At 47.1% G+C, this 144,179-nt stretch overlaps 2 protein-coding genes across 7 annotated transcripts in view; both read left to right on the top strand.

The window, feature by feature from the left end:
• Positions 1-66,118: 66,118 nt before the first annotated feature.
• ENAH (ENAH actin regulator) lies at positions 66,119-130,158 on the top strand. Of its 4 annotated transcripts, none has more exons than XM_077282196.1 (14): positions 66,189-66,433; positions 86,268-86,433; positions 96,352-96,541; positions 103,706-103,790; positions 115,783-116,144; positions 118,631-118,741; positions 120,660-120,991; positions 121,358-121,503; positions 121,632-121,689; positions 122,288-122,336; positions 122,457-122,523; positions 124,104-124,182; positions 127,762-127,819; positions 128,848-129,105. In XM_077282196.1, the coding sequence occupies exons 1-14, from the start codon at positions 66,429-66,431 to the stop codon at positions 128,883-128,885; spliced, it is 1,746 nt and encodes a 581-aa protein (XP_077138311.1). In that variant the 5' UTR covers positions 66,189-66,428; the 3' UTR covers positions 128,886-129,105. The 4 variants fall into 4 exon arrangements, with proteins under 4 accessions (XP_077138312.1, XP_077138311.1, XP_077138309.1 ...); XM_077282194.1 differs by having other exon boundaries at positions 66,206-66,433; positions 117,959-118,741; positions 128,848-129,587; XM_077282197.1 differs by lacking the exon at positions 118,631-118,741 and having other exon boundaries at positions 66,119-66,433; positions 128,848-130,158.
• Positions 130,159-140,201: 10,043 nt separating this feature from the next.
• The window catches only part of LBR (lamin B receptor), a 36,517-nt gene continuing 32,539 nt past the window's right edge, over positions 140,202-144,179 (top strand). Inside the window, exon 1 of one of the 3 annotated variants that reach the window (XM_077282191.1) lies at positions 140,202-140,746. The gene's annotated coding sequence lies outside the window, so the exon portion shown is untranslated. The remainder of the gene's footprint in view (positions 140,747-144,179) is intronic. The other 2 variants (XM_077282192.1, XM_077282190.1) reach the window with 2 other exon arrangements.

The following is a 144,179-nucleotide window of genomic DNA, read 5'->3' as shown; positions in this document are numbered from 1 at the left end:
CAGAGCAAGAGACACTCCAGAGCAAGAGATGTTCCAGAGCAAGAGACACTCCAGAGCAAAAGACACTCCAGAGCAAGAGATGCTCCAGAGCAAGAGACACTCCAGAGCAAGAGACGTTCCAGAGCAAGAGATACTCCAGAGCAAGAGACACTCCAGAGCAAGAGTTGTTCCAGAGCAAGAGACACTCCAGAACAAGAGATGCTCCAGAGCAAGAGATACTCCAGAGCAAGAGACGTTCCAGAGCAAAAGACACTCCAGAGCAAGAGATGCTCCAGAGCAAGAGACGCTCCAGAGCCAGAGACGCTCCACAGCAAGAGACACTCCACAGCGAGAGACGCACCAGAGCCAGAGACACTCCAGAGCAAGAGATGCTCCAGAGCAAGAGATACTCCAGAGCAAGAGACACTCCAGAGCCAGAGACACTCCAGAGCAAGAGATGCTCCAGAGCAAGAGATGCTCCAGAGCAAGAGATGCTCCAGAGCAAGAGATACTCCAGAGCAAGAGACGCTCCAGAGCAAGAGACGCTCCAGAGCCAGAGACACAGAGTCTTCAGAGTGGAAAAGGCCTGAAAAAGAGGTCATGTGAGCACACTCTTAACCATATTTGTTAACAGCAGCTTGTTGACAGTTTCCAGGTAGATTCACACTGAGTGAAAAAAAAAAAAAAAAAACTAATAAAAATGCATAAAATCAATAATAAACACAGATAGGAAGATGCATTAGGATAGAGCTTCTCTTATGTAACGGCTTCTTACAGATCATAGATGTAAAGGTTCCTAATGTGAACCAGATGTCTGAAAGTAACAGAAAATGTATTCAGCATGTTACCAGGATACATGACACATATCTCATTCAGCCAGGGACAGTCTCCAAGCTGCAGTTTGGTCTTAAAATAAACAGGTATGTATAACTTTGGTGATTGATTCCTTCAATTTGGGATATTCAATAATGTCACTGGAAAACCTCCTTGAAGGATTTCATACAGGGATTAAAATAAACCTTTGGAATAATCACTTTTGTGCATTCTAGGGGAATCACTCATAGAACTTTTCTTTATTCCCTATATCCGATCACTCAGTCTCTCATGTCATCTGAACCTTAAAAACATCTCCAGAATCTGACCTTTTGCCCCCATTGAAAATGCAAAAACTCTTACTGTTGCTCTTATTTATTGTCGTCTGGACTATTGCAACTCTCTACTGATCAGTCTCCCTCTAACTAAAATTTCTCCTCTCTAATCCGTCCTGAGTGCAGCAGCCAGGGTTGTATTTCTGTTCAGCCGCTTCACCAACACCTCCACCCTGTGCCAGTCATTACACTGGTTACCCATCCGCTACAAAATACAATACAAACTTATTACTCTAACCTGCAAAGCTCTCTAAAGTTCTGCACCGCCCTATATCTCTTCCCTCATCTGTTTATCACCCTATCTGTGCTCTCGATTCTGCAACTGATCTACGACTAACATCCTCCACAATCCGAACCTCCCAATTCCGTTTCCTAGACTTCTCTTGTGCTGCGCCAGTTTTCTGGAATGCACTACCCTGGGCAATCCGACTAATCCTTGGCCCCCCACATTTTTAAGCATGCTTTAAAAACATATCTCTTTATCCCGGTCTATCACCTCACTTCAATAATCTAACTTTTCTGGACTTATGTTCAGTTCACTTGGCTATAACCCTGATTCATCAAAGTGTTTTACTCAAAAATTGAAAAATTGTTGAAAAAAAATTGCAACTTTTGGAGTTTTCACACCACTTTGTGTGCTCCGACAAACTGGGTGAAGCTGAGGCGTGACAAATTCATCAATAGTGGAATATTAAAAATTATGCCACTGACAAGGTACACCAAATAAAATTCTGGACATCTAATTCCTGCACACACCTCATTAAGACTGGCATACCAATTGCCAGTTTTAATGAATCAGGGACCATGATTTAATTGTCCGTTTATTTCCAATAATGCATTGTGTGTGTGACTGTGAGTAATGTGGGCTCATGCTAATGCTGAAGCAGCTTAGGAGCGAATGTCTGTTTTCCAAGAGACTGAGAGAGCCTGAACAGGCAGTGTGTGAGGAACAGACAGAGTTTGTTTAGGGGCCAACTTCCCATCATTCAGTGTCAGTAGCAGAGGACTTGTGTCAGTTGCAGAGGGCCTGTGTCAGTTTCAGAGTGCTTGTGTCAGTTGCAGAGGGCCTGCGTCAGTTACAGAGGACTTGTGTCAGTTGCAGAGGGCTTGTGTCAATTGCAGAGGGCCTGTGTCAGTTACAGAGGACTTGTGTCAGTTGCAGAGGGCTTGTGTCAGTTTCAGAGTGCTTGTGTCAGTTGCAGAGGGCTTATGTCAGTTGAAAAGGACTTGTATCAGTTGCAGAGGGCCTGTGTCAGTTACAGAGGACTTTTGTCAGTTCCAGAGTACTTGCATCAGTTACAGAGGGCTTGTGTCAGTTGCAGAGGGCCTGTGTCAGTTACAGAGGGCTTGTGTCAGTTCCAGAGTGCTTGTGTCAGTTACAGAGGACTTGTGTCAGTTTCAGAGGGCTTGTGTCAGTTGCAGAGGGCTTATGTCAGTTCCAGAGTGCTTGTGGCAGTTGCAGAGGGCTTATGTCAGTTCCAGAGTGCTTGTGTCAGTTGCAGAGGGCTTGTGTCAGATGCAGAGGGCCTGTGTCAGTTACAGATGACTTGTGTCAGTTCCAGAATATTTGCATCAGTTACAGAGGGCTTGTGTCAGTTGCAGAGGGCTTTTGGTAGTTGCAGATGGCTTGTGTCGGTTCCAGAGTGCTTGTGGCAGTTGCAGAGGGCTTATGTTGGTTCCAGAGTGCTTGTGTCAGTTGCAGAGGGCTTGTATTAGTTGCAGAGTGCTTGTGTCAGTTGCAGAGGGCCTGTGTCAGGTCCAGAGTGCTTGTGTCAGTTGCAGAGCAGAGGGCTTGTGTCAGTTGCCGAGGGCTTGTGTCAGTTCCAGAGTGCTTCTGGCAGTTACAGAGGGCTTGTGTCAGTTCCAGAGTGTTTGTGTCAGTTGCAGAGGGTTGTGTCAGTTGCAGAGGGCTTGTGTCAGTTGCAGAGGGCCTGTGTCAGTTACAGAGGACTTGTGTCAGTTCCAGAGTACTTGCATCAGTTACAGAGGGCTTGTCTCATTTGCAGAGGGTTTGTGTCAGTTGCAGAGGGCCTGTGTCAGTTACAGAGGACTTGTGTCAGTTCCAGAGAACTTGCATCAGTTCCAGAGGGCCAGTAGCAGAGGGTCCATGTCAATTCCAAAGTGCTTGTATCAATAACAGAGGGCTTGTGTCAGCTACAGAGGGTTTGTGTCAGTTGCAGAGTACTTGCATCAGTTGCAGAGGGCTTGTGCCAGTAGCAGAGGGTCCATGTCAGTTCCAGAGCACTTGTATCAATAACAGAAGGCTTGTGTTAGTTGCAGAGGATTTTGTTGCGGTGGACTTGTGCCACTATCAGTGGGCCTGTACAGTCACTAGGAGCCATGTTATTGAGCAGATGATTAGTGGAAGTGCAGCGCCCCAGAGTCCTGGTCGTTGCAGTACTGTTGCTCCGCCACTAAGGGGGGCTATGGTACGTCTGATGGCACTGAAGGAGTTCATCTGACCAGATATCACAGACACCAATACATTTCACAGTCTGGCCTCCAGGGGGAGCTAAGGGCACTATGCATTAGGCCACTCCTCACAGTCTGGTAAAACTGGGGGTTGGATAGGAAGTGAGATCAGAAAGCTGACTGGGTTGGAACCAGGCAACACCTTGTGGCAGAGGGTGTTGTAGGGGAAGATTCAGAGGGGTCCCTGTCAGGGGTGGGATCCTGACAGAGGCCTAGCAACCAGAGAGAACGCTACGGGACCGCGCCTGCACGATATAGCGGCGGTACCCCAAGAAAGGACAAGAAGCGAGGTATATTGTGCTGAGTGAGAAACGAGATCAACGCAACAAGGAGAATACCAGTAGGAGTCGTGCTGTAAGACGAGGCAACATCCTACTGAGGCGCGTAACCGGTGGCCGTAACGCCGAGGAAGTATAGAGCTCCAGGCCAAACTTCAAACCTACGGCAGGACAGTCAGTTATAGGCGGGCTGTCTCACCCAATTGACCTAGGAAGACACAGGGGGGTAACAACAGGAGTGGGGCGACGCTAGAGTCCCGGAAGAGCTCCGAGTCTCCCCGTCATACGGGTGCATCCTAACCATAAGATCTGGGGGACGTGGAAGAACATCAGAATCGAGTTGTGAGGGAACACGAGAAACAGACACAACAGTTGTGGGGACTATCCCGTGAGCACAGCAGGGGAAGACCACAACACACAAGCGCTAGAAGGTAGGCACAGATTTCCACCTGCAAAGGGAACTCTGGAGGTGCCATCGGACCGGCCGGACTTGCGAAGCCTGGTTAACCGTATTCCGGACTGAGGATCCTGAAGCCTTCAGTAAAGAGGTAAAGAGACTGCAACCTGGTGTCCTCGTTATTTACCGTGACCGGCACTTCACCGCACCATAACGACATCCCATACCTCCACCTTCATTGCACGCCCCTCAGCAGGGTCACGGACCGGGTCTAGCCACCGTGACAACTCCATAACAGAGACTCAGAGACCAGGTACCGGGTACCCCTCGGCCCTGCGGCAGTGGGGGCGCTGCAAATTTGGCGTCACGAACAGGATCTACTTAAGCCTGAAGAATCAGGTCATGTGTGCCTTGGAACTGTGATTTATTATACTTGGACTGTGACTTATCGCAAAGACTGTGTATTGCCACTTGCCGCCAAAAGTTCCCGCCAAAACCCGCCGCCATTGCAGCACCACAGGGAGCGCAGAGGAAGAAGGAGGGCGTGCCATGGGAGGAGACCACCAAAGCGGCGCCAAAAGTAGCGACCGCCCCCTCCGACTTCTGCTGCGAGATGACGACCTGCCCAGCAGCAGAGGAGAACCGCCCCCTGATTTGCAACGGCGGGAATGAAGTGAAGAGGGAGCTCGACCTCGGAGAAATGGCGGAGCCAGGTGCATGCGTTGCCGCCGAATGCTGGACAGCGATGACGATCAGCAAGTGCCTGAGCAGCGGCGAAGTGATCCCGGCTTGCCCTCACCCACTAGAGGCGGACTCGCGTCCACCGCCGCTGAAGGAACTGAACTCCTTGGAGTCACAGACGGAGGAGCCGAGCCTACCTATCCTGACCACGGGGCCAGCGGGTGCGGAGCCATGGAGAGCGGAGCCACATCGAGATGCCACCTTGGAAGAGCCGCGGTCCGGGCTGCAGCCGATTCCAGTGTCCTTGTCAGCGGAACGGATCGACATCGGTGGAATCACATCAGGCGCAGGTATGGAAAGCGCCCCTACTCCCCCGGCCGATTCTGCTTCCCCGACCGATCCTGCTCTCCTGACCGATCCCGCTCCCGTGACCGCTCCTCACCCCAGCAATAACTGTCTCCTCTCAGTGGAGCGGGTGATCCTCACCCCCGACGCAATGGGGAAGCTGGTACCTCCACTACCGACCAAGATGGGAGAACCCATAGACGTGGGCCCAGACGGGGTGATCCTCCGGTGGAACACCCCCTGGATCGAGCCGGATGGAGCTCGGGGGGACGGCCTCACCCTTGCTGTGCTCACTTGGGAACAGTATAAAAAATGTTTAATCCTGCATTGGAGACACCGAAACGGGACGGAACAGCCTGACACGCCAAAAATGCAACGCAGAAAGTCTGCGCACGGCAGGAAAGACGTGGTAAAGCGGGGAACGGTGCTGGCCTTCCACCCGAAGAGGGGTTGGGGCTCCATACAGGAACCGGGACTACCGACTGATGTCTTCGTTACTAGTTACAACGTGAAAACTCCCTGCTGCAACCAATATGGCGACCCATTGCAAAGGGGGGATCAGGTGATCTACACCCGCCACCGGAGTGTGCAAGGATGGTGCGCTCGGAACGTCCAACGCTGTGAGCCTGAAGGGGCGTCACCTGTTGCCCCGACCATGACTGATCCGGGCTTGACAGATCTTGTTACTATCACCACCGTCCGCCTTGTAGCGGCTACCGAACTTGCAAACAGGGTTAGCCTTCAAATCCAGACACCGGGTGATCTGACGGCACCTGAGAGATCAACCACCGGTACTGACATTGCAGCGGCCAGGGACCAAGGATCGAAGCTGCCAGATACTGAGTAAGGCAGAATGCTTCATCATTTGTATATAGTTAACTGTTTGTCCTTCTGATGTTTTTGCTGCTACAACCCGATCAGGGTTAACTCTTAAAGGGATCCCTTTGTTTACCCGGGATCCCTTCTTCTGCTTTTTGTTTTGTTTCCTGTTTATTCATCATTGAAAGAACTGCTGAATCATGAACAATGCATGATTACAAACTTTTTGTACATAGTTTGCACCTTCTTAAAGGTGCTCTCTACTGGTTTTACACAAGGAAAGGACTCTTTGCGAAGACACTGGTCTTGGAACCAGCACCGGAGTCCTTACTGTGAACAGACTTGCAGCTTGAGAAGTTGCACTACCTCATAGAGACTTGGTCCCCTCTTAAAGGGGATGTTCACATATTGCACTTATGAACAGTGTTGCCTTAAGATGGTTAAATGGCAATAATGTCTTGAAAGAAGAAGTTAAATGTAGCTAACTAGTTGATTGTGAGAAATGTTTAATGATGTTGATAGAAGAATGAGGACAGAAAGTGAACCCGTACGGGGTTAGTCAGTGAGTCCTCCTAGGAGCCATACAGAGATGGCTCAGTAATCCTGAACTGAAAGATGGATGATAAGTTCTATACCGTGTATAGTAGTAGAAAGGCAGTAGGCCCAGGCAGAAAGGGGTGGTCCTGTAACAGAAAGGAGAGGCAGTAGGCCTGGAGCAGATAGGACAGGCGGTCCTGCAGATGGGAAGAAGGAGAATGCAGAAAAGTTGATTAGCCTTATAATGTTTTATAAGAAGGTCTTTAGTGCATTCAGCGAGTACGTCCTTAAAGGCAAAGTTAAATTATTGTTCAAAAAAGTTGCACTTAGTAGAATACCCGGTTGGGTAAAAGAAGTTATTTATAGTATGTTACTTAAATATTTAACCATGTTTGTAACGTTCAAGTGTCCTCACCTCCCATAAAGGGAAGCTTTGTTAAAGTTTACTTGTTATTGCATTTCAAAAATTGTATGTCTTTTTGCTGACATGTATTGTTGTTTTCTTCCCAGTCCAGGAGTACTGGATTTAACCGGGGGGGAGTGCAGCGCCCCAGAGTCCTGGTCATTGCAGTACTGTTGCTCCGCCACTAAGGGGGGCTATGGTACGTCTGATGGCACTGAAGGAGTTCATCTGACCAGGTATCACAGACACCAATACATTTCACAGTCTGGCCTCCAGGGGGAGCTAAGGGCACTATGCATTAGGCCACTCCTCACAGTCTGGTAAAACTGGGGGTTGGATAGGAAGTGAGATCAGAAAGCTGACTGGGTTGGAACCAGGCAACACCTTGTGGCAGAGGGTGTTGTAGGGGAAGATTCAGAGGGGTCCCTGTCAGGGGTGGGATCCTGACAGAGGCCTAGCAACCAGAGAGAATGCTACGGGACCGCGCCTGCACGATATAGCGGCGGTACCCCAAGAAAGGACAAGAAGCGAGGTTTATTGTGCTGAGTGAGAAACGAGATCAACGCAACAAGGAGAAACACCAGTAGGAGTCGTGCTGTAAGACGAGGCAACATCCTACTGAGGCGCGTAGCCGGTGTCCGGAACGCCGAGGAAGTATAGAGCTCCAGGCCAAACTTCAAACCTACGGCAGGACAGTCAGTTATAGGGAGCCTGTCTCACCCAATTGACCTAGGAAGACACAGGGGGGGTAACAACAGGAGTGGGGCGACGCTAGAGTCCCGGAAGAGCTCCAAGCCTCCCCGTCATACGGGTGCATCCTAACCATAAGATCTGGGGGACGTGGAAGAACATCAGAATCGAGTTGTGAGGGAACACGAGAAACAGACACAACAGTTGTGGGGACTATCCCGTGAGCACAGCAGGGGAGGACCGCAACACACAAGCGCTAGAAGGTAGGCACAGATTTCCACCTGCAAAGGGAACTCTGGAGGTGCCATCGGACCGGCCGGACTTGCGAAGCCTGGTTAACCGTATTCCGGACTGAGGATCCTGAAGCCTTCAGTAAAGAGGTAAAGAGACTGCAACCTGGTGTCCTCGTTATTTACCGTGACCGGCACTTCACCGCACCATAACGACATCCCATACCTCCACCTTCATTGCACGCCCCTCAGCAGGGTCACGGACCGGGTCTAGCCACCGTGACAACTCCATAACAGAGACTCAGAGACCCAGTACCGGGTACCCCTCGGCCCTGCGGCAGTGGGGGCGCTGCAGAAACATCTTGAACTGGGTTACTGAGGGAAGATCACCTCTGTGACTGTTCCAGGTATAGCAACCTGGCTGCCCACAAAAAAAGAGCAAGAAGAGACCACTGTGCACATCACAATCCAGAGGAAGACCGCCCGATTGTGCAAATGGTCAAGTAGGCACCATGAGGGCGAGTTTTGTTTTGTTGAGTGTCCTTATATTATCATAATAAAATATTTGGTTTTATAAACTGTGTGTTATTAGTGATATTTTCAGGTGTTTTTTTTTAGGTTATATGCTTGTGGTCCTACTTGGAATAATAAGAATATTGGGTTAGAATTTTCTCCTTTGTTTTTTGGTAAACCATGAGGGCGAGTGCCTGAAGTGTGGAGATAGAGGGCGCGAGTAAAGTAAAGAACGGTCACAAATCCTGATGAGAGAGTGTGGATCTCACTGGAACCAGAGATCAGAGTTTGCCCGTAACAGAGCGGATGTCATGCCCAAGTGCCTCCATATTGGATGTAAATAAAGCCTCATTGAACTGTTCCAGACACCCGGCCAGTCTGCCCACCCTCCGCACACAGATTTAGCTCAATAGACACTGTGTAATACTTCTTTTCGCCTGTTGTGGCGTTACAGGGGAATTAAACATTTGCTGATGGTTTCCTGTGAATGGCTTTTGATTCAATGGTCCCAGTTTTCAGTATCCAGATGGGTCATGTGACGTTACGTCCCGCAAAAGCAGAAAGCAAATTCTGAAATAGCAAAGCCCCGAATCCCCCCAAATCCCCATGTGCAGTAGAGCAGTCTAATCATCTTGTTCGGGACCCTCTATCGTCTCGTGACGATGCCGCGGTGTAATGCGATGAACATGTTTCGGATATACATGAGGTCACCTCTTTGGACGCTCTGCATAGTTTTAGGATTACTGATGTTCTCTGGAGCTGCCAGTATTGTAGCGCCACGAGCCGCAGGCCAACACGTCCTGTCTTAAAAAAAGAAGTCTCACGCCAGACCCCCTCCTGTATCCCCACCATAAACTCATAAGCACAGCCATAGGTTTCTTTACTCCAGGGCTGGGGAGCAGCCTCTTCTTAGGTGCTGGATGGAGTCGGGGAGTCGGGGGTCCGGGGAGGGGGGGGGGGGCAAAATATGCTAATACCTGTGAGAATTGTTCTCCGTTGACCCCTTTCCAACCTGTCTTTTTTTTATTCTCTTTTGGTCCCCCCTCTCCCTTCTTCCGAGAGACACAACTTTTTCTTTATTTTTCCTTCTAGAGCTTTTGTTTTTACGAAACGAGCCGTAGTTTTCCCAAGTTTATAAAGTGTTTATTTTATTTATATTTTAGTGGTCAAAAGAAATTTCAGAAATTAATTAAAAAAATTATTTTGGGGGTTTGCGTCGCTCTTTCCTTGAACCTGCAACGTTTTTATTTTTCTGTCGATGGATCTTTGCTGTATCTATTCTTCTTTCTGCTTTTCGACCTGAAGTTTTAATTGATGTCTTTGTATTGAATATTCGGGAGAAGAAGTGGTGGCCAGAAAACCCCAGGAGCTGATACTTTTACCTATTCATGATTTTTATCAGATGGGTTAATTGATTTTATATTATGATAGATTGGACTTTTATGAATACGTTAATACCAAATATGTTTGTATTTTATTTTTAAACATTTAGATGTTTGTTTTTTTTTTTGTTTTTTTTTACAAACACTTTATTTTTACATCCTCAGAAAGGACTTGAACCTGCAATATTTTCATTGATTGTTTTATATGCTAAGGTAGCACAGAATGTCAGCATGTAGTGAAAATCACGGTTTCCTATGAAACCCAACGTGTGGGCGCAGGCCGTACAAATCCCACCAAGATCGGGACGCAGTGCTCGGACTGGATGGCGGCTCTCCCGTCCCGAGCGTGACAGCTGCATAGAAATTCATGAAGCTGTCATTCTCAGGCAGGGAGCGCTGCTGTCCAGTCTTTGCATTGCGTTCCGGTCTCGGTCCGCCTGACTGTGCCCTGAGCTGCACCGGAGCACCAAGATGGCAGAATAAATGCCCCCCGGCTGATATGGCAAATTATCGGCACCATTTGATGGTGAGCTGGAGTGATTGCAAGTCACAATCACTCCACGTAAGTGCCGTTGTCTGAGAGTAACAGCATTAAACAAACAGAACATGGTGTCGGCTGTGTAATACAGCCGGCATATAATGTGCAGTGGGCTCAGCTTTATTCCTTATATCCCTTATATATATGGCGTCCGCATATGCCGCTGAGCTGTACACACCGTATTCTTCTGTCCGCCATCATTTGTTGTCGTGGGAGGGTGGAACGGGCCCAGAAACATCAGATGATCGGCTGGTCGTGGCGAAACTGGCAAGTGGACTTTCCTGAAGGGTTCGGTTATCAATAGGAAAAATCCAAAGTCCTTGCCCCACACTCTTCTCTTGGAGATAAGCGCTGCCGGAGATGTCTGGCAGGGAACATGCATGATTGGCAGATCTAAGTGTGAGTGTTGGCCCCAGAGTTACAGACTGTATCATGCAATGGCTGCATCTGCTAAGCAGAGCTCAGAGTGCGGGTCAGCAGGATGTGGGGTGGGTGGCATGCTATGTATGCTAATCATCATGTGCGATGTGTGATGACAGCTTGATCCTAGCGTTCCTCGGCTGACAGTGCCCAGTGCTGATGTTCCCGAGGGCAACAATACATAAATACCCCCCTATAAATAAAAATTATTATTATTATTATTACTATATTATTATAAATCAGCTTCCCTAATCCCAGCCCCCTGAGAACCCAAGGAGAACATGCACACGACATCTTTTTCAGGAGAATTCCTTAAAAGCGACATTCCAGTTCACATCTTATCTCACTTCTTTTAACCCGCTGGCAGAGGAAAGACATCCTGTCCAGTACAGGATCAGCAATGTAATGTATGTACACAGTGACTGCACCAGCAGAATAGTGAGTGCAGCTCTGGGGTATAATACAGGAGGTAACTCCGGATCAGTAATGTAATGTATGTACACAGTGACTGCACCAGCAAAATAGTGAGTGCAGCTCTGGGGTATAATACAGGATGTAACTCAGGATCAGTAATGTAATGTATGTACACAGTGACTGCACCAGCAGAATAGGGAGTGCAGCTCTGGGGTATAATACAGGATGTAACTCAGGATTAGTAATGTATGTACACCGTAACTGCACCAGCAGAATAGTGAGTGCAGCTCTGGGGTATAATACAGGATGTAACTCAGGATTAGTAATGTATGTACACAGTAACTGCACCAGCAGAATAGGGAGTGCAGCTCTGGAGTATAATACAGGAGGTAACTTGGGATCAGTAATGTAATGTATGTACACAGTAACTGCACCAGCAGAATAGTGAGCGCAGCTCTGGAGTATAATACAGAAGGTAACTTGGGATCAGTAATGTAATGTATGTCCAGTGACTACTAATTATGTAAATTACAGTGAATGCATTATAAACTTATTACTGTGCTCATCAGTGGACACATGCGCTATAAATCCTCTTACCGATTGTGACATGAACTTTCCAGGTTCCCAGCTAACATTATAAGCCATATGGAATGTGATACACTAGTCGTTGCGCACACATATGAGGCTCGGCCGGTGACCGTCTATTTTTAAGCTTACAACAAGGGATTACCATTTACTGTCTCCATAGCTTATAGCAATTTAGTGGCTTTACCTAATGACTTTGTCTCAGGACAGTGGGAGCTCACAGATGAAGAACCTGACGTGGTCTCCGACTCAACACGCTCCGTATGATGAAACACTTAATGACAAGTCTCCTCCACACATTGTATAGGAAAAACAAGGTGAGACATTGAGCAATTACCGGCAGCCATGACCAGACATGCAAAACAGGACAAGCGCCTGTCTGGGAATGCTGCACCGAGAGAAGAATCATACTGCCGCAATCACCGCGAGCCAAAACACCACACCGTGCGGAGACTCAGGGGTACAGCCGCTGCTGGCAGAAACTGGGAAGACTGGGAGACAATCCTGTAGTAGCTGTAATAACCACCATATATGCTATGTACTGTGACACCACTGTGTGCATTATCCCTGCACTGTGACATCACTGTGTGTATTATCCCTGTACTGTGACATCACTGTGTGCATTATCCCTGTACTGTGACATCACTGTGTTTATTATCTCTGTACTGTGACATCACTGTGTGTATTATCCCTGTACTGTGACATCACTGTGTGCATTATCCCTGTACTGTGACATCACTGTGCATTATCCCTGTATTGTGACATCACTGTGTGTATTATCCCTGTACTGTGACATCACTGTGTGCATTATCCCTGTACTGTGACATCACTGTGTGCATTATCCCTGTACTGTGACATCACTGTGTGCATTATCCCTGTACTGAGACACCACTGTGTGCATTATCCCTGTACTGTGACACCACTGAGTGCATTATCCCTGTACTGTGACACCACTGTGTGCATTATCCCTGTACTGTGACACCACTGTGTGCATTATCCCTGTACTGTGACATCACTGTGTGCATTATCCCTGTACTGTGACATCACTGTGCATTATCCCTGTATTGTGACATCACTGTGTGTATTATCCCTGTACTGTGACATCACTGTGTGCATTATCCCTGTACTGTGACATCACTGTGTGCATTATCCCTGTACTGTGACATCACTGTGTGCATTATCCCTGTACTGAGACACCACTGTGTGCATTATCCCTGTACTGTGACATCACTGTGTGTATTATCCCTGTACTGTGACACCACTGTGTGCATTATCCCTGTACTGTGACACCACTGTGTGCATTATCCCTATACTGTGACACCACTGTGTGCATTATCCCTGTACTGTGACACCACTGTGTGCATTATCCCTGTACTGTGACATCACTGTGCATTATCCCTGTATTGTGACATCACTGTGCGTATTATCCCTGTACTGTGACATCACTGTGTGCATTATCCCTGTACTGAGACACCACTGTGTGCATTATCCCTGTACTGTGACATCACTGTGTGCATTATCCCTGTACTGTGACATCAATGTGCATTATCCCTGTATTGTGACATCACTGTGTGTATTATTCCTGTACTGTGACATCACTGTGTGCATTATCCCTGTACTGTGACATCACTGTGTGCATTATCCCTGTACTGAGACACCACTGTGTGCATTATCCCTGTACTGTGACATCACTGTGTGTATTATCCCTGTACTGTGACACCACTGTGTGCATTATCCCTGTACTGTGACACCACTGTGTGCATTATCCCTGTACTGTGACACCACTGTGTGCATTATCCCTGTACTGTGACATCACTGTGTGCATTATCCCTGTACTGTGACATCACTGTGTATTATCCCTGTACTGTGACATCACTGTGTGTATTATCCCTGTACTGTGACATCACTTTGTTTATTATCCCTGTACTGTGACAACACTCTGTGTGTTATCCCTGTACTGTGACACCACTGTGTGCATTATCCCTGTACTGTGACATCACTGTGTGTATTATCCCTGTACTGTGACCTCACTGTGTTTATTATCTCTGTACTGTGACATCACTGTTTATTATCCCTGTACTGTGACCTCACTGTGCTTATTATCCCTGTACTGTGACATCACTTTGTTTATTATCCCTGTACTGGGACATCACTGTGTTTATTATCCCTGTACTGTGACACCACTGTGTGCATTATCCCTGTACTGTGACATCACTGTGTGTATTATCCCTGTACTGTGACACCACTGTGTGCATTATCCCTGTACTGTGACATCACTGTGTGTATTATCCCTGTTCTGTGACATCACTTTGTTTATTATCCCTGTACTGTGACATCACTGTGTTTATTATCCCTGTACTGTGACATCACTGTGTGCATTATCCCTGTACTGTCACCCCACTGTGTGTATTATCCCTGTACTGTGACATCACTGTGTATTATCCCTGTACTGTGACATCATTGTGTTTATTATCCCTGTACTGTGACATCACTGTGAATGTTATCCCTGTACTGTGACATCACTGTGTGCATTATTCCTGTACTGTGACATCACTGTGTGTATTATCCCTGTACTGTGACCCCACTGTGTGTATTATCCCTGTACCGTGACATCACTGTGTGTATTATCCCTGTACTGTGACCCCACTGTGTGTATTATCCCTGTACTGTGACATCACTGTGTATTATCCCTGTACTGTGACATCACTGTGAATATTATCCCTGTACTGGGACATCACTGTGTGCATTATCCCTGTACTGTGACCCCACTGTGTGTATTATCCCTGTACTGTGACATGACTGTGTATTATCCCTGTACTGTGACATCACTGTGTGCATTATCCCTGTACTGTGACATCACTGTGTGTATTATCCCTGTACTGTGACATCATTGTGTTTATTATCCCTGTACTGTGACATCACTGTGAATATTATCCCTGTACTGGGAAATCACTGTGTGCATTATTCCTGTACTGTGACATCGCTGTGTGTATTATCCCTGTACTGTGATATCACTGTGTATTATCCCTGTACTGTGACCCCACTGTGTGTATTATCCCTGTACTGTGACATCACTGTGTGTATTATCCCTGCACTGTGACATCACTGTGTGTATTATCCCTGTACTGTGACATCACTGTGCATTATCCCTGCACTGTGACATCATTGTGTTTATTATCCCTGTACTGTGACATCACTGTGAATATTATCCCTGTACTGGGACATCACTGTGTGCATTATTCCTGTACTGTGACATCACTGTGTGTATTATCCCTGTACTGTGACCCCACTGTGTGTATTATCCCTGTACCGTGACATCATTGTGTGTATTATCCCTGTACTGTGACCCCACTGTGTGTATTATCCCTGTACTGTGACATCACTGTGTGTATTATCCCTGTACTGTGACATGACTGTGTATTATCCCTGTACTGTGACATCACTGTGTGCATTATCCCTGTACTGTGATATCACTGTGAATATTATCCCTGTACTGGGACATCACTGTGTGTATTATCCCTGTACTATGACCCCACTGTGTGTATTATCTCTGTACCGTGACATCACTGTGTGTATTATCCCTGTACTGTGACCCCACTGTGTGTATTATCCCTGTACTGTGATATCACTGTGTATTATCCATGTACTGTGACATCACTGTGTGCATTATCCCTGTACTGTGACATCACTGTGTGTATTATCCCTGTACTATGACCCCACTGTGTGTATTATCTCTGTACTGTGACATCTCTGTGTTTATTATCCCTGTACTGTGACATCACTGTGTGTATTATCCCTGTACTGTGACCCCACTGTGTGTATTATCCCTGTACTGTGACATCACTGTGTGTATTATCTCTGTACTGTGACATCACTGTGTGTATTATCCCTGTACTGTGACATCACTGTGTGTATTATCCCTGTACTGTGACATCACTGTGTGTATTATCCCTGTACTGTGACATCACTGTGTATTATCCCTGTACTGTGACATCATTGTGTTTATTATCCCTGTACTGTGACATCACTGTGAATATTATCCCTGTACTGGGACATCACTGAGTGCATTATTCCTGTACTGTGACATCACTGTGTGTATTATCCCTGTACTGTGACCCCACTGTGTGTATTATCCCTGTACCGTGACATCACTGTGTGTATTATCCCTGTACTGTGACATGACTGTGTATTATCCCTGTACTGTGACATCACTGTGTGCATTATCCCTGTACTGTGACATCACTGTGTGTATTATCCCTGTACTGTGACATCATTGTGTTTATTATCCCTGTACTGTGACATCACTGTGAATATTATCCCTGTACTGGGACATCACTGTGTGCATTATTCCTGTACTGTGACATCACTGTGTGTATTATCCCTGTACTGTTACCCCACTGTGTGTATTATCTCTGTACCGTGACATCACTGTGTGTATTATCCCTGTACTGTGACCCCACTGTGTGTATTATCCCTGTACTGTGATATCACTGTGTATTATCCCTGTACTGTGACATCACTGTGTGCATTATCCCTGTACTGTGACATTACTGTTTATTATCCCTGTACTGTGACATCACTGTGTGTATTATCCCTGTACTGTGACATCACTGTGTGTATTATCCCTGTACTGTGACCCCACTGTGTGTATTATCTCTGTACCGTGACATCACTGTGTGTATTATCCCTGTACTGTGACCCCACTGTGTGTATTATCCCTGTACTGTGATATCACTGTGTATTATCCCTGTACTGTGACATCACTGTGTTTATTATCCCTGTACTGTGACCCCACTGTGTGTATTATCCCTGTACTGTGACATCACTGTGTGTATTATCCCTGTACTGTGACATCACTGTGTATTATCCCTGTACTGTGACATCATTGTGTTTATTATCCCTGTACTGTGACATCACTGTGAATATTATCCCTGTACTGGGACATCACTGTGTGCATTATTCCTGTACTGTGACCCCACTGTGTGTATTATCCCTGTACCGTGACATCACTGTGTGTATCCTACGTGCTGTGTGATGCTGCTGTTTGGCATTACTCTAGAAAATTGTGTTTTCCACACGTTATTTATTAGCCTTTTTGAGCTGTTTTGTCTGCTTTGTTATGACCATTCATGGGTGAAATTCTATCATCTACTTCAATGTGTCTCCAACTGGAGGCCATGATGACTCCATTTCTTTCTGAAATACCCCTTTAAGGACTCCTTAACTAGAACATATGGAGCTGTGGGGACATATAGAAATCTGTGTTTGTTCTGTGCTGACTGAGCAGATAAGACACGAGACATGAGAAGAGCAGGAGGGCCGGCTGCAGGGCCGTATTTGCCACTAGGCATTTGAGGGCATGTGTCTAGGGCACCTGAGCAAGGTTTTTTTTTGTTTCTTTTTTGTTAAGTCCGTGGTTGGTCAAAACCTCCCCACCTTCTTGAAGACAAGATACTCACCCTCCTCCAGCGGTGTTTGCAACTCCGATGGTCTCCGCGCCAGAAGCTTCTTCCTGTGCTCAGCGGTCACGTGGTACCGCTCATTAAAGTGCTGAATATGCACGTGTCTCCACTCCCATAGGCATGGAGCACATATTCATTACCTTAGTGAGTGGTACCGCATGACCGCTGAGCACAGAAGAAGCTGCCGATGCCTGGAGAACAGAGAGTGATGCAGGGACCGCGAGAGGACTCGGAGGGTGAGCCCCGCCATGCATACAAGGGGGGATGAGCCCAGCCATGCATACAAGGGGGATGAGCCCAGTCGCCATGCATACAAGGGGGGGATGAGCCCAGCCATGCATACAAGGGGCGGATGGGCCCAGCCATGCATACAAGGATGGGGGGATGAGCCCAGTCGCCATGTATACAAGGATGGGGGGATGAGCCCAGCCATGCATACAAGGGGCGGATGGGCCCAGCCATGCATACAAGGATGGGGGGATGAGCCCAGTCGCCATGCATACAAGGATGGGGGGATGAGCCCAGCCATGCATACAAGGATGGGGGGATGAGCCAAGCCATGCATACAAGGGGGATGATGAGCCAAGCCATGCATACAAGGGGTGGATGAGCCCAGCCATACATACAAGGATGGGGGGATGAGCCCAGCCATGCATACAAGGGGGATGATGAGCCAAGCCATGCATACAAGGGGTGGATGAGCCCAGCCATACATACAAGGATGGGGGGATGAGCCCAGCCATGCATACAAGTGGGATGATGAGCCAAGCCATGCATACAACGGGTGGATGAGCCCATGCATAGCAGGACAGAGATGAGGAGACAATGCATACCCGGCTTATAGTTGAGTCAATAAGCTTACCCAGTTTTCCGTGGCAAAATTAGGTGCCTCGGCTTAAACTCGAGTATATACGGTAAGTATGTAAAACTTAATTTTTTTCTTTAGAAAATGAATTAAACGGATGATGAAGGGTTGAGCTGCAAATGATGATGATGGAGGGGGGCTGCAATTTGCAAATGATGGACTGGTGCTGCAAATGATGATGGAGGGGGCTGCAATTTGCAAAAGATGGAGGGGGCTGCAAATGATGGAGGGGGACTGCACATGAACAGAAGGGGACTGCACATGATGAAGTGAGGGGAGAATGGGGGACTGCAAATGATGAAGATAAGACGGGGGACAGCAATTAAATTGAAGATGGGGGATGGGGAGAGCAAATGAGGACCTGGGGGAGAGCAAATAATGATGAATTTTGAGGGTGGTGGGAGTAAAGGTACCTTCACACTAAACGATATCGCTAGCGATCCGTGACGTTGCAGCGTCCTGGATAGCGATATCGTTGTGTTTGACACGCAGCAGCGATCAGGATCCCGCTGTGAGATCGCTGGTCGTTGCTGAAAGTCCAGAACTTTATTTCGTCGCTGGATCTCCCGCTGACATCGCTGAATCGGTGTGTGTGACACCGATCCAGCGATGTCTTCACTGGTAAGCAGGGCTGCGCTTAGTAACCCGATGTTTACCCTGGTTACCATTGTAAAAGTAAAAAAAAAACACATACTCACATTCTGGTGCCCGGCGTCCGCTTCCCTGCACTCCTCCTGCATCCTGTGTAAGTGCCGGCCGTAAAGCAGAGCGGTGACGTCACCGCTCTGCTCTGTGGGAGATGCCGGAGATGTTCGGCGCTGACACAGGATGCAGGAGGAGTGCAGGGAAGCGGACGCCGGGCACCGGAATCTGAGTATGTGTTTTTTTTTTTACTTTTACAATGGTAACCAGGGTAAACATCGGGTTACTAAGCGCGGCCCTGCGCTTAGTAACCCGATGTTTACCCTGGTTACCCGGGGCCTTCGGCATCGTTGGTCGCTGGAGAGCCGTCTGTGTGACAGCTCTCCAGCGACCACACAACGACGAAACAGCGACGCTGCAGCGATCGGCATCGTTGTCTGTATCGCTGCAGCGTCACTTAGTGTGAAGGTACCTTAAATGATGTATTGAATGTGGGGGTAGAGCTGTTGATAATGAATAGAGGGTGGGGGTGGGAGCGAGAGAAGACATGACAATGAATTGGGGCAGAAGGGGCATGTAAATATAATGAATCGGGGGAGAGGGAGACACATAGTGGGGGGCGTTGAAGATGCAGTGACTGATAATGAATTGCGGGAAGAGTACAGGGGCTAATGTATATATAGTGGGGTAAAATGGCTATTTATAGTTGGTGGGGGCGCAATGGTGGATTTATAATAACTAACTATATATTAATGCTGGGTGCACGTCTGTATTCAGATGTGTAGTGTAGAAGAAAGGGAAAAGTGGGGAATGTGCTCTGGAAGCAGGGCTCTAGGTAACTATGTGTTATTTTATGCAGAGACGACTCCTGGCTGGAAGAAGTGAAGGCAGTCTGCACTGCATGAAAAAGAAAAGCAAAGATGAAGGACTTCAGCTAGAGACGTCACAGGTGATTCAGTGTGTTACCTGTACACTGACACTATACACTCTATTACCTGTTAACTATACACTATATACAGAGCCCCTGTATATGTCACTGGTGATCACTGTATTACCTGTACACTGACACTATATACAGAGCTCCTGTATATAATCTCACTGGTGATCACTTTATTACCTGTACACTGACATTATATACAGAGCTCCTGTGTATAATGTCACTGGTGATCACTGTATTACCTATACACTGACACTATATACAGTGCTCCTGTGTATAATGTCACTGGTGATCTCTGTATTACCTGTACACTGACACTATATACAGAGCTCCCATGTATAATGTCACTGGTGATCCCTGTATTACCTGTACACTGACATTATATACAGAGCTCTTGTGTATAATGTCACTTGTGATCACTATATTACCTGTACACTGACACTATATACAGAGCTCCTGTGTATAATGTCACTGGTGATCCCTGTATTACCTGTACACTATACACTATATACAGAGCTCCTGTGTATAATGTCACTGGTCATCCCTGTATTACTTGTACACTGATATTACTGTATATACAGAGCTCCTGTATATAATGTCACTGGTGATCACTGTATTACCTGTACACTGACACTATATTCAGAGCTCCTGTGTATAATGTCACTAGTGATCCCTGTATTACCTGTACACTGACACTATATACAGAGCTCCTGTGTATAATCTCACTGGTGATCCCTGTATTACCTGTACACTGACACTATATACAGAGCTCCTGTGTATGATGCCACTGGTGATCACTGCATTGCCTGTACACTGACACTATATACAGAGCTCCTGTGTATAATGTCTCCGGTGATCACTGTATTGCCTTTACACTGACACTATATACAGAGCTCCTGTGTATATTGTCACTGGTGATCACTGTATTACCTGTATGCAGACACTATATACAGATCTCGTGTATAATGTCACTGGTGATCCCTGTATTACCTGTACACTGACATTATGTACAGAGCTCCTGTGTATAATGTCACTGGTGATCATCACTGTATTACCTGTACACTGACACTATATACAGAGCTCCTGTGTATAATGGCATTAGTGTTGTGGTTTTTTATTAGTGATCAGTATTTTAGTATTTGGTCACTATGTGGTGGTAGTATGTGATCTGGTTATGGTATGGCAGTATTTCTCCCTGTATGTGATATTATTTGTTCACTATGTGATGGTAATATGTGATCTGGTCACGGTATGGAGGTATTTGTTCCCTGTATGTAGTATTATTCCATCACTATGTGGTGGTATTATGTCATCTGGTGATGGTGTGATGGCATTTGTCCCTTGTATGTGGTATTAATGGTCATTCTAAAAAATGTGACTCATTCCTTTAAAGAAAGATAAAAAAAAAAACAACCTAAAAAGAGTATTGGATATTTTAAGAAATGTTTAATAGGTTAGAGTAGAGTAGGGCCCGGCCAAAAGAGTCTACCTTGTCCTGGTGGCGAAGATGAGTTTTTCCAAGAGCGGGTGGTGTTATGACCCCAATGGCAGAGGGTCTCAGAAATAATTACTAAGTCTGCAAACACAAAAAAAACAGCTCATAGGGCAGTGGTAACTGAGCTGACCATATATCTAATCCTAGCACCACAAATAGCAGCAGCCGGGGAACGTGCCTACGTTGGTTCTAGACGTCTCGCGCCAGCCGGAGAACTAACTAACCCTAGAAGGGAAAAGAAAGACCTTTCTTGCCTCCAGAGAAAAGACCCCAAAAGTTGGATACAAGCCCCCAACAAATAATAACGGTGAGGTAAGAGGAAAAGACAAACGTAAGAATGAGCTAGGTATTTAGCAAAGAGAGGCCCACTAGCTAATAGCAGAATATAGTAAGATGACTTATATGGTCAGCAAAAACCCTATCAAAATATCCACGCTGGATATTCAAGAACCCCCGAACCGTCTAACGGCCCGGGGGGAGAACACCAGCCCCCTAGAGCTTCCAGCAAGGTCAGGAATCACATTTAGTACAAGCTGGACAAAAATGAGAGCAAGCAAATAACCAAAAAACAAAGAAGCAGGACTTAGCTTAATTTTGCACGAACCAGGACCAGCAGACAGGAGCAAACAGAAAGGATCTGATTACAACGATGCCAGGCACTGGACTAAGGATCCAGGAAGCTTATATAGCAACACCCCTGGACTAACGACCCAGGTGGGTGCCAAACTGAGGAAAGACAATCCCAGAGTCATATCACTAGTAACCACAAGAGGGAGCCAAAAATTCTAATTCACAACAGTACCCCCCCCCCTTAAGGAGGGGTCACCGAACCCTCACCAAGACCACCAGGGCGATCAGGAGGAGCAGCGTGAAAGGCACGAACTAAATCGGCCGCATGCATATCAGAGGCAACCACCCAGGAATTATCCTCCTGACCATAGCCCTTCCACTTGACCAGATACTGAAGCCTCCGTCTGGAGAGACGAGAATCCAAGATCTTCTCCACCACGTACTCCAACTCGCCCTCAACCAACACCGGAGCAGGAGGCTCAACAGAAGGAACCACAGGTACAACGTACCGCCGCAACAAAGACCTATGGAACACGTTGTGAATGGCAAACGACACCGGAAGATCCAAGCGAAAGGACACAGGATTAAGGATTTCCAATATCTTGTAAGGACCGATGAAGCGAGGCTTAAATTTAGGAGAGGAGACCTTCATCGGAACAAATCGAGAAGACAGCCATACCAAATCCCCAACACGAAGTCGGGGACCCACACCGCGGCGGTGGTTGGCAAAACGCTGAGCCTTCTCCTGTGACAACTTTAAGTTGTCCACCACATGATTCCAGATCTGCTGCAACCTATCCACCACAGAATCTACCCCAGGACAGTCAGAAGGCTCCACATGTCCCGAGGAAAAACGAGGGTGGAAACCAGAGTTGCAGAAAAATGGCGAAACCAAAGTAGCGGAACTAGCCCGATTATTAAGGGCAAACTCAGCCAACGGCAAGAAGGTCACCCAATCATCCTGATCTGCCGAAACAAAACACCTCAAATAAGCCTCCAGAGTCTGATTAGTTCGCTCCGTTTGTCCATTAGTCTGAGGATGAAAAACAGACGAAAACGACAAATCAATGCCCATCCTAGCACAAAAGGATCGCCAGAACCTGGAAACAAACTGGGATCCTCTGTCAGACACAATATTCTCAGGAATGCCGTGTAAACGAACCACATTCTGAAAGAACACAGGAACCAGATCGGAAGAGGAAGGCAGCTTAGGCAAAGGCACCAAATGGACCATTTTAGAAAAGCGATCACATACCACCCAGATGACAGACATGCCCTGAGACACCGGGAGATCTGAAATGAAATCCATGGAAATGTGTGTCCAAGGCCTCTTCGGGACAGGCAAGGGCAAGAGCAACCCGCTGGCACGAGAACAGCAAGGCTTAGCTCGAGCACAAGTCCCACAGGACTGCACAAATGACCGCACATCCCGTGACAAGGAAGGCCACCAAAAGGACCTAGCCACCAGATCTCTGGTGCCAAAAATTCCCGGATGCCCTGCCAACACCGAGGAATGAACCTCGGAAATGACTCTGCTAGTCCACTTATCAGGAACAAACAGTCTGTCAGGTGGACAAGAGTCAGGTCTACCAGCCTGAAATCTCTGCAACACACGTCGCAAATCAGGAGAAATGGCTGACAAGATAACTCCTTCTTTAAGAATACCAACTGGTTCTGCGACTCCAGGAGAGTCAGGCACAAAGCTCCTTGAAAGAGCATCAGCCTTCACATTCTTTGAACCTGGTAAATACGAGACCACAAAGTCAAAACGGGAGAAAAACAATGACCAACGGGCCTGTCTAGGATTCAGGCGTTTAGCAGACTCGAGATACATCAGATTTTTGTGATCAGTCAAGACCACCACACGATGCTTAGCACCCTCGAGCCAATGACGCCACTCCTCAAATGCCCACTTCATGGCCAGCAACTCCCGATTGCCAACATCATAATTCCGCTCAGCAGGCGAAAACTTCCTAGAGAAGAAAGCACATGGTCTCATTACCGAGCAACCAGGGCCTCTCTGCGACAAAACGGCCCCTGCCCCAATCTCAGAAGCGTCCACTTCGACCTGAAAGGGAAGTGAGACATCAGGCTGGCACAAAACAGGCGCCGAAGTAAACCGGCGCTTCAACTCTTGGAACGCCTCCACGGCTGCAGGAGCCCAGTTAGCAACATCAGAACCTTTCTTGGTCATATCCGTCAAAGGTTTAACAACGCTAGAAAAATTAGCGATAAAACTAAGGTAGAAGTTAGCAAAACCCAAGAACTTCTGAAGACTCTTAACTGACGTGGGTTGAGTCCAATCATGAATAGCTCGGACCTTGACTGGGTCCGACTCCACAGCAGAAGGGGAAAAAATAAACCCCAAAAAGGGAACCTTCTGTACTCCAAACTTACTTACTTACGTACTTTTGACACTTTGAGCCCTTAACAAACAAAGCATTCTCACGCAAAACCTGAAACACCATCCTGACCTGCTCCACATGTGAGTCCCAATCTTCAGAGAAAACCAGAATATCATCCAGATAAACAATCATAAATTTATCCAGATACTTCCGGAAAATATCATGCATAAAGGACTGAAACACTGAGGGAGCATTACAGAGCCCAAAAGGCATCACCAAGTACTCAAAATGACCTTCGGGCGTATTAAATGCAGTCTTCCATTCATCTCCTTGCTTAATGCGCACAAGGTTGTACGCACCACGAAGATCTCTCTTGGTGAACCACTTAGCACCTTTAATCCGGGCAAACAAGTCCGACAACAGAGGCAAAGGATACTGAAATTTAACAGTGATTTTATTCAGAAGCCGATAGTCAATACAAGGTCTCAAAGATCCGTCCTTCTTGGCCACAAAAAAGAATCCCGCACCAAGAGGGGAAGAGGATGGACGGATATGCCCCTTCTCCAGAGATTCCTTGATATACGAACGCATTGCGGTATGCTCAGGTACAGACAGATTAAATAATCTTCCCTTAGGAAATTTACTACCTGGAATCAAATCTATGGCGCGGTCACATTCCCTATGAGGAGGCAGAGCACTGGACCTGGACTCGCTGAACACATCCTGATAATCAGACAAATACTCAGGAACTTCCGAAGGAGTAGAGGAAGCAATAGACACCGGCGGGGAATCAGCATGAATTCCCTGACAGCCCCAACTTGACACAGACATTGCCTTCCAATCCAAGACTGGATTGTGGGTCTGTAACCATGGCAGACCCAAAACGACCAAATCATGCATTTTATGCAGAACAAGAAAACGAATCACCTCCCGATGTTCAGGAGTCATGCACATGGTTACCTGCGTCCAAAACTGCGGTTTATTTTCCGCCAATGGCGTAGCATCAATACCTCTAAGAGGAATAGGATTTACCAACGGTTCAAGAACAAAACCGCAACGCTTGGCAAATGACAGATCCATAAGACTCAGGGCAGCGCCTGAATCCACAAACGCCATAACAGGGTAAGAAGACAATGAGCAAATTAAAGTCACAGACAAAATAAATTTAGGTTGCAAATTACCAATGGCGACAGGACTAACAACAACCCTTGTTAGGCGTTTAGAGCATGCTGATATAACATGTGTAGAATCACCACAGTAAAAACACAACCCATTCTGACGTCTATGATTTTTCCGCTCATTTCTAGTCTGAATTCTATCACATTGCATTAAATCAGGTGTTTGTTCAGACAACACCACCAGAGGATTAGCGGTTTTGCGCTCCCGCACACGCCGGTCAATTTGAATAGCCAGCGCAATGGAATCGTTCAGACTTGTAGGATTGGGGAAACCCACCATCACATTCTTAATGGCTTCAGAAAGGCCATTTCTGAAATTTGCGGCCAGAGCACACTCATTCCACTGAGTAAGCACGGACCATTTCCGAAATTTTTGGCAATACACTTCAGCTTCATCCTGGCCCTGAGAAATAGCCAGCAAGGCTTTTTCTGCCTGAACTTCAAAATTGGGTTCCTCGTAAAGCAATCCGAGCGCCAGAAAAAACGCATCAATATTTGCCAATGCCGGAACTCCTGGCGCTAGCGAGAAAGCCCAGTCCTGTGGGTCGCCCCGTAAAAAAGAGATAACAATTTTAACTTGCTGAGCTGAATCTCCAGATGAACGGGGTCTCAGAGATAGAAACAATTTACAATTATTCCTGAAATTCCTAAACTTAAATCGGTCTCCAGAAAACAGTTCAGGAATAGGTATTTTAGGTTCAGACATTGGACTACTGGTAACAAAATCTTGTATGCCCTGCACACGAGCAGCAAGCTGGTCTACACTTGTAATCAAGGTCTGGACATTCATGTCTGCAGCAAGCACAAGCCACTCAGAGGTAAAGGGGAGGAAGAGAGGAAAAAAAAAAAAAACTCAGAATTTCCTTTCTTATTATCCCACTTCTGCAATACATTAAACATTCAATGTTGGCCTGGCATACTGTTATGACCCCAATGGCAGAGGGTCTCAGAAATAATTACTAAGTCTGCAAACACAAAAAAACCAGCTCATAGGGCAGTGGTAACTGGGCTGACCATATATCTAATCCTAGCACCACAAATAGCAGCAGCCGGGGAACGTGCCTACGTTGGTTCTAGACGTCTCGCGCCAGCCGGAGAACTAACTAACCCTAGAAGGGAAAAGAAAGACCTTTCTTGCCTCCAGAGAAAAGACCCCAAAAGTTGGATACAAGCCCCCAACAAATAATAACGGTGAGGTAAGAGGAAAAGACAAACGTAAGAATGAGCTAGGTATTTAGCAAAGAGAGGCCCACTGACTAATAGCAGAATATAGTAAGATGACTTATATGGTCAGCAAAAACCCTATCAAAATATCCACGCTGGATATTCAAGAACCCCCGAACCGTCTAACGGCCCGGGGGGAGAACACCAGCCCCCTAGAGCTTCCAGCAAGGTCAGGAATCACATTTAGTACAAGCTGGACAGAAATGAGAGCAAGCAAATAACCAAAAAACAAAGAAGCAGGACTTAGCTTAATTTTGCACGAACCAGGACCAGCAGACAGGAGCAAACAGAAAGGATCTGATTACAACGATACCAGGCACTGGACTAAGGATCCAGGAAGCTTATATAGCAACACCCCTGGACTAACGACCCAGGTGGGTGCCAAACTGAGGAAAGACAATCCCAGAGTCATATCACTAGTAACCACAAGAGGGAGCCAAAAAGTCTAATTCACAACAGGGTGGTGGGACTTTCTAAGGTTCGAGGTATGGAGGCGGAGCTGGGATGGAGTCTGGGTAGAGTCTCAAGGGGGCCTGAAAATATTGCCAGTATGGGGCCCCAAAATTCCTAGTGGCAGCCCTGGCTGCAGGGGTCTTGGATCCCACGCTGTTACCTCTGTGGAGGGCGAGGCACTGCTGAGGAGGAGTGAGGACGTCACATCAAGATCCCGCAGATTCCTGGGAAGCTATATTGCCGCCGGTATGCGACTGCGAGCGGTGATCACCGGGTCCGGTGGAGGGATGTCGGTGCACAGTGCAGCACAGGCAGTGAGGCAGGGACTGAGGGTGTGCACAGAGAGAGAATGGAGACCCTGAGACTTCCCGTCCCAGTCTATGCCGTAGCCTGGAGCCCTCATTATCATAGGAATATGTCAGTTAATAAATTGTTTTTCTAAAGCTTTATAGTGTAGTTTTAGGTCAGCGAAGGTTGGTTAGGGATGAGCTAGCAAGGTGCAGGGACAGGTAGTGATTGCTACTTGCGGACATGTGCGGCACTTGCGGTGAGACAAAAAAACACTGCTAGTAGCGTTTTTTTTCCATTGCTGCAAGTACCGCATTTGCCAGATCGCTGCAAAACCGCACATGTCCGCACATATCCGCGAGTCCCATAGGTAATGGATGAGGCCAAACGCAGTGTTGCCGTAAGTGATCTGTTACGCGGCAGATGCGGAACAACTGCCGGATCTGCTGCACAAGGCTACTTTCACATCAGCGATTTTTGCCAAAGTCACTGCCGATAGTGTCATACTCACCAATGAGGGAGGCAGCACTAGGGGCAGCATAAACTCTAAATATGGCCCTGCCGGCCGATATGTGCCATCATTGTCACACAGATCTCGTGCTACAATACAGAACACCCCGCCACACAATCATTTCTGAGCATTTATATGGCGGCAATTAAGAAATACCCAACCCATAAAATCCCTGAGTGAGAGTTAATTCGCTCTAAGCCTCTGGATTCTCATTACGCGAAGACGAAAATTACCCGGTTTAACGAGTTGTCAGCGCATTAAATCCAAGAGATACTGAGGGCAGGGTGTGGCGGCCTAAATCAGGAGATGGCACTGAACACAGGGAACCTAGAACTGTTGTAAACATTCCCCGGTGCTGCTGTCGTCCCTGCTTCTTCATCTACCAGCCACCATCACACCATGATTTTGGCGCTATTACAGACTCTCCTGAACTTACATGAATGAAGGCATCACAGCCACCCACAATTTCAGCGCACACTTCTCCTTAAATACTTTGTGCTGCTGGAAGACCCTACTTCCTCTACAATGTAGCTCTCCATTTTTATTTTCCTTCTTTCGTTATGACACTGCCCTGACACATGCAGCCTCATGTAAGCAGTCGTGTCACATATCCTCTGAAATAATCTGTGCTGCAAAAGTTCATGCTCCACTCGACAAACATAGAGTAGGTGCCCTGTCACCCGCATACATATTTACTGTAATTGCCCCAATGTATCAACAAAATTTTAAGCAACTTCCAAGTAGTATTAATGAGTAATCTACGGTTTTCCGTCTATTAAGTTCCTGTGTGTCTCCATGGTAACAGACTACAAACAATCCCTGTGTAGTCTGATGCTGCAGACAATCATATGCTGCATTTTGTATGAGCCTTTGAAGGTGCAACATTGAAACAATAATGTGTCGTAACGACACAACACCACCCTCAATATTACCACCTACACTGTGGTCACGACACAACATCACCCTCAATTATTACCACCTACAGTAAGTAACCAAAGTGCGGGACTTTTCACACGTTATCTTTATGTGGATTTTGAAGAAGATCCAACCTACTTACATTCTCATCCCTCTCCTCTCCTGGTCCACAATCCCCACCCCACAAACATGCACACCCTCGCAGAAATCTAAAGCACCTCAATCTACACTCACTCTCTGAATCCTTCCTCCCTCTCACAGACATAAGTTCCCTACACAATGCTGATGCCGCTGCCACTCTATATAACACCACAATAGCTGCAGCTCTGGAATCAGTCGCCCCCTTACACATAACAAAGCTCGCAAAATCAACAGACAACCCTGGCAAACCAGCCTGACCAAAGAACTGGGGCGGGCTCCCAGGGTTGCTGAGCAAAGATGGAAAAGATCCCACTCCAACGAGCACTTCATCACATTCAAACAGTCCATCGCTACTTTCAAGGCCACACTCGCCACAGCAAAACAAACCTACTTCTCATCCCTCATATCCTCCCTGTCTCACAACACTAAACAGTTATTCATCACCTCCAATTCTCTCCTCCGTCCCCCAGCACCTCCTCCCTCTTCACTCATCTCAGCTGAAGACTTTGCCTCATTCTTCAAGCAGACGATTGATAACATCAGAGAAAGCTTTGGCCTACAACCCCCAGAGTCTCTCCTCCTAACTACTCAGCCCTCCTCCTCCAAATCCAGCTTCTCCACCACTACAGGTCGACTCTCCACTCTACTCTCAAGATCACATCTCACTACCTGTGCACTTGACCCGATCCCATCCCACTTCATCCCAAACCTCACCACAGTCTTCATCCCAACCTTAACCCATCTCTTCAACCTATCACTAACAACTGGTGTTTTCCCCTCAAGCTTTAAACATGCCTCAATCACACCTATCCTCAAAAAGCCCTCCCTTGACCCATCCTCTGTATCCAGCTATCGCCCTATATCACTTCTCCCCTATGCCTCAAAACTACTGGAACAACACATCCATTTTGAACTGTCCTCGCATCTCTCCTCCTGCTCTCTCTTTGACCACTTACAATCTGGCTTCCGGTCACACCACTCCACTGAAACTGCCCTAAGGTCACCAATGACCTACTAACCGCCAAGAGCAAGCGACACTACTCTGTCCTCCTCCTCCTGGACCTGTCTTCTGCCTTTGACACAGTGGACCATTCCCTATTACTACAGACCCTCTCATCCCTTGGCATCACAGACTTGGCCCTATCCTGGATCTCGTCATACCTAACAGACCGGACATTCAACGTCTCCCACTCACACACCACCTCCTCACCTCGCCCCCTATCTGTCGGAGTCCTGTAAGGTTCAGTCCTAGGGAGGACCCTGTTCTTCTCCATTTACAACTTCGGCCTGGGACAGCTCATAGAATCTCATAGCTCACAGTATCACCTCTATGCTGATGACACACAGATCTACCTCTAGATCTGTAGTACATGGCTCTATTATGGGGTACTGTGGTTGGTTATGTTATGAGGCACTGTGTGTGGCTCTGTTATGTGGCACTGTGGGTGGATCAAGTTATGGGGCACTGTGAGTGTTCTGTTATGGAGTACTGTGAGTGGCTCTGTTATGGGGCACTGTGGGAGGATCAGTTATGGGGCACTGTGAGTGTTCTGTTATGGGGTACTGTGGGTGGCTCTGTTGTGGGGTACTGTGAGTGGCTCTGTTATGGGGTACTTTCGGTGGCTCTATTATGGGGCACTGTGGGTGGCTCTGTTATGGGGCACTGTGGGTGGCTCTGTTATGGGGCACTGTGGGTGGCTCTGTTATGGGGTACTGTGGGTGGCTCTGTTATGGGGCACCGTGAGTGGCTCTGTTATGGGGCATTGTGAGTGGCTCTGTTATGGGGCACTGTGAGTGCCTGTATTATGGGGTACTGTGAGTGGCTCTGTTATGGGGCACTGTGGGTGGCTCTGTTGTGGTGTACTCTGGGTGGCTCTGTTATGGGGTACTGTGAGTGACTCTGTTATGGGGTACTTTCGGTGGCTCTGTTATGGGGCACTGTGAGTGGCTCTGTTATGGGGCATTGTGAGTGGCTCTGTTATGGGGCACTGTGAGTGCCTGTATTATGGGGTACTGAGAGTGGCTCTGTTATGGGGCACTGTGAGTGCCTGTATTATGGGGTACTGAGAGTGGCTCTGTTATGGGGCACTGTGAGTGGCTCTGTTATGGGATACTGTGGGTGGCTCTGTTATGGGGCACCGTGAGTGGCTCTGTTATGGGGCATTGTGAGTGGCTCTGTTATGGGGCACTGTGAGTGGCTCTGTTATGGGGCACTGTGAGTGCCTGTATTATGGGGTACTGTGAGTGGCTCTGTTATGGGGCACTGTGAGTGCGTGTATTATGGGGTAACATAGTAACATAGTAACATAGTTAGTAAGGCCGAAAAAAGACATTTGTCCATCCAGTTCAGCCTATATTCCTATAATCCATCATAATAAATCCCCAGATCTACATCCTTCTACAGAACCTAATAATTGTATGATACAATATTGTTCTGCTCCAGGAAGACATCCAGGCCTCTCTTGAGGGGTACTGTGAGTGGCTCTGTTACGGGGCACTGTAAGTGGCTATGTTATGGGGCACCATGAGTGGCTCTGTTATGGGGTACTGTGGGTGGATCTGTTGTGGGGTACTGTGGGTGGCTCTGTTATGGGGTACTGTGGGTGGCTCTGTTATGGGGTACTGTGGGTGGATCTGTTGTGGGGTACTGTGGGTGGCTCTGTTATGGGGTACTGTGGGTGGCTCTGTAATGGGGTACTGTGTGTGGCTCTGTTATGGGGTACTGTGGGTGGCTCTGTTATGGGGCATTGTGGGTGGCTCTGTTATGGGGCACTGAATGCCTGTATTATGGGGTACTGTGAGTGGCTCTGTTATGGGGCACTGTAAGTGGCTCTATTATGGGGTACTGTGGGTGGCTCTATTATGGGGCATTGTGAGTGGCTCTGTTATGGGGCACCGTGAGTGGCTCTATTATGGGGTACTGTGAGTGGCTCTATTATGGGGCACTGTGAGTGGCTCTGTTATGGGGTACTGTGGGTTTCTCTATTATGGGGTACTGTGAGTGGCTCTATTATGGGGCACTGTGAGTGGCTCTGTTATGGGGTACTGTGAGTGGCTCTATTATGGGGCACCGTGAGTGGCTCTATTATGGGGTACTGTGGGTGGCTCTATTATGGGGTACTGTGAGTGGCTCTGTTATGGGGTACTGTGGGTGGCTCTATTATGGGGTACTGTGGGTGGCTCTATTATGGGGTACTGTGAGTGGCTCTGTTATGGGGTACTGTGGGTGGCTCTGTTATGGGGTACTGTGAGTGGCTCTGTTATGGGGTACTGTGGGTGGCTCTATTATGGGGTACTGTGGGTGGCTCTATTATGGGGTACTGTGGGTGGCTCTGTTATGGGGTACTGTAAGTGGCTCTATTATGGGGCACATAGGTTTCACTGCTAACTTTTGCCTACAAAATACAAAGTGTAAACTGGTCTTAAACAATAATATAATCGGTGGAGTGACTATCAGTGACAGAAGCGAAGAGAACTGTCCATCGGGGGAATTGTCAGTGTGAATTGTTGCTCTAATTACTTTATTTAATTACCGCTATAACATAATTACATATAATTATCTCAAGTATCAAAATAACACATGAATTCTGTGCAAATGAGATGAGCAAATATCAGCTTTACTATCCTGTCCTGCTAACGCCGCGGCTGGGGGCACAATATGCTGGGGGTGCAATATGCGGGGGCACAGTATGCTGGGGATGCAATATGTGGGGGGGCACAATATGCGGGGGCACAATATGCGGGGGGGCACAATATGCGGGGGTGCACAATATGCGGGGGCACAATATGCGGGGGGGCACAATATGCTGTGGGCACAATATGCGGGTGGCACAATATGCGGGGGCACAATATGCGGGGGGGCACAATATGCTGGGGGCACAATATGCGGGGGCACAATATGCTGTGGGCACAATATGCAGGTGGCACAATATGCGGGGGGCACAATATGCGGGGGGGCACAATATGCGGGGGCACAATATGTGGGGGGGCACAATATGCTGGGGGTGCAATATGCGGGGGTGCAATACATGGGGGCACAATATGCGGGGGGCACAATATGCGGGGCACAATATGCGGGAGGCACAATATGCGGGGGGCACAATATGCGGGGGTCACAATATGCGGGGTGCACAATATGCGGGGGCACAATATGCGGGGGGCACAATATGCGGGGGGGCACAATATGCGGGGGGGCACAATATGCTGGGGGTGCAATATGCAGGGTGCACAATATGCGGGGGCACAATATCACAATATGCGGGGGGTGCACAATATGCGGAGGGCACAATATGCGGGGGCACAATATGCGGGGGCACAATATGTGGGGGCACAATATGCAGGGGGGCACAGTATGCGGGGGGGCACAATATGCGGGGGGGCACAATATGCGGGGGGCACAATATGAGGGGCACATTATGCGGGGGGCACAATATGAGGGGGCACAATATTCGGGGGGTGCAATACGCGAGGGGCTCATTCACTGCCGCGGTCCAGGACCAGCCCTGCTCCCATTTACCATTCATGGTTTTGTAGTTACATGATGTTTCTTTTTTGCTCATTTTTGATGGTTCGGGGAGGTCGAGTTGCTACATTTTTTGTTATTGTTCCTCTGATCTATTTTCGCTCGTTATTGTTATTTTTAGTCTTTGTTTTGTTCTTTGTGGTTGTACCCCCGCTGATGAGCACCAGTGTGCACCAACACGTGGCTGTGCTGTCAGTAGGATTATTTCCCCTTTATTGTAAGGTTTGGGGTGAGGACAGTGATGCATTTTGGGGCAGTCTAGCACATTATGGAGGTCCCATAGTTGAGCATTTTTATATCTGTCATCCTTATTTGTCATATAATAGGATATAATGTAACGGTCACGTCCCCGGTCTTTTTCCTTTTCCTGTACGGTTTCAGTACTCTGTACCTTATATAGGGAAATGACCCCTTCCAACACTGCGTAGAATGAATATTTATTGCACCGCGGTTTTGCACTTGTATAGTTGTAATGTAACTCCAGTTTTGGCCTCTTACCAATAGGGATCACTGAAGGAGGGCGCTTCTTCAGTTGCTCCATTAACACCCCCATGATGTAATTGTGGTGTGACAATAGTAGCAGGGGGGTTAACTACTATTTCTACTGCACGGCGTAAAAAAAAAAAAGAAAAATATGCACATAAATAATACTACCATATCCTACACATAAATAGTACCGCTATACTGTACACACATGCATGCATTAATACAAACATGTACACATTACACAGAGTTTTGCGAATCTCCAAAAATTAATTTTGGGAAGATGCTCTGATATCGAATCTGCTAGAAAGGGGATAAAAAAAATAATAAACACATACTCGCCTCTCCTTGCTATTTGGGTTGATTGTTGGGGTAGCAGTGGTATATCGTTGGGGGCAAGTAGTTAAGTTATAGTGGGTGAAAAAATCCGTATCACTCTTCCACAGGTTAGGTGATTAGTTGCTCATCAGCAGGGGTGGTCAAAATGGCCCGGTAGCCCTGCCAGGCAAGAGGGATGAAGCTGGCAGGTAGTCGTACAGCTTCAGAAATGACAAAAGGAGGTATCTGGGCCTTGGCCTCCTCAATGTTTTCCTTTTCGTTTTTTTTGTTTCCCAAGGTTACACAGCGAAAATAATGCCGATCTGCGATTCAGCGACAGTGACTCATGGCTAAATGCATTAAAGGCTAATAACAAGACGCGGCTCGTGTCTCAGGAAAACACAGCCAGGAGCTTTCAGGACAGAGCACCACTAAAGAGTTGTAACCTCTTCGATAATACCACCCAGAATACTGCTGAATCAATGGTAGACAGTCCTCAGGACCATGTGCCATCACGTATCTCATAGGATAAGATGAGGTCTCGACAAGGGTTCACAGGTCATCCTCAACTCGGCCGTGGCGCCAAGAATAAAGAGTTTGATCACCTGCTCCAACAATTTTTTATCCAGGATGGTAAGATTGGACTCTCCAAGAAGAGTAGCAGAAGATCCTCCAGAAATATTCTGTTTCACCTGGTGAGGTGGATCCTCAAAGCCCTTGATTCAGATGTGCAGTTCTCATGCAGCATGGACAGGTGACGTTTGGCGCAGCAGGGCAGTCTAGGTGGAACAACGGAGGTGTTATGTCTGTGGCCGGCACCTCGCATGGTTCTCCTACTCCCTCCATGCGGGGACGCCAGCATTCTCACCACCACCACAGAAGCAGTGTCCTTATCATCCTCCTCCTTTCCTGTGCACACAGCACTGTGTTCCGGTGGCGCACCTAGTGCGCACGCACTCCCCTGCTTTTGAAGGGCAAAGCACACAAAAGGTAAAATGCCTCAAGCTAACAGCTTGGAGGCATTTAGTTGAAGCAAACTTCTGCAGGATGTCTCCCAACGAATTGCTGGGATGCCTCTTGTATATAAGGCACCCTCCGCAATAGGGAGGTGCCTGAGCAACCCCAATAGTTTAGTCTTAGTGGTTTTGGTGTGTGCAACTGTATGTTGCCAGGTCACCCGTCCTTAAAAGATATTCTGGTATCCTGTGTTTCCATTAGTATAGTATGTCCTTGTTTCTGTGACTGCTTTGGCAGAATCCTAATCCTGAAACTACATTGGCGGTACCTATACCCGAATCCCTGGTCCCTGTGTGGCCAGTCCTGAGTCCGTAATCCCTGGTTCTAGTGCGGCCAGCTAAAGAAATGTTTGTTTGTTGACCTTCCATATTTGTTGACCTCCTGTTCAACTATTCCTCCTCGTTTATCTATCCCTTATCCGGATGGTCTGCCATTTACATTCCATGAGCAAGTATATATGAGTATCTAATTCTGGCCATCTCCAGAACTACATCAAGATAGGTTCTTGTTCACACACGCAGTTATCTTCTATATCCAAGCTGTCCGTATAGTCCATCTGTCTCCATGTCCTGTGCAGCAGGGTCTCTGGTCATGTGCTCCTGTTTAGCAAACCCAGCCACTTGAGACCTGCAGCTGTAATACAGAGGTCTCCCTGGGTACCTGGCAGCTACCTGGAGCCCAGTCCTCCTCCACCATCAAGAGCTCCAGTGAACACCTGGTAGCCACATAGCCATGCCATTTCCCAGGCAGACCCAGCCCTGTGGCACAGTGGGTCCACGGACCACGTGCGCCACCCGCGAGCGTGACAGGAGGCTGATGTGGCAGGATGGAAAATTAAGGAGTAGAACTGGAACCATGAGAACCGGTGAAGCAGAATCGGTAGTAGAGCTGTAACTTACAAGGGAGCAGAGTAGACTCAGTGATGAGCAACCGGAGCAGCAGAACTAAGTTGCACATGAGGTTCAAAGGCTTCATAGCAGGATAACTCAGCCATGAAGAACCGAAGTAGCATCTGGGAAGCACAGGACTGGCCCAGGAAAAAAGCCGAATAAACTCAGAGGTCGCAGAGCTGAGTTGCAGCAGAGTTGAATCTCACAACGCTGGCAGAGCAGTAGAGTGAGTGGCAGAGCTGGCACAGCAGAGATAACCCAGGGATGAATAACAGATTTTGCAAAGCTGGGTTTGCAGCTGCGTTCAAGTAGTAATGCAGGACAGCGATGTGAAGACATCCTCAGTCATGGCGATGATACCAACTACCTGAATACTCTGGCGGCTCACTAAGTCACAGAAGAAGACAAGCTTTACAGCCAATTACTTGACACTGGGGTCTATTTCTGATCACATCTGGTCAGATGATAGTGAATGTTTGTACTGTGTGAACGATAGCAGCAACAATGTAATCATACCTGAGTGTATAGATGGAGAATCATCATCTTGGGGGGCCCAACATACTCCGATCCCACCATAAAGGGAATTTTTAACTTTTTTTTTTTTTTTTAAATACTGGAAGACTTTTTTTTATATCTTTGCAGATGTGGTAATATGCTCCTTACGAAAGATCACTCATCAGTGAAACCATCAATGGGTTATTGAGGATACTGGTTACTGAAGACAGGTATGGAGTTTTGGGGGTATGCAGTAGTCGGTATATACTGTATATATTAATAGAAGGTTATTAGGCTTTATGCGCACGGAGTAGAAACTAAAAGTTTTTGAAGAGTTTTGAGATTTGGAGAGTTTCTGCTCAGTTTCTTCTAGCCTTAATGGTGGGTATGAAGTAGTAGATGTATGTGTTATTATAGTAGGATATTTCTACAAAATACTGCAAAACTTTATTATGCACTATGCAATTTGAGTAGTAAGGAATCTTGTGCCAAAACAGCCCATGTTCATTTTGTGTATTTAAGCCACCTACCTAGCGGAACTGATTATGCACGCTCACCACGCAGAACTCTATTGCTGAACAAAAGGTTGCTCAACAATATTTAGACTAGCCTGTGATATACTTGGAGAATAAAGTCTGGACAGATGAGACAAAATTGAATACTTCGGATGTCATACTACACACCATGTTTCACACAGTGCCTCAGAACTTTGGGTGTTAAACAGATCCCTAGAACTAGGGGCGCCCTGGTCCATCCCTGTCTAATGGATTACTCCTGAAGGTGAAGATGCCCGGTTCACGTGCCGTGTTATGTTCATATATCAACCCTTATCTGTCTCCTCCCCCAGCCAGAGAGGTGGGAAACCAAAGTGTATAGGATAACACTAACCAAACAAACAAGGGAAGACGGACAGGGATAATTGAAAATAGCAGTCATACTAAATACACTCACCAAACAACAGAGTGGAACACAGGGGAGTTACAGAAATGAGAAACCAAACAGGAGAGGTTGAGGGTGTGCACACAAACAAAACTACAAGCAATAATCTCCTAAACAAATCTCCAAACGCCATCTCCAACCACAAACTACACCTCCAACTCCAAATCAGGCATTAAGACGTAACACTGGAAATTCCTAATTGCCAGGGGAAAACATATATAGCAAAGGGAGTGTCCAACACTGAACAGCTGAGACAAAACAAGTAGGAAAGCTTCAGGAGCTTCAAATTAATAGATTAACCCTTGCACTGCCAGCAAGGATAAAACCTGCACTGTTTAATAAGATGTTGAAGTATTTCTAACCAGTGCAGGAGTTCGCGAAACCATGCGCCATGATCTTCTGGCCCCTCTCTGTTGCAGTATCCCTGTGACACCATATTTGGAGGCCAAAAGACACTGTATATCACCCAAAAAGCACCAAACCAACAGTGATGTTTGGAGATGGGAACATCATGGTGTTTTTCAGCTTACGCCACTCGCAAACTTCATATAATTGAAGGAAAGATGAATGGACAAATGTACCGAGACATAATTGATAAAAATCTGCTGCCATCTATCAGGTTGATGAAGATGAAACAAGGGTGGACATTTCAGCAAGACAATCATCCGAAACACACAGACAAGGAAATTCTCTGTTAATTTTAGAGAAAGAAAATAAATCTGCTGGAATGGCTGGAAGGAACTAAAGCTCAGAGTCCATAGAAGGAGCCCACGGGACCCTCAGGATGTGAAGAGTGTTTGTGTGGAAGAATGGGCCAAAATCACTCCTGAGCAAGGCCTGTGACTAGTTTCTCTGTACAGAAGGTGTCTTGAAGCTTCATCACCAACAAAGGCTTTTGTATGAAGTATTAAATAATTTTCAGTAAACGTGTTCAATACCTTTTTTTCCCGTGTCATTTCTCATTATTGCACATAACTTAATTTATCCACATCTGTGGTTTGATTTATTTTCCTGTGTGGATTAGATGGGTTTTTATTGACATCTGGTGATAATTTCATGTCAATAGCTCCTTTGGAAAAAGATTTACTTTGAAAATTGGTGACGTGTTCAATACTTATTTTACCCGCTGTAAATAACTTCTTTCTAATTTCTGCACAGTGTCAGTAAGTATCTAAGTAAGCAAATGCTGAAATTTCTTGCAGTTTTAGGAGGTGATAATAACATCCAGCTATGCCTCATGCTGACTTTAGTATGTCACATGTATTTGTCCGGCAATTCTTGCACAACTGGTGGATCACGTTCCCACTGCAGGAAGCTCATTGTGAGCAGTTGTGTAAAATAGACACATTTCTGTTATGGGATGAAAATAAAAACAATCAATCCGTGCAATCCATCTTCTCCTTGGCTTCTTGTCACATGGGGATTTGCCAATATCCCTTTTTTAGATCCAAGGTGGTTATGTACCTTGCCGCAACAAGTCTCTCGAGCAGCTCATCGATACTCGATATCGGATATGCGGCGAATATGGAGTCTGCTTTCATCTTTCCGATAATCATTACAGAATCTCCATTCTCCATTGCGTTTTGGATCAAGGCCAATCGGGTTAGACCACCCGCTCTTAGATTCCTCAATGACTCTGAGATTCAGCATATGGTTCCTTGGAGATCAGTTCTGGCCGGGCCTCTGAAATTTGGTAGGGCTTCGAATTCACCCACACATGGGTTTCCATCAGAACCTTGTGTTCAATAACACCTGTACACCTGAGAACAGGTCTCGGGTCTGCTGCAGCAATTCCCAACATTGCTGTTTTGGGGCCTTCGACAGCACCTTGGCTAATGTGACATCTTCAATGTCCCCGTCCGTTTCAGTGGGTTTCAGGGTTATTTTCTTGCCCTGTTTCGATGGCTAACGACACGAGGGAATTTTGGAAGGTAGTGTTGGGAGCAGTTAACTAACAAGTGGGACGGGAATTGCAATACCTTAGAATTTCCTGGTGACATCTGGGCCAATAGAGCTTCTGCATGACTCGTTCTTGTGTTATGTCGACAACCAAATGGCCATCCAAGATATGTGAATTGGCCATGTCCAGCAGACGCCCACCCTCTTCCCAGGGATCAAGTGGAGAGAGGGTGTGGCTCACACAAGGATCACAAAACTCCCTGAGTCTAGTAGTCTAGTCATTTGCAGATCATTCACTTTTACAGTACAAGCTTGGGGCCCCTCTTTGGGGGGACAGAACATACTGCAAGCTGTATATGCGTTGAATGAACACCGGAGTCCCATGCTACAGTCCATTTGCTTGGTGGTCAGGGGACAATGGGCAGCTATATGACCTGGGCCGTGACATCTCCAGCAAATTACATCCCTTGATGAGACCCTCAGCATGACCTCTGCCACTCCCTTGGACTCCCCGCCCCCTTTTTAGCCTCTATCCTTTGATGGGACCCCCAGTATGGGGTGGGTTGCCTCACCAAGTAACCGTCGACCCCCTGATACCTATCAACAAGTCCTACCATGTCATCAGCGTTCCGGGGATCTCCCTGGAAAATCCAAGTCTGCATCAGACTCAGAAGGTAGATCACAAACCGGACCATTACAACTCGCTCCACCATCTGCGCTGGGGTAGAGGACTCTGGCTACAACCACTTTTGGATGAGGTGCGGCAGATCAAACATTTGGGAGCGAGGGGGTTTGCCATGGTGATATGCCCAGTTGTGGATCAGAGAGACTTTGTCACCCTCAAGTGTGCCAAAATTTCCGTTTTCAAATTTGCATATTCTTTGGCATCCTGTAAGGCTAAATCATAGTAGGCCTTTTGTAGCTCCCCTGTTAAGTATGGTTGAAGGACTTACGCCCACTGTTCTGACGGGAGTTTCTCCTTATCGGCGACGGTTAAAAAGGCCTCTATATCGTGATCCACTATCATTTTTTTCTACAAGGCTTTCCTCGCTGTCTTCCTGTCACAAAAATCTTCATCTGACCTTGGAGTTGGAGCTGCTGCCGTACCACGAACCACCTCTGTGAGTAATTCAAGCTGCTGTTGCTGTCGGTGCTGTTGCTGCTGCTGGAGCAGGTTCACAAGCAGCTTTCTTGTCTCCTGTTATGCCAGCTGTTGCTGCTGTAGCTATTTCTGGTGCTGCTGGGCTTTCACCAGCTGTTTAGTTAGGTACTCCATGCTGTCTGACATTGTTCTCTGGCTTATAGCTGCCTTCACCCATGACATGAAGTACTTCTGTAGCAGTCACATGTGTTCCCTGGGAATGTTACCCGCACTTCTAACACCAAAAGTAATGATGCTACCTACTTGGGAGCGATATGAGGTATCACAGGAACCATTTCTATTTAAAGGTCCGGCTGGTTTATTTCAGTCCTCATAAATCACATCATAGTAAACTCAAATACTGCCCTTGTCCGGCTCAAAGTACAACATAAAGCAAAAAGTACATACAGTAGTGCTGGTTAGCCCGCCTGGCTTATAGTCCAGGTTCTTAGTCCTTTAGCAAAGGCACTCAATCCAGGAGATCTGCACACCTCCATACACACAGTCATGTGTAAGACAAACAGGTCTCAATTTACAAAGTGAACCACACACAGGGGGAGATATGGTGACCATCTGTCTCTCCCCACTCATCAGAAGCTCATAATCAAACTGTAATGGCCGCATAACCCCTTTTAGTCATATATGTGCTGAAACATTTTGCCATACCATACACATAAATGCCACATGTACAATATTAGGTGTGTGACTTCAAAACATCAGTTATTTAGTTATTCAGGTTATGCTCAGGTCATGCAGGATGTACGTTACCCCAAACATACAATCATTACCTACGAGGAAAATAAAAAAAACCCAATCACCCTTGTAATACAGCATTCCAAAAGGTAAAATGCAATAAATAAGAACACGCCAAGAGCTGAACGGGTTAAATGATAATATTCCGGCTACCTGAAGCCGCCACTAGGGGGAGGTCACTGCTTATGGATTTTTACATCTACTGTGTCTTCAGTGAACTACTGAGCTCCCCCTAGTGGTGACTGCAAGAAGCCAGAATATCACAATAACTCTATGGTAGAGTGAAGTGGAGCAGATTTGGTGCTCTGTAACAGAAAATTGAGCTCTGACCACTATGAATAAAATGTATGAAATTAATAAGTGAAGAATTTTGCACTTATTTAGAACTAAATAAAGGCGCCATGCAGAAAAATGCACCATTTTCACAACCTTCAGGGATGTCTGACCTTGATTGCACTCACATACGAAGTCTTCCTGATGTCTTCGGAACAGAAGCCCTTTGTCTGTTCCTTACATTACACTTACAGGTGATGTGTCATCACCGCAGCCTTCTGCTAAGTTATTGCTGGAGCTCAGATGCCATATGGAAGAGATCATGGCGGAAATATCCCCCCCGAGTCAGAGCTGAGGTTACTCTGTATAGTGGATGTTCTGGCCGCAGGATCAGGGTCGGATTCTATTTTTTTTTTCCCTTCTCATCTGAATGTAAAATCACCCACCGACTTCTAGGCCGTGACTCAGCTCTTATGGAAACACTTACGTGAGGACCTCAGTGGTCCCGGCTGTCGCCTTCTTCCCTTATGCCGTACGGATCGTATACTGACGCAGATTTGTGATGCAAATCAAGTTCTCCAGTTTTCCTGAATAATTGCATTGAAATTGCTGAAGCTATTTTTCTTAAAAAACATCATGGTGTCGCCCCTCTGTTATTCCTCAATTTTTCACCGGCTATTCCCTTTTCTGAGCAATGTGTAATTACGTGCGCTGCAAGTGTCAGCACTGATTGGAGCATGTAAGACTATGTAGGAACATAGCAAACTAATAAAGAAATGTTCATACACTTCCATGAGGAACAAAAAAAATGAATATCATCTACAACTGTTATTATATAGGGAATGCAAACATATCTGGAGTTAGAAAAAAATAAGTCCATTGTAGTACACAATATGGGTGAACACAGGCAAACTCTGATCTTGACTGACCGCTTAGGTGCTGATGTCAGTAGTGACCGTGGCACCTAAGGTTGTTCACGGAGAGATAGGTCTGCCTTTGTTACCCCATTGTGTAATTAAGAGATGCTGGTGGCCAGTGTCACACTGAAGAACATTAGGCCCACTGGAGGATTTGTTTCTGAGGGCCCACCTTTCCCCCAAATGAAGAGCCCCATAGCAACTGCAAGGTTGCACTATGAACTCTCCTGAAGGAGAAGCCAGGGCCCACTGGAGGATTGTCTGGTGGGTCAGTCCAACCCTGCTGGTGGCTCAACCTTGAATCATACAGTCGGAAAATGACTCCTTTATTCTTATGATCAATTAGGGTCTTATACTGCATGAGGGATCAGTGAGGGTCTGCTACTTCCCCTTTAGTTCTTCTGATCAGTGGAGGTCTCAGAGGTCAAGCAAACATCGATCATAATGTTACGGCAGGTCCTAGTGTTATTCCATAACATCAAAGAGGACCTGTCACTCACCATAAAAATGTAATGGTCCTCTCTTCCCTGTATGTGAATCTGTTACAAGCTCATCTGGAGATGTGGATTCTCTAAACTGTAGGTCAGGATGAGCAGCACAGACCCGTAGGTGTTGGTGTGGCCAAACTGGTCTCGATAGATGGCACATGGATCAGAACAGCAGGGTATTAAGGACGGCAAGCAAAACAAGTGGAGCAGGTAGCACAGATGAAATAGAGCCAGGTGTGCGGATACATAAGGTAACAGTGACTATATAGTAAAATGATATCTTCTGTCAGGGAAGCAGTTAATCACAGGAATGCAGTCTAGTATCCACATGAAGGGCAATGGTTAAACACAGGAGTAACCAGTCTGGAACCATGAGACCTTCTAGAGTAAATTATGTGCCAGCTTTACGTCCGGGTCATCAGCGCTCTTTGGCCTCTCCCTTATTACCGTACTTTGCTCTGCAATCAGCAGGGCAGAGCGAAGGACCCCTGCGCAGGAGCGGGGTTGGGGGACACTGTGTACACGGCGTAGGATGTGTCATCGACACGGAGCAGAGAAGGAGGATGGCCATCATAAGTAGAGAGGAAGCGCCGGATCACGAAAGGAGACAACCATTGGACCGACCAGCGCCACATGGGCGAAATTCTAAAATACCATATATTTTGGGGGCTATGCAGAAGGGGTTGGAGACTCGTATACATCTTACAAGATTACTGTAAAACAGACGGTAAAGGTGTTGGCCATACTTTATATTGGGAAAACCTGGTGACAGGTTCCCTTTAACAGTTTCCCAATGGTTTTAATGAAAAACTAATGGGGTCTGTCGGGTGCCCAGGTTATCAGTACCACCTGCACTACCATTATAGAGCACATGGCTGTGAGCTTGATTTCAATCACCTGTTTGCAATGGGTGTGGCTGCGAGTCATCATCTGCATTTTTTTTTTATCAAGTCATTTTTCTTTTTTTTTTGCTTTGTGGTTTTTGATGAAATTCATCAAAATGGCGCACGCGGTTCATCAATTTTGCTCAAAGTTAAAAACTCATTTTTTTTATTTCTAACCCTCTCAGTGCAAAAAGTCGCACATTTTGCAAATTGTCGGAAAAATCGTTGACTTGCATGGAATCACTGCTGGGTAGAGCTGAAGAACATTTGCGAGAAAGTTTGTGACTTTTTGAAAAATTGCGAATGATTATACTGGCAAAAAAAAATAATCTGGAAACCCTAAATGTCACCCACACACAATGGATAACATAAAAGAAAAAAAAACATCAGACAAACACATGAAATAGACATCAGAGAAGACGCAAATGGAAAGGCGAATTTGGTGCAAACACAAAAAAAGGCACAAAAACAACTAAAAACGCGACAAAAATCAGGTGCAAACACAATAATGACTTCCTAAATTGGGCTCCAAGTTGGAAAACTTTTTATTATGCAATTTTTATTTTTTATTTTTTCCATCGCCTGGAGCCCTCCATGTTCTTGTACATGAAACCTGGCACAGATTGGGCACAGTCTTCTCATTGTTTGCCGCCTGACCTGCCCGTGTGAATGAGATTGGGGGGAGGGTGTAGTATGACGCTGCTTTCCGGGAGGGAGGGAGGCAGAGCGCAGGGATTTCAGATTGTTTTCTGAATTAAGCCTTGATCTCTCCAGGCTGCTGATGAAGTGTCAAAGAATTGTCTCACAGCCGCCTGCATTTCCCTGACAGCCCCCACTCCATGAGCCGTCGCCATGACGATTGTACACAACACAGAACATTGGGGGTGACACGGCCTTCATGGGGACTGCCGAGGGGACAGCCCCATCCGCCATGCCGCTGACGCATCGCTATGGTTTACAGACTAGAAACAATCTCTGTGTGGCCTGCAGGCGCCTGTCTTCATTTTTGGTGACCTTCAGACAGTAGGAGACATATTGACATGGCTGCAGGGTCTGACTACACTTGTTTTGTAGTCTGTAACCATGGAGACATATATATGTATAAGAGCTGTGCACACAAAATGGGATAAGACTCATAGATGATTCATAGCTATAGATTACAGGAAAAGTGGGGTAAAGGCAGAAGAGGCAAGACTCAGACTCACAAAAAGACTCACACGCTCACAGGAAGACTCACAGGCCTACAGGTAGAATCACAGGAAGACTCACAGGCCCACAGGTAGACTAATAGGAAGACTCACAAGAAGACTCACAGGCTTACAGGTAGACTCACAGGCTCACACAAAGACTCACATGAAGACTCACAGGAAGACTCATAGGCTCACACAAAGACTCACAGGAAGACTCACTGGAATACACACATGAAGACACACAGGCTCACAGGAAGACACAAAGGCTCACAGGAAGACTCACAGGCTCACAGGAAGACTCACAGGAAGACACACAAGTTCACAGGAAGACTCACAGGAAGACACACAGGCTCACACGAAGACTCTGTAATAATTATAGGGGATAACTCAGGAGACTCTTTGCGTGGAACAAGACAACTACAGGACACAGTTTTATAAGTGGGAAAGACTATATTATCACACGGTGATTCAAACAGGTGCAGAGAGAAACTCAAGTCCACAACACTTGGTGCAAATATTAAACGCAGCTTAGCAGTCAATAGGAAACTTCAGAGGAAAATGCAATCACGCAGAAAGTCTATGAAGCACAATTATTCTTGAGGATACTTGACACGAATAAGTCCTTGCTTAGTCCAAACACAGATAGATATGCTTTTAAGGCAGTTCAAATAATATCTTTGCTCAACCAGGGAGGCCTGGGTAATAGTCTCAGATTCTTGCAGAGCAGAAACAGCTTACATGTCCAGCAAATGCAGATGGAAGTAAACACGAGCAGCAGATGAAGGAGGATTACTGGAACTGGTGTATGCAGCAGGAACTCAGAGCAGAGTAGCAGGATAACCACACAGGTTCACAGGAGCAGGTATATAGCCAGGGCGTCACCAGAGGTCAGGAGCTGGATGCAAGGCAGGATACTCTAGCACAGACTGAAGGCTGGGGTGGAGTTTTATAGCAGGAAGACTCAGTGCACATGAGACCAAAGACGCCATCTTGGAAAAGGGCAGTAATGCACAAAAGGTAATAAAAAATTTTCAGAGTCCTGACAGACTCACAGGAAGACACACAGGCTCACACGAGGACTGACAGGCTTTTTCTATGGGTGGGCAAGGGATAAAAGACTCCATGGGTGGGAGAGGAACCCACTAAACAGGCTTCCTCACTGAGCTTTTCCCTATAAGTCTATGTTCACATTGCATCTTTTCCTGATGTTCAAAAACATCAGTTTTTCAAAATGACAATGCTTAAGGAAAGGTTTTTATTTATTTTTTTCTGGATTTTTTTGTTTGTGTTTTGTAAGGCTCTGTGTTTTTTTGTTAGCATTTATTATGGAATTGAAAAGTTTTCCCAATGCAAAAAAAAAAAAAAAAAAAAAATTATATTATTTTACCCATATAGTAAATACAACTTAAAGCTTTGCCAACATTTTTGTTTGATGGCAATTTTGGCTAACTTTTTTCCCACTTTTTTTTGGGTGTCTTTTTTACTTTTTTTTTTTTTTATTCCATTTAGAAATAAAGAGAATACTAATATTTTATCAGGTGAAAATGCTTACAAAATGCTCAGAAAGGCACCAAGGCGTCTTCCAGGCGTCTTTTTAGCCTTCCCATTGTCTTGTATTGTAGGTATTAAATGGGTTTCCACCGCTGGAAGGGTATGTGCACACGTCAGGATTTCTTGCAGAAATTTTCCTGACAAAATCCGGACATTTCGGTCAGAAATCCGCATGCGTTTTTTTTTTGCGTTTTTTGCGCGTTTTTTCCACTTTTTTTGTCTGTTTTTTTTTTTGCGGATTTTTTGCGTTTTTTTCCTGACGCTCCAATTTCATGGGAAATCCGCAAAAAATCCGCAAAAATAGTGAACATGTTGCTTCTTTTTCCGTAATGCGTTTTTTTTTGCGGAAAAAAACGCAACATTGTACAAAAAATGCGGAATGCATTCTAAATGATAGGATGCGTAATGTATGCATTTTATGTGGTATTATAGTGTTTTTATTGGGGAAATCCGCAAAAAAACCGCAAAAAATCCTGAAGAAATCCTGACGTATGCACATACCCGAATAGTGCTGGCACTGGAGGTGAATATATTTGCTATTATTTTACAAGGGTGAAACATAGGGAATCAGCAGGGGTTGTACGAGTAGTAGACAACCCCTTTAAGTATCTTCCTATAGGAAAAAACAGGAGAGCGGACAGGTCACTCCTTTTAATCATTTGGCGTCTTTGAAAAACTGAAGTCTATAAAAGAAGCTCAAAAACCTGAGCATATGGACAGAGTCGTTTTTACAAAGAAATTAAAAGGCTGAATATTTCGAGCATTTTTTAAGCGCTTTTTCCAGAGCAGAATTGATAAAAAAAAAACTATGTAAAAAGTGTAAATGCAGTGTAAACATGCCGTAAGGGTAAGTTGCACATTATTATTATTATTATTATTGTTATTATTATTTATTTATATAGCACCATTGATTCCATGGTGCTGTACATGAGAAGGGGTTACATACAAATTACAGATATCACTTACAGTGACTAACAATGACAGACTGATACAGAGGGGTGAGGACCCTGCCCTTGCGGGCTTACATTCTACAGGATTATGGGGAAGGAGACAGTAGGTCGGGGGTTGCAGGAGCTCCGGTGTTGGTGAGGCGGTAGCTCCGGTAGTGATGAGGAGGCAGCGGGGTCAGTGCAGGCTGTAGACTTTCCTGAAGAGATGGGTTTTCAGGTTCCGTCTGAAGGATCCGAATGTGGTTGATAGTCGGACATGTTGGGGCAGAGAATTCCAGAGGATGGGGGATATTCGGGAGAAGTCTTGGAGGCGGTTGGGTGAGGAGCGAATAAGTGTGGAGGAGAGAAGGAGGTCTTGGGAGGACCGGAGATTACGTGAGGGAAGATATCGGGAGATTAGTTCAGAGATATATGGAGGAGACAGGTTATGGATGGCTTTGTAGATCAGTGTTAGTAATTTGAACTGGATACGCTGAGGGAATGGGAGCCAGTGAAGAGATTTGCAGAGGGGGGAAGCGGAGGAGTAGCGAGGAGAGAGATGGATTAGTCGGGCAGCAGAGTTAAGGACGGACTGGAGAGGTGCGAGGGAGTTAGCAGGGAGGCCACAGAAAAGAATGTTGCAGTAGTCAAGGCGGGAGATGATGAGGGCATGCACAAGTATTTTAGTAGATTGATGGTGGAGGAAAGGACGGATTCTGGAGATATTTTTGAGCTGGAGGCGACAGGGGGTGGAAAGAGCTTGGATGTGCGGTTTGAAGGACAGGGCAGAGTCAAGGGTTACTCCGAGGCAGCGGAGTTCCAGAACAAGGGAAAGCATGATGTCGTTGATTGCGATAGATAGGTCAGGTAAGGAAGATCTATGAGATGGAGGAAAGATGATGAGTTCAGATTTGTCCACATTGAGTTTGAGGAAGCGAGAGGAGAAGAAAGAGGATATGGCTGATAGACACTCTGGGATTCTGGACAGCAGAGCGGTGATGTCAGGGGGGCGAAGCTTCTGAGTGGGCCTCCATGCCTCCCAACTTTTGAAGAAGGGAAAGAGGGACAAAGTCGCTGCGGCAAATTTTAGACCACACCTCTGACCACACCCATTTCATAACAAGTCACGCCCCAACCACACCCATTTAGCACTGCTGATCACAAGGTTTCATAAACAATAATTATAAACGAAAAAAAATTTGGCCCCACATGATGCTCCATACTGTATAATGGCCACGCATGATGCTCCATGCTGAGCCTCTGCTGCCGTATGTGACCCTATTACTGCCCCTGATACCCCAATACTGAGCTGCTGCCGTATGTGTCCCTATTACTGTACCTGATACCCCAATACTGAGCCGCTGCTGCCGTACGTGTCCCTATTACTGCCCCTGATACCCCAATACTGAGCCTCTGCTGCTGTATGTGTCCCTATTACTGCCCCTGATACCCCAATACTGAGCCGCTGCTGCCGTATGTGTCCCTATTACTGCCCCTGATACCCCAATACTGAGCCGCTGCTGCCGTATGTGTCCCTATTACTACACCTGATACCCCAATACTGAGCCTCTGCTGCCGTATGTGTCCTTATTACCGCACCTGATACCCCAATACTGAGCCGCTGCTGCCGTATGTGTCCCTATTACTGCACCTGATACCCCAATACTGAGCCGCTGCTGCCGTATGTGTCCCTATTACTGCACCTGATACCCCAATACTGAGCCGCTGCTGCCGTATGTGTCCCTATTACTGCACCTGATACCCCAATACTGAGCCACTGCTGCCGTATGTGACCCTATTACTGCACCTGATACCCCAATACTGAGCCGCTGCTGCCGTATGTGTCCCTATTACTGCACCTGATACCCCAATACTGAGCCGCTGCTGCCGTATGTGTCCCTATTACTGCACCTGATACCCCAAAACTGAGCCACTGCTGCCGTATGTGACCCTATTACTGCACCTGATACCCCAATACTGAGCCTCTGCTGCCGTATGTGTCCCTATTACTGCCCCTGATACCCCAATACTGAGCCACTGCTGCCGTATGTGACCCTATTACTGCACCTGATACCCCAATACTGAGCCTCTGCTGCCGTATGTGACCCTATTACTGCACCTGATACCCCAATACTGAGCCGCTGCTGCCATATGTGTCCCTATTACTGCCCCTGATACCCCAATACTGAGCCTCTGCTGCCGTATGTGACCCTATTACTGCACCTGATACCCCAATACTGAGCCGCTGCTGCCGTATGTGTCCCTACTACTGCTCCTGATACCCCAATACTGAGCCGCTGCTGCCGTATGTGTCCCTATTACTGCCCCTGATACCCCAATACTGAGCCGCTGCTGCCCTATGTGTCCCTATTACTGCACCTGATACCCCAATACTGAGCCGCTGCTGCCGTATGTGTCCCTATTACTGCCCCTGATACCCCAATACTGAGCCGCTGCTGCCGTATGTGTCCTTATTACTGCACCTGATACCCCAATACTGAGCCCCTGCTGCCGTATGTGTCCCTATTACTGCACCTGATACCCCAATACTGAGCCGCTGCTGCCGTATGTGTCCCTATTACTGCCCCTGATACCCCAATACTGAGCCGCTGCTGCCGTATGTGTCCCTATTACTGCCCCTGATACCCCAATACTGAGCCGCTGCTGCCGTATGTGTCCCTATTACTGCCCCTGATACCCCAATACTGAGCCGCTGCAGCCGTATGTGTCCCTATTACTGCCCCTAATACCCCAATACTGAGCCTCTGCTGCCGTATGTGTCCCTATTACCGCACCTGATACCCCAATACTGAGCCCCTGCTGCCGTATGTGTCCCTATTACCGCACCTGATACCCCAATACTGAGCCGCTGCTGCCGTATGTGTCCCTATTACTGCACCTGATACCCCAATACTGAGCCTCTGCTGCCGTATGTGTCCCTATTACTGCACCTGATACCCCAATACTGAGCCGCTGCTGCCGTATGTGTCCCTATTACTGCACCTGGTACCCCAATACTGAGCCGCTGCTGCCCTATGTGTCCCTATTACTGCCCCTGACACCCCAATACTGAGCCGCTGCTGCCGTATGTGTCCCTATTACTGCCTCTGATACCCCAATACTGAGCCGCTGCTGCCGTATGTGTCCCTATTACTGCCCCTGATCCCCCAATACTTAGCCGCTGCTGCCATATGTGTCCCTATTACTGCACCTGATACCCCAATACTGAGCCGCTGCTGCCGTATGTGTCCCTATTACTTCCCCTGATCCCCCAATACTGAGCCGCTGCTGCCATATGTGTCCCTATTACTGCTCCTGATACCCCAATACTGAGCCGCTGCTGCCGTATGTGTCCCTATTACTGCCCCTGATACCCCAATACTGAGCCGCTGCTGCCGTATGTGTCCCTATTACTGCACCTGATACCCCAATACTGAGCCGCTGCTGCCGTATGTGTCCCTATTACTGCCCGATACCCCAATACTGAGCCGCTGCTGCCGTATGTGTCCATATTACTGCACCTGATACCCCAATACTGAGCCGCTGCTGCCGTATGTGTCCCTATTACTGCCCCTGATACCCCAATACTGAGCCGCTGCTGCCATGTGTCCCTATATATGCCCCTGATACCCCAATACTGAGCCTCTGCTGCCGTATGTGTCCCTATTACTGCCCCTGATACCCCAATACTGAGCCGCTGCTGCCGTATGTGTCTCTATTACTGCACCTGATACCCCAATACTGAGCCGCTGCTGCCGTATGTGTCCCTATTACTGCTCCTGATACCCCAATACTGAGCCGCTGCTGCCGTATGTGTCCCTATTACTGCCTCTGATACCCCAATACTGAGCCCCTGCTGCCGTATGTGTCCCTATTACTGCCTCTGATACCCCAATACTGAGCCGCTGCTGCCGTATGTGTCCCTATTACTGTACCTGATACCACAATACTGAGCCGCTGCTGCCATATGTGTCCCTATTACTGCTCCTGATACCCCAATACTGAGCCGCTGCTGCCGTATGTGTCCCTATTACTGTACCTGATACCCCAATACTGAGCCGCTGCTGCCGTATGTGTCCCTATTACTGCACCTGATACCCCAATACTGAGCCGCTGCTGCCGTATGTGTCCCTATTACTGCCCCTGATACCCCAATACTGAGCCTCTGCTGCCGTATGTGTCCCTATTACTGCCTCTGATACCCCAATACTGAGCCGCTGCTGCCGTATGTGTCCCTATTACTGCCCCTGATACCCCAATACTGAGCCTCTGCTGCCATATGTGTCCCTATTACTGCCCCTGATACCCCAATACTGAGCCGCTGCTGCCGTATGTGTCCCTATTACTGCCTCTGATACCCCAATACTGAGCCGCTGCTGCCGTATGTGTCCCTATTACTGCCCCTGATACCCCAATACTGAGCCGCTGCTGCCGTATGTGTCCCTATTACTGCCCCTGATACCCCAATACTGAGCCACTGCTGCCGTATGTGTCCCTATTACTGCCCCTGATACCCCAATACTGAGCCTCTGCTGCCGTATGTGTCCTTATTACTGCACCTGATGCCCTAATACTGAGCCGCTGCTGCCGGATGTGTCCCTATTACTGCACCTGATACCCCAATACTGAGCCGCTGCTGCCATATGTGTCCCTATTACTGCCCCTGATACCCCGATACTGAGCCTCTGCTGCCGTATGTGTCCCTATTACTGCTCCTGATACCCCGATACTGAGCCGCTGCTGCCGTATGTGTCCCTATTACTGCCCCTGATACCCCAATACTGAGCCGCTGCTGCCGTATGTGTCCCTATTACTGCACCTGATACCCCAATACTGAGCCGCTGCTGCCGTATGTGTCCCTATTACTGCCCCTGATACCCCAATACTGAGCCTCTGCTGCCGTATGTGTCCCTATTACTGCCCGATACCCCAATACTGAGCCGCTGCTGCCGTATGTGTCCCTATTACTGCACCTGATACCCCAATACTGAGCCTCTGCTGCCATATGTGTCCCTATTACTGCCCCTGATACCCCAATACTGAGCCGCTGCTGCCGTATGTGTCCCTATTACTGCTCCTGATACCCCAATACTGAGCCGCTGCTGCCGTATGTGTCCCTATTACTGCCTCTGATACCCCAATACTGAGCCGCTGCTGCCGTATGTGTCCCTATTACTGCCCCTGATACCCCAATACTGAGCCTCTGCTGCCGTATGTGTCCCTATTACTGCCCCTGATACCCCAATACTGAGCCTCTGCTGCCGTATGTGTCCCTATTACTGCACCTGATACCCCAATACTGAGCCTCTGCTGCCGTATGTGTCCCTATTACTGCACCTGATACCCCAATACTGAGCCTCTGCTGCCATATGTGTCCCTATTACTGCACCTGATACCCCAATACTGAGCCTCTGCTGCCGTATGTGTCCCTATTACTGCCCCTGATACCCCGATACTGAGCCTCTGCTGCCGTATGTGTCCCTATTACTGCCCCTGATACCCCGATACTGAGCCTCTGCTGCCGTATGTGTCCCTATTACTGCCCCTGATACCCCAATACTGAGCTGCTGCTGCCGTATGTGTCCCTATTACTGCACCTGATACCCCAATACTGAGCCGCTGCTGCCGTATGTGTCCCTATTACTGCACCTGATACCCCAATACTGAGCCGCTGCTGCCGTATGTGTCCCTATTACTGCACCTGATATCCCAATACTGAGCCGCTGCTGCTGCATGTGTCCCTATTACTGCCCCTGATACCCCAATACTGAGCCGCTGCTGCCGTATGTGTCCCTATTACTACACCTGATACCCCAATACTGAGCCGCTGCTGCCGTATGTGTCCCTATTACTGCCCCTGATACCCCAATACTGAGCCGCTGCTGCCGTATGTGTCCCTATTACTACACCTGATACCCCAATACTGAGCCGCTGCTGCCGTATGTGTCCCTCTTACTGCACCTGATACCCCAATACTGAGCCGCTGCTGCCGTATGTGTCCCTATTACTGCACCTGATACCCCAATACTGAGCTGCTGCTGCCGTATGTGTCCCTATTACTGCACCTGATACCACAATACTGAGCCTCTGCTGCCGTATGTGTCCCTATTACTGCCCCTGATACCCCAATACTGAGCCTCTGCTGCCGTATGTGTCCCTATTACTGCCCCTGATACCCCAATACTGAGCCTCTGCTGCCGTATGTGTCCCTATTACTGCACCTGATACCACAATACTGAGCCTCTGCTGCCGTATGTGTCCCTATTACTGCACCTGATACCCCAATACTGAGCCTCTGCTGCCGTATGTGTCCCTATTACTGCCCCTGATACCCCAATACTGAGCCGCTGCTGCCGTATGTGTCCCTATTACTGCCCCTGATACCCCAATACTGAGCTGCTGCTGCCGTATGTGTCCCTATTACTGCCCCTGATACCCCAATACTGAGCCGCTGCTGCCGTATGTGTCCCTATTACTGCCCCTGATACCCCAATACTGAGCCGCTGCTGCCGTATGTGTCCCTATTACTGCACCTGATACCCCAATACTGAGCCGCTGCTGCCGTATGTGTCCCTATTACTGCACCTGATACCCCAATACTGAGCCGCTGCTGCCGTATGTGTCCCTATTACTACACCTGATACCCCAATACTGAGCCGCTGCTGCCGTATTTGTCCCTCTTACTGCACCTGATACCCCAATACTGAGCCGCTGCTGCCGTATGTGTCCCTATTACTGCACCTGATACCACAATACTGAGCCGCTGCTGCCGTATGTGTCCCTATTACTGCACCTGATACCCCAATACTGAGCCTCTGCTGCCGTATGTGTCCCTATTACTGCCCCTGATACCCCGATACTGAGCCTCTGCTGCCGTATGTGTCCCTATTACTGCCCCTGATACCCCAATACTGAGCCGCTGCTGCCGTATGTGTCCCTCTTACTGCACCTGATACCCCAATACTGAGCCTCTGCTGCCATATGTGCCCCTATTACTGCACCTGATACCACAATACTGAGCCTCTGCTGCCGTATGTGTCCCTATTACTGCACCTGATACCCCAATACTGAGCCTCTGCTGCCGTATGTGTCCCTATTACTGCACCTGATACCACAATACTGAGCCGCTGCTGCCGTATGTGACCCTATTACTGCACCTGATACCACAATACTGAGCCTCTGCTGCCGTATGTGTCCCTATTACTGCACCTGATACCCCAATACTGAGCGGCTGCTGCCATATGTGCCCCTATTACTGCACCTGATACCACAATACTGAGCCGCTGCTGCCGTATGTGTCTCTATTACTGCACCTGATACCCCAATACTGAGCCGCTGCTGCCGTATGTGTCCCTATTACTGCACCTGATACCCCAATACTGAGCCTCTGCTGCCGTATGTGTCCCTATTACTGCCCCTGATACCCCGATACTGAGCCTCTGCTGCCGTATGTGTCCCTATTACTGCTCCTGATACCCCAATACTGAGCTGCTGCTGCCGTATGTGTCCCTATTACTGCCCCTGATACCCCGATACTGAGCCTCTGCTGCCGTATGTGTCCCTATTACTGCTCCTGATACCCCGATACTGAGCCTCTGCTGCCGTATGTGTCCCTATTACTGCTCCTGATACCCCAATACTGAGCTGCTGCTGCCGTATGTGTCCCTATTACTGCACCTGATACCACAATACTGAGCCTCTGCTGCCGTATGTGTCCCTATTACTGCACCTGATACCACAATACTGAGCCTCTGTTGCCGTATGTGTCCCTATTACTGCTCCTGATACCCCAATACTGAGCTGCTGCTGCCGTATGTGTCCCTATTACTGCACCTGATACCACAATACTGAGCCACTGCTGCCGTATGTGCCCCTATTACTGCACCTGATACCACAATACTGAGCCTCTGCTGCCGTATGTGTCCCTATTACTGCCCCTGATACCCCAATACTGAGCCGCTGCTGCCGTATGTGTCCCTATTACTGCCCCTGATACCCCAACACTGAGCCACTGCTGCCGTATGTGTCCGTATTACTGCCCCTGATACTCCAATACTGAGCCGCTGCTGCCGTATGTGTCCCTATTACTGCCCCTGATACCCCAATACTGAGCCGCTGCTGCCATATGTGTCCCTATTACTGCCCCTGATACCCCAATACTGAGCCTCTGCTGCCGTATGTGTCCCTATTACTGCACCTGATACCCCAATACTGAGCCGCTGCTGCCGTATGTGTCCCTATTACTGCCCCTGATACCCCAATACTGAGCCGCTGCTGCCATATGTGTCCCTATTACTGCCCCTGATACCCCAATACTGAGCCTCTGCTGCCGTATGTGTCCCTATTACTGCACCTGATACCCCAATACTGAGCCGCTGCTGCCATATGTGTCCCTATTACTGCACCTGATACCCCAATACTGAGCCGCTGCTGCTTTATGTGTCCCTATTACTGCACCTGATACCCCAATACTGAGCCTCTGCTGCCGTATGTGTCCCTATTACTGCCTCTGATACCCCAATACTGAGCCCCTGCTGCCGTATGTGTCCCTGTTACTGCACCTGATACCCCAATACTGAGCCTCTGCTGCCGTATGTGTCCCTATTACTGCCCCTGATACCCCAATACTGAGCTGCTGCTGCCGTATGTGTCCCTATTACTGCACCTGATACCCCAATACTGAGCCTCTGCTGCCATATGTGTCCCTATTACTGCCCCTGATACCCCAATACTGAGCCGCTGCTGCTGCATGTGTCCCTATTACTGCCCCTGATACCCCAATACTGAGCCGCTGCTGCCGTTTGTGTCCCTATTACTGCCCCTGATACCCCAATACTGAGCCTCTGCTGCCGTATGTGTCCCTATTACTGCCCCTGATACCCCAATACTGAGCCGCTGCTGCCGTATGTGTCCCTATTACTGCACCTGATACCCTAATACTGAGCCGCTGCTGCTGTATGTGTCCCTATTACTGCACCTGATACCCCAATACTGAGCCGCTGCTGCCGTATGTGTCCTTATTACTGCACCTGATACCCCAATACTGAGCCCCTGCTGCTGTATGTATCCCTATTACTGCACCTGATACCCCAATACTGAGCCGCTGCTGCCGTATGTGTCCCTATTACTGCACCTGATACCCCAATACTGAGCCCCTGCTGCTGTATGTGTCCTTATTACTACACCTGATACCCAGATACTGAGCCTCTGCTGCCATATGTGTCCCTATTACTGCACCTGCTGTGTGGGTCTGTGTGCCCTCTAAATTCTAAGGCACCCCTCTATGATATAGTAATGCCGGGTGCAAGTGCCCTAGAAAACAGGGCCCACATTTTGCCCCCTAGAAAGTAATATTGCCCTGTGTGCCCCTTTGACAGTCACAGTAACCTGAGTTCCCCTATAACAATAAGTGCCCACTTTACATTTAAAATGTCCCGAGTCTCCCCCTGTACAGCTCCCCTATACCCAGTATGATGCTCTCTTATGCACAGTATACTGACCCCTTAGTAGCCTCCAAACTGTTTGATGGGTCCAACACTGTAATCCCCACACTGTATGATGCCCCTCTAGATAGCCTCCATATAGTAAAATGCACCAGATAGTCCTCAATATAGTATAATGCACCAGATAGTCCTCAATATAGTATAATGCACCAGATCGTCCTCAACATAGTATAATGCACCAGATAGTCCTCAATATAGTATAATGCACCAGATAGTCCTCAATATAGTATAATGCACTCCCCATAGGCAGACTCTATAGCACAAGGTAGCACCCCGCAGGCAGACCCTGTAGTATAAAGCAGCACCCCTATAGGCAGACCTTGTAGTATAAGACAGCACCCCTATAAGCAGACCCCCCATAGGCAGACCCTGTAGTATTAGGCAGACCCCCATAGGCAGACCCTGTAGTATTAGGCAGACCCCCCCATAGGCAGACACTGTAGTATTAGGCAGACCCCCCCATAGGCAGACCCTGAAGTATTAGGTAGTCCCCCCATAGGCAGATCCTGTAGTATTAGGCATACCCCCATAGGCAGACCCTGTAGTATTAGGCAGACCCCCCATAGGCAGACCCTGTAGTATTAGGCAGACCCCCCATAGGCAGACCCTGTAGTATTAGGCAGACCCCCATTGGTAGACCCTGTAGTATAAGACAGCACCCCCCATAGGCAGACACTGTAGTATTAGGCAGACCCCCCATAGGCAGACCCTGTAGTATTAGGCAGACCCCCCATTGGTAGACCCTGTAGTATAAGACAGCACCCCCCATAGGCAGACACTGTAGTATTAGGCAGACCCCCCATAGGCAGACCCTGTAGTATTAGGCAGACCCCCCATAGGCAGACCCTGTAGTATTAGGCAGACCCACCATAGGCAGACCCTGTAGTATAAGACAGACCCCCCAGTATTAGGCAGATCCCCCCATAGGCAGACCCTGTAGTATTAGGCATACCCCCCATAGGCAGACCCTGTAGTATTAGGCAGACCCCCCATAGGCAGACCCTGTAGTATTAGGCAGACCCCCATAGTCAGACCCTGTAGTATTAGGCAGACCCCCCATAGGCAGACCCTGTAGTATTAGGCAGACCCCCCATAGGCAGACCCTGTAGTATAAGACAACACCCCCCATAGGCAGACCCTGTAGTATTAGGCAGACCCACCATAGGCAGACCCTGAAGTATTATACAGACCCCCCCAGTATTAGGCAGACCCCCCATAGGCAGACCCTGTAGTATTAGGCATACCCCCCATAGGCAGACCCTGTAGTATTAGGAAGACCCCCCATAGGCAGACCCTGTAGTATTAGGCAGACCCCCCATAGGCAGACCCTGTTGTATTAGGCAGACCCCCATAGGCAGACCCTGTAGTATTAGGCAGACCCCCCCATAGGCAGACCCTGTAGTATTAGGCAGACCCCCATAGGCAGACCCTGTAGTATAAGACAACACCCCCCATAGACAGACCCTGTAGTATTAGGCAGACCCCCCATAAGGCAGACCCTGTAGTATTAGGCAGACCCCCCATAGGCAGACCCTGTAGTATAAGACAACACCCCCCATAGACAGACCCTGTAGTATTAGGCAGACCCCCCATAAGGCAGACCCTGTAGTATTAGGCAGACCCCTCATAGGCAGACCCTGTAGTATAAGACCCCCCCCAGTATTAGGCAGACCCCCATAGGCAGACCCTGTAGTATTAGACATACCCCCCATAGACAGACCCTGTAGTATTAGGCAGACCCCCCATAGGCAGACCCTGTAGTATTAGGCAGACCCCCATAGGCAGACCCTGTAACATAGTAACATAGTAACATAGTTAGTAAGGCCGAAAAAAGACATTTGTCCATCCAGTTCAGCCTATATTCCATCATAATAAATCCCCAGATCTACGTCCTTCTACAGAACCTAATAATTGTATGATACAATATTGTTCTGCTCCAGGAAGACATCCAGGCCTCTCTTGAACCCCTCGACTGAGTTCGCCATCACCACCTCCTCAGGCAAGCAATTCCAGATTCTCACTGCCCTAACAGTAAAGAATCCTCTTCTATGTTGGTGGAAAAACCTTCTCTCCTCCAGACGCAAAGAATGCCCCCTTGTGCCCGTCACCTTCCTTGGTATAAACAGATCCTCAGCGAGATATTTGTATTGTCCCCTTATATACTTATACATGGTTATTAGATCGCCCCTCAGTCGTCTTTTTTCTAGACTAAATAATCCTAATTTAATAGTATTAGGCAGACCCCCCATAGGCAGACCCTGTAGTATAAGACCCCCCCCCCCAGTATTAGGCAGACCCCCATAGGCAGACCCTGTAGTATTAGGCAGACCCCCCCATAGGCAGACCCTGTAGTATAAGACAACACCCCCATAGGCAGACCCTGTAGTATTAGGCAGACCCACCATAGGCAGACCCTGTAGTATTAGACAGACCCCCCAGTATTAGGCAGACCCCCCATAGGCAGACCCTGTAGTATTAGGCATACGCCCCATAGGCAGACCCTGTAGTATTAGGCAGACCCCCCATAGGCAGACCCTGTAGTATTAGGCAGAACCCCCATAGGCAGACCCTGTAGTATTAGGCATACCCCCATAGGCAGACCCTGTAGTATTAGGCAGACCCCCATAGGCAGACCCTGTAGTATTAGGCAGACCCCCATAGGCAGACCCTGTAGTATTAGGCAGACCCCCCATAGGCAGACCCTATAGTATAAGACAACACCCCCCAGAGGCAGACCCTGTAGTATTAGGCAGACCCACCATAGGCAGATCCTGTAGTACTAGACAGACCCCCAAGTATTAGGCAGACCCCCCATAGGCAGACCCTGTAGTATTAGGCAGACCCCCCATAGGCAGACCTGTAGTATTAGGAAGACCCCCCCATAGGCAGACCCTGTAGTATAAGACAGCACCCCCCCATAGGCAGATTCTGTAGTATAAGGCAGCACCCCTTAAAATAATAAATGAATACCCACCTCTCTTCTTCCTGGTTCCTGCTTCCACTCGTCTCCTGACAGCAAGCACCGGGCAGTGACTCATTGCGCTCCCTGTCAGCGTCGCCGACGTCAGACGCTGACAGGGGGATGATGGGGGAAGGAGCGCTGCGCAGCTTTACTGGTGAATTTGCCGGCTAGCGGGAGCCGCCTATGGATGGACGCGCTGCACTTTTTCACTGCTTTTTTCCAAACCCTAAATCAGTTAAATAAAATAACAAAAGACTGAACACGCACACATCGATGTCTTGCCGCAATTCATTCAAACGGAATCTTCCTGAAAAAAGACACCGTGTGCGCATAGTGAGACTCTGCTTCAAAAAACTGCTCCAAAAACTCTGTGTGAACATAGCTTAAGTTTACCAAGTTTTTGGAAAAGTTTTTTTGGACAAGATCTTCCCCAAAATCCACTTCAAAAACTCTTTTAATTTAACCTCTATGGAAATCCACATTGCTGTTCATTCGTAAGAGGAATTTTTCAAGCTTTTCTTTTTCCCAGAAGAGGTTTTGAAAAACACCGGGTGGAAAAAAAAAAAAGGTGCATATTACATATTTGAAATGGATCCTGATTTGTGATAAGGTGTTATCTGAGCATGCTCGAGTCCCTACGGCTGCATGTCTGGCGGCTGGCTGTTTGACAGCGGCAACACGTGCAGGGATTGTCGAACAATTTTTTTTTTCTGAGTTTTCAGAGTACAAACGGTGTGGAAACTCCAAGAACCCAATTAATCAAGACTGTGTGAACACCAAAAGTTGCAAAATTTTAGCGCAACCTCACGTTGCACCAAAACTTTGTGACTTTTCAAAACTTTTTACACCCGAAGGACTTGAGGACTTTTGAGATTTTGGAGAGTATTCGCTCAGTGTCTCCTGAAGTCTCTTTTTAGCAATTTTTTTTGCGCTATATATATTTTTTTAATTACGAATTTGCTTGAAAAATATGTCATATGGACATAGCCTTGGGGAGTTTTATTTTTCTCTAAAGCTTTTTTTTTTTTTTGAGCCTTTTGATGGAGCATTTTCCATCAAGGGTGTTTACATTCCAACAAAACTCGAAGACTTTCTGCTCCAAAAGCTTAAAAAAAAAAAAAAAAAGCTTTGTGTGAGCAGATACCAAACAAGGAACATTCAGTATAAAGTACAAGTGATCAAAAATGAAAAAAAAAAAGAGAGTAAAAATAATTATAAAAAAAAGATTAAAAAAATCTTAAAAAATATAGAATTTAAATGCAAAAATTAAAGAAAAAATAATAAAAATGTCATTTAAAAAAATAAATAAACTGTATTGGACAGAAAAATAAGAAAATGTTTCTGAAAGTGACAAAAAAAATATATTTTTTTTAATAGGTAAAAAAGGCAATAAAAAAAATCTCTACACATTTGGTATCGTCCCAGGAGAATCGCGTCACTGGATTATTTCTACCACACAATGAATGACGCAATAACACACCCCCCAAAAAAAATAAAAAATAAATAAATGGCAGAATTGATTTTTCACAGTTTCACCTCACTTGGGGAAAAAAAAACATGTGGTTCTTAAGGGGTTAAGTAAATGAAAGCTGTTCTGCGATTGGTTGCTATGGACAACAAAGAGGTTTGTTTTGCTTTAATCAGTTTTTATTAATGAGCTCTATCAGCCCAGTATGAGCAGTCACATGACCAGAGGACGAGCCCCGCCCACCGCTAAGCAATGTCTGATGACGTCACCGCCTTCCACAGGTTTCCCTCAGAACAGCTGAGGACGGCACAGTGGGCGCGGCCTATGGAGACCTGTGGGCGTGGTTCGACTCCTTCGGGAACGCGCAAGCTCTACCCCTCTTCCCCCAGCAGCGTCTTTCTTGTGTGAGCGCGGTACGTCACGTGATCGGGGAGCGCGCACAGCCTGTTCTCTGTGTCTTCTGTCGGCACATGCGCCCTGTGGGTCGCTGCACAGACGGGCGGTCGCAGCAGCAGCGGCGGCGGCTGTGGAAAAAGCTGCACCGAGGATAGTCCTCAATATAGTATAATGCAGCGGATAGTTCTCAATATAGTATAATGCACCAGATAGTCCTCAATATAGTATAATGCACCAGATAGTCCTCAACATAGTATAATGCAGCGGATAGTTCTCAATATAGTATAATGCACCAGATAGTCCTCAATATAGTATAATGCACCAGATAGTCCTCAACATAGTATAATGCACCAGATAGTTCTCAATATAGTATAATGCACCAGATAGTCCTCAATATAGTATAATGCACCAGATCGCCCTCAACATAGTATAATGCACCAGATAGTCCTCAATATAGTATAATGCACCAGATAGTCCTCAATATAGTATAATGCACTCCCCATAGGCAGACTCTATAGCACAAGGTAGCACCCCGCAGGCAGACCCTGTAGTATAAAGCAGCACCCCTATAGGCAGACCTTGTAGTATAAGACAGCACCCCTATAAGCAGACCCCGCATAGGCAGACCCTGTAGTATTAGGCAGACCCCCATAGGCAGACCCTGTAGTATTAGGCAGACCCCCCATAGGCAGACCCTGTAGTATTAGGCAGACCCCCCATAGGCAGACCCTGAAGTATTAGGTAGACCCCCCATAGGCAGATCCTGTAGTATTAGGCATACCCCCATAGGCAGACCCTATAGTATTATGCAGACCCCCCATAGGCAGACCCTGTAGTACTAGGCAGACCCCCCATAGGCAGACCCTGTAGTATTAAGCAGACCCCCCATAGGCAGACCCTGTAGTATTAGGCAGACCCACCATAGGCAGACCCTGTAGTATAAGACAGACCCCCCAGTATTAGGCAGACCCCCCATAGGCAGACCCTGTAGTATTAGGCAGACCCCCATAGTCAGACCCTGTAGTATTAGGCAGACCCCCCATAGGCCGACCCTGTAGTATTAGGCAGACCCCCCATAGGCAGACCCTGTAGTATAAGACAACACCCCCCATAGGCAGACCCTGTAGTATTAGGCAGACCCACCATAGGCAGACCCTGAAGTATTAGACAGACCCCCCCAGTATTAGGCAGACCCCCCATAGGCAGACCCTGTAGTATTAGGCATACCCCCCATAGGCAGACCCTGTAGTACTAGGCAGACGCCCCATAGGCAGACCCTGTAGTATTAGGCAGACCCCCATAGGCAGACCCTGTAGTATTAGGCAGACCCCCCATAGGCAGACCCTGCAGTATAAGACAGACCCCCCAGTATTAGGCAGACCCCCCATAGGCAGACCCTGTAGTATTAGGCATACCCCCCATAGGCAGACCCTGTAGTATTAGGCAGACCCCCCATAGGCAGACCCTGTAGTATTAGGCAGACCCCCATAGTCAGACCCTGTAGTATTAGGCAGACCCCCCCATAAGGCAGAGCCTGTAGTATTAGGCAGACCCCCCATAGGCAGACCCTGTAGTATAAGACAGACCCCCCAGTATTAGGCAGACCCCCCATAGGCAGACCCTGTAGTATTAGGCATATGCCCCATAGGCAGACCCTGTAGTATTAGGCAGACCCTCATAGGCAGACCCTGTAGTATTAGGCAGACCCCCATAGGCAGACCGTGTAGTATTAGGCATACCCCCCATAGGCAGACCCTGTAGTATTAGGCAGACCCCCCCATAGGCAGACCCTGTAGTATAAGACAACACCCCCATAGGCAGACCCTGTAGTATTAGGCAGACCCACCATAGGCAGACCCTGTAGTATTAGACAGACCCCCCATAGGCAGACCCTGTAGTATTAGGCATACCCCCCATAGGCAGACCCTGTAGTATTAGGCAGACCCCCCATAGGCAGACCCTGTAGTATTAGGCAGACCCCCCATAGGCAGACCCTGTAGTATTAGGCATACCCCCATAGGCAGACCCTGTAGTATTAGGCATACCCCCATAGGCAGACCCTGTAGTATTAGGCAGACCCCCATAGGCAGACCCTGTAGTATTAGGCAGACCCCCCATAGGCAGACCCTGTAGTATAAGACAACACCCCCCAGAGGCAGACCCTGTAGTATTAGGCAGACCCACCATAGGCAGATCCTGTAGTACTAGACAGACCCCCAAGTATTAGGCAGACCCCCCATAGGCAGACCCTGTAGTATTAGGCAGACCCCCCATAGGCAGACCTGTAGTATTAGGAAGACCCCCCCATAGGCAGACCTTGTAGTATAAGACAGCACCCCCCCATAGGCAGATTCTGTAGTATAAGGCAGCACCCCTTAAAATAATAAATGAATACCCACCTCTCTTCTTCCTGGTTCCTGTTTCCACTCGTCTCCTGACAGCAAGCACCGGGCAGTGACTCATTGCGCTCCCTGTCAGCGTCGCCGACGTCAGACGCTGACAGGGGGATGATGGGGGAAGGAGCGCTGCGCAGCTTTACTGGTGAATTTGCCGGCTAGCGGGAGCCGCCTATGGATGGACGCGCTGCACTTTTTCACTGCTTTTTTCCAAACCCTAAATCAGTTAAATAAAATAACAAAAGACTGAACACGCACACATCGATGTCTTGCCGCAATTCATTCAAACGGAATCTTCCTGAAAAAAGACACCGTGTGCGCATAGTGAGACTCTGCTTCAAAAAACTGCTCCAAAAACTCTGTGTGAACATAGCTTAAGTTTACCAAGTTTTTGGAAAAGTTTTTTTGGACAAGATCTTCCCCAAAATCCACTTCAAAAACTCTTTTAATTTAACCTCTATGGAAATCCACATTGCTGTTCATTCGTAAGAGGAATTTTTCAAGCTTTTCTTTTTCCCAGAAGAGGTTTTGAAAAACACCGGGTGGAAAAAAAAAAAAAGGTGCATATTACATATTTGAAATGGATCCTGATTTGTGATAAGGTGTTATCTGAGCATGCTCGAGTCCCTACGGCTGCATGTCTGGCAGCTGGCTGTTTGACACGTGCAGGGATTGTCGAACAATTTTTTTTTTCTGAGTTTTCAGAGCACAAACGGTGTGGAAACTCCAAGAACCCAATTAATCAAGACTGTGTGAACACCAAAAGTTGCAAAATTTTAGCGCAACCTCACGTTGCACCAAAACTTTGTGACTTTTCAAAACTTTTTACACCCGAAGGACTTGAGGACTTTTGAGATTTTGGAGAGTATTCGCTCAGTGTCTCCTGAAGTCTCTTTTTAGCAATTTTTTTTGCGCTATATATATTTTTTTAATTACGAATTTGCTTGAACAATATGTCATATGGACATAGCCTTGGGGAGTTTTATTTTTCTCTAAAGCTTTTTTTTTTTTTTTGAGCCTTTGGAATGGAGCATTTTCCATCAAGGGTGTTTACATTCCAACAAAACTCGAAGACTTTCTGCTCCAAAAACTTAAAAAAAAAAGCTTTGTGTGAGCAGATACCAAACAAGGAACATTCAGTATAAAGTACAAGTGATCAAAAATGAAAAAAAAAAAAGAGTAAAAATAATTATAAAAAAAAGATTAAAAAAATCTTAAAAAATATAGAATTTAAATGCAAAAATTAAAGAAAAAATAATAAAAATGTCATTTAAAAAAATAAATAAACTGTATTGGACAGAAAAATAAGAAAATGTTTCTGAAAGTGACAAAAAAAATATATTTTTTTTAATAGGTAAAAAAGGCAATAAAAAAAATCTCTACACATTTGGTAGCGTCCCAGGAGAATCGCGTCACTGGATTACTTCTACCACACAATGAATGACGCAATAACACGCCCCCCCCCCCCAAAAAAAAAAAAAAAAATGGCAGAATTGATTTTTCACAGTTTCACCTCACTTGGGGAAAAAAAATCATGTGGTTCTTAAGGGGTTAAGTAAATGAAAGCTGTTCTGCGATTGGTTGCTATGGACAACAAAGAGGTTTGTTTTGCTTTAATCAGTTTTTATTAATGAGCTCTATCAGCCCAGTATGAGCAGTCACATGACCAGAGGACGAGCCCCGCCCACCGCTAAGTAACGTCTGATGACGTCACCGCCTTCCACAGGTTTCCCTCTGAACAGCTGAGGACGGCACAGTGGGCGCGGCCTATGGAGACCTGTGGGCGTGGTTCGACTCCTTCGGGAACGCGCAAGCTCTACCCCTCTTCCCCCAGCAGCGTCTTTCTTGTGGGAGCGCGGCACGTCACGTGATCGGGGAGCGCGCACAGCCTGTTCTCTGTGTCTTCTGTCGGCGCATGCGCCCTGTGGGTCGCTGCACAGACGGGCGGTCGCAGTAGCAGCGGCGGCGGCTGTGGAAAAAGCTGCACCGAGGAGGAGCCGTATTGTGACTATTCTCCTCAGTCCTCATTGCCCTATATGGAATAATTAGTGGACCCCTCTACCGAGCTCGGATGCCACTGCTTGTCTGCGCTCCGGTAACCGGGGAGAGGAGAACCTCCATTCACTAGCAGCGAGGAAGAGGAGGAGAACGGACACCATGAGGTGAGACAGCCCGGGATTACAAGCTTCGGGCCGGCACGGAGAGCGCTGGACGAGAGAGCAGCTCTGCCGGTCCTATCCCTTTAAATCTCCATTCATTTATCCCTGGGATGATTGACAGCTCGGCCGAAGAACTGCTCATCTGCATCACGGATCCTGCTCCCCGTGTCCTGCACCCCCAATAACTGCCCCCACCGTACTGGCCTCTGCAGCCCCCCCTGCCGTCCCTTCCCCCGCACTGGCCCACACTGCCCTGCTGACCCCCCCCATCACTGCACCCACCGTACCCCCCCGCTGTCCCTTCCCCCGCACTGCCCCCTGCCGTAGTTCCCCCCACCCTGCACTATCCGGTATCCGTAGCGTGCGCTCCACCTCTGTCCAGTGTCTTTGGTGCCCCCCTACCTCTGTCCGGTGTCCGTTGATCCCTCCCCTTTCAGTCTACCCGGCGTCCGTAGCCCCCCTTCCTTTAAGTCTACCTGGCGTCCGTAGCCCCCCCTTGATTTCAGTCTTCCTGGCGTTCGAAGCCCCCCCCCCCCCACCTTTCAGTCTTCCTGGCGTCCGTAGCCCCCCCACCTTTCAGTTTTCCCAGCGTCCGTAGCTCCCCTTCCTTTCAGTCTACCCAGCGTCCGTAGCTCCCCTTCCTTTCAGTCTACCCAGCGTCCGTAGCTCCCCTTCCTTTCAGTCTACCCGGCGTCCGTAGCTCCCCTTCCTTTCAGTCTACCCGGCGTCCGTAGCTCCCCTTCCTTTCAGTCTACCCGGCGTCCGTAGCCCCCCTTCCTTTCAGTCTACCCGGCGTCCGTAGCCCCCCTTCCTTTCAGTCTACCCGGCGTATGTAGCTCCCCTTCCTTTCAGTCTACCCAGCGTCCGTAGCTCCCCTTCCTTTCAGTCTACCCAGCGTCCGTAGCTCCCCTTCCTTTCAGTCTACCCAGCGTCCGTAGCTCCCCTTCCTTTCAGTCTACCCGGCGTCCGTAGCTCCCCTTCCTTTCGGTCTACCCGGCATCCGTAGCCCCCCTTCCTTTCAGTCTACCCAGCGTCCGTAGCTCCCCTTCCTTTCAGTCTACCCAGCGTCCGTAGCTCCCCTTCCTTTCAGTCTGACTGGTGTCCGTAGCTCCCCTTCCTTTCAGTCTACCCAGCGTCCGTAGCTCCCCTTCCTTTCAGTCTACCCAGCGTCCGTAGCTCCCCTTCCTTTCAGTCTGACTGGTGTCCGTAGCTCCCCTTCCTTTCAGTCTACCCGGCGTCCGTAGCTCCCCTTCCTTTCAGTCTACCCGGCGTTCGTAGCTCCCCTTCCTTTCAGTGTACCTGGCGGCCGTAGCTCCCCTTCCTTTCAGTGTACCTGGCGGCCGTAGCTCCCCTTCCTTTCAGTGTACCTGGCGGCCGTAGCTCCCCTTCCTTTCAGTGTACCTGGCGGCCGTAGCTCCCCTTCCTTTCAGTGTACCTGGCGGCCGTAGCTCCCCTTCTTTTCAGTGTACCTGGCGGCCGTAGCTCTCCTTCCTTTCAGTGTACCTTGCGGCCGTAGCTCCCCTTCCTTTCAGTGTACCTTGCGGCCGTAGCTCCCCTTCCTTTCAGTGTACCTTGCGGCCGTAGCTCCCCTTCCTTTCAGTGTACCTGGCGGCCGTAGCTCCCCTTCCTTTCAGTGTACCTGGCGGCCGTAGCTCCCCTTCCTTTCAGTGTACCTGGCGGCCGTAGCTCCCCTTCCTTTCAGTGTACCTGGCGGCCGTAGCTCCCCTTCCTTTCAGTGTACCTGGCGGCCGTAGCTCCCCTTCCTTTCAGTGTACCTGGCGTCCGTAGAGCCTCCATACCATCTACCAGGCATCCGTAGCCCACCCATTTACTGTCTATCCCTCGTCCGTAGCACCTCCCTCTACTGTCTATCCGGCATCCGTAGCGCCCCTATCTGTCTGTCGGCGCGCCCGCGCCTCCCCCTTCTATCCGGCATCCGTAGCGACCCAGCCAGTATTCGTACTGCCTCCTTATGACCAGTATTGTCCTTGCCCCTTAGGAGCCTAGCTCTGGGCCTACGGTGCGGCCGCAGCCTGTAGCACCAGCAGCTTTATCCCTCCAGGTCCGTTTCGCCCCGTATTAGTCACTGGAAGCTTGTGACTTGAATAGCACCTGGCATTGCCCTGCCACCCATGGCTTTATCTCCACTTCATGGCCATGTCCTGCTACGACCCCAGCCCCCGCAGAGGCTCACAAGGTCATTTTGTACATAAGGCATCAACTATATGGGCACCATTATCACATGACCCGCTGTTACCCCCTTGGCCAGTACAGAGCCCCCAATATTCAGTGATTGCATAAAGCCGCTCATCACTCCCTTGCTGATTCACCACCAACTTTTTTTCCTTGCTTGTAACATAGTAACATAGTTATTAAGGTTGAAGGAAGACTTTAAGTCCATGTAGTTCAACCCATACCCTAACCTAACCTAACATACGCTAACCTAACATGCCCTAACATGCTGTCCCCTCAGAATTATCCTGGTTCACACCTGTATTGGCGCACATGAACATTGATGGCCCCCCTTCATTATCCATGACCACTATTGGCCCGGTAGTCATATCATCCCCCTGGAATCGGCCTCGTTTTATCATTAGGGGCAGGTGTCGGCCTGGAGCACATGGTGGAGTCGCACTGTGGGTCAGTACAGCGGTGGTTGCCGTCCGATAGGAGACGCCATGGGGCTTTTGCCATTTTTCATTCGTCCTGCACTAAGGCTACGTTCACAACAATGGCAACTGGCAACTGCAGCTGGCAACAATGTTTCCTAAAGGAAAGTAAATTAAAAAAAAGCTAAATAATAAATACAAAGTATCCAGATTCTAGTCTGGGCCTATTAACCCTGAGAGTGCTGGAAACAGGGCAGAATTAACCTCGGCGCACCTCTGGGAGCATCAACTACTTTTCTCTTGGGAGTAGCCCTGCCCTGGTGAGATAGATAGATATATATTCTTCACAGCAGTGTCTGGTGGGTGAGTGGGTCTCGGCAGCCCCCAGGAAGCATATGTCGGTGCTTTCTATGTGCAGGGTAATAATTGACTCATACAGTGTGTGGAATTTGCTCTGAATGGATGAGACAGCTGTGCTCAGTCCCCCCCCCCAGTCTCTCTCCAGCTTGTCTAGCAAGGGGGATCTGCCCATAGGTTTATTATGGGTGACCCCCACCCCACACCCTTCTGCCCTTGTCACCTGTTGGATGCATTAACCCATTTTCTGCTGATATCTTGGATTATATGGTGCGTAGTTGATTTTGGGGATTGTGGGGGGTAACACTGGGAAACCCCCCTGCCTTTCATGGTGTATGGATAAGCCGATGGTGGATCCCTTGCTGCTTCCCGTTATTAGCCATGTTCTGTGCATAACACTGCGGGTTCTGGTATTTACTGTGATCCGATTGTGATGCTGTCGCAAGCAGGAATCCCCCCGTCTGCTCCTCGCTTTGCATTAGTGACTGCACCATTCGCCTGCTGTATGCAGTCCTCGCTGCTGCTGCCGGAGGGTCCATCCATCTGCCGAGGCTCTGTACTCGCACCCCTTTATAAGGTCTATAATGTATCATGCAAGAGGATCAGGCTAGAAATCACCATGTGTAATGGCCACGCAGCTGCCCAGGCTGAAAGTGAAATGCATTTTTTTTCTTTTTTTGGGTAGTCCTCTTGTTTGTTGCATTGCAGTAGATGTTGCCCTCTGTTAGATCAATACCCTGTCGGATCATGCTAATCCTGGTCCAGGTATTTCCTAGCGTAGTACAAGAAGGATGGCAGATATACAATAGCTGATGGCTTCTAATGGAACGCTGTCCTCTCATTTTGCCAGGCCTTTCCTTTAAGGTTAAACAATTGGGTAAAACAAAACGGCCGGCGGAGGATCCAGCCTTACACTGATGTGTGGAAGATTAATGACAAACGGTTGCAGGAGCCTCTATAAGGTAACCTTGGAGGAGGCTGCAAACTGTCCACAATGACAACGAGCGGTACTGGTCCAAACGGACCCTCACTCCCGTAATAGAAGAGCCCTACCTGCATCTGCCCTTATGTTGTATGATTGGGGATATGATGTTACGGGAACTCTGCAGGATAATTAATGTATGTACACAGTATACACAGAATAGTGAGTGCAGCTCTGGGGTATAATACAGGATGTAACTCAGGATCAGTAATGTAATGTATGTACACAGTGACTGCACCAGCAGAATAGTGAGTGCAGCTCTGGAGTATAATACAGGAGGTAACTCAGGATCAGTAATGTAATGTATGTACACAGTGACTGCACCAGCAGAATAGTGAGTGCAGCTCTGGGGTATAATACAGGAGGTAACTCAGGATCAGTAATGTAATGTATGTACACAGTGACTGCACCAGCAGAATAGTGCGTGCAGCTCTGGGGTATAATACAGGATGTAACTCAGGATCAGTAATGTATGTACACAGTGACTGCACCAGCAGAATAGTGAGTGCAGCTCTGGAGTATAATACAGGAGGTAACTCAGGATCAGTAATGTAATGTATGTACACAGTGACTGCACCAGCAGAATAGTGAGTGCAGCTCTGGGGTATAATACAGGAGGTAACTCAGGATCAGTAATGTAATGTATGTATACAGTGACTGCACCAGCAGAATAGTGAGTGCAGCTCTGGAGTATAATACAGGAGGTAACCCAGGATCAGTAATGTAATGTATGTACACAGTGACTGCACCAGCAGAATAGTGAGTGCAGCTCTGGGGTATAATACAGGAGGTAACTCAGGATCAGTAATGTAATGTATGTACACAGTGACTGCACCAGCAGAATAGTGAGTGCAGCTCTGGGGTATAATACAGGAGGTAACTCAGGATCAGTAATGTAATGTATGTACACAGTGACTGCACCAGCAGAATAGCGAGTGCAGCTCTGGAGTATAATACAGGATGTAACTCAGGATCAGTAATGTAATGTATGTACACAGTGACTGCACCAGCAGAATAGTGAGCGCAACTCTCGGGTACAATGTATTTGTATCAGAATAATATCTTTGCAGAGTTACTCAGCTCCCAATATAGATGTATTTTCTATATATAAATAAGAGGTTCCCCTTTCATTAGGGAGCAGCACATCAGATATGACCTTCGTTTCTCGAGAAGCTGAAAGGTTTTGGTGGGATAGGAATTCTCTCGGTTACTATGGGGATGCCAGGATTTAGGTCAGCGAGGCGGCTATCGGTCATCTAGTGAACAGAGATACATCTGCATTTGGGGATCCAGAGTCCAGAATGTCGTGCAGTAAGGAGAAGTTCAGGAACCTGCATTATTTGGGTGGTTGGAGGATGCCGCCTCTAAAACGTTCCCTGCTGCTGTTTACTCAGCGTCTGTTTCCTTTGCTTCCATTGCTCGGATCCAAGTTTCTGTTGACATTTGGCAGAATGGTTTTTGCATTGATTGTTGATGCTCTGCCCGCTTTCACACCCACAGTTCTTCATCATGTAGTGACCGGCAGGAAGGCTGCATTCTTGATCGTGACCCTGGTCTCTATACCTGGCTGAGCCTGCTAGTATTTTGTTGTATCTCCTCCTTTTAGCACCACAGGGCCGTTGCATTTGCAGTGTAGATTGAAGAACTTGCTGACGTATTTCTCCAGTGACCTAAATCCTCACCTGTAGGTTCCCCTGTTAAAATAAATGTCTAATGCTTGGTTAGCTTTTTTCTCAGGACTCTACCATTTGCTTTACAAAAAAAAAAAAAGTTATCCCGACTTTAATACCAGCTCGGTGAAGGCCAAACAGATACTTTCAGCCATAGAGTCCTTAGGATATAGTTGCAATGTTTTCCAGGAGCTTTTCCAAATGCAGTGTGAATGTCCCCTATGGATCTGAATGACCCTGGTGGCACAAAGTAGACCCTTTGGACTTAAAATGGTGTCCTTTGGGCCACTGTGGCGGAATCGAGTCTGATATGGGAAAGTAGAGTTGAGCAAATGGATTTGTGGGGCCCCGATCCACCGTCCATGTTGCTTGTTGGCCACAAATTTGTGACCCTCTTGCTGCCTTCAGCTGACCCTCAGATTAGTAGACCCCCCGCATGATCATTATGTGATGATGCACCCATTGCGCCACGATGCACCCATTGCGCCACGATGCACCCATTACATCGTTGGGGGATGGCGCAGGTAGTAAAGCGGTGGCCATGGACCACCGGTGTCTGATGAACCTTTTTGGTCATAACTGTTGAAAAGGGCTTCAACTTTGGAATAAACATTTGGGTGTTAGTACTTTCAAGATCTCTGCTTGCTTGTACACGAATGGTCACTTGTGGACAGTCAGATATTCGTTTCCCTTACCCGACTGTATCATCCTACCAAAAACAGTTTACCCTGGTGCTGGAGGAGTAGCCGTCCAGCCATGGGATAGATATAGCCGACCCTTTAGTTTGGGCATAGTTTTCTGGTGTATTGGATCCGCCACGTAAAATTGTTAGAAAACCTAAGCGTGATCTTCGGCAGCGCTGATCCTGGATTGTACAGGTGCTGTTGATACACGGTGGTACCAATGCTTAGTAAAGTGCCAGGTTACAGCATTTTTTGTACGCCAGCGCTGTTTCCTTGGAGCCCTTACATTGACATGTGTCCTTTTGTACATGTACTATGGTGATCAGGAGCAGTCATCATGGGCTTGTACGTGTTGCCAAATCCTTAAAGGAAAACCAAAGAAGTGAGCTGGAGCATAAGTTGGTATACGTGCCCTGCCTAAGAGCACGTTCACACCATGGCCATTACACAGATGAAACCCAAGAAAAAACTCATAATAAGCATATTTACCCTACAGTAAGTAAATATTACCAGTACATGTAATAACACTATTCTGATAAAAAAAAAAGTGTAAAAGCCATCCCACCACGACAAGGCGTGCCCAGTCGGGACGGTCCTATCCTTAAAGGGGCAACATCATGAAAAGCGAACAGTTGACTTCATGAATATTTGACGACCAGCTCATTTTATTGGAATTTTTTTTTTTTCTTCTTGTGTTCCTCATGCTGCGTTCACCACTTGTTATCCCCCCAGGATGAGAAGAACGAAACAGCTGTGCCGTATGAATGAGCATTAAGGATACGATGACATCTTTTTGTCTTTGGTTATCGCAGCTTTTCAGTCCTTAGACTACAGCTGTCGTCATTCTATGCGGCGGGGCTTCGTGTGCGCAGACAGGTGGAGCAGGCTTTATGACTCCTCGTCTGCCCCATTCATATGTCCCTTTTTGTTTTTAACTTTTTTTTTTTCATTGGACTAACTTTGCAAAGGGGAAGGCGTGTTTTTTTTTTTTTTTTTTTTTTAACGTAACTTTTTTCTTTTAGCCTGTCTGCTGCTGAGTGTGTGCTGTTAGCTGATTTTTATTTTTTTTTAAATTCCCTCCCCCCAAAAAAAGTTTTAGTGTCTAAGACCAGCGCGTTTCCTTCTAAGGTAAAGTGATCAGCAGTGCCGGGGATGGCGGGAGGACACTGCAGATAACTCCATTATCTCCTGCTCTAATTTAGTTTTTTTCCAGTTACTTGGCGGGGCGGCTGTGACACCCTGGTGGAAGATGTGTAAATGTTTGCGCTCACTTGTGATAGACTGGTTACAGCTCAGATCTTGGAATATTACTGGCCAAGGCAAAAACTTTTTTTTTTTTATTTTTTTTTTAAAGGGGAACTCCACATTGAACAACCATTTGCGGCCTGGTGAAAGAAGACAAGCTGATTTGGGTTTCTATTCCATGCTTCCAAAGTAAAAAAAAAAACAAACAAAACAAAAACTCACCAAAAAGAGAATCTTTTTGTAGGGGTACAGTTAGAAATATCACTTATTTTTCTTTAGGCTATTTTATATGGGATGAATAGGATTTTATTAATTAAGATCCCTTTACAACAACGCCCCTCTTGCCATATATTGCCTTTTTTTTACCTTCAGGTCATATAGCGGCCATATGCTTGTGTTGTGGCTGCAGTACCGGTGTAACAGGCCAGATTAACCCCCCGCCCAGAATATACCCGGGGTTAAAGTGGCCTAGGCCAGATTATACCCCGGGTATATTCTGGGCGGGGGGGTTAGTCTGCCTGTTACACCAGGCACATGGTCGGTGCGAGGACTTATGCCCAGTGATCCCTCTGTGCGTTGTATGGGGACCCCAATAATTACATAATAGAGACGTTGCAGACCATTTAGGCCATTTCAGGAGATGGAGTGTCCTTCCAGATTAACTTCAGGATTTCCGGACTATCGGATGCCTAATCACAGGAACTGTGAAGCGGTGTCTCTGAGAGGGCTTCACTATTGGTTCAGTGCTATGATAATGGGTAGCAGTATACGGCCATAGCGTCCTGCTTGCAGTAAGGTGGCGGCTCCGGTGTCTTCGCTGCATTAAGTATTGATAAGGGGATGCTGTTTACAAATGGCGTCTTGTCTTCGTATCGGGCAGTGATGCGGGATTCAATGTCAGTCTTAAATGTGTGACTCCACCGGCCTCTCAGCGGACTATTGCATTGTATAGGTTACTGAAAACTCACAATTATTACAAAGAGGAGTGGCTGGCCAATCAGATCTCATCAGTGAACAGCCCATTAATCCGAGTTTAGCAAACATCTGATCATACAGGAGGGTAATGTGGCCAGACGCTTGTTCCATGGAGCGCTAAAGAGGGATCTGTCAGCAGATTTCACAGAATTAATTGTATACATAAATTAAATAGATCTTAGACCTGATGAGGCTGATGTACTTACTTTGAGAATCCATGTCAGAATACTGAGTGTGGATAAAGAGTGACAGAGCACTTGAATCCAAGTGTATTCTGTCTCCGCACGCCCAGGCGGACCAACGGTTGCAGCTTGTACTGAGCAACGTGAGAATGCAGCAGGGAGGAAGTTCTCTGCTGCATATGTGGAGATTGAGGACATTCTTTTATAAAGGATTGCACCAATGTTATAAGGTCTAAGATATCTATTTAATATTTGAATGCAGTTTGTGTCTCAGATGAACAGTCAGCCATAAAATACATGGATGCCTCAGGTCAGCGAGCGATCACCCCTTCTTACGGTACCTCCTTTAATTAATCCTGATGGGACAACCCCTTTAAAAGAAGCCAGCTCCTTGGCTTTGATGGACGGTTCCACCATGTAAACTGTGCATGGGCAAGGATTCTGTGATTGTTTCCACCAAGGACAATGGAGGGGCACTAGGCCGGGTTTAAGGGATAAGAGACGGAATTTATGCCTGGATCGCGGTTTGTCTTCAAAGCATTTGCTAGTTCTTACATGTTTGACAGTCAATTTTCTCTGCATTTCTGAATCGACCTGCTGTCGCACTGCTATATCTGAACATGCATTAAAGTGAGGCGAGGAGATGCCACCTTGGACCTGCCCCTTGGACTAGTCGTATAAGATGCTGCCATGGACCTGCCCCTTGGACTAGTCGTATAAGATGCTGCCGTGGACCTGCCCCTTGGACTAGTCGTATAAGATGCTGCTGCAGACCTGCCCCTTGGACTAGTTGTACAAGATGCCGCCGCGGACCTGACCCTTGGACTAGTCCTATAAGATGCTGCTGCGGACCTGAGCCTTGGACTAGTCGTATAAGATGCCGCTGTGGACCTGACCCTTGGACTAGTCCTATAAGATGCCGCCGCGGACCTGACCCTTGGACTAGTCGTATAAGCTGCTACGGACCTGACCCTTGGACTAGTCATACAAGATGCCGCCGCTTACCTGCCTTTGGACTAGTGGTACAAGATGCTGCTGCGGACCTGCCCTTGGACTAGTCCTACAAGATGCCGCCGCGGAGCTGCCCCTAGGACTAGTCCTACAAGATGCCGCCGCTGAGCTGCCCCTAGGACTAGTCCTACAAGATGCCGCCGCTGAGCTGCCCCTAGAACTAGTCCTACAAGATGCCGCCGCAGAGCTGCCCCTAGGACTAGTCCTACAAGATGCTGCTGCGGAGCTGCCCCTAGGACTAGTCCTACAAGATGCCACCACGGAGCTGCCCCTAGGACTAGTCCTACAAGATGCCACCACGGAGCTGCCCCTAGGACTAGTCCTACAAGATGCCGCTGCGGAGCTGCCCCTAGGACTAGTCCTACAAGATGCTGCTGCGGAGCTGCCCCTAGGACTAGTCCTACAAGATATTGTCGTGGACCAGTGCTGTAGATAAGTGTCATCAGAATCCCTTTAAATGTAGTGGGTTGTGACGTGCGGTCAGACGGAGGTGCTTTGGCTTCAACACTATTTTTATAGCCGTTTCTTTGCTCACATATTAATGTACGTAAGACAGGAGGGTTTAGTTGTAGGATCAGAATACACAGTGCTTGTGTGTCGTCTGTAACCATAGAAACACATTAGTCTTTAGAGGAGCTGCATGCAAAGCATAGGATACTTTTTGAAGACTTTTTCTTAATTATTTTTTTCTTATGTTCTTTGCTTTACATTTTTTGATTAAAAATTTGATTCCATTGTTAGGCATACTTTTGTACGGGATTTCTCCATTGCCTTTCACTTGTGATGGGAGGTGCTGATGATCTGCGTCGACAGGTGCGTGTCCGGATGTGTGCATGGTTCGCAAATGTCGTGTCCCAGTCCTTCGTCGTAATGGGGTGTGTGAACAATAATTGCAATATCCCGGGCACCGATCATCGGCTCCTCTCACTTCTTCTCTGAATTGAAAGGAGCCAGAACCCCTTTGGATAGGCCACAGACTTTGTGAACGGTAACTTTAAAAGACGGATTGGGGGAAACTTATCCAAACAAATAAAAGGCATATTTTGGGCATAGTGGATTTTGGATTTTGCTTCTTGGCACCTGGTTGCTCTTTCTCTTCGTCCCCTCGTTGTGTCTCATTCTCCTGCAGATCGTGGAGATCTGATTCTTCATATTTGGGAAGAGTTGAAGTATTTCGGCGAGTGTGACCTATATTTAGCTAATCGTCGTCTCTTTAATGCTAATGATTGGAGGCTGTGCCAGGTTTAATGTCGGCGCACGCCAAGGAATCAGCGCTGCGCCTACATTACTTCTGTAGAACTTGATTCGGAGATGGAAACAAAACTCTCCCTGGCATTTGGCCAGAGATGGACGCTGACCCTGGCGCCGCTGCTGAAGACGCTTTTTATTGAGGCGGTGAGTTCTGGAGCATGAGCCTTGTATGGCGACACACGGTGCTGGAGAGCTGTAAGAACCGTACGGCACCGGATTATGGATCATCACCTCCCTTCCTCTGAACTGGAATTCGCACTAGGAGAACATTGATCATCTCCCCAAAGTTACGAGATTTTCCAGCGTCGCTCTTCCACACTGGGAGGTGACGTTGCATCTGCCTAATGGGACCTGCTGATCGGAGACGACCCTTTCCAATATCTGCCATAACATGAACAATATTCTACCGTTTGACACATTGATACTCCAAGTTTCTCATGTATCTAGGTCCTTTGCTACAATGTTTTGGTCTTTAGTCTTGGCCCCAGATATCGACAATTGCAACAAACTCTCGGCTGTGATAAATATTAGGCTCTGTTCACATCTACAGTAAAAAATAAATGATGGCTCCGTAGAGGTCTACAGGTCCCTCAGATGATCCAAAAGCCTCCACTTGTGTTATCAGGACATCCTTATCCTTCTCTATAGACTTGTCTGAACCATCCTGCTTCTGAAAAAAAGTCTCTAACCTCCACTTCCAAGGAATTTAGGAGTCGGCAGTGAAACCTCGGTTCCCAGACCTCGCTGTTTGCTCATGTCGGAGTTTCAGGAAGGACTTCTGACGAGACTGGCATCACCCACTGTATGCTCAGTGCGAAATGCTTATACTGTGAGCCAGGACTTCTGACTGACCCTAGAAATGGCCTTTCCTCGGTCCGGAAAGTTGTTTCCTCTAAATGTGGAGCCCAAAAGTCTCGCTTGTGTGTTTCCCTTTTACCCGTTTTGCTCAGTTTGAAAAATTGCTGCATGACTAAAATGTCACCACTTGGAAAGGAACAATGAAATGCAGTCTTTCTAGTTTTTCTATTAACTTCTATGAAGTGGGTCTGCAATGTTCCAGCGTTCCGGAGTGCTCCTTGTAAGGTTGTTTTCGCAATCATTTCTCGGAGTCTGAAGTGGTCTACCCTTTTTGCGAGAGGTGATCGTTTTATATGCAAGAGGAGCAATACCTGTTGGCACGTGCCTTTTCCTCTGGTAAAGATGGCCTTACCCCTTCAATAGCTATCGGGCAGAGAGTATTCCTCTTGGCTGGACATTCATGTGGTCTCCAAGAGGAGAGGGACTGAGCGGCTTCCAGATGCCCCAGGCGGCAGCTTATCTCCCCTTAGAACAATGGATTGGGGGTGGGAGAAATTCAACATTCCCAAAACTTTACTGATTTTTTTCATATAGACAATTGCCTAATGGCTAATACAGATATTAGACGTTTGCCCAGATGTTCCACAATCGGTAGTAGTAATGCGCTTTACTGCACCCCCGTCTACTCCTGCGATGCCTTTCCGCCGCTTCCCTTTGTCTTTGCTGACATGGCTGCAGCAGTTGTGAGGATAATGATATGTGACCACTGCAGCCGATCGCTGGGTTCAGATATACATCCTATCCGAAAAGTGCCCCAATCTTCAGCCAGAATCTCCTATCCTGAGTCCCAGCAGGTCTTCCGATATTTGTCCAGCGCTTCCCCCGTCAGCATGAACCCAAGTGCAACATACGGCTAGTGTCAGGATACCGCTGAGTCCGTCTTGTCACGTTGACCATGACGAGACGACCCTTAGAACATTTTGGGTTTAATGCTAATCCCGAGTGAAATGTTGCCCTACATCCAGAATGTCGTCCCGCTGGGCCAGTCAGTCGCGTCTCGGAGCCACGTGGATATTTTTGGGAGCCATAGGTATGTTTTCATTCACAGGAATAGAAGAGACCTTCCAGTATTAGACGCGAGAGTCGCCAGTTTGGCAGCGCCCGTGTTACCTGGCTCCTGGGAAGAGTCCAATTTCCACTGTCGGTGGAAAATTCCTATTTTTATTTTTTTTTCTGATTTCATTCCCAAATATATGTTTGGAGTTTTTTTTTTTTTTTTCTATTCTCCCAAAGCGGCTGATCTTATTTTTTTTTACTTTAGGTAGATTTATGTGTGACATTACTGGCCAGTGAGACGAGGACGAGGAGGGAGGACTCGTGTTCTGGTTTACTGCTCGGTCTTGTGACCGGGTGTCATGCTGGTTTGGATATTTTCCTCGCCTATTAAAGGAAAGACGTCCTCTCGTGATTTAGATATATTTATTTTAATTTAATTTATTTTTTTTATTTTTTGAAGTGGCCGCTGCCGTTTTACCAACTGGGACTGCAGAGTCACAACACATTTGAACAATCGGACACTGCACTATTTACCATCCTGGCAAATATGGAACCCATTCCATTCAGTCTTACCGGAAAGTGTTTGCAAAGGGCGATCATTGCTCTGCAGGACTTGACAAAGCAACATTTTGGGAATCCAACTGCTGCACCCCTATGGGGATGATGAGCACCATTGTGTTCAAGAGCCTAAACACCCCTCTGGAGCCCAGATGGGCGAGAGAACCTCCAGACACCAGGAGTTAACACCCTCTTGTGCCCTAGAATACCAGGCCCCTTAACCCACCAGGTAGTTCCCATTTCTTAGCCTGATATCTACGATATACCCTCCATACCAACTTTCCGGATCCACCACCAATCCTGAGAGAGAAGAGGCAGAGCCACACGGTGGCCCCTCGCTGGGCAGCTGCGCGGGGAAAAAGTTAGAAGGGGGCTGCATCGTAACACCAGCGCTGTGTCCCCGTAATTCTCATGAATGGCGATTAGTCCCAGGGTCGTTAACAGTACTGCCCTAGACCACCAGGGATGGGAACAATTAACCATTTTGAATCCTCCAGACTACCTGGGATCATAACCTTAATTATTCTACTCCCCCCCGCGCCCCCCCCCCCCAGACCACCTAGGATCGTATTCCCCCCAGACCAGCTGGGATGGTAATGTTCGCTTTTACCCTAGACAACCTTAGATGGTGGTTATTTTTTTTTTCACTGTCCTACACCTCTGTGCATAGTAATGGTAACTATCCACTACTCTAGACCGCCATGGCTGCTAACATTACTATTTTCCTACTCGAGACTAAGAGGAATGTCTGAATCTGTTTAGAATTTTTCTTTTCTCTTCCCCTTCAAAGCATCTTCTAACGTGAGAATGCAGTGTATAAGAACGGATTACAATAATGTGGTGCATTACAGTGACGCCACTTTTATAATGTGCATCTTCAGATCGTGTTGACTCATGGCGACGTTCTTCAGATTCCCCCACCCTCTTCCTATGCCGGTTGTATAAGTGGATGTGTCTTTAAATATCGCAGTGTCGGGATTTCTGGTATTTGTCTATTTTAGTGGTTACCAGATCGTTGTGTAATCCATACGCAGCTTTAAGTAGTTGCTGGGTTCTGGATGTAGAACGCTGACTGCTGGCTAAAATTTCAGCCTTTAGTTTATTTTGGGGAATGGACACATTCCTGCTCCCTGGCGCTCCCGCACTGCATGAAATGAGAGCATCCTGTGCAAACATGGTCCCGCTTAGACTTACAGGAACACTGTCTCTTAAAGGGACATACCCTGCATGGTTCCTGCACTGTGTGACTGAAGATGCACCCTCTATGGTATGCAGGCAGGACGATGCAGATACAAGAGAAATTGTTCTTCCGAGCCCCCTCCTTCCGGTGTAATTCCCCTCCTATTTGTGTATTTTGACATTCCAAAAAAACACCAATTTACGACCCAACCATAAAAGTACATTAGGATTTTTTTTTTTAAGTATGATGCCACCGTTCATGTCTGAAGGATGTTCTATATGTGATAATTTCCAAATACACGTAAAACGGAAAGTTTGCACCGCTTTTTCTGCCTGTTACCTTTGTTTTGGGGCATGCCCCCTTTCTCAGAACTATGACCAAAGGCAATTAGGTCTGCAACATCACCCCCCTATGGTAAAAATCATTCATTTGTACCAGCCCCCCTTCCCACTTCACAATGATGCTCAGGCAAAGCGGACTATGCCTAAAGATCGTGCCAGCGGCTCAGCCATGCTGTCGGCCACAACTGTCAATCATCAGGAGCACATCGCCATCCCACAAGCTTGAAGCTTAGTGGCAGAGGAGCGGCGCGCTCCTGAAGGAACAAACATAGGGCAACACCTTTAGGAAACTTTCTAAATAGTCTCATTCCATTTAATGTTTAGAATCCATCAGTGTTTCTGATATCGCTGCTCTCCCCTTCCCTTCTATCAGTGTTAGGCTACGTTCACACTAGCGTTGTGCGCCGCTGCGTCGGCGACGCAACGCACAACGCACGCAAAAACGCGGCAAAACGCACGCAAAAACGCTGCATTTTGCGACGCATGCGTCGTTTTTTGCCGAAAATCGGACGCAAGAAAAATGCAACTTGTTGCGTTTTCTTGGTCCGACGCTTGCGGCAAAAAAGACGCATGTGTGGCACAACGCAACAAAAAAAAACGCATGCGTCCCCCATGTTAAGTATAGGGGGCGCATGACGCATGCGTCGCCGCTGCGTCGCCGACGCAAACCCGACGCACATTAGCTTAACGCTAATGTGAACGTAGCCTTAGAGATAGCAGCAGGAAGGAGGTTGTGCACAGATCTGCAGTACGGCGAGGCGAAAGTGACGGTTTATGGAGAAAACTGGCTGTAGATGAGAAGGGACGCACATGAGGAGGCGATAAATTCAGGATAGAAGCTCTCCAGATACATGAAAGCAAATCAAGACTGCAACATCCTGGATACAAACTTGTCTCCAATCCAGCCTGTATTCCTGGGAGAGGCCTCCCACAAACAAACTCGTGTCAGGCAGCAAATCAGGGGGTCTGAAAATGAAGATTGCAGCCTGAAATTCAGTGCAACTTTAAAAAAAATAAGTATTTTTGCAGATTTTAGTTACTTCCATATCCTTTATCAGGAACACTGTCACCTCGGACAATGCAATTGACCTGTGGCTTTAATCTGCAGGGAGATGGCATTACAATGCTGTCCGCGGGATCATCACTTGACTGTTGTATGTTGGCATTGAAAGCAAGATGACTGGTGGGGAACATGGGAACAGGATTTTATTTTATTTTTTGGTCCACCTTGAGCTGATTTGCCGTTTGGTAAGACAGTGAACCACTGTGAGGACTCGTAAAGGGGCTAGCCCCAATACAATAATTTGACTCCTACTGTACTTCTCAAATCCGATTCAGTCCCATAGACTTGGTGGAGCTGGGGGATCCCGTTGGTCAGATTTCCGCCGATCACAGGTCCTGTAAATAAGCGATACATGTTTATTGTGGGATAGCCCCACAGCATAGTGGTGATCCTTACAGATCTCATACATTCCGTTATCAGGTTGTTACATTTGTTTGCAGACAGTACAATCCTCTGCTACAATGTATCAAACTATCAGGACAAGAGGTTCTGAGGATGTCACATAAAATGGATAAATATGTAACAAACACTCAGCTGTGAGAAGTTCTGGGTCTAGACAGGTTTTTAGCCTCTGGATGGAAATTATTTTTCCATTTAAGACCCCCACTTAATTTTATGACTGGGGCTGCCACATCGCTGGTGTACAGAGGCATGCTAACGTATTCACCCCTCTTCTCTTTTTATCTATTTGATTACATTACAATCTGCGTTTAAATATTTTCATAATCTGATTTGTGTGTAATGCATCAGCGCTAAATAGTTTAAGTTGGTGAAGTGAATGGATAAATTCAATTTACGTGATCAAATAAAAATTGGTAGGTGCATATGTATTCACCCCTTTTGCTATGAAGCCCCTAAAAATTTCTGGTGCAAGTAATTCCCTTCATCAGTCCCATGCTTAGTGACAGGACGTCCTCCTGTGTGTTATCTAAGTGTCACATGTCTGTCAGTATATACACTTAAACTTTCCTGAAAGACCACAAAGGCTGCAACACCAAGAGGCACCACTAACCACCGCGCGAAGACCGGGGAGGTCTCCAAACACCGCCGCGAAGACCGGGGAGGTCTCCAAACACCGCCGCGAAGACCGGGGAGGTCTCCAAACACCGCCGCGAAGACCGGGGAGGTCTCCAAACACCGCCGCGAAGACCGGGGAGGTCTCCAAACACCGCCGCGAAGACCGGGGAGGTCTCCAAACACCGCCGCGAAGACCGGGGAGGTCTCCAAACACCGCCGCGAAGACCGGGGAGGTCTCCAAACACCGCCGCGAAGACCGGGGAGGTCTCCAAACAAGTCAGGGACAAAGTTGTTGAGAAGTACAAGTAAGGGTTGGGTTACAACAAGAAATCAAAATTATATATATTTCCCCGGAGCACCATCAGATCCATTATTATAAACAAAACTGAAAGAACATGGTACCACAACTACCTGCCAAGAGAGGGCCGCCTACCAAAACTCTAAGCCCAGGCAAGGAGAGCATTGATCAGAGAGGCGGCACAGAGGCCAAAGGTAACCGTGATGGAGCTGCAGAGTTCCCAGAGAATGGAGTATCTGTCCATACAACCACAATAAGCCGTACACTCCATAGAGGTGGACATTATGGAAGAGTGAACAGAAAAAACCTTTGCTTACACACATTGTAAGGATCATTTTGTGACAAAATGTCAATTGCCCCTTTTTAGTAAGGTTGGATTCCGTTCATCGACACCCAGCAGAGATCTTTAAACGATACATGACCAGAGAACTTGTTTTACATGTAAAATGCACCAAACCCTTCGTTAATTTCCCCTTTGTACTACATGATCCGTGCCTGGCAATGCTTTCAGTATTCGTCGCGTGTCTTCAGATCGTCTTCCGGCCATGTGTGTCGTCGTTTTGAAGATTTTTTTTTTTTTTTTCCTGCTTTCTGGAAGCGTGTGCCTGGAGAAGTGTTATTAATAACCTTGTATTAAGCCTGGATCTCAGTCTGCGCTGACATTTATGTGGGCGATTCCCTAATACTCCCCAACATACACATGTCTCTGACTCACAATCCTACAGGTGGCTTCTTCTCTTCCAAAACAAAAGAATGAAACATGAAGGTTTTTGTGGCCTGCACTAAATATAGTATACGGCTGCGCGCGCCGGGGCGTGTGTATATACCGTCGGGTGCTGCCACTTGTGGTTTCCGGGCTGTACGATGCGTATCCGGTTGTCACATAGTCGTGTGGTGTCGCCGTGATTGACGAGCGGCAAACCGCAGAGATTGTGATCTGTTAGGAATGGACAGCAGGGGGCGCTCTTCACCTATCTCTGGCCTTGCTATCTCTAAATAGTTTTACAGCAGTGATATAAAGTTTGGTGTCGATGTTTCCACTGTGAAACCTGTTGACATATTTTAAGGGAGTGACCTGTCAGTCATGTGTAGATGGAAGGGAGCGACCCAGCAGAGGCTTCTGTCTGGAAACATTGACATTCTTCAGAGTAAAATCTGATTTTTTTATTTTTTTTTTGCAGTCGTGGGAGACGGTGATTTCCTTCTAAACCTGCTGACGAGTTCACATTATCATGGCTATGGAATTGGATAATCGGTCTTGCTGCCGCCACTAGGGGGAGCTCAATACGAGTCAATAGGCATAATGCTGCGCGGATCAGCCCCATTGTCAGACTCCATGTTTGCTCTGGAAGTCATTTCTCCTTTTCACGCTATGCTCTTGGGCAATGTACACAACAAGCCCCATCCTCCAGCGAGGGTCAGACGGCCATCAACACAAACGTCAACCCAGATCCCAACCACCTTTAAATCCGGCCATACACATTGGATGACGGTACGTTGACCAATGCTTTGGTCAATCGTTTGGGGGCCGACTCTCCGATAAACAGGACCTCTCACTCGGCCGAGCGCTGGACAAAGCTGTCGACTTGCTCCTTGGCCGGCTGCTTATCTCAGGGAGATCAATGCAGTCGGATATGCGTGATTGACATCTCTGCCGAAAATGTCGATATTGATGGATTCAGCAGACATTATAGTCTAATGTGTATGGAGGCCTTAAGATTTATCAAATACTGAGTAGTTCTGTACGAGAAGTGTTCTAATACTTCTCATGGGAGGTAAAACATTCACAGACACATTGGGATAAAATACACGTTACTCCCTCATGTTGCCTGACTTTTTAGGTTTCGCCATTTTAGCTCCTTCTGGGGTTTACTCTTTATTTACTTGATGATGCTTCTGTGGTTTTCCCACTAGGTTTCGTCTGGGCCAAATACAACATGTGGCCATGAAGTTTAGTTATTGGTTGCAGTGATCAGGTGCTGGTTCAGCATGTTGTTGCCAGCTACATTGGCACCTGATCACCTCAACCCTGGTCACATTCCACTCTTGGTGGCTTCACAGCTGAACTCGACACATGACCAACTGGCTGCAAAACCGACCATTAGCTACTGGAGGATCTGTGTTCCTTAATAGGCGCTATATAAACGTTCCTCCCTAGTGATGGCGGACATTGCAATAAACTTGGCTGCTATACCGGCACTCTGGGTATCGCCTCTATATTACACGGGGTCGATAATGTCTGCATGTAGTTTGTACCCCCTTTAGGAGTGGTCACCATGCGAGGTTACTAAGGAGCTTGCTGACTGTGTAAACTCGCAGTTGGCCGTACATATAACGCATTTCCTTTACTAATTATGCAATAGTTAATTGTCGTACGGCACTTTATGCAGATCTCAGGACGTTGCGATACCGGCCATTGCCTGACATATATTACCGACTGCTAATCAGTGTGTTATATTATTAATTACGTGAATAATGGGTTCGGAATCAGCTGCTCAAATAGAAATGAGGGGGAAAAAAATCTCATTAAACTAAATATAGACCGTTTTATATCCTTGCAGTGAGCAGAGCATCTGCCAAGCACGGGCGGCTGTCATGGTTTATGACGATGCCAACAAGAAATGGGTCCCGGCAGGCGGGTCGACAGGATTCAGCCGGGTGCATATCTACCACCATACAGGAAACAACACGTTCAGGGTGGTGGGCAGGAAAATTCAGGATCACCAGGTAAGAGGGTGTTATAATCTTTTATTAATATTTGTATTTTTTTTTTTACTATTGTTCCCGTTATCAATGTAATAATTAATTTACATCATGAATTCCGATGAGTATAAATATAATGTATGTGGGGCTGCCATGGGGGGCGATAGGGGTCCTCCTTCTGTCTTATCACGAATATGTCACTGTTGATGTTAAACATGGTACCCAAGTGTATTAGCTAGCCGGGTTCTGAGCTGGCTCTGATTTGTGGCAATGTCATCTGTCCCGGACTAGCTCTTATCTGAAGCTTTTAGGATCCTGGTCCTGCAGAAGCTGCAGCTTCAGTTCTGTGCCTGTGGGATAGTCAGCTGCTTGTCTTTCCTTCTCTTTCTGTGTATATTTATAAGGGGATCTTTTCACTCCAAGACTGCCACCGTGATGACTCTCTGACTACAGGGTGTGGGGAGAAGCCAGGAAGAAGCAGGGTGTAGAACCTGCGGATCCTGGAGCTGGCACGTTGTGAAGTTCTTCTGTTGTTCCTCCAGGAAATGGATGAGTAAGCTGACCACCGGATGTTATCATTCCCATTGTCCATAAGACAGGTGGTGGGGATAGACTCTGCACGTGGCATGATAAATGACGATTTAGGCTATGTGCATACGTTGCGGATTAGGCTTAGGAATTTCTGGTGCGGATTCTGCATCTCTTGGCAGAAAACTCAGTTGCGTATTTTGTGCGGTTTTGCTTCGTTTTTTACCCCTGCGGATTTCTATAATGGAATGGGTACAATAACGCAGCAGATCCGCAAAAAAGTAACATGCTACTTCTTTTAATCCGCAGCTTTTCCGCACCATTAGCACAGCATTTTTTTTTTTTACCATGGATTTATATTGTATTGTAAATCACTTGCGGATCTGCAGCGTTTCTGCACCGCAAAAAAGAATCCCCAGGAAATCTGCAACGTGTGCACATACCCTAAGTACTTCATTTGCAGGACGAGTAACAGAAGAGCGGCACAACAGAAACTTTTGCATCCTTTGTGTTATTCATCACGCAGGTCTATTTATGTCTACAAGTACTCCAGGTGCGAGAGTCCCGGCCGAGAGTCCCGCATTACATAGAGGACCGTAGACTTTCCTGTTACAGGTGGCACCTGACCTCCTGAGGTTGCCACATATTAGAGTATGATATCAGACCGAATGCAGGACTCCCCACGTGTTCCCGTAGGCTGAGGCATCTTTATCAGCTCAGAGGCGTCTGTGAAGCGTGTAGACCTGATTGTGTTGTGTTTTTTCAGCTGTGAGAGTGACGTGGTTAAGGTAGGTTCAAGGTTGTACAGCGCAGAGAGGAACGTACACAGTGGGGGAGCGAGAGACCGGCGAGATTCACATTCTGATATACTTGCCTTAAAAGGACAGTCATTAAAAAGTACTGCATGTTTTTTTTTTTTTTTTGCATCTGTGCAGATACTGCGGTTGTATCATCATAGACCGCCACAATAATATGAGGTCATTGCTTTTTTTTGCTTCAATAATATTGCCTTTTTCCTTGCAGCACCTACTACTTAAATTATGTATCTTATCCTGTACTGATCCTTAGTTACATACTGTATTATACTCCAGAGCTGCACTCACTATTCTGCTGGTGCAGTCACTGTGTACATACATTACATTACTGATCCTGAGTTACATCCTGTATTATACTCCAGAGCTGCACTCACTATTCTGCTGGTGCAGTCACTGCGTACATACATTACTGATCCTGAGTTACCTCCTGTATTATACTCCAGAGCTGCACTCCCTATTCTGCTGGTGCAGTCACTGTGTACATACATTACATTACTGATCCTGAGTTACATCCTGTATTATACTCCAGAGCTGCACTCACTATTCTGCTGGTGTAGTCACTGTGTACATACATTACATTACTGATCCTGAGTTACATCCTGTATTATACCCCAGAGCTGCACTCACTATTCTGCTGTTGCAGTCACTGTGTACATACATTACATTACTGATCCTGAGTTACCTCCTGTATTATACCCCAGAGCTGCACTCACTATTCTGCTGTTGCAGTCACTGTGTACATACATTACATTACTGATCCTGAGTTACCTCCTGTATTATACCCCAGAGCTGCACTCACTATTCTGCTGTTGCAGTCACTGTGTACATACATTACATTACTGATCCTGAGTTACCTCCTGTATTATACTCCAGAGCTGCACTCACTATTCTGCTGGTGCAGTCACTGTGTACATACATTACATTACTGATCCTGAGTTACATCCTGTATTATACCCCAGAGCTGCACTCACTATTCTGCTGGCGCAGTCACTGTGTACATACATTACGTTACTGATCCTGAGTTACATCCTGTATTATACTCCAGAGCTGCAGTCACTATCCTGCTGGTGCAGTCACTGTGTACATACATTACATTACTGATCCTGAGTTACATCCTGTATTATACCCCAGAGCTGCACTCACTATTCTGCTGGTGTAGTCACTGTGTACATACATTACATTACTGATCCTGAGTTACATCCTTTATTATACCCCAGAGCTGCACTCACTATTCTGCTGGTGCAGTCACTGTGTACATATATTACATTACTGATCCTGAGTTACATCCTGTATTATACTCCAGAGCTGCACTCACTATTCTGCTTGTGCAGTCACTGTATATATACATTACGGTACATTACTGATCCTGAGTTACATCCTGTATTATACTCCAGAGCTGCACTCACTATTCTGCTGGTGCAGTCACTGTGTACATACATTACATTACTGATCCTGAGTTACATCCTGTATTATACTCCAGAGCTGCACTCACTATTCTGCTGGTGCAGTTACTGTGTACATACATTACTGATCCTGAGCTACATCCTGTATTATAGTCCAGAGCTGCACTCACTATTCTGCTTGTGCAGTCACTGTATATATACATTACATTACTGATCCTGAGTTACATCCTGTATTATACTCCAGAGCTGCACTCACTATTCTGCTGGTGCAGTCACTGTGTACATACATTACATTACTGATCCTGAGTTACATCCTGTATTATACCCCAGAGCTGCACTCACTATTCTGCTGGTGCAGTCACTGTGTACATACATCACATTACTGATCCTGAGTTACATCCTGTATTATACTCCAGAGCTGCACTCACTATTCTGCTGGTGCAGTCACTGTGTACATACATTACATTACTGATCCTGAGTTACATCCTGTATTATACCCCAGAGCTGCACTCACTATTCTGCTGGTGCAGTCACTGTGTACATACATCACATTACTGATCCTGAGTTACAGCCTGTATTATACTCCAGAGCTGCACTCACTATTCTGCTGGTGCAGTCACTGTGTACATACATTACATTACTGATCCTGAGTTACATCCTGTATTATACTCCAGAGCTGCACTCCCTATTCTGCTGGTGCAGTCACTGTGTACATACATTACATTACTGATCCTGAGTTACATCCTCTATTATACTCCAGAGCTGCACTCACTATTCTGCTGGTGTAGTCACTGTGTACATACATTACATTACTGATCCTGAGTTACATCCTCTATTATACTCCAGAGCTGCACTCACTATTCTGCTGGTGTAGTCACTGTGTACATACATTACATTACTGATCCTGAGTTACATCCTGTATTATACTCCAGAGCTGCACTCCCTATTCTGCTGGTGCAGTCACTGTGTACATACATTACATTAGTGATCCTGAGTTACATCCTGTATTATACTCCAGAGCTGCACTCCCTATTCTGCTGGTGCAGTCACTGTGTACATACATTACATTACTGATCCTGAGTTACATCCTGTATTATACCCCAGAGCTGCACTCACTATTCTGCTGGTGCAGTCACTGTGTACATACATCACAGTGGCTTGTGAAAGTATTCACCCCCTTGGCTACCTCACAACCTGGAATGTCACTGTTTGTTTTGAGGGTTTGCATCAGTTCACGTATAGAACATTCCTACAACTGTGAACATTTGTTTTTCTTTTTGTTGTGAAGCAAACAACAAATAGGAGAAAATAACTGAAAACTTCAGTGTGCAGAACTATTCACCCCTTTATAGTCAGCACTTTGTAGAGCCTTCTTTTGTGGCAATTACAGCTGCAAGTCGCTTTGGATAAGTCTCTATGAGCTTTCCACATCTTGCCACTGGGATTCCTCAAGGCAAAACTGCTCCAGCTTCTTCATGTTAGATGGTTTCCTCTGGTAAACGGCAAGTCTGACCACAGATTCTCGATTGGGTTAACGCCTGGCCTCTGACTAGAACACTGCAAAACATTTACACATTTCCCCTTAAACCACTCGAGTGTTGCTTTAGCAGTAGGCTTTGGGTCATTGTCTTGTTGGACGGTGAACCTCCATCCTAGTCTCAAATCACTGACATACAGAAACAGGTTTTGCTCAAGAATATCCCTGTATTTCACACCATCCATCTTTCCCTCAACTTTGACCATTTTCTCTGTCCCTGCTGATGAAAAACATCCCCACAGCATGATGCTTCCACCACGTTTCTCTGTAGGGATGGTGTTCTTGGGTTGATGAGCTGTGGTTGGTTTGGCTTCAGACATATAGCAAAAGTTCAATTTTGGTCTCATCTGACCACAACACCTCCCTCCATACATTTGGGGAGTCTCCCACATGTCGTTTGGCAACCTCAAAACGAGCCTCACAATTATTGTGTGTAAGTAAAGGCTTTTTTCTGCCGTGTCTTCCATGAAGACCACCTCTATGGAGTGTACGGCTTATTGTGGTCGTATGGGCGAATACTCCAGTCTGTGCTTGGGAACTCTGCAGCTCCTTCAGGGTCACCTTTTGGTCTCTGTGCTGCCTCTCGGATTATTGCCCTCCTTGCCCAGGCTGAGAGTTTTGATGGGTGTGCCTCTCTTGTCAGGTTTATTGTGGTACCATGTTCTTTCCATGTGATGATAATGGATTTGATGGTGCTCCGGGGGATTATCACAGATTGGGAGATTTTTTTATAACCTGTACTTGTACTTCTCAACTTTGTTCCTGACTTGTTTGGAGATCCCCTTGGTCTTCATGGTGGTGTTTGGAGATCCCCTTGGTCTTCATGGTGGTGTTTGCAGATGTCCTTGGTCTTCATGGTGGTGTTTGGAGATCTCCTTGGTCTTCATGGTGGTGTTTGGAGATCTCCTTGGTCTTCATGGTGGTGTTTGGAGATCTCCTTGGTCTTCATGGTGGTGTTTGGAGATCCCCTTGGTCTTTATGGTGGTGTTTGGAGATCTCCTTCGTCTTCATGGTGGTGTTTGGAGATCTCCTTGGTCTTCATGGTGTTTGGTTAGTGGTGCCTCTTGTTAATGGTGTTGCAGCCTCTGTGGCCTTTCAGAAAAGGTAAAGTGTAAATACTGACCGACACTTGACTCTAGCACACAGGAGGACGTCCTGTCACTAAGCATGTGACTTATGAAGGGAATTGCTTGCACCAGAAATTTTTAGGGGCTTTATAGCAAAGGGAGTGAATATACATGAACATGCCAATGTTTTATTTTTTTTGATCCCATAAATGTCATTTAGGCCTATAGTTCGCTCTCTTCACTTCACCAACTTAGACTATTTAGTGCTGATGCGTCACACACCAATCAGATTACAAAAATAATTAAACAAAAGTTTGTAATATAATAAAATAGGTAAAATTCTAAGGGAGTGAATACATTTGCAAGCCACTGTACATTACTTATTCTGTACTGTTCCTGAGTTACATCCTCCAGAGCTGCACTCTCTCTCATAGCGATTTATCTCATGTGCCCAGGAAATTCTTATTACAGTATTGGCCTGTAAGTTTAGGCACCCCATGTCAAAATTACTGATATTGTGAACAGTTAAAGTTGAAGATAAAATGGCGTTTAAAAGGCCTAAAGTTAAAGATGACACTTACTTACTTTTTTGCCTAAAATACAAAATATATATATATATATATATATATATATATATATATATATATATATATATATATATATATACACTCACCGGCCACTTTATTAGGTACACCATGCTAGTAACGGGTTGGACCCCCTTTTGCCTTCAGAACTGCCTCAATTCTTCGTGGCATAGATTCAACAAGGTGCTGGAAGCATTCCTCAGAGATTTTGGTCCATATTGACATGATGGCATCACACAGTTGCCGCAGATTTGTCGGCTGCACATCCCAAAGATGCTCCATACAAGGCAGGATGGATCCATGCTTTCATGTTGTTTACGCCAAATTCTGGCCCTACCATCCGAATGTCGCAGCAGAAATCGAGACTCATCAGACCAAGCAACGTTTTTCCAATCTTCTACTGTCCAATTTCGATGAGCTTGTACAAATTGTAGCCTCAGTTTCCTGTTCTTAGCTGAAAGGAGTGGTACCCGGTGTGGTCTTCTGCTGCTGTAGCCCATCTGCCTCAAAGTTCGACGCACTGTGCGTTCAGAGATGCTCTTAGGCCTACCTTGGTTGTAACGGGTGGCGATTTGAGTCACTGTTGCCTTTCTATCAGCTCGAACCAGTCTGCCCATTCTCCTCTGACCTCTGGCATCAACAAGGCATTTCCGCCCACAGAACTGCCGCTCACTGGATTTTTTTTCTTTTTCGGACCATTCTCTGTAAACCCTAGAGATGGTTGTGCGTGAAAATCCCAGTAGATCAGCAGTTTCTGAAATACTCAGACCAGCCCTTCTGGCACCAACAACCATGCCACGTTCAAAGGCACTCAAATCACCTTTCTTCCCCATACTGATGCTCGGTTTGAACTGCAGGAGATTGTCTTGACCATGTCTACATGCCTAAATGCACTGAGTTGCCGCCATGTGATTGGCTGATTAGAAATTAAGTGTTAACAAGAAGTTGGACAGGTGTACCTAATAAAGTGGCCAGTGAGTGTGTGTATATATATATATATATATATATATATATATATATATATATATATATATATATATATATATATACACCGTATTTTCCGGCGTACAAGACGACTTTTTAACCCCTGAAAATCTTCTTAAAAGTCGGGGGTCGTCTTGTACGCCGGGAATCGCCTTGTACGCCGGGTGTATATGGTGGGTGGGGGGGGGGGAGTGATCCTGATGACGACGAGGGGGCGTCTCACAGGAAAGTGAGTATCCCCCATTACCTTATCATAGCGCTGCAGCGTGGGGTCTCTGTGCTGGGAGCGGCGGCTGCTGTGCTGTGCTGTGCTGTGGCGGCTCCTCTTCTGCAGTGTGGGGCCTCTGGTGCTGTGGGGCGGTGGCAGCGGTGGCGTATCTTCATGCAGTCGGGGCTCCTCCGGCATCTCAAAGCCTAGAAGCCCCGCCGGCAACTCCATCGGTGTAATGCGCTGGCCTCCGGGAAAATGGCCGCTGCTTAGATTCAGATCTCGTGTCCCGAGATTTCGGGACGAGATCTGAATCTGAGCATGCACAGCCCCCAGCGGCCGGGCCACCGCATCGCACCTATTGAGCTGCCTCCGGGAAAATGGCCGCTGCTCAGATTCAGATCTCGTCTCCCGAGATCTCGGGACGAGATCTGAATCTGAGCAGCGGCCATTTTCCCGGAGGCCACCTGACCGCATTGTACCGATGGAGTTGCCGGCGGGGCTTCCAGGCTGAGATGCCGGAGGAGCCCCGACTGCATGAAGATACGCCGCCGCCACTGCCCCACAGCACCAGAGGCCCCACACTGCAGAAGAGGAGCCGCCACAGCACAGCAGCCGCCGCTCCCAGCACAGAGACCCCACGCTGCAGCGCTATGATAAGGTAATGGGGGATACTCACTTTCCTGTGAGACGCCCCCTCGTCCTCATCAGGATCACTCCCCCCCCCCCCCCCCCCAAAAGGCACATATTCACCGGCCCTATAAGACGACATACGGTGTATAAGAAGACCCCCAACTTTTAAGAAGATTTTATTTTTTAACTGGTAAAGTTGGGGGGTCGTCTTATACGCCCAGTCGTCTTATACGCCGGAAAATACGGTATATATATAATTTTTTTTTATATTTATTTTTTTTAAACATTGTAAAAATTACAAGAAGGAAAATTGGCTGATGCAAAAGTTTGGACACCCTGCATGGTTAGTACCTAGTAGTATTCCCTTTTGCAAGTGTCACAGCTTGTAAACGCTTTTTGTACCCAGACAAGACTCTTTCAATTCTTGTTTGAGGGATTTTCCTCCATTCTTCCTTGGAGAGTTCCTCCAGTTCTGTGAGATTCCTGGGGTTTCTTCCATCCTCTGCTACTTTGAGGTCTAGCCACAGATTTTCAATGATATTCAGATCAGGGGACTGTGAGGGCCATTGTAAAACCTTCAGTTTGCGCCTTTTGGGGTCGTCTGCTGTGGATTTTGACGTGTGTTTAGGATTATTATCCATTTGTAGAAGCCATCCTCTTCTCACCTTCAGCTTTTTTACAGATGGTGTTATGCTGTTATGTTTGCATCAAGAATTTGTTGAAACTTCATTAAATCCATTCTTACCTCTACCTGTGAAATGTTCCCTGTGCCATTGGCTGAAGCACAACACCAAAACATGATTGAGCCTCCCCCATGCCTAATGGTCTGTGAGATGTGTTTTTTTTTGTTTTTTTTTTAAATTGTGCCCTTTTTACCCCACGCATACCTTTTAATTATTGTGGCCAAAGATTTCTATTTTAACCTCATCGGTCCACAGGACGTGTTTCCAAAATGCATCAGGTTTGTTTAGATGTTCTTTGCAGACTTCTGCCGCAAAATTTTGTAGTAAGGACGCTGGAGAGGTTTTCTGTGATGACGTTTCCATGAAGGCCATATTTGTGTAGGTGAACAGTAGAACAATGTACCACAACTCCAGAGTCTGCTAAATCTTTCTGAAGGTCTTTGGCAGTCAAGCAGGGGTTCTGATTTACCTCTATAGCAGTGCTCCCCAACTCTGGTCCTCAAGAGCCACCAACAGGTCATGTATTCAGGATTTCGTTAGTATTGCACAGGTGATATAATTCTTGCCTTTCCAGGTAATGTAATTATCACCTGAGCAATACTAAGGAAATCCTGAAAACATGACCTGTTGGTGGCTCTTGAGGACCAGAGTTGGGAAACACTGGTCTATAGCAATCCTACGAGTAGCTCTCACTGAAATTTTGCTTGGTCTTCCAGCCCTTATCTTGGCCTCCACTGTTCCTGGTTACTGCCATTTCTTAATTACGTTTTGAACTGGGGATAGGGCTATGTAAAACACTTTGCTGTCTTCTTATCGCCTTCTCCTGCTTTGTGGCCTCCACCTTTTTCATTTTCAGAGTGCTCGGCAGCTGCTTAGAAGAACCCATGGCTGCTGTTTTTTGGCACAAGGTTAGAGGAGGCCTTTCCTAGCGATGATAGTGAACAAGCCATAACCCTAACAGTCTGAAACCTTGGTCAAAGTATTCTGAGTGCACAAATCTCCAAGGGTGCCCAAACTTTTGCATTTGTAATTTTTTAAATGAAAAAAATGACTCCCCCCCCCCCCCCCCTAAAATACAAAGTAAGTGTGTCATCTTTAACCTATCCCTTTTTAGAGATCATTTCTGATTCAACTTGCTTAACTGTTCACAATAAGTAATTTTGACCAGGGGTGCCCAAACTTTTACATGCCACTGTACACCGCATTTATTGCTCATGTGATGTTGTTTCTTTTCATTGTCTGAGTTCTCTGAGATGCTGCAGCTTTTCGTAGTGGTTTATACTCAGAAGCAATAGTGCAGTGAGTGTCTGCTTCTCCTGGATTGGGCATCAGAAATCTAATGACCGGATGCATTTTAATGGGGGCTTCCAGTATTATAGACGTGCCTCTTTACCCGTCTTGCCTCTACGCAGGGTGGCACTATATCTCTGAGCTGCATTTTTCTACAGCTTTTCATTAACCCCCCTTTCCCTTTTTTTCCCTTTTCTCTGTGTATTGCAGGTGGTCATCAACTGTGCCATTCCCAAGGGGCTGAAGTACAACCAGGCGACACAGACCTTCCACCAATGGCGGGATGCCAGACAGGTTTACGGGCTCAATTTTGGGAGCAAAGAAGATGCCAATGTGTTTGCAAGTGCCATGATGCATGCCCTCGAAGTGCTGAATTCTCAGGATTCTGGGGAGCAGAGAGGTCAGTGTCCTTAGATTCGTAGTGTTCCCGATATGGGATCTTGGCTGTGTGATTTCAGCCACGTATTATTGAGGAGCCTTTGGAACGGTGCCGATACGGGAGGAGAGTATATGGTGTGTTTTTAATATACGAAGGGACAATTTAATTTAAGAAGAGGTTGTACGTGGACAACCCCATTAATTCTCCTAGGAACACTTGCACACAATTTTTCAAGGCTCTCGTCAGGAGATTGTTCCAAACATCTTGGAGACCTGACCCCAGATCTTCTGTGTATAAGGCTTGTGCGGATCCTTCATGTGACCCCAGACAGACTTTATGATGGGAGATCAGGGCTCTGGGGCCAGATCATCACCCCCAGGAGTCCTCGTTCTTAATGACATTGGCTGGATGTTGGGGGTCGTTGTCCGGCTGCAGAATAGTCTGTTGTTACATGACGAATAAGTATCGGCCTGGATTTCTCAGCATTGTGGACTCCATTAATCCTGACCAAATCCACAACTCCCATTTGCTGAAATGCAGCCACAAGCCTGCAGGACCCTTCATTGTGTTACTGTTCTTGCAAACCCTCATTACTGTCACCCTTCAGGAACAACCTGTCTACCAGCCAAATATTTCACATTGTGACTCCTCAGTCCATCATCGGCTCCTGCTGACATTTTTCTGTACCGTTTTCTTGCACAGTCGAGTCCCTTTGCCTTAGTTCCATGTAGAAGATTTGGGCTATTTGGCCACAAATCTTCCACGCAGACCACTTCTGGCCAGACTTCTCCGAACTGTAGCTGATCCCACTGGTTGCTGCCAGTTCTGAGCTGATGGCACTGCTGGACATTTTCCGATTTTGAAGTGAAGTAACATGGTGTCTTTTATCTGCTGCACTGTTTTCTTGGCCAACCACTTTGTCTATGGTCCTCCGTGTTGCCTATTTCTTCTCCTTTAAAGAGTTTAAAGAGCTTTCACCAAACTCCAGTCTGCTTTGAAATCTTCTTTTTCTTGGAGAGACCTTGCCGATGAACTATAACTACCGTGTGTCCTGAAGTCTTACCATGGTGTATAACCTGTGACATGAGACTGTCTTCCATATCCTCACCTTTCTTGCAGAGTTTGTCCGTTCCTCACCCAGTTTTAAGCCTCCTACGCAACCGACATCTATTTAATGTCCGTCAGCGTCCATCAAACACGGCCGAGAGCATTAATTTCCATTCCCAGCTGTAAGCTCTGAATGTTCAGCACGTTGTCTGGTAATGCCTGACCGGACCTGTCCTCTGCTCCCAGATCCGGGAAGAATCTTAATTCCTGTACGTCTTGTAGTCTAATCTTCCCCAAGCCACGCTGATGTAATCCCACCGCAGAGATGGAGGAGCCTCGATTGGCACCAGGTTGTAGCCAGTGAAATACTAGAGCAGCGGCGAACGCCGCTTCTCCCCAGATTATGCAGAGAGGGGATTTAAGGACAAGATGAGGAGGAATCGGTAACGACGCAATGTTGTAGTTGTTGTTTATTTTTGCAATTACTCTGTTTTTTTGGTTTTTTTTTGGCAGTGAGCTGTGAATAAGTGCAATCTCCATTCATATACTGCCCTCCTGTGGCCAAATATGGAACTGACTGAGGGTTCAGTGCCCCAGTTCAGTCTGTTTTTATTGATGTTTTCTTGCATCTCTATTAAAGACCAATAATAGAGCAATTTTAACTTTGTCATGTCCTCCTCTTAAATGCCTTTTTCCCCCATGACCCAATATCATGACTTTCCGGAGGTTTTCCAGGCCCGTGATCCATTTTTGTACCCCTTTCACGTGTAATGTTGGAAATGAACAGCTGCCCAGGAAGACTGTAGATGAGGAGGTATTAATGTAAAGATTCTGTCATCAGTCTCCATCTTTGATACACAACCTTTTCCTGCTGGCTTTAGAAGCAGCTGATTGACATTGTGCTGTCATTTTATGGAATAACCCCCAAGTACACAGATTTCCAGGACATATGGTGTATTCAGATAACTTAAAGGGATGGGGGTGGTTTAGATATTTTAGTTTTTTTTTTTTTTTTTTAAGTCGCCTAGATAGGTGCAAGTCCTACTTCTAAGACTCGCCTATCAATCGATCGGTCATTTTTTTGGTTCCAGCCATCGTAGTCTTCATGCAGCCCACTGGAGTGGCGGCTGCTATTGCTCTCAGATTTATGGTATTTATTATAGTCCATGGCAGTTTTAGAAAGAGATGAGGGCTGCAGCCCTCGTTTGGATAGTTGATGGTCCCAAAGTTGGGATTGGAAGGAAAGGGCTGTTTTAGGAATTCGACATGGGCCATTACGGAGATGATACTCTATAAGGGTGGGTTCCAATTGGCTGTAACTTTGCATCCCTGAACAGTTTGCTGAAAAATCTGCATGCTATACATGATGCAGGTTTGCAAAGTTTATATCGGGAGCAAATATGCATCTATTCCAAAGCAAAATCCTTATGTAAGGCTGCATGCTCAAGACTGTATTTTACGGGCTACCAATCCTGGCCTGACTGTGGGAGGCCTGAATTTAAAAAAAAAAAAAAAACACATAAGGGCTATTATTTCAGATCAGGAGACACTCAGAGTTGGAAGGGACCTCCATGGTCATCGTGTACAACCCCCTGCTCAATGCAGGAGTCACTAAACCATCTCAGACAGATGTCTGTCCAGCCTCTGTGTGAAGACTTCCATTGATGGAGAACTCACCACCTCGCGTGGCCGCCTGTTTCACTCATTGATCACCCTCACTGTCAAAAAGTTTTTTTCTAATATTTAATCTGTATTTTCTCCTTTTTAGTTTCATCCCATTGCGTCTCACATTTCCATGTGCAAATGAGAATGAGGGTGATCCCTCTACACTGTGACAGCCCTTCAGATATTTGTAGACCGCTATTAAGTCTTCTTTTAGCCTTTCTTTAAACATTCCCAGATCCTTTAACCGTTCCTCGTAGGACATACTGTGCAGTCCGTTCACCATTCTGGTCGCTCTTCTCTGAACTTGCTCCAGTTTTTCAATGTCTTTTTTAAAATGTTGTGCCCCAAAACTGGACCCAGTATTCCAGATGAGGGCTGACCAAGGAGGAGTAGAGGGCAATAATAACTTCACATGATCTAGACTGTATGCTTCTCTTAATACATCCCAGAATTATATTGGCCTTTTTTGGTGCTTCATCACACTATTGACTCATGTGCAGTCAGTGATCTCCTAGTATACCCAAGTCTTTTTCACACGTGCTGTTGCTTAGTTCTAATCCTCCCATTCTGCTCTATCAGTAGGATCAACCCTCCTAAGGCGAATGTCATGCTTAATTTTGTGGTCTGCTTCTCTGCCCGCCGAGCCACAGCAAATTCTGTTTGGCCGGACATTTTAGCCAGAGCACGAACCATGTGAATGCACCCTAGGACTCAGGGATTTTGCTGCAAATTTGTCAGAGGGGTCAAATTGGGACCCAAATGCATCTACCCTTATATATGGTTCCTAGATATGCAGAGGGCTACAAGAGTAGATGTTGGCACGTTCTGTTACTTGATCTGTTGACACACGCTTGCACATAATAAATCCATGAATGCTGGATTATCAAAGTCACTTGGCTACCATTTGGTCATCTTTTGGAGGAGATTACCTCCTAATAGGAGGTCATTCAAAAACTTCCAAAAACAGCGCCACATGTCTCCATAGGTTCTCTGGCATTACTTTCTGAATTGCACTACCAGATACAGCCTGTGGACAGGGGTGGTGGTTTTTATGAACTTCTAAGTGGTGCTGGAGAAGGATGTTTAGCAATATCATGGATGGCAAGAAGAACAAACAAATCAATATTGAAGCAAATCAATCCGGACATGCCACTCGAAGCGAGGAACACCAAGCTGCGGGTTGCCTACTTTGGACACCTCATATGAAGAGAGCAATCACTGGAGAAGGACATTGTGGTCAGAAGAATAGAAGAAGCAAGGCGAAGAAGACCAGCAACCCAATGGCTTGATCTATCAAGATAATGTTGGCGTAGACCCTGGTGGACCTATCTAGGCTTACACAAGATCGTTCATCCATCTAGTTGCCATGACATGAGATTGAGGGGTAGAGATCACTCAGCTGAAGTTGTCAGATACTTTTCAGTTAGATGATAATGGGAAATCTTTTTATTGTATTTTTTTGGTTCCAGTTTCCAGGTCATTATGCCAGACTATCAGACGGTGCACTGGATTTTACTGTACGTGATATTTTATTCCGGATCCATAATGCATAGTTTTATTTTTAGTATTGATCTCCTGCGTCCACTTAGCCAAGTCCCTCTCTTTTGGATCTCTCGCCGGTGTGCAGGCTCCTTGTTCCTTAGTGTATCTGTAATCGTAATGGCTCCGTCTGAAGGACACAAGTGCTTCTAGCTGGAGGTTAATGAGTCGCTAATGGCCAACTTGCAGTAATGCTTGGTAATATGCTGCAGCGCTTCCCCTCTTCTCTGACAGCCCCGCTCTTGCATTATGCTTTTGGAGGAGGAGGTAGAACGCTATTAGGATTATGGATGTAGAAGCATCAATTATTCAGGAGATTCAGGGAAATGCAAACAGCAATCTGACTTCAGGCAGTCTCACCGTGGGGGTAAACAAGGAGCAGGTGCCTGGCGAGGCTCCGAGGACCCCCATAGCCAGCACTCCTAGACCAGGACTTGCTGAGATGTTCACTTGTGCCACAGTGGGGTAAAAAGCTGAACCTCTGAAGACTGATGTCCTGTGCCTTCTGGACCATGATCTTCTGAGCCTCTGAAGACTGATGCCCTGTGCCTTCTGGACCATGATCTTCTGAGCCTATGAAGACTGATGCCCTGTGCCACCTGGACCATGATCTTCTGAGCCTCTGAAGACTGATGCCCTGTGCCACCTGGACCATGATCTTCTGAGCCTCTGAAGACTGATGTCCTGTGCCTTCTGGACCATGATCTTCTGAGCCTATGAAGACTGATGCCCTGTGCCACCTGGACCATGATCTTCTGAGCCTCTGAAGACTGATGCCCTGTGCCACCTGGACCATGATCTTCTGAGCCTCTGAAGACTGATGCCCTGTGCCACCTGGACCATGATCTTCTGAGCCTCTGAAGACTGATGCCCTGTGCCTTCTGGACCATGATCTTCTGAGCCTCTGAAGACTGGTGCCATGTGCCATCTGGACCATGATCTTCTGAGCCTCTGAAAACTGATGCCCTGTACTGTCTGGACCATGATCTTCTGAGCATCTGAAGACTGATGCCCTGTGCCTTCTGGACCATGATCTTCTGAGCCTCTGAAGACTGGTGCCATGTGCCATCTGGACCATGATCTTCTGAGCCTCTGAAAACTGATGCCCTGTACTGTCTGGACCATGATCTTCTGAGCATCTGAAGACTGATGCCCTGTGCCTTCTGGACCATGATCTTCTGAGCCTCTGAAGACTGGTGCCATGTGCCATCTGGACCATGATCTTCTGAGCCTCTGAAAACTGATGCCCTGTACTGTCTGGACCATGATCTTCTGAGCATCTGAAGACTGATGCCCTGTGCCTTCTGGACCATGATTTTCTGCGCCTCTGAAGACTGATGCCCTGTGCCATCTGGACCATGATCTTCAGAGCCTTGCCCAGACTGATGCCCTGTTATGTCCCATTGGAGTGGGTGCAAAGTTGAGACTTACAAGATTAATGCCCTGTGCCATCTGGACCATAACTTTCCGAGTTTAGGGTAGTGAGTGAAGACAACTGATCTATGCCACTTGAACGAAGACCCACTGAGGTTAGAAGAGTAGTTGCAAGGGAAGAGCGTCAGAAGACTGATGCCTCGTGGTCACTGGACCATGACCTGCTGGGCATAGCTAGGTGGGTGCCAGGCTAAGCTTCTGGTTCATCTTGAACTTTATCAATGACCTGCTGAAGTTTAGAGAAGTTGGTGTAAGTTTAAGCCTCTGAAAACTACTATCTGCCACCTGGACTATAACCCACGAAGCTTAGGAGAGTAATTGCATCTGATGATGTCCTGTGCCATCTGGACCGTGATGTGCCAAGCCTGAGGAGGCAGAGCTTCTGAAGATTAATGCCCTTTGCTACTGCTGAGGAGAGTTTCTACAATGGTCCTGTATCTGCTCTCCGATGGACGTCATGAAGCGGCTCCGGACGCTGCCGGCGATGGGATGTGGAAGTACTTGTGCTGCCATAAACGAGATAACGCTCGCATATTCGCCTGTAAGTACGAGCCGCTCCCGCGCCACCCGTAGTAATACTCTACGTCCTCACTACCTCCACAGTTTCTTACTTGGGGGTCCATTGGATTAGAAATGCATGGTCCGGCTCCTTTATTGATTGAGGACACGGTGTGATGATGTGCGGTAGATGTTATGTGACTGTACCATGGTATTGGGGTGCGGAGAAGTGTGCAGCCAGCCCTGTAGCACCCACTGCTGATGTCCTGGGTAGTGGTGGCGTAACATTTACTATCACAGTTAGGGGGGCTTTCTCCAGGACAGGGATTTCCACTGCTCCGTCCTACCTTATGAGGATTAGTTGTACCCAGGTGCCTGTAATTATAAAGGGACTCGTGTATCTGATGCTGGCGTTCATTTTAAATGAGGCAATCCCTTTTTAGAAAGTGTTGGTCTGATCTTTGGGACCCTCATGACGGGCCACTGATTTCGCTCTGTCCTGTACGCTGATTTTTTTTTTTTTCACTACACGGCAGCACTCATCATCCAGCCGTGCGGGGAAACTGCTGTGTCCCTCCATTCACCGGCCCAGTGGTCGCCATTCATGAAAGTGCACCCCCTCCCCCAAAGATCATAAATCCATGTTCCAGTGTTACACCATCACTTTTAGATAGGAATACCCCTTTAAAACATTGATAGCTTCACTTCTGGTTCTGAGCAACAGACCTGCAACTCATACAGGGGTCCAGCTTGTTGCAATGTATCAGGATGGGATTACACAGTGTTTTTTTTATTTATTAATTTTTTTTTTAAATAGGATATATATTTATATTTTTAATGTAATTTGGTGGGACACCAGCAGCAAAAAAAATAAAAATATTTGCACAATGACTGCATTTGCTGTTTTTGTGCCTTTTTTCCATCTTTCCTCTTATTATGGTAGCAAACGCGTAGAATTGATTTTCTTTTTTTAATCATTGGTCATATTTCTTTCTCTCTAAGGTCCGACGCTGTCCCGGCAGAATTCTCATATACCCCAACAAGTACAGAATGGTCCGTCACAGGAGGAGCTGGAGATTCAGCGAAGGTACCAAACTTTCTTATACCAGTTTACAACAGTTTTATTGTTATAATAAAGCAACTTTGAAAAATGGAGTAAAAAAAAATAATCTTCTGATTCTTGTATCCAGTTCTTTTGCTGACCTATGAGTCTCCATAGTTACAGAACACAAACCTTGTGCAGTCTCATTTTATTTTTTTTGTTTTTTGGTCTTGGACTGCTTGTGAGGCCATAGAGTAACACATGACTTTAGGATCTGACTACACAAGATTTATTTGTAGTCTGTAACCATGGAGATGCATAGATCTATGTAGAAGCTGTAAACTTGAAATGGTGGGAGAGTTTTAATAAAGGCTATTTGTAAAGGTTACCCTTCATCTCCAATCATCCACCCGGTATTCCCCAGATGTCTTACAGGGAACTCTCACCAGACATTACCCACATTGCCTAATTCGTTCATGGCAGCCTCAGTTACTTTCATGACTTGTCCTTCATCCTCATGGGTGGTCATTTTGGAAATTACTTGAGATTTTATAGAGGATGTAGGATTAGTGAAAAATCTGGAGTTTAATTTTTTGTATATCTGGGCCATGAACCATAATTTTCTCCTTCGCCTCATTGGGGGACACAGACCGTGGGAGTATGCTGCTGCCACTAGGAGGCTGACACTAAGTGATACAAGAAAGTTCTCTCCTCCCCTGCAGTATACACCCTCCTGCTGGCTCTCAGCTCCTCCCCTGTAGTATACACCCCCCTGCTGGCTCTCAGCTCCTCCCCTGCAGTATACACCCTCCTGCTGGCTCTCAGCTCCTCCCCTGCAGTATACACCCTCCTGCTGGCTCTCAGCTCCTCCCCTGCAGTATACACCCTCCTGCTGGCTCTCAGCTCCTCCCCTGCAGTATACACCCTCCTGCTGGCTCTCAGCTCCTCCCCTGCAGTATACACCCTCCTGCTGGCTCTCAGCTCCTCCCCTGCAGTATACACCCTCCTGCTGGCTCTCAGCTCCTCCCCTGCAGTATACACCATCCTGCTGGCTCTCAGCTCCTCCCCTGCAGTATACACCCTCCTGCTGGCTCTCCGCTCCTCCCCTGCAGTATACACCCTCCTGCTGGCTCCCAGCTCCTCCCCTGCAGTATACACCCTCCTGCTGGCTCTCCGCTCCTCCCCTGCAGTATACACCCTCCTGCTGGCTCCCAGCTCCTCCCCTGCAGTATACACCCTCCTGCTGGCTCTCAGCTCCTCCCCTGCAGTTTACACCCTCCTGCTGGCTCTCCGCTCCTCCCCTGCAGTATACACCCTCCTGCTGGCTCTCAGCTCCTCCTCTGCAGTATACACCCTCCTGCTGGCTCTCAGCTCCTCCCCTGCAGTATACACCCTCCTGCTGGCTCTCCGCTCCTCCCCTGCAGTATACACCCTCCTGCTGGCTCTCCGCTCCTCCCCTGCAGTATACACCCTCCTGCTGGCTCCCAGCTCCTCCCCTGCAGTATACACCCTCCTGCTGGCTCCCAGCTCCTCCCCTGCAGTATACACCCTCCTGCTGGCTCTCCGCTCCTCCCCTGCAGTATACACCCTCCTGCTGGCTCCCAGCTCCTCCCCTGCAGTATACACCCTCCTGCTGGCTCTCCGCTCCTCCCCTGCAGTATACACCCTCCTGCTGGCTCTCAGCTCCTCCTCTGCAGTATACACCCTCCTGCTGGCTCTCAGCTCCTCCCCTGCAGTATACACCCTCCTGCTGGCTCTCCGCTCCTCCCCTGCAGTATACACCCTCCTGCTGGCTCTCCGCTCCTCCCCTGCAGTATACACCCTCCTGCTGGCTCCCAGCTCCTCCCCTGCAGTATACACCCTCCTGCTGGCTCCCAGCTCCTCCCCTGCAGTATACACCCTCCTGCTGGCTCTCCGCTCCTCCCCTGCAGTATACACCCTCCTGCTGGCTCTCCGCTCCTCCCCTGCAGTATACACCCTCCTGCTGGCTCCCAGCTCCTCCCCTGCAGTATACACCCTCATGCTGGCTCTCCGCTCCTCCCCTGCAGTATACACCCTCCTGCTGGCTCCCAGCTCCTCCCGTGCAGTATACACCCTCCTGCTGGCTCTCCACTCCTCCCCTGCAGTATACACCCTCCTGCTGGCTCTCCGCTCCTCCCCTGCAGTATACACCCTCCTGCTGGCTCTCCGCTCCTCCCCTGCAGTATACACCCTCCTGCTGGCTCCCAGCTCCTCCCCTGCAGTATACACCCTCCTGCTGGCTCCCAGCTCCTCCCCTGCAGTATACACCCTCCTGCTGGCTCTCCGCTCCTCCCCTGCAGTTTACACCCTCCTGCTGGCTCTCCGCTCCTCCCCTGCAGTAAACGCCTTCCGGCTGGCCCCCAGCTCCTCCCCTGCAGTATACACCCTCCTGCTGGCTCTCCGCTCCTCCCCTGCAGTATACACCCTCCTGCTGGCTCTCCGCTCCTCCCCTGCAGTATACACCCTCCTGCTGGCTCTCCGCTCCTCCCCTGCAGTATACACCCTCCTGCTGGCTCCCAGCTCCTCCCCTGCAGTATACACCCTCATGCTGGCTCTCCGCTCCTCCCCTGCAGTATACACCCTCCTGCTGGCTCCCAGCTCCTCCCGTGCAGTATACACCCTCCTGCTGGCTCTCCACTCCTCCCCTGCAGTATACACCCTCCTGCTGGCTCCCAGCTCCTCCCCTGCAGTATACACCCTCCTGCTGGCTCTCAGCTCCTCCCCTGCAGTATACACCCTCCTGCTGGCTCTCCGCTCCTCCCCTGCAGTATACACCCTCCTGCTGGCTCTCCGCTCCTCCCCTGCAGTATACACCCTCCTGCTGGCTCTCAGCTCCTCCTCTGCAGTATACACCCTCCTGCTGGCTCTCCGCTCCTCCCCTGCAGTATACACCCTCCTGCTGGCTCTCCGCTCCTCCCCTGCAGTATACACCCTCCTGCTGGCTCCCAGCTCCTCCCCTGCAGTATACACCCTCATGCTGGCTCTCCGCTCCTCCCCTGCAGTATACACCCTCCTGCTGGCTCCCAGCTCCTCCCGTGCAGTATACACCCTCCTGCTGGCTCTCCACTCCTCCCCTGCAGTATACACCCTCCTGCTGGCTCCCAGCTCCTCCCCTGCAGTATACACCCTCCTGCTGGCTCTCAGCTCCTCCCCTGCAGTATACACCCTCCTGCTGGCTCTCAGCTCCTCCCCTGCAGTATACACCCTCCTGCTGGCTCTCAGCTCCTCCTCTGCAGTTTACACCCTCCTGCTGGCTCTCCGCTCCTCCCCTGCAGTATACGCCTTCCGGCTGGCTCCCAGCTCCTCCCCTGCAGTATACACCCTCCTGCTGGCTCTCCGCTCCTCCCCTGCAGTATACACCCTCCTGCTGGCTCTCCGCTCCTCTCCTGCAGTATACACCCTCATGCTGGCTCTCCGCTCCTCCCCTGCAGTATACACCCTCCTGCTGGCTCTCCGCTCCTCCCCTGCAGTTTACACCCTCCTGCTGGCTCTCCGCTCCTCCCCTGCAGTATACGCCTTCCGGCTGGCTCCCAGCTCCTCCCCTGCAGTATACACCCTCCTGCTGGCTCTCCGCTCCTCCCCTGCAGTATACACCCTCCTGCTGGCTCTCCGCTCCTCCCCTGCAGTATACACCCTCCTGCTGGCTCTCCGCTCCTCCCCTGCAGTATACACCCTACTGCTGGCTCTCCGCTCCTCCCCTGCAGTATACACCCTCCTGCTGGCTCCCAGCTCCTCCCCTGCAGTATACACCCTCATGCTGGCTCTCCGCTCCTCCCCTGCAGTATACACCCTCCTGCTGGCTCCCAGCTCCTCCCGTGCAGTATACACCCTCCTGCTGGCTCTCCACTCCTCCCCTGCAGTATACACCCTCCTGCTGGCTCCCAGCTCCTCCCCTGCAGTATACACCCTCCTGCTGGCTCTCAGCTCCTCCCCTGCAGTATACACCCTCCTGCTGGCTCTCAGCTCCTCCCCTGCAGTATACACCCTCCTGCTGGCTCTCCGCTCCTCCCCTGCAGTTTACACCCTCCTGCTGGCTCTCCGCTCCTCCCCTGCAGTATACGCCTTCCGGCTGGCTCCCAGCTCCTCCCCTGCAGTATACACCCTCCTGCTGGCTCTCCGCTCCTCCCCTGCAGTATACACCCTCCTGCTGGCTCTCCGCTCCTCTCCTGCAGTATACACCCTCATGCTGGCTCTCCGCTCCTCCCCTGCAGTATACACCCTCCTGCTGGCTCTCCGCTCCTCCCCTGCAGTTTACACCCTCCTGCTGGCTCTCCGCTCCTCCCCTGCAGTATACGCCTTCCGGCTGGCTCTCCGCTCCTCCCCTGCAGTATACACCCTCCTGCTGGCTCTCCGCTCCTCCCCTGCAGTATACACCCTCCTGCTGGCTCTCCGCTCCTCCCCTGCAGTATACACCCTCCTGCTGGCTCCCAGCTCCTCCCCTGCAGTATACACCCTCATGCTGGCTCTCCGCTCCTCCCCTGCAGTATACACCCTCCTGCTGGCTCCCAGCTCCTCCCCTGCAGTATACACCCTCCTGCTGGCTCTCCACTCCTCCCCTGCAGTATACACCCTCCTGCTGGCTCCCAGCTCCTCCCCTGCAGTATACACCCTCCTGCTGGCTCTCAGCTCCTCCCCTGCAGTATACACCCTCCTGCTGGCTCTCCGCTCCTCCCCTGCAGTATACACCCTCCTGCTGGCTCTCAGCTAACCAGTTCTTGCATAGTGTCTGTCGGAGGCACACGGGTCTGTTTCAGACCCCAACGTTTTTATTTTATTTTTTACTTTTCTGTAAATTTTTATTTTTTAATTAACGGAGTGAAGGTGGCGACGGATCCTTTCAAGGTTCCGATCTCCCCCGAATCATCAACAGGCGAGCACAGCGAGTATACGTCCCCGTACCTCTCCTGCAACGTTGGAAGCCATGCCTGAGCTCACTTCAGGGGCGACGGTTCCTTCACGGTCCCGATCTCCCCACACCAGCAACGGGTGAGCACATAGTGTCGCCTCCATGTATCCTCTCCTGGAGCCAGGCCTAATGCCGGACAACTGGCCCTGTCCACCCGAGGGCTGAACTCCGTGGATGTACAGAGGCCCCTCTCTATGGCATCCGAGCAGCCCCCACTGTCCCGCCACTGTGAAATCGGATGGCACAAGGAGGCGGACGGTTCCTCTCCACCTCCCTGACAAAGGGATGGTGGATTGAGGTTTATCCCTGCACCATCCACGCTGCACAGAACAGCGCTGAAACCCACATCCGCGGCGGCTCCAGGCCGGGACGCGCACCGATGGTGAGTGGATTCGTCTTCAGAGGGATATCCACATGCTGACAGGCAGCCTCAGCCCACCTCTCTGAGGTAACGCTCTGGCCAGCTGCAAACATTTAGAGCCTGGCTTCGGCCGATGTGTAGGCCGAATCCCGGAAGTCTCGCCTGGAATGCCCTGCTGGTGTCGCCCGCCAGCTACAGAAATTTAGGCCCCGGCTTGGGCCTATTCAACATCGTGTCCGAGGCTCCGCCCCCACCAATTGGCGCTTCTCGCTCTCTGCGAGATTTTATCAACTCTGCAACTCCCGGTGGCCATCTTGGTCCAACCAGGCCGGCTCACACTGGGGCGACGTTTTTTTTGCATTAAAGGGGCACACCGACTCTACGTCAGTACCCATGTAAGGAAGTACCTGACCAGTATTCCCTGGTCTTAAAGGCACACGACCAGTATTCGCTGATCTTAAAGGCACACGACCAGTATTCGCTGGTCTTAAAGGCGCATGACCAGTATTCCCTGGTCTTAAAGGCGCATGACCAGTATTCCCTGGTCTTAAGGGCGCATGATCAATCCGAGGCAGCTTATCCTCTAGTTTCCCTCGGTGGACTTTGTCACTGACCACAATCCATGGTTCTCTGACCAAGAGATTGAATCCCTCCGTGTAGCCTCTGTGGCCCGGAGTGCTCGCAGGACCGATATACATGGCCCTATCCTACATGGGAGCCGTCGGCTAGCAGGGGCCGCAAGTATTCTAGAATCGTACAGGCGTCTAGAAACATACAGGCATCTAGAAAACAGAAGTTTTCGTTTCCTGCTCACTCACCAATGATTTGATGACAGCAAGGCTCTGAATATGGATTGGCTATTGCCTGAAATTGCCAGAGCTTCAGAGAAGAGTAACCAATCTCGTTACATTGACGAAGACTCTGGTTCTGCTCTAGACTACGCAGTGTCCCTCATAAGGAGACTAAACTCCCTTGTAGAACATTTGCCATTCAGTTCGGATAAGCGATTCACTGGACAGAAGCCTCTACGTGGGATTCCATGCCTGGCCTGATTTTTAAGGGCGACGAGTCCTTTAAAGGGCACCGATCTCCCCACACCATCAACAGACGAGCACACGGTGTGTCGCCTCCATGTTTCCTCTTCTGTTTCCAGGCCTAACGCCAGACAACCTGTCCTGTCTACCCGGATACCTGAACTCTGTGGATGTACAGAGGCACCCCTTTTTGGCGTACGAGCACCCCCCTCTGCATCACCACTATTTAGCGGATGATGCAAGAAGGCGGACAATTCCTCTCCACTTCCCTGTTAAGAGGTTGATGGATCGAGGGTTCCTAATTTTTATCTCTGCACCGTCAAAAGAGAGCGGCGATGGCAAGAGACTATGACCTGCTGGATGCAGCCGCACATTCTGCCACGGGGCAGATTAACCGGGTAGAATCTCCAGTGGTATACCTACCAGTATCCCTACCCGATGGGTCATCAATTAAAAATACCACGGACTGTCAGATAGCAAATCTGGTTAGTTGTGTCTTGCGGCTTCGGGTTCAGCGCTCTATCCTCCCTAGCCGCCGCATGGATTGCTAGAGCCATGGTCTCCTAGCTGGAGACCTTCACTACCTTGATTCACACCAGTAACAACTGGCCAATCAAATCTTTTGAGCGGGAGACTGACAAAGGATTGTATAAGGATTGTCCAGCACAGTCTAGATCTAAGGGATCTTGGTTCCAAAAAGGGGATCGAAAAGTAAGACCGACCCTGGACCTCAAACTTCTAACAACCTTTGACATGGTCCTCCTTCTTCGGATGGAATTCCTCTGCTCAGCCATTACTTCAACAGAAAAAGGTGCAGTTTCCGCATCCATCGATATTCGGGATGCTTACCCTCTTCAAAAATTCCTTCGCCTTTCCATTCGTGAACAGCATTTTCAAGTCACAACCTTGTCCTTCGGCCTTGCTTCGGCACCCAGAGTGTTCACACGGTTCATGGCGGATGTCATGTTTCTCTTGCACCCTAGAGGCGTGCTCGTCCTGCCCTGTTTGGTCGACTGTCCAGCCGCCCTTCCAGGACTACGCTGAGTTATCTATATCACTTGCAATACCCTCTCTCCTGGGCTGGCAGCTACACTTAGACAAGTTCTCCTCATTTCCAGCCCAGCAGATATCCTTTTTGAGGATGATCCTGCACACTTCTAGAAGGATGGTAATTCTCCCTCGAGACAAGGTCATGGCCCTTCAACAGGGAGCTCGCGCAAGGAGAGTTCTGAGGACTTGATTACTCACCCCCTCATTTCATTCGATTTGCTAGGAGAGTTCTGAGGAAAAATGGTGACGACAATGGAAGCGGTTTCCTTCGCTCCGCTCGTTTTCAGCAAGTCAAACAAACTTTCAGACTATAGTCTCTGAGCTCCTTCATCCAGGGCCTTTCTCTCGGTTCAATGGTTATTAGTAACTTCCAATGCCAGTCTTCTTCTCCCTATCATTGCTCTGGAGATCCGAACGGTAGTCCTACAGCAGGTCCACTGCCTTCTGGCGGGTCACCCTATCCGAACTCAATTGGATAACGGCGGTGCCATACGTCAATCACCTACCAGGTACCCACGGTCAGGCGCCATGACCGAGGTACCTCACATTCTCTGATGGGCCGAGATCTATCATCCGGTGATCTCGGCAGTATATATCCCAGGAGTAGAACTCTAGACGGCAAACAAATTCAGCCGTTAGGGTTCCGCCTCAAGTCAGTGGGAACTTCTCCCCGAGGTCTTCCATCAGATCTGCCTTCACTGGAGCTCTCCAGTTGTAGGTCGGATGACGTCCAGACTGAATGCCAATGTACTCGAGTTCATGGTTTGGCCTCGAGATCCAAGAGCCATCACACTCCATGCTCTGGTTCTGCCGTGGTACCAGTTTCTATAACTCCCCTTCCACTACTTCCAAAATCCTTTCAGAAGCAGAAAGGGGCCCCAGTGATCCTCCGAGATCCGCACTTACCACGTCAGTTTTTGTTTGCGGAGCTAGTATCTTCCCGCCTTATCGCAGCAAAACTGCAAGTAGGGACTTTCTCACAGGGAGTTTTCACACGTAGTTCTTCCCTATCGCATATCCACACTCTGACGAGTCTTTGGAGCTAGCTCCTCTGCTCTTTCAGACCTTTTTCCCTTATTACCTTCAAGGCAAGGTTATCCTCAGGCCATCCCCATCCCTTGTTACCAAGGTGGTACTGTATTACCACTGTTATGAGGGCATAGTTCTTCCCTCATCTCTTTCGACACCAGTCCACAAAATGGTATGAGTTCCCCATATTCTGGACGAAGTGAGTGCTCTGAGTAGGTACGTCTTGAGGACGGCGTCCTTCCGACGGTTGGACGCTTTATTTGGGCTTCCTGACGTTTTCAGGAAGGGTTTAGCTGTTTCATCGGCCATGATAACATGGTGAATTCGTTTCACCATCCAGGAGTCCGTGTTAGATGTCAGCCTATCTCCCTGTCTATCGAGGGTTGTAGGCACCAGGCGTCGGCAAGGCACGCCTGCAAGCTTGCGGATTCGTCCAGTCCGCATGCATTCTTAAAGCACTATTATTCCCGCACTTCCAAAGATGTGAGTCTGGGCAGGCAGACTCTGCAGGCCGCGGTGGCGCACTTGTAAGTAGCGGTTACACAGGGCCTGATCTGATGATGTCCCCACCCAGGGACTGCTTTGGGACGTTCCACAGTCTGTGTCCCCCAATGAGGCGAAGGAGAAATAGGAATTTTTGTGTACTCACCGTAAAATCCTTTTCTCCTAGCCAGTCATTGGGGGACACAGCTCCCACCCTGTTATTAGCTTATGCTTGTTTTTGTAATCTGACATGCTATACTCTCATATATAATATGACATGCTATACGCTCATATGTTATTGATCTCCTACTGCTTTTGCACAGAACTGGTTAGCTGAGAGCCAACAGGAGGGTGTATACTGCAGGGGAGGAGCTAACTTTCTTTGTATCACTTAGTGTCAGCCTCCTAGTGGCAGCAGCATACTCCACGGTCTGTGTCCCCCAATAATTGGCTTGGAGTAAACGATGTTACGGTGAGTACACAAAAATCCCTATTTTTTTTGTGGGGGGGGGGGGGGGGGTTGCTGGGTGGAGAGGTGAAAGATTTAATAGGAGGGTGATTGGATTTATTTCACGGATTGGTAGTTGCAATTTGGGGGTGGGTTGTTAATGTATGGATGGTTGTGTTAGTAATAGGGAGGATGGAGGTTAGCATGATTGTATTGATTTAGTCTATAGGTGTATAGCAGATGGGTGGGTTAGCGCATAGTTGATGGGTAGATAGACTGATCAGTTAGCAAGTAGTTAATGGATGGTTGGGTCATTTAGCAACGAATTGATGGATGGATGTATAGGTGGGTTAGTAAGCAAGCAGTTAATGGGTGGATGGTTTGGTTGGATGAGTGGGCTGGTTGGTGAGCAGGTGAGAGGACAGACTGGCATGTAGTTGAATAGATGGGCTGGTCGGTTTGCAAGCAATTGAAGGGTGGGTGACTGTTGGTAAGCAGTGGATAGGCGGGGCGGGTAGGCGAGCAGTGGATGGGCAGGTAGGCGAGCAGTGGATGGGCGGGTAGGCGAGCAGTGGATGGGCGGGTAGGCGAGCAGTGGATGGGCGGGTAGGCGAGCAGTGGATGGGCGGGTAGGCGAGCAGTGGATGGGCGGGGCGGTGAGCAGTGGATGCGCGGGGCGGTGAGCAGTGGATGGGCGGGGTGGCTAGCAGTGTTTGGGTGGGGCGGGTTTGCGAGCAGTGGATGGGCGGGGCGGGTAGGCGAGCAGTGAATGGGCAGGTAGGCAAGCAGTGGATGGGCGGGGCGGGTAGGCGAGCAGTGGATGGGCAGGGCGGGTAGGCGAGCAGTGGATGGGCAGGGCGGGTAGGCGAGCAGTGGATGGGCAGGGCGGGTAGGCGAGCAGTGGATGGGCGGGCGGGCAGGCGAGCAGTGGATGGGCGGGGTGGATAGGCGAGCAGTGGATGGGGGTGGGTTTGCGAACCGTTGGATAGATGAGTGAGTAGTCGGTGAAAGGATGGACTTGTGGGGTTGCGAGCAGTGGGACAGGGGAGCGGGCGGGTTGGTGATTGGTCGAGCGGGTTGGCGTGAGGGGGTTGGCGGGCGGTTGATGGGTTGGTCTTTAAGCAAGTAACTACTAACTGGATGGGTGAATGTTTCTGGTACAGTTACTCAGAATCTTGCTAATGACACGTTGTGGACAGTCCTGGTGAATGGCGGCTGTCACAACATGTAATGAATGGCGTCCTTGTTGGTGTCAGACTAGGACAATTATTTTAGGATTCTTTCGTCGCCTCAATCATTTCCTCCCGTTTCCTCCTCATTATGGCATCCATAAACATTGCGGCGGTAGAGCACGTCCGTCATCTGCGGCTCTACGACACGTGTAGTCAGCAGATGGTCTGTAGATGAGGATATTTATGGGGCACATTCAGTAATGGATTATTTATAGTTACTGAGGCTTGTTGGGCATCCCTCATTCCGAAAAAATCTGCCAAGCAGCTTAATATCTTCTGATGTAATATCCAGGAATAGGGCTTAGTCTGTCAGGGCATGCTGGGAGTTGTAGTCTCACATTAGCCGGCGGTGCTGCAGGTTGCTTATGTAGATCCTACTCCTCCTTCTCCTTTGGCTGCTATGTATTCCATAGTGCGGATGGCATCGGGGTGACTCACTGCCGTGCCCTCCTCTCCTCCTCTCCTCCTCCTCCTCCGTAAGCTTCGCTCACACTATTTATAGTCAGGAAGTCACAGCGAAGGCGAAACGCGCTTATAAAAAGGCGATGAGCGGCACAACACAGGGTTTACCGGGACGCGGGTCAGCATGAAGCCCTATGGATGTTATATTGTACTGCAGGGTGGAAATGGACCAAACGTGGATCGCTTCCTGCTGTAAGTACGGTGATCCTGGGTCAGATACAGAAAATGGGGCTTCATGGGGGGAAGGTACGAGATCCATATTTAGCGGGAGAGCATTCAAGGATCACGTCTGCTCCGTCCTGACAAAACCCCGGAGGGTCACTTGCTTCGGGTTTTATTTGGATGTGGCACATTTATAGACACCAGCCGGTCACTTTGGTCGTTGTATGTGGGTTTTTTTTTGCCGGCAGAACCATCAAGGATCTTGTACGGTGTTGCGGCACTGCTTTTGGTAGATGCTCCTTGCAACTCTACGTTTTGGTGATTTCAACCATGTCCAATGCTAAAGGGTCCGTAGTCGGCAATATGGCTACTCGGTCCCCGTAGATCAACATAAGCCCTAATTTTTGGCCCTGAATAAATGCATTTAAATAATTAAAACAAAACTGTCCACTAAGGTCAGAAATCCCTCGATCAGCCGGAGAAGTGATGGCCAGCTAGACGGTTCTTTCATGTAGTATTAAAGGGGATGTCCCGTATTAGAAAAACTTGGTTGCTTTCCTTCAGAAAATGCGCCACCACTCGCCTTTTGGTTGTCAGGTATTATGGCTGAGCCCGATTGAAAATAATGGCGCTGAGCTGCATTACCTCTCACTACCCATAGTCAGGGGTGATGCTGTTTCAGGAAGGGAACAGCAGTGGAGGTGATGTGACGTGCCTATTTATCTCTGTGCCAAGCACGGTTTTTCGTTCACTGCAACAAAGCGAACTGGTTTTCTTCTTAAATATTAATGTCCTCTGAGCGGAGCGTTTACCCAGTCACCATGGTTTCTTTTATCTCCCCCCGTCCAGGCAGCTGCAGGAGCAGCAACGACAGAAGGAGCAGGAACGGGAACGTCTGGAGCGCGAGCGCATGGAGCGAGAACGCATGGAACGAGAACGCATGGAACGAGAGCGGCTGGAGAGGGAGAGATTGGAGAGGGAGCGACTGGAGAGGGAGCGCATAGAGCGCGAACGCCTGGAGCGGGAGCGTCTAGAGCAGGAGCAGCTGGAACGAGAGCTCGAGCTGCAGGAGCGAGAACGACAGGAGCAACTAGAGCGCGAGCTGGAGGAACAAGAGAGGCTGGAGCAAGAGCGTCAGGAGGCCACGTTACAGGAGCAGCTAGAGAAGGAGCACCAGAAGTGGGAGCGCGAGAGGCGGGCGTCCAACACGGGTAAGATGTGCTCCACCCAGGTACTCGCCAACACTCACCCACACCGATATGCCCTGCAGCAACAGAGACGTCACCCCGGTCTAACGCAACCACGTCTGTGCAATCCCTGAGGCTGGACCATGCGTCCGCAGATTTGCTTCTGGGTTGGTTAATGATTGCGGGAGTGATGGCCTTCCTGTAATGTGTACGGGGGTGATGGCAGGCTTACTGGGGGGATGGATACCGCGTAAGATGCCTACCAAATTCAAAGGGGTTGTCCCATCGGGAACATTTTCAGCATTTCGACGCAGCAAACAAGTCCCGTCGCACACTGTCGAAGGGAGAGGTGGGCGCACATACGCAGCGCTCTCCACTCTATGGGAACTCGAACGCTATGGAATATGTCGGTACTATAGAAATGAAATTATGTCTGCAGAAGCTCCAAAAATTGCAGTGCGCTAGACCACTTTTTTCAAAGCTCTCATACAGTGTGTCCGTAAAGTCATGGTGCACTTTTATCATTTTCATTTTGGCATCCTTTCCCCGGCCCAATCATATCAGACCTGTTCATGAGGAGAGATAACAAGAACCAATCAAACACAAACTCATTTAAGCTGTCGCTGAGCCCCCCCCAGTCAGATTAACCCCTGATAAACTGAACTCTGATTAATACACTGCCAGGTCTGTTGACATCATTCAACCACAAGCTTATGCTATCGTTTGGATCTGTGTAGGGCAACAAATGGAGCCCACATCGAACTGCACTGAATAGGTATGAAACTGGGAGAGTTTTTCTTTTATTTGGAGCAGATTTCACATTTCTATCATTTTGACCAGTCACTAGAAAGCAACAACAAAAAAAGTACGCCATGACTTTACGGACACACTGTAGAAATTTAATGGATGTGGCGACAACCTTTCATTTCTGACAGCATGCAATGGTGCCCTGGTTTATAACGATTTTTTTTTTTGCAAGGAAATTAACGTGTAGTGTTTTTTTGTTTTTTTTCTTTTATAAAGACATCTGACACGTTCGTTGTTTCCTCTTCTAGTCGAGGGGTCAAATCCCTGCAATTTCTGCACAAATGGAGATTTTGCAGCAAAATCTTTCTGCCTAAACATCTGGGAGGGATGAATAGCTCTGACCCACATCTGGGGCACATGACGCCAATCTAATGGTATGGGGGTGCAAATGACCTGGTGAAAGAAGTGTAGGGAAGATTTTCCAACATTGTTTGGAGCAACACACAAATATCCAGTGTCCATCAATGATGTGTGATCACTTTGGGGGGGGTAGTCATCCATAGGTTACTCTGGCGGTGGTAGTCATCCAGAGGTCATGTTTGGGGTGGTAGTCATCCAGTGTGTTTGTTAGGGGTGGTAGTCATCCAGGGGTTGCTCTGGCGGTGGTAGTCATCCAGAGGTCACGTTGGCGGTGGGGGTGGTAGTCATCCAGAGGTCACGTTTGGGGTGGTAGTCATCCAGTGGTTGGGGTGGGGGTGGTGGTCATCCAGATGTCACATTGGCAGTGGGAGTGGTGGTCATCCAGAGGTCAAGTTAGCGGTGGGAGTGGTGGTCATCCAGAGGTCACGTTGGCGGTGGGGCTGGTGGTCATCCAGTGGTCTTGTTGGGGGTGGTAGTCATCCAGTGGTCATGGTAGGGGTGATCTCTCTGTTAATGCAGTAACCTTTATCTAATCTTCTTGTACTAACCGTAGATCTCATTGATACTCTTCCTCTGAATGCCGGTTTGGTTGCTTCATTAGCTCCTTTTTTTTCTCTCTCTCCTTTTTTTGTCCTGTCTGTTGCTGCCTTTATATCACATTCGCTCTCCAGACTCCTCATCTTATGACAATTCATTATATAACACTCAACATCTCGATTACTCGACGTGTCGGCCTCACTCATCATCTCCCATCTCTTACGCTAAAGCCATTTCCGTCCCAGCTTCTATATGTACAGACTCCACCGCCGACTATGTCATCGTCACCTCCCAGGCCATTAACTCCACGCCGCCGACACCTCCCCTCCGTCACTCGGCGTCACGTTTCGCCACATCTCTGGGGTCCGCCTTCCATCCCGTCCTCCCTCATTATGCAACCGTTCCTCGACCCATCAATAAAATCGCCAGACCTCCCTCACCGGTGAACCCTGCACCGCCACCGCCTCCACCTCCTGTGAAGCCCATCTCCTGGTCTGCTTCTAATTTTGCTCCTCTTCCTCCATCCCCACCAGTCATGATCAGTAGTCCTCCTGGCAAGGCTACTGGCCCCAGGGCCGTGCACCTAGTGTCTGCATCTCAGCTTGCCCTCCTGTCCAATGCACCCAATGGTCATGCCGATACGTCTTCATATGAAATGTCATGCACCCCAGCACCACCTCCTGCTCCACCGTTACCATTGTTTCCACCTTTCTCTCTGTCCTCATCTCAAGCCACCGCTTCTTCTCCATGCACTCCTCTTGTCTCAGCACCTTCATCCCAGCCTGGTGTTCTGCCTTCTCCTGCAGCTTCCCCTGCCTCTGTTGAGAATTCTTTAATCTCTGTGCTGGGAGACGCCTGTGCTTCTCAGCCAGACTTGACCACAACCTCTCAGCCGATTGACCCTGCGACCCATCCGGGTAAGGCTTTCCGTCACTGCAAATAACTGACTAACCTATGACATGCATTCATAAGGCTTGTGAAAGTGGAAAGTGAGCACGTAGGTCTGCATCCAGGACCTCCACATGGGGATGGTGGGGGAGCCATACTCTTGGTATCTGCGGATATTCTGGTTTTGCTCTCTGCTTTCAGCAATGCACCAGGAGAGCAGCATGCGTTAGGTCTGTCGTACACCTACACAGCGGCATATGTCAGCCTTAACTAGTGGCAGCATTTTTTTTTTCATGCACTGTGTATCTTTTTTTTTTTTTTTTTTCCCTGACACATGCACTGTGTCCATATTTTTTCCTGCCGCAATGCACTGTGTCCATATTTTTTCCTGACGCTGCCCTGTGTACATTTAGGCTATGTGCACACCTTCAGGAAGGTCTGCAGAATATTCCTGAACAAAACCGGAGTTTTTCAGCAGGAAATCCGCATGCATTTTTATCGTGGTTTTTTTTTGCCCGTTTTTGGCAGATTTTCTGTGATTTTTCCCGGAGCTTCCCAATGCAATAATATTGCTGCAAAAATGCGAGAAATCTGCAAAATTAATGAACATGCTGCGTTTTTTACCGCGATGCGTTTTTTTTTCGCGGAAAAGAACGCGGCATGTGCACAAAAATTGCGGATTGCATTGAAATGATGGCATGCTTCATGTAAGCTTTTTTTTTTTTAGCGTTTTTTCCATGGAAAACAGCCAAAAAAAACACAAAATCCTGGACGTGTGCACATAGCATTATTGTCCCCCCTAATGCATGCCCTATGTGCCTTTTTTTTCTTGGTTTCCCCTGCCGCGTGCCCTGTGCGCTCCCCTCCTACATTTCTGAATGCGGTGTGCATTTATTTTTTTCCTACCGCATGCACTGTAGGGTTCCTGCCTCCATGCCGCATGTTTTTTGCTTTCTTTTTTTATCCCCCCTGCACTCCCAATGCATGCACTTGGTACTTGGTGCATTTTTTTTTCTTTTTGCTTCCTGATGCATGTTCTGAACGTGAACTAAAAACAAGGTGTGAACAGAATCTTAACATCTTAGTCCAAATCTGCAATGCAGGATCTCGGCTATGATGCGATGCTCGGTGCACACCCTACATCTGAGTATTGGCGGACCACTGACTCCAAACCAGTGGCGGTAGTTATAGCGCTACCTCCCCCCTCCCCCCCAATCGCTATGATGGGTCCTGGATCATCTGGACCAGGTGCTGCTCCGTTCTCCTCATATGGAGCTTAGCGCCTATGTTCAAGTGATAGGGAGGGGTCTCGTACTATTGTTACCTATCCTGTGAATCGTTGATCAATGTTATTTGAGAATAGATTTTGGTTTTACTCCAGCACACATCAATTGATGCAAAAAAAAAAAAATGAACATTGCAAAATACCACTGGCCATAGCCGTGCAGAATACAAAGTCCGCACCTCCTAACAAACTAAAATAACCTGCAACCTCAACAACCACCCGGCGGGCGCGGAGATATGTGCAAATGTTATATTTTGTTAATTATTTTAAATGCCATTTCATACAATTTTTGCAAATATCCCGGCACCCTCTGCGGCATTGCTGTGCCTGTCGATGGGCCTCTAGCGCCCTCTTGTGGATCCGATAGTGTATTTTAGATCAGCTTTTTTTTTTTTTTTTTTTTGCCCTGGGGTTTTTCCACATATGCGGCATCCAGACCGCAGGCCCTCACAAGCCACACTTCATCCTAGGGTGAAAAATCTCGTTATGTTTCTCAATTTAACTTTTGTCTAATTTTACTAACAGTTTAATGTTTGGGGTTTTTTGAGTGTTGAAGTTAATGAAATCCATCAATATCACATCTATCAACTAGAGCAGGACTTAGTTTGGCTGTAATATCTACTGCTATTATTTTTTTTTACTTATGCTCTTATTTCCTATAGGTGTTGTTCCGGGACCACCAGCACCTCCTCCCCCACCCCCTCTTCCTCCAGGGTCAAATGTGTCTCAGACGTCGTCGGCCACTGCACCCCTACCACCACCACCTCCTCCACTTCCTCCATCTTGTCCGGCACCACCTCCTCCGCCCGGACCTCCACCTCCGCCAGGACCGCCACCACCTGCACCTATGTCTGCACCTCCACCACCAGCTCCTCCGCCGCCACCTGCACCCCCACTTCCATTCTCTATGGCCTCCATTAGCTCAGAAGAAAACCGTCCATTATCAGGCTTGGCGGCTGCGCTGGCTGGTGCCAAACTGAAAAAAGTTTTTCGGGTAAGAGGATTTTTTTACTTTGTGCCATTAATGGACTTTTATTGTATATTACACCATAATGGGGCTAGTTCGGTGAACATATAAATAATTCCGAGTGCATGGACCACCCATGTAGCACACATAGACCCTTTCTAGCCAGTGCACATTTTCCATAGAGTAACTGTTAAACAGCGATTTTTAGCATTTTTTTTCCTCTTAGATGTATTTTCCTTATGGCAAAATTAATTTTAGATATTGATGTGATCATTATATTTATTATTATTATTATTATTATTTTTTTTTTTTATTCATTTTAATTTTTTTTTATTATTTTTTTTGTATCTGTGTTTTTTTTAAATGTTTTTCAATGACTTCTCCGTTTTGCAGGCTGACGATGGCTCCAGTGCAGTTAGTTCGAGCTCCGCCGGGGCCAGTTCGGGCCCACCCAAGACAGAATCTAGCCGCGGGAACGGTCCTCTTCCGATGGGTGGGGGAGGCTTGATGGAGGAAATGAGCGCATTACTAGCAAGAAGGTGAATTATTACTGAGGGCTCCAGGGACTGTGCAACCTAGGATATGATATTGCTGTCACTTTTTGGCAGTGCTGTAAAATCAATATTATTCTGTACTAGATGCCATGTTTTTCTGTGCAATTTTATAGGAGACGAATCGCTGAAAAAGGACCGAACATAGAACCGGACGCGAAAGAAGAGAAGATGGTATGTGAAGAAAACCTGCCCCTACACCCAGACCATATACCTCGTTTCCTCCTTCAGCTGATTTACGTTAAGAGGGTGTACACCATCCTGACCAGGTCCGACTTAATCTGATCCTGCAGTTATCCTCACTTTTATCTGCCCCTCTCCTAGTGACGAGAGTAACACATGACTACAGGAGGTTGTGTTTGTAGTCTGTTACCATGGAGACACGTAGCTCTGCATAGGAGCTGCATACACTGTCACCTTGGAACCAACCACAAAAACAACAGTGTGTAGCCATATCGCAGTCATGTGTTCCTTTCTATTAAAAATAGCATGAAGAGGGGCAGATAGAAGGGGATATAACTACAGTCAGACTACACAGGGTTTGTTTTCAGCCTGTGTCCATGGAGACACATTGTTTAGGAAAGGAGCTGCGTACAACAGGATTATTTTTACTTGAATTTTTTTTTTTAATTTGCAAACTTGCTTCCTTTTAGTATGTTGAGCAAAAAAAAAAAAGATTGCAAAATTTAAACATATTATATTGTTTATAAATAGGGAAAAAAAGGCACCGAGTCGCGTGATTGAAGTATTTTGGCATTTTTATTTCTCACAGGAGGAGCCAGAGGCTGCGCCTACGAAAGCCTCGTCCGCTGGCACACCAGGTAGGAACCGCACTTTCTCATGTTATCATATACAGGTTGTGTCTTGCACCCAACAAACAGCCCCAAATCCTCTGCTTTTTTTTTTTTAAATAATCCCTTTTTTTTTTTTTTTCCTCACAGAACCTACAAGAAAGCCTTGGGAAAGAACAAACACGATAAATGGTAGCAAATCCCCCGTTATCTCCAGGTAAGATGGGGAAAGACCACAAGTCCGTCGGCGTTTGTTTAACCCCTTGGCGACATCCGCCGTACATGTGTGGCTGACGTGCGCACTGCTTGTATGGTGCTGGCCCCAGAAATGGAGCCTGTCCTGTACAGAGCAGGCGACGACCGTTATACAGCCGGCACCCCAGGGGGGATATCTAGCTCCAATCACTACAGTTTACCCTCTTAAATGCTGCTTTCAAGCATGACTGCGGTATTTAAAATGTTTTTAACATGGCGGCCGTTCATTCTGTTCCCATTGGTCCCCTGAGCGTCGTCATCCTGTGGTGCCGTATAATATAGAGGTTACTGAAGGCCCCCATGTCTGCAATGTTAGAACCGCTAGGCTATGAAGCCCTGATTGAGGCTGATTTCCATAGGGGATTGATACTTTTACAATATTTTGCAGTATTACAGTATTGCTGCATATTATACCAGCGAATCGCAGATTCAAGTCCCCCTAGGGGAACTAAAATGTAAAAAAGAATTAAATAAATAGATATAGAAATTTGTCATGTACCCGCTCTCAGCACATGACTTGGGGTTGCGCCTGCAAGGGTTAATCTCAGTCCAGCATTCAACCTCTGTCCTATGCTGTAATGGGAGCATAAATCACACACTGACCCAGGCCACACACCCGCTCATACACGCTGCCACCACTCACCAAACGCACTGGTGATGAGTCCCAGAAATATTACTACTGTCTGCCAATCATAAGGCTCACACACTTTAAGGCTATGGATTATTTTAGAGCATACAAGGTTCAGACTTATTAAAGGGAGGGAGAAATATGGAATGGCTCACATCAGCTTTCCAGGCTGCCCCCACATGTGAACATCTTTCTGTGTGTGTAGGCCTAATTTATAGAGCCAACCTGGAGGTCAAATTTCTAGACCAGCCTATCATGTTAATATTCTAATTACTGGTTTGTGATTGGACCATGGCCACTCCACCAATGAATATATTATTTTCTCTGAAGCTTTGTGTAACATTTCTCATAGATAGTGTCATGCTGTAATTGGCATCTCCAAAGGAGCCAGAAGGTGTGAAATGTTTCCACTTCTAGGTTCTTAGCAAGGTCCCCTGGCGAGATTAGAGACAGGAGACTGTCTTCTCAGGATAACATATGCTGTGAACCCTGTGAGACCTGCAGTCTCAGGACAGATGTTAAATTACTGCTAGTTATACATCCATACCTATACATATTTCACTACAGTGTATGTATATATAAATAAAATTATTAGTGTGTGTGTGTGTGTGTGTATAATATAGATAATCACATGTGGTATCATCACTGTGTGCATGATTGCCCAAACTAACAAAATATCAAAAATGTTTGTCCCACATGAAGAAAATAAAAATAAAATGCTCGAGTTTCTTTTTAATCACTTTTCCCTAAAAAAAAATAAAAATCAATGGAAAAAAAAAAGCCTCATGCAATTCTATCAACCAATCCAAAAAAAGCACGCTATGGCTTTTAGGTTCGGTATTAGGTCTGTTTATCTTTGTTTTTTGTAACTGTAATCAGGTTTATTGCAAAACTATTTTATTGTGTTTGCACAGACCAAAGTCTACACCATCGGGGCAGCCAAGTGCCAACGGGGTACAGTCAGAAGCCTTGGACTACGACAGACTGAAGCAGGTAAAAACAAAACCAAAAAAAACGACGCCAGCACCCAGGAAAGCCGAGAGTGGATGAGCGTCCTTGATAATTCTCCCTTAAAGGGGATGTTCAGCATAGGTTGCTTTCCTAATGTGAAGCGACTGGCAAGTATCTCCGCGTCCAGAAGTCTGAGCTGTCAAAATACAAAATTTAATCCAATCGATAAACACCGTAGACTGAAAAAATGAAATCCGCCAAAATTGCAGGGTGTTTGTTTTTTTGTTTGTTTTTTTGTCACTGCAAAAAATGCAGTAAGCAGCAATCAAAAATATAATTTATACCAAAATGGGATCGCTAAAAACGTCGTCCCGCCCTGCAAAAAATAAGCCCTTACACAGCCAAAAAATAAACATTACAGGTCCCGTAATTATTTTTTTATACATATTTCAAAATTTTCCAATTTTTTTTACACCAATAAAATATTTTAAAAAAACTGTACAAGTTTGGCATCACCATAATTGTGCTGACCTCGACAATCGTGACGCCAGGTCATTTTTACTACACAATATATGCCGTAAAAAAAAGTTCACAAAAATCGATTGCACTTGAAATTTTTTGTTTTCCAGCGTACTATGTGGTAAAATAAATGGTGTCATTCAAAAGTACATCTCCACCTGCAAAAAGCAAGACTTATGTGATAAGAAAAAAAATGTGTGAAAAGAAAATCCCTAAAACGGAAAGGGGTTAAATTTATGGTGCTTTGTTCTGGGCTTTAATCCTGCACCTCTGTAAATGTACAGATATTCCCATCGCCAAAATCCTATCCCAATATATAGTAGGTGTAGTAATAATAATAGCAAATACTTCCATTTAGAAATGTAGAATAGTTCTTCTGATAAACTAGGTTGCTTACCCCAAGTGCAGGCATTCCACTAGCTTAGGTATCCATGGTTACAACCACTCATATAGTGACAGGTAGTTGTTAATGGCTTTAACCATGGATACCTAAGCTGCATCAATGCCCTGCACATTGAGTAAGTGACATAGCGAATCAGAAGAACTATACTACATTTCTAATTGGAGGTATTTGTTAATATTATCATTATGCCTACTATATATTGGGATAGGATCTTTGCTTGGAGATTGGAATACCCCTTTAAGCTCCTGGAATGGCCTGGTCCCCTGTTGTCATATACAGCCGGGTCTGTGGGAAGAAGACAGTTGAAGTTTATTAGCGCTTCTATCTTATATTTTGCCGGCTACATAACGATCAATAAAGTGTACAGAAGCATCGGTACAGCAGATACGGTAATCTTGTAGCCGACATAGCAGAGCTTACTGGGTCCAGGCAGATTCAGGTCCGCTCTGCCAGTAACGGTCTCATTCCACTGGACTGTTTCCCCTGTAACTGGGGCTTCTATGAATTCTCCAGTCACACTGGGGGGAAAAAAATGAAATAGGAAAAAAAACAAGTGCTCTCCAGGCATATATTTGTCTTTTCTTTTTGTGATCTCTTGGGGGACAAATTATGCAAGGAAAAAAAAATAAATAAAAAATCTCAGTACAGACCAAAAGTTTGGACACACCTTCTCATTTACAGATTTTTCTGTATGAAAATTGTACATTCACAACTGAAGGCATCAAAACTATGAATTAACACATGTGGAATTATATACTTTACAATAAAGTGTGAAACAACTGAAATTATGTCTTATTCTAGGTTCTTTAAAGTAGCCACCTTTTGCTTTGATGACTGTTTTGCACACTCTTGGCATTCTCTTGATGAGCTTCAAGAGGTAGTCACTGGGAATGGTCTTCCAACAATCTTGTAGGAGTTCCCAGAGATGCTTAGCACTTGTTGTCCCTTTTGCCTTCACTCTGCGGTCCAGCTCACCCCAAACCATCTCGATTGGGTTCAGGTCTGGTGACTGTGGAGGCCAGGTCATCTGGCGTAGCACCCCAGCACTCTTCTTCTTGGTCAAATAGCCCTTACACAGCCTGGAGGTGTGTTTGGGGTCATTGTCCTGTTGAAAAATAAATGATGGTCCAACTAAACGCAAACCAGATGGAATAGCATGCCGCTGCAAGATGCTGTGGTAGCCATGCTGGTTCAGTATGCCTTCAATTGTGAATAAATCCCCAACAGTGTCACCAGCAAATCACCCCCACACCATCACACCTCCATGCTTCACGGTGGGAACCAGGCATGTAGAGTCCATCCGTTCACATTTTCTGAGTCGCACAAAGACACGGTGGTTGGAACCAAAGATCTCAAATTTGGACTCATCAGACCAAAGCACAGATTTCCACTGGTCTAATGTCCATTCCTTGTGTTCTTTAGCCCAAACAAGTCTCTTCTGCTTGTTGCCTGTCCTTAGCAGTGGTTTCCTAGCAGCTATTTTACCATGAAGGCCTGCTGCACAAAGTCTCCTCTTAACAGTTGTTGTAGAGATGTGTCTGCTGCTAGAACTCTGTGTGGCATTGACTTGGTCTCTAATCTGAGCTGCTGTTAAACTGCGATTTCTGAGGCTGGTGACTCGGATAAACTTATCCTCAGAAGCAGAGGTGACTCTTGGTCTTCCTTTCCTGGGGCCATCCTCATGTGAGCCAGTTTTTGTAGCCCTTGATGTTTTTTGCCACTGCACTTGGGGCCACTTTCAAAGTTTTCCCAACGGACTACCCTTCATTTCTTAAAATAATGATGGCCACTCGTTTTTCTTTACTTAGCTGCTTTTCTCTTGCCATAATACAAATTCTAACAGTCTATTCAGTAGGACTATCAGCTGTGTATCCACCAGACTTCTGCACAACACAACTGATGGTCCCAACCCCATTTATAAGGCAAGAAATCCCACTTATTAAACCTGACAGGGCGCACCTGTGAAGTGAAAACCATTCCCGGTGACTACCTCTTGAAGCTCATCAAGAGAATGCCAAGAGTGTGCAAAGCAGTCATCAAAGCAAAAGGTGGCTACTTTGAAGAACCTAGAATATAAGACATAATTTCAGTTGTTTCACACTTTTTTGTTAAGTATATAATTCCGCATGTGTTAATTCATAGTTTTGATGCCTTCAGTGTGAATGTACAATTTTCATAGTCATGGAAATACAGAAAAATCTTTAAAGGGAACCTGTCACCCCCAAAATCGAAGGTGAGCTAAACCCACCGGCATCAGGGGCTTATCTACAGCATTCTGGACCGCGGCACCCATCGGACCAGAACAGAACAGAACCGCCCCGCAGGTGAGTATAATCTAAAATCTTTTTCTCATCTTTTAGGATACATCGGGGGCTTATGTACAGCATTACAGAATGCTGTAGATAAGCCCCTGGTGCCAGTGGGCTTAGCTCACCTTCGATTTTGGGTTGACAGGTTCCCTTTAAATGAGAAGTTGTGTCCAAACTTTTGCTCTGTACTATATATATAATATTTATTTTTATTATATTGTCCTGTGTGTATGGCCAGGAGGTGAGGGGTAAGGTGGGACGCGATGCAGCAGGGGTGTTACCGGGCTTACAATGCCATAATCCGCCCCTGGGGGGATGTCGCACTGTTTAATCACTGCCCTATTTGATGTCGCTTCTTATATATTTTTTCCCCTTCTCTCCGTCTTTCAGGACATTTTAGAAGAGATGAGAAAAGAACTAGCAAAACTGAAAGAAGAGCTCATCGACGGTAAGCGCAGAAAGTGGCACGATCGCTCCCATATACGCCTGACGAGAAGGGCGCGACTTTGCCTTTATCAGACATCTGGTCATCCAGAAGGTCTGATACTCCGGCACTATCGAACGACAACAAGCAGAAATCATTAAACTGTAGATATTGAGAATTTTGCAAGACTTGTGACATGACCATCCGAAATCGAGCAGAAAACCTTATGTCCCTCTCTACGCTATGTGAGGAGACCTACTTTGTAGGAAGATTGCAAGTTGCTGATGGTAGAGGGACGCTTTAGGAGCAGAATGTATGGGGTCGCGAGTCACCAATTTGTATGGAGCCTCAAGTCCTGCCTGCGCACTGGGACTGCAGTGTGTGGGACTGACTGAGATGGTCAAAATGCACGACCAGCGCTAAATTCATAGGGGGACCGCCAAGTTAATGAGCTGCAGTACCGTTCAAGGCCACAACGCATGTAATGGCGCCACTTTCAATCAGCTGATCGGCAGAGGTGACGCTCAGATGTTGTTATGAAAAGCCCGTTATAAGGCTACATGCCCAATAGTAAAGTCTCAGAAAAGCCCCTCTGAACATAAAACTTTAGGCTTCCAATTAGCACTGCCAATTAAGAGTTTAACCATTTAAATCTCTAAGAGCAGAATTAAAGTCGAGCGATCACGTCTTGTGGCCGTTACGGCCGGCACCTTTTAACTCCCAGTTAGCCCAGCCACAGGCTGAGTTTTGCAGGAGGTTGAGAAACACCTTAAAAAAAAAATAAATAAAAAACATTATATATATATATATATATATATATATATATATATATACATACACACACACACACACACACACACACACACACACACACACACACACACACACACACACACACACACACACACACACATTTTTTTGGGGTCATTGGTCACCTTTTGTCGTCACTTCTTAAACTTTAGGTGTTTTTTTTTGTTGTTTTTTGCACTATTTCAGTTCTCTAGCTAACACATTTCCCTTTTTTTTTTTTTTTTTTTCTCGTCCTATTTTAGCCATTCGGCAAGAGCTTGGAAAATCAAACAGTACATAGAAAAAACCCCGGCGGGAGGCGGCTCTGTGCCCTCTTTAGAAAGGACTTCATCTTTTTTTCTAAGCTGTTTTCAAGGAAGTCTTGAGAAATCCTGCAACCTGGGAAGCGCAAATAAAAGATCTTTCGGAAACTTCAGTTTGGATGTTATACCGAATCTCTCCTGGATTTTTCTGCCTTTTACATTTTCCCTCCCTTCTTGCACCTCAAGAGCGATGGTCTTAAGAAGAAAAAAAAACAAACACTGAACTATAATTATGCAGAAATTCCGATCTCCTGATTATTTTTATTATATATATTTTTTTTCCCTGTCCAATGAGCTCGCAGCGCGTTCACGAGAATCCTACTCCGTCAAAACCTCCTCGCCTATAGTACCATGATCCAGAGGAGAGGAAAGTGTCGGGTCTAGCAAGTTATCACGTGTAACTCAGGTTCGTCTTCCTACAATGTTCATTCATTTTTTATTTTACGACGCCGCTGTATACTGGGTACCACGGTCTTTTTTTTTTTTTTTCTCCCGGAGGAGTCTGGTCTTTAGGAAGAAATTGGTGGAAAGAGACGAGAGTTTTGCACATGGAGGGGCCTTTTTTTTTTTTTTTTTTTTTTTTACAATTTTTTTGTTATATACTTTTTTGGAATTTCAGAAAAGAGAAGACTAACAAGTATAAAGAATAAAAAAAAAAAAAATGCTACTACCAAATCATTTAAAAAAAAAAAAAAAAAAGTAACGATTTAGTTAGAAATTTACTTTACTTGCATGGGAAGAAGGAAAAGAAAAATAGGGTCCCGTGCACGTCACGATGGCGGGCTGTCCTGGGTACGACACCGCGTTTTACGTAACAAAAGTCTCTTTGATTTCTTGGTTATTTTCTCGTAACTGCCTTCTCCGCCATGATGGCCCGTACCTACATGAATGACATAAATCCGGCTTTAGTTTTTGTTTTGTTTTTCTTTTTGCGCTTTCAATCATGACATTGATGACCGAGTGGATTGTACCAAGGGTTTTTGAAAGGAAGATTCGTCTGAAGTTTCAGAATATTTTGCACAGGATGTTAAAAGGATGTAAAAAGTTTGCGAAGGACATTGGTAACGTTTTTGGATGGAATTGTGCCATATTGACTGCAGCCCGAAAGGAAAGGAAACCTTCGAAACCCACCCTAGTAATTGCTGGACGCCAAAGCAGGACACCTCTACGAACATTGATCACGTGGACCTTTTCGACGCTCTTCTGATACTTGCTAAAACTCCATTGACTTTCCAAAATCTCCCCCACCGCAAAAAAATAAAATCAACCAATACGTGCAAGCAGCCATTTTTCTCCCCCCGCCTAGACCCCTAAGATATAAACTGTTCTGCATGGTACGAAGTCATGAAGGTTGTGGACTAGTTGGGACAGGCTTGTCCAGGACCGGCTCACATCAGGGCTTTGTCATCTTCTACTATGTTTTTTTTTTTTCTGTCGGCCAATGTATGTTTTGTTTTCTGTTGGCGCGTTTTCTGTTACCAGACTAAGCCAACTGCGAGCAGTCCAAAGTATATGACAACCCATGAAAAGGGGGGAAGACGGGGTCCTCCCACATTGATTTTTTTTTTTTTTTTCTTAGTTTTAAATGAAACCGATTTTATGCACTATGCGTTTTCGTGCCTTGGTCTAAAGATGAAATCTGAATTTTCAGTTCTAGAGTAATCAATTGTCTCCATCTCGCATTTACATCCCGTGTGGCATATCAGAACCTTTTTTTTGTTCCCAAAAGTAAAAAAAACACTCCGACCCCACCCCAATGTTCCAACATGAATAAATACCCTCCGGTTATTGATTCGTTGGATCATTAGAGATTTTAGTGATTCAGGTTTTTGTTCTCTTTAAATTTCCAAAATTAAAATGTTTACACCGGACCTGTCACCAGTGTCCACTTTTCGTCTTCTGTTTTATTCCCGTCGTTCCCCTGAGTTTTCCATTGTTTTTCTTTTTAAAATCCGACATACGGTTCCAGAGATATGGGTCTTTTTGTGTACTGCACCCAATATGCTAATTTTTATGGTCTTAGCCAAGGGGGCATTACTCACAGCCTAAAGACACGCCCCTTTGTTCAAGACAATAAAAATTAGGCCATATCTCTGGATCCGTAGGGCGGATTTTAAAAAGAAAAACCATGCAAAATTCAGCGGAGCAGAGGGGATAAAATGGAAGCAAAATCTGGCCACTTTTGACAGGTCCTCGAAGTCCAATTTATAGAAAAATTTTTTTAAAAAAAATGCTGGAAAAGATAATCATTTTGATGGGGTTGTCCTGTTTTGTTGGGTATCTTACAACTTTAAGGTATCCCGCTCGCTCCGAGCGAGCTTTTCTTTAGCAACACTGTGACCTAAGCTGTGATATAATGATACCCAAGGGGAATGGGGTAAAAATGATCAATTGCAATGAAACTGAATGTATAAAATCTGTGTGCTGGTGCTGAAATCTCTACAATCACCCCGGTCATGTTACATGTGTCTCATCCGAAGCAGGAGTCAGAATCCTTGTTACGAATGTTACCTGCCCGTGCTTCTTGTTTTTCTTTTCTTTTTTTTTTTTTTTTTTTTTTACTACATTTAGATTTTTTTTTTTCTTCATTATGTGTCATCTCTATTTTTTACCATTTTGTTTTGTTTTTTTAAATTTACTACATGCTAACTTTTTTTTGTTTTGTTTTGTTTGAGCAAATTAAATAAAATTGCAATATTAAGTGTTGCTACCTTTTTGGTCTGATGAAGGCTTCTAATCTGTGGACTGCTGGGAGGAGTTTTCTGACAGGTTATTTTGAATGTGACTTAAATAAAAAAATAAATTAAAAAAAAAAAATAGGAAAAAAAAAATTACTGAATGCCCTATAAATAAGTTTATGGTATCTCTTCTGGGAGGTTTACATACGCTATCATTATTTTTCTAATTTTGAAGATACATTTTACCAGTATTGAATACGCTCCAATAATGTAAGACTATGTAATATGTATAAATGAAGACTGTATATAATCACAGTTGTGCGTGTTTATCTTAAAACGCTCGAATTGACCAAAAAATGTTGGTTTTCGTGGCACAGAAGAGTCTCGGTTAAGACGCGCAGCTCAACACCAATTTTCCTTGAGAAAGTAAGGATTTGGTTGCCTTTTGGGGGATCTTTTTTTTTCCGGAGCTCTTTTTCAGCTGATTTGTGGCCGCAGAGTTCAGCTCAATTTCTTTTGGTCATAAACCAGTTGAGACGAGCACAGAAAGAAGCGTTTTAAACTCTCCAGTCAAAATGAGCTCACTGACGGGTTCTCTGTTAACTCATTCGGAAATCTGCAACTAGACAGTGTAACACAGAGGTTCTAGAAGGTGCCACTAGGGGGAGCCGGTGATCTAACTGAAGACTGATTTATTGCAGAGTTCAATGGTAGCTCTGTATACAGTGAGCTCCCTCTAGTGGTGACTGCAAGCAGCTAGAATAAGGGGAGCACTGAAAGGGGTCATCCTGCTACTTTTTTCACCTATACACAGGAGTTGTAGGTGTTATATTATCCATGGGGTCCGACACTTAAGACCCCCACCAATTAAGGGGGCAGTGTGAATAGTGGTACTGTCACTCCATTCACAATCCAAGAGATTCATAAATGGGGAAATATTCACTACCGCACCATGCACACAGGGAACTCTAGGACCACTGCTCTGCTGATCGAGGAGGGTCCCATTGTTTGGACCCCCAGTGATCCTACGTCTATCGCTTATATGCTCGTGATAAATGTATTAAAAAAAAAAATCAGAAAATGACTGTTCAAACCAAGCACAGGTGCACCCTTGCCATGGATGAGCATTTCTGCACACCTACTTGTCTTCCATTTTTCTCCGGGTGGAGATGGATGGTAAGGTGCGCTGAATCGTATGACCATGCCAAGGATGCCATGAGCGCCGGTGCTTAGTTTGGACAGTTGTTTTGTGATGACCGACTTCCTTCACGAGCTAAACAGCAGCAATTATCCCATTCACTGGCAGCAAGCAGAGATTTTTAAGAAAAAAAAAGTATATTAGAAAGTTGCATTTTTCATGGGGCTGACACAAGACTTTTAGGATTATTTTAGTCCTCAATGTTCAGGAGCGCACTGCTCCCCTGCCTCCACGATTCCTGCCTGTCTGGGAAGAGTGGCTCCTGAGTGATTGACAGTTCGGACCAGCGCCTACTGGGGAGCGCAGGGGCACTGAGGCTGGCCGGATCTGACGATTTGGCCACCTGCAGCGCAGCAGTTACAAGCTCGATCGAATAGAGGTTGTAAGCGCTGCACTCCTCACCACTGACGGCACAAAATGACTTTTCAAGCCAAGCACAGGCGCTAGGCTCACCATGGCGTGGCTGAGCAGCTCAGTGCAACTACCCACCTACTTGTTTTACATCCAGCTCTGGCTTCTGTCAATCAAAACCAAAGCTGTCAATCAAGAAGAGAACAGAGAAAACAAGTAAATTAGAAGACGCGCTGAATGCCAGGGGTGCACCGTGACGTCAGGGGTGCACCCAGCGCCTGTGCTTGGTTTTGTCATTATTTTGCAGACCCTCACGCTTGATATTTCATTAGGGGGAAAGTGAAAATTTTCCCTCTGAAGAATTTATTATAAATTTTCCAATCCCCCCTCAAAAACCATCCATATAGGTAAATAAACTACATGCATCGGAGGATGGTGGGGGATGCGGGTGCAGTTACTTTCTAACGCTGCATGCTGTGGGAGGGGGACGAAGGAGTCGATGTCTGGAGACATCTACAGTGCCGAGTTCACACCAGGAGGAGCCGCAGGGATGGAAAGCGAGAATATACAGCCACAAAGATAGAAATGGAGCCAACGGCACAGGTGAGACGCATCCCGGCTGCACGGTTATCTGGCGCATGTCAGAGGGTCTTCATGGGGTCTGCACTGTCCCATAAGACCCTGCACTGACATTGGGGCAGGTTTACCATTGTAGTTGCGCCTAAACTTTGCTGGAAAACGCGCCTTATTTTGGCTTAAAATCTCACCCCTAGTATTGGACCTGCCGATTGCTATAAAGGGGGTCATTTTTTTGGGGGGTGCGGTGTTGTGGCTTTAAATGGGGACAGTGTGAACGAATTTAAGTGCAAAAATAAAGCGAATAAAGTAGCAGCCAAAAGTTACCGTAGATTGAAGTTTGCAGAAAATGTATCATCCAGCGCGAGTCACAGTGATGAATGTAGCAGATTTGGATACAATGTATCTACACATGACCGGATTAGTGACTCTGCCCCTGTGTATCGGTTTTGTTTCTAGGTGATTTAAAAGGGTCCTGGAGCGTCTGCACGTGGAGGGTCGCAGCTGTGATGACGTTACAGCGAGAGCTGCCGCCACTATCTGCTGACCCACCCTTATAGGCACCGATGACCCCTCAGACGGAGACCCCTTTAAGGCTTAATTGCAATGAGTAGAGTGGGGGTCTGCGTCGTTCAGCACGCCTGTCATTGTGATACTACAACTACCAGCATTCCCTGTCACTAAAAGTCCAAGCTATCAGGGCATGTTGGGAGTTGTAGTGTGTATGGGCTTGTGCTGGCAAGTAAACCATGCAATACGTTATGGTTTCTTTGGCGTAAGAATGTGTCCTAAAACTAAATGAAAATCCTGGAGCCGTTCCTGATCTTACAGGGAGGGATCATTTCCTTGTATTCACCTTGCAGGATGTAGAACAAATGCCAGCGTCATTTTTAAGATTTCACGCTGTGCAATGTATTCACTGGTGAGCTGCCGGGAGGAATAACCAGAGACCCCAAATGTAAATAATTTGTGAGCGTCTCGAAATATCCTGTAATAATAGTGGGCAAGATGAGAATACCCCTGGTTATGATAAAATTCTGCCTTCCTGTGGTCACCACTAGGGGGAGCTCTCTCATATGAGTTTGTAAGGCAAAATAAATCTGGGACTAACCTGTGCCGCCGCATCACCGGAGCCAGTCGTTAGGTGCATGTTGTGCCCAGCTCGTTACCACCCGCGCAGGATCAGTGTATTTGGGGTCAGATGAGCTATTTGATTTTTGGGGAGAGGGGGCATGCAAATGATATATGGTCAATGGTGTGGGGCGCCCAGGACTAGACCGCTGCCTGGCATATACGGCATGTACTGTATGTAGTATATACTGTGCAGACAGACGAGCGCTGGGGTGATGCAGATTGTCTGCAGGCGAAATAACTGGCATACCTTCCGTGTGTGGAAGGATAAATAATAATCTCTTAGATTCCCGAAGATGGAGCGTTCTCCGGAGACATCCTGTACAAAGGGAAGACGTACAGGTTCTCCCAGAGGCCAAGAATGAGCCAAGGCGCCCGATGAAGACACGGACGGCCGCCTGCGGACACTTAAAGGGCCCTGTGTGTTTGTATTTTATTTATTCTTGTTCTTTATGGATCATGAATGTAGACCGAGCCGTTTAGTGCATAGACGGTCCGGACATAGGTCCTAAATGTGTCCATAGCCTGTGATTGCCAGACAGCAGCACGGCTCCTATATTATTATTATTATTATAGCGCCATTTATTCCTTGGCACTTTACATGTGAGTACTATGTTTCTGATTCCTGAAGAAAAAGTGTGAACATAACCTTAGGCTTTGTTTACACTGAGGTTTTTTGTTTTTTTTCAGGAATCTGGAGAAATCACATTGAGGTAGTGGAGAAAAAAAAGCAAACCCGTATTTCTACAATTTTTGAGGGGGAGGGGGATTTTTATAACATTCAATGTACTAAAAAAAAAACAAAAAAAAAAACACTTTCAAACCTGACACTCGGGGTCTGTACTACGGCATTACAGAGATGACAACCTTGTATATCAATTTTTTTTTTTTTTTTAAAAGTGTGTTTTCGCCATTTACAGTAACCATACAATATTCTGTAACTTTATTTTTCTATCAAAATATATATTTTTTTTTTTGGAGGGGGGGAGCAATAGCTTACATCATCATTTTTTTTAGCACATACACTGATTTGATCGCTTTCTATGGCATTTGTTTTGTAGAAGAGCTGACCCAAAATGATATTTATTTTTTCAGACTTTTGTGGACGAGGCAATGTGACAAAAGGTTATTTTGAAATAGAAAAAGTAAAGCGATTTTCCATTTTTTTAATTTTTTTTTAATTGCCATAGTGGGGCTTGAACGTGTAATTCTTTGCTTCTTCTACATACTGCAGTTCTTCAGGAACACCAACATGGCAGTGATGGAGCAGGCCCTCCCGGCTGCCAGGGCGTCCCATTGGCATCCTGCTGCTGGCTGTATAACACAGCCAGCACCCACTGTGTTCTGAGCCCACTCCAAACACCTGCACCCAACATGGGCAACGTGCAACTGGCGCCCACTAGTGGTGGTGGCATGCAGCGATCAGTTTTCTTTTTATCTAAGGGAACTTGCAAAATCTGAAGAGAGAAGTCTCCAGTAGTGATGAGCGAGCGTGCTGGGATCAGGTGTTATCTGAGCATGCTCGGGTGCTAACAGTGTGTCTTCAGCGTGCTGGAATATGTTCAATATCCCACGGGTGCATGACTCGTAACAGTTCGACAGCCGTAACACAGGGATTTACTAAGAGTGTTGAGGCTGTCGAGCAGCCATGAGACTTGCAGCCGTGGGGGCTCGAACGTTATTCGAGCATGCTGCAGACACTTGCTTAGCCCATGAGCATGCTTAGATAACACCTTATCCCAGTATGTTCGCTCATCACTAGTCCGCATCACACGGTGATGTTTTTGGGGTCGAGCGCTCCTCTCATGCTGCAGGATGTAGTTTACATCAGACAGGAAATCTGCACCGCCAGCACGATCTCTGCCGTCTGAGTCACTTCCTGGGCGCGGAGGGAAGGGGACGACCAGCAGCGGCCTGTAGACCAGACTCTCGATGCTGCTGTAACTTTAAGAAACCTAAACAGACATTAACAAGTCGTCTGTCTGGTTCCTAAAAAGTCTCCTTAGTTGCTTTATCACTACAGAATCTATAATAACCCGACAGAAGATGATGCCTCTCAGAGATGCTGACTTTTGTTTTTTTATTTTATTTTTCCTTTTTAAGATCCGTGATTTTTCTATTTTTATTTTTCTGTCCCCATAGTCATATTAGGGCTTGAATTTTTTAATTTTTTTTTTTGCAGGATGAGTTGGTTATGAATGACACCACTGACTTTCCCATGTATTGTACTGAGGGAAGAAAAAAAGGTGAAAAAAAAAAAAATCCAAGTGTGGTGAAAGTGATGAAGAACTGAAACTTTTTTTTGCGGTTTTATACTTACAACAGTTACTATTCTACAATTTTTACTACTTTGGTGAAAATAAGTTTACATCATTTTGTAAGTTAAAAAAAAACACCAACTTTTTGCCCTATTCTGAAAACCTTAACTTCATTACTATTTTTTTTTTTTCTGGCGGTTGAAGGGTTTTTTTTTTTAAATATTTGTTGGGGTTTTTCTTTAAACCATTTTTGAGTCTGTATAACTTTCTGATCTTTTTATTCAATTTTTTTTTTAATTTATTTTTTGAGGCATGCAAAGTAGCCAAAAAAAAAGTGATTCTGCAATTTAATTTTTTATTTTCTCCCATTTTGACTTTCATGGTATGAGATAAATGTTTATATTGTTATTATATACATATATTTTTTAGAATTTTTTTTCTCTGAAGCCCCTGGCTGCCAGGACAACCCATTGACCCCCTGTGATCGGTGCCGACCCTCCTCCATTCCTAACCTCTGCAATGAGCCTGCCCTCCGCAGCGGCAGATGTCGGCTGTGTTACACGGTTAGCATCTGCTATCGGAGCTTATATCGCTGCTGTTAACCCTTTAGGAGCTGATGTCAAATATCTGACAGCTGTATATAAGGGATGTACCGTTCCATGTGCCCGGCGGTGCAGTCATGGGGTATCCGATGGGTTGCCATGACAGCCGGGAGCCCTCTGTGCCCACCATGCCCTGTCACAGGCCTGAGCCATATCACGACATATTACAATATTATAATAGTATATGCGACCGGCGCAGGTTCAAGTCCTTCCAAAATAAAATAAAATCTAAAAATTCTCAGGTTATTACCACACAATGGACGCCATAAAACACTAAACCTCCCCAAAAATTGTTGTTTCTTTTTACTTAGTTGAAAATTTGTTCTGAGAACACCGCGCCAATATATAATTGTTTCACATGCGCTAAGTGTCTGTGGGGGCTGGTTGCTAGGTAACGCACATGGGCCCTTATAAATGGCGTCTCGGGCTCCTGGTCTCATTTCTCGGGTATTATTCTGGCCTGTGATGTTATTATTATACATGTGTGACGCAGTGTGCTGCCCCCTGCTGCCTCCGGGCAGTATCGCTCTCACCTCTCCCCCTAAGGCTATGTGCACACGTTGCAGATTTGACTGGGATTTTCTGTTCAGATTCTGAATTTCTTGGCAGAAAATGCAGGTCAGAATCAGCGCCTTAGAGGCCAAGTGCCCAAAATGCAACGCACAAGCCACTTAGGCTACGTTCACACTTGCGTTCCGGGGCGCTGCGGACGGCTGTGTACTTCCTCCCTGAAGCTCCGCCCACTTCCACACTTCATCCGTTACACAAGTGTGAACGTAGCCTTATTGGAAAGTGCCCACACGGCAATATAACCCGAATACTGAAGGTTTACTTTAGAAAAAACAGCTCATACAGAGAGCAGGTAACAGAGTAAGCAGGCATGTCCGAGAAGGCAGGGGCAATAGAGAGCAGGTAACGGTAAGCAGGCATATCAGAGAGCAGGTAACAGAGTAAACAGGCATGTCGGAGAGCAGGAAACAATAAGCAGGCATGTCAGAGAAGGCAGGGGCAATAGAGAGCAGGTAACAGTAAGCAGGCATGTCGGAGAGCAGGTAACAGTAAGCAGGCATGTCGGAGAGCAGGTAACAGAGTAAGCAGGCATGTCAGAGAGCAGGTAACAGAGTAAGCAGGCATGTCGGAGAGCAGGTAACAGAGTAAGCAGGCATGTCGGAGAACAGGTAACAGAGTAAGCAGGCATGTCGGAGAGCAGGTAACAGTAAGCAGGCATCTCAGAGAAGGCAGGGGCAATAGAGAGCAGGTAACGGTAAGCAGGCATGTCGGAGAGCAGGTAACAGAGTAAGCAGGCATGTCGGAGAGTAGGTAACAGAGTAAGCAGGCATGTCGGAGAGCAGGTAACAGAGTAAGCAGGCATGTCGGAGAGCAGGAAACAATAAGCAGGCCGTCAGAGCGGGTAATAGTAAGCAGGCATGTCGGAGAGCAGGCAGGGGCAACAGAGCAGGTAACAGTAAGCAGGCATGTCAGAGCAGGCAGGGGCAACAGAGTAAGCAGGCATATCAGAGAGCAGGTAACAGCAGTAAGCAGGCATATCAGAGAGCATGCAGGGGCAATACAGTAAGCAGGCATGTCAGAGCAGGTAACAGTAAGCAGGCACGTCAGAGAGCAGGTAACAGTAAGCAGGCACGTCAGAGAGCAGGTAACAGTAAGCAGGCATGTCAGAGAGCAGGTAACAGTAAGCAGGCACGTCAGAGAGCAGGTAACAGTAAGCAGGCACGTCAGAGAGCAGGTAACAGTAAGCAGGCACGTCAGAGAGCAGGTAACAGTAAGCAGGCACGTCAGAGAGCAGGTAACAGTAAGCAGGCACGTCAGAGAGCAGGTAACAGTAAGCAGGCATGTCAGAGAGCAGGCAGGGGCAACAGAGTAGGTAACGGTAAGCAGGGGCATTAGAGAGTAGGTAAGTTAGGCTTCTTTCACACTTCTGTCGTTCGGGGTGCGTTGTGATGCAGTGATGCGACGTTATCGATGGATGCTGTGAAAATAGTGGAAAACGTGTGCAACGCATCCAGTGTTATGACGGATGCGTTGAAGGTGATTGTGCCTGCATTTTCGGGTACATGATTCTGAAAGATTTTTTTTTTTTTTTTTGGTAGGATCCTGTTTTTTCAAAACTCGACGGATTTTGACTGGAGGAAAGAGGCCTAAGCATAAGCAGGCAAGTCAGAGCAGGCAGGGGCAACAGAGAGCAGGTAACAGAGTAAGCAGACATGTCAGAGAGCAGGTAATGGGAAACAGATCAGGCAGTGGCAACAGAACAGGTAACTAAGCAGGCATGTCAGAGCAGGCAGGGGCAACAGAGAGCAGGTACCAGAGTAAGCAGGCAGGGACAACAAAGCAGGCAACAGAGAACAGGATGAGGAGGCAGGGGCAACAGAGCAGGTCGGGGTATTAGAGGAGGCAGGGGCAACAGAGCAGGTCGGGGTATTAGAGGAGGCAGGGGCAACAGAGCAGGTCGGGGTATTAGAGGAGGCAGGGGCAACAGAGCAGGTCGGGGTATTAGAGGAGGCAGGGGCTACAGAGCAGGTCGGGGTATTAGAGGAGGCAGGGGCAACAGAGCAGGTCGGGGTATTAGAGGAGGCAGGGGCTACAAAATGCAGCCACAGACAGGAGCAGCAGACTGTAGATATAAAGTGCAGGCAGAGGAGAGACAGAGGTAAACTGCAGAATCAAGAAAGAGCAGAGAGGTGACAGGCCGCGCAGGCGCACCATGTCGGGTCGCTGCCACCACTCCGGGACCGCTGCCCTCAGTCTCTCACACGTCCATTTTATCTCCCGAGTCCCTCATAACAGAGGGGAGTAGGCGTGGTTTATAATCCCGCCCACTACACTGGCTACAGCCAATCCCAACGCAGGGGTAGACATGAAATGGCTGTCTGCAGCCAATCACATGCCTTCGCGCCCAGAATTACTTTTCCGAAGTCGCAGAGCACCGGAGACGCAACCGTTAAGCGGGCGGGACGTGTGGACTCGGCACTGAGGAGCAGGTGATCACTGCTGGCCTGCACGGGTCAAGTTAAACGACGAGAGAAGGTAAAGTCTGAGGGGAGAAAGTTTGGGTGTGAAGGGGAGATGTAATGGCGGCGTCTTCCGGTAGTGTCGGTTGTTGATATGAGGTATTTTGCGGTGGAGCTGAGCACGGAAGAGGCGATTTCTGAGGGAAAACTAATAGTGGAGTCTTGTAAAACTTGGAGAAGTCGCTTGTCTCCGGTCGCAAACGTTGTGTAGTTCACAGCAGCCAGTCTGCTTTACGGCTTTTTTTTTTTTTTTTTTTTTTTAACTAGGTACGCGCGGCAGGTTCTCCCCGTAGTTGCCTATAGCAACAACAGGTCACCTGACCACAGCATGTGTGATGCTCGAATGTGATTGGCCGCTGCGGACATGTGCGCCTCCAAAAAGTCTAATTTCTGGAAATTAGTTTTTTAAGAGTTTTTTTTTTTTTTCTAAACTTTTTTCTCCTTATCTTGGAAGGTAGAACTTTGTTATAATTTTCGTGATGGTGTTTGTATTGCTGCCATCTTTTAATCTATATATTTTGATAGATTTTCACGTTATTATATATATTTTATTATTATTATTATAAGAAAAGTAAGTTTTTATTCAACTTTAAAAAAAAAATTATTTTTATGTTTCGGAATGTTTATAGCAGGGACAACTAAATATTTTTTTTAACCTCTTAACCCCTAGAACTTATTTCGGTTTTGCGTTTCATTTTTCGCTCCCCTCCTTCCCAGAGCCATAACTTTTTTATTTTTCTGTCAATATGGCCATGTGAGGGCTTATTTTTTGCGGGACGAGTTTTATTTTTGAACGACCCCGTGGGCTTTAGCATGTCGTTGCTAAATGGGAAAAAATTCCAAGTGCAGTGAAATTGCAAAAAAAAGTGCAATCATACACTTGTTTTTTGTTTGGCTTTTTTTGCTAGGATCACTAAATGCTAAAACTGAGCTGCCATTATGATTCTCCAGGTCATTACGAGTTCATAGACACCAAAGATGTCTAAGTAATTTTTTTTTGTCTAAGTAGTAAAAAATAATTCCAAACTTTGCTTTAAAAACAATTTTTTGTCATTTTCCGATACCTGTAGCATCTCCATTTTTCGTGATCTGGGGTCAGGTGAGGGCTTATTTTTTGAGTGCCGAGCTGAAGTTTTTAACGATACCATTTCGGTGCAGATTCGATCTTTTGATCACCAGTTATTGCATTTTAAGGCAATGTCGCGGTGACCAAAAAAACGTAATTCTGGTGTTTGGAATTTTTTCTCGCTATGCCGTTTAGCGATCAAGTTAATTTTGTTTTTTATTATTATTGATAGATTGGGCGATTCTTAACTCTGATACCAAATATGTGTAGGTTTGATTGTTTTATTTTGAATGGGGCAAAAGGGGGGTGATTTTAATTTTATTTTAATTTTATTTTTTTTCCATATTTTTAAAAACTTTTTTTTTTTTAACTTTTGCCATGCTTCAGTAGTCTCCGTGGGAGGCTAGAAGCTGGCATAGCCTGATCGGTCTGCTACATAGGAGCGATGCTCAGGTCTCCCCTATGTAGCTGAATTACAGCATTGCTATGAGCGCCGACCACAGGGTGGCGTTCACAGCAATCTGGCATCAACAACCATAGAGGTCTCCAGAAGACCTCTGGTTGTTATGCTGACCCCCGATCATGTGACGGGAGTCAGCGGTGCGTGCATTTCCGACCTGGTGGCCGGAAGCGCTTGTTAAATGCCGCTGTCAGTTTGACAGCAGCATTTAACTAGTTAACAGGCACGAGCGGATCACGTCTTTCCAAGATGCAAACTTTTATTTTTTGTCTATACCTTCTTAGAGTGGTTGTCCAGCTACTAAGATAGTTTAAAATAAAAAGTCTAAAAACTTAAAAAAAAATTAATGCTCATCTTTCCGACCCCCTCCTCCTTCTCCGCTCTCTTGTTTTAGCCCTTTAATTGTCCCTCACAGGTCTCTCTACTACTTGCTTGGTCCAGACAAACATCGGACCACTGCTGCCTGTGATTGGGTGATGTAGATCACATGTCCTCCCAGACCGAAAACAAAGCTCCATCTGTCTGGGGTGTTGTGTTCACAGGACTTGCAAAAAGACAATCCCAGCAGATATTATGCAAGAGGCAGAGGGGTTGTCCAGGGCTGAGATATTCATGGCTCCTCCAGAGGGTGGGCTCTGTAGGCGTCCAGCACTCCCACTGCAGCCGGATGTCCACCACCGCTCGCTCACACCGCCAGTTATGGTGACCTGTTTACAAGGTGGCAACATTTAGGTGCTAAAAATAACATTTTTCTTTCCAGTCATGCCACTTTGCACTAATTCCTGAAAAGCCCCTGAAGGAAGGGTTAATAAACCACCTGACAGCAGTTTTGAATATGTTGAGGGTTGCTGTTTTTTAAAATGTTATCATTTGGGGTGGGTGGGGGTTCCTGAGATATATTATAGAACCCCCAAAGTCACTTCAAAACTGAATCGGTCCCTAAAAACAAAAAAAAACATTTTGGACATTTACCGGTACTTGAAGAAATGAAAAATAAATTACTGCTACAATCTTAGGGTACTGTCACACAGTGGCATTTTTATCGCTACGACGGCACGATTCGTGACGTTGTAGCGATATCGTTACGATCTCGCAGTGTCTGACACGCTACTGCGATCAGGCACCCAGCTGAGAATCGTACGTCGTAGCAGATCGTTTCAAACTTTCTTTCGTCGCTTGATCACCCGCTGACATCGCTGGATCGTTGTGTGTGACAGCGATCCAGCGATGTGTGACAGCGATCCAGCGATGTGTTCGCTGGTAACCAGGGTAAACATCGGGTAACTAAGCGCAGGGCCGCGCTTAGTAACCCGATGTTTACCGTGGTTACCAGCGTAAAAGTAAAAAAAAAAAAAAACCGTACATACTCACCATCTGATGCCCGTCCGGTCCCTTGCCGTCTGCTTCCTGCTCTGACTGAATCCGGCTGTACAGTGAGAGCAGATCACAGCGGCGACGTCACCGCTGTGATCTGCTCTCACTTTCCGGCCGGCAGACAGTCAGAGCAGGAAGCAGACTGCAAGGGACCGGACGGGCATCAGATGGTGAGTATGTACGGTTTGGTTTTTTTTACTTTTACACTGGTAACCACGGTAAACATCGGGTTACTAAGCGCGGCCCTGCGCTTAGTTACCCGATGTTTACCCTGGTTACCCAGGGACTTCGGCATCGCTCCAGCGCCGTGATTGCACAGTGTGACCGCAGTCTACGACGCTGGAGCGATGATCATACGATCGCTGCGACGTCACGGATCGTGCCGTCGTAGCGATGTAAATGGTACTGTGTGACGGTACCCTTAAAGCTTTTGACATCCTAGCAAATTAAAAAAAAAACAACATTTTACAGGTGGCGCTGATGTAAATCCGACACGAGGGAAATGTTATTTATTAACTATTTTGTGTGGTGTGACGATTTGGATTAAAG

This window comes from Ranitomeya variabilis, chromosome 2 (assembly GCF_051348905.1).
Source record: "Ranitomeya variabilis isolate aRanVar5 chromosome 2, aRanVar5.hap1, whole genome shotgun sequence".
NCBI lineage: Eukaryota > Metazoa > Chordata > Amphibia > Anura > Dendrobatidae > Ranitomeya > Ranitomeya variabilis.
This window is presented reverse-complemented; position numbering and strand designations above follow the sequence as displayed.

Bases quoted from the DNA above. Each gene is read 5' to 3' on its own strand.
- ENAH (XM_077282194.1), top strand. The intron at 121,504-121,631 runs GTGAATTATTAC...GCAATTTTATAG, and splicing joins AGCGCATTACTAGCAAGAAG to GAGACGAATCGCTGAAAAAG. The intron at 127,820-128,847 runs GTAAGCGCAGAA...GTCCTATTTTAG, and splicing joins GAAAGAAGAGCTCATCGACG to CCATTCGGCAAGAGCTTGGA.